Source organism: Leptopilina heterotoma, unplaced genomic scaffold (assembly GCF_015476425.1).
Source record: "Leptopilina heterotoma isolate Lh14 unplaced genomic scaffold, ASM1547642v1 Lhet_300, whole genome shotgun sequence".
Classification (NCBI taxonomy): Eukaryota; Metazoa; Arthropoda; class Insecta; order Hymenoptera; family Figitidae; genus Leptopilina; species Leptopilina heterotoma.
Window position 1 is genome coordinate 564920 of NW_025111004.1, and position 144179 is coordinate 709098.

At 25.7% G+C, this 144179-nt stretch overlaps 8 protein-coding genes and 1 long non-coding RNA gene across 16 annotated transcripts; 4 read left to right on the forward strand and 5 right to left on the reverse strand.

The window, feature by feature from the left end:
* Positions 1-36375: 36375 nt before the first annotated feature.
* LOC122504499 (peroxiredoxin 1-like) lies at positions 36376-45590 on the reverse strand. The gene is made up of 3 exons (XM_043615637.1): positions 45174-45590; positions 40111-40334; positions 36376-37019 (listed from the first exon to the last, which is right to left on the reverse strand). Exons 1-3 carry the CDS (start codon positions 45216-45218, stop codon positions 36560-36562), a joined length of 729 nt encoding a protein of 242 aa, XP_043471572.1. The 5' UTR covers positions 45219-45590; the 3' UTR covers positions 36376-36559.
* A 975-nt stretch (positions 45591-46565) lies between these two features.
* LOC122504500 (negative elongation factor A) lies at positions 46566-51565 on the reverse strand. The gene is made up of 6 exons (XM_043615638.1): positions 51319-51565; positions 50361-50793; positions 49742-50155; positions 48011-48204; positions 47680-47779; positions 46566-47279 (listed from the first exon to the last, which is right to left on the reverse strand). The coding sequence occupies exons 1-6, from the start codon at positions 51526-51528 to the stop codon at positions 47047-47049; spliced, it is 1584 nt and encodes a 527-aa protein (XP_043471573.1). The 5' UTR covers positions 51529-51565; the 3' UTR covers positions 46566-47046.
* On the forward strand, positions 51561-53110 carry LOC122504502 (transcription termination factor 3, mitochondrial). Its single transcript, XM_043615641.1, has 3 exons — positions 51561-51662; positions 51737-52640; positions 52760-53110. The coding sequence occupies exons 2-3, from the start codon at positions 51767-51769 to the stop codon at positions 53035-53037; spliced, it is 1152 nt and encodes a 383-aa protein (XP_043471576.1). The 5' UTR covers positions 51561-51662; positions 51737-51766; the 3' UTR covers positions 53038-53110.
* LOC122504501 (endoplasmic reticulum-Golgi intermediate compartment protein 3) lies at positions 53106-59277 on the reverse strand. Its single transcript, XM_043615639.1, has 8 exons — positions 59082-59277; positions 58552-58710; positions 58342-58458; positions 58212-58246; positions 58048-58109; positions 56673-56896; positions 56449-56577; positions 53106-53907 (listed from the first exon to the last, which is right to left on the reverse strand). The coding sequence occupies exons 1-8, from the start codon at positions 59176-59178 to the stop codon at positions 53570-53572; spliced, it is 1161 nt and encodes a 386-aa protein (XP_043471574.1). The 5' UTR covers positions 59179-59277; the 3' UTR covers positions 53106-53569.
* LOC122504503 (reactive oxygen species modulator 1) lies at positions 55457-56437 on the forward strand. Its single transcript, XM_043615642.1, has 3 exons — positions 55457-55569; positions 55837-55973; positions 56230-56437. The coding sequence occupies exons 2-3, from the start codon at positions 55843-55845 to the stop codon at positions 56336-56338; spliced, it is 240 nt and encodes a 79-aa protein (XP_043471577.1). The 5' UTR covers positions 55457-55569; positions 55837-55842; the 3' UTR covers positions 56339-56437.
* A 3747-nt stretch (positions 59278-63024) lies between the features above and the next one.
* LOC122504504 (MAGUK p55 subfamily member 2) lies at positions 63025-116190 on the reverse strand. Of its 6 annotated transcripts, none has more exons than XM_043615644.1 (8): positions 116073-116190; positions 102593-102708; positions 78109-78405; positions 77042-77278; positions 74881-75355; positions 74335-74669; positions 72118-72192; positions 63025-64201 (listed from the first exon to the last, which is right to left on the reverse strand). In XM_043615644.1, the coding sequence occupies exons 1-8, from the start codon at positions 116155-116157 to the stop codon at positions 64025-64027; spliced, it is 1797 nt and encodes a 598-aa protein (XP_043471579.1). In that variant the 5' UTR covers positions 116158-116190; the 3' UTR covers positions 63025-64024. The 6 variants fall into 6 exon arrangements, with proteins under 6 accessions (XP_043471579.1, XP_043471578.1, XP_043471580.1 ...); XM_043615643.1 differs by lacking the exon at positions 116073-116190 and adding an exon at positions 111627-111881; XM_043615645.1 differs by lacking the exons at positions 72118-72192; positions 116073-116190 and adding an exon at positions 111627-111881.
* On the reverse strand, positions 69268-71786 carry LOC122504505. Of its 2 annotated transcripts, XM_043615649.1 has the most exons (3): positions 71327-71782; positions 71105-71227; positions 69268-70573 (listed from the first exon to the last, which is right to left on the reverse strand). In XM_043615649.1, exons 2-3 carry the CDS (start codon positions 71204-71206, stop codon positions 69854-69856), a joined length of 822 nt encoding a protein of 273 aa, XP_043471584.1. In that variant the 5' UTR covers positions 71207-71227; positions 71327-71782; the 3' UTR covers positions 69268-69853. The 2 variants fall into 2 exon arrangements, with proteins under 2 accessions (XP_043471584.1, XP_043471586.1); XM_043615651.1 differs by having other exon boundaries at positions 71105-71786.
* LOC122504506 lies at positions 89092-90425 on the forward strand. Its single transcript, XR_006301840.1, has 3 exons — positions 89092-89347; positions 89501-89633; positions 89948-90425. It is a non-coding gene; the product is annotated as an uncharacterized LOC122504506 (long non-coding RNA).
* Positions 116191-126189: 9999 nt separating the features above from the next.
* On the forward strand, positions 126190-137020 carry LOC122504507 (venom dipeptidyl peptidase 4). Of its 2 annotated transcripts, XM_043615652.1 has the most exons (12): positions 126190-126316; positions 126412-126693; positions 128345-128413; positions 128561-128613; positions 128969-129165; positions 129586-129755; positions 130072-130175; positions 130285-130748; positions 131138-131420; positions 135295-135489; positions 135839-135999; positions 136580-137020. In XM_043615652.1, the coding sequence occupies exons 1-12, from the start codon at positions 126299-126301 to the stop codon at positions 136891-136893; spliced, it is 2310 nt and encodes a 769-aa protein (XP_043471587.1). In that variant the 5' UTR covers positions 126190-126298; the 3' UTR covers positions 136894-137020. The 2 variants fall into 2 exon arrangements, with proteins under 2 accessions (XP_043471587.1, XP_043471588.1); XM_043615653.1 differs by lacking the exon at positions 126190-126316 and having other exon boundaries at positions 126569-126693; positions 128319-128413; positions 136580-137018.
* Positions 137021-144179: the final 7159 nt, after the last annotated feature.

A 144179-nucleotide genomic window follows, 5' to 3' on the forward strand; every position in this document is an offset into this window, starting at 1 on the left:
GGGTAGAGCTGATTTTCAGTTTTAAAATAGAACCAAATGACGATTTAGTACTCAAAATTGGTACTAAATTAGTACCTTTCTTTTTATAGTGTCTGTTTAGATTTTTTTCTGTACTTTTTAAAAAAAAATTTGACATCAGACTAAATTTTACTGATAAATAGTGATTTTTATTAATTTATTAGTAAAATTTACTAATTCAAAAGTAAAAATTAACATTTACTATAAATTTCATATATAAACTTTCTAGATTTCTACGCATTTTAATCAAATTGTATTTTATTTCGAAAGTAAATTTTAGGAAAAAATTAGTAATTAGTATAAAATTTTTTTAATTTTGTGACGATAATAATAGTGTGATAATAATGCAGTATAATAGTAATTATTTTAAATCATAATTTAGTAAAAAATAGTCAGTTATACCAGAAATTACTAATGACAATAATTACACTATTACTATAATTAGACTATTACTATTATTATACGCAATAAAAATAATAAAAACTACACTCATATTTTTCCCAATGCTCTGTTTTATGAAAAAGTTATTTTATTTTATGTTCGGATCCATTTAAATTTATATCCCAAAAACTTACTATCGAAATACTCAAAAATCAAGTTTCAATTTTCTCTTTCAAAATTTATTACACTTTTCCGTGCAACCAAGTTTTTAATTAAGGAAAAAATTCAATAAAACTACAATAATCAAGAAAAGAGAATGCTTTCCCTCTAATAAAAACGTCAATAAAAATGAATCATGAATCAAGCATATTGGTTTCTAACAATCAGAACAAGAATAAGTGGAATATCATATATACATCATCAAAAGTGAAATGGCACACCCACGGTGTTTTTAACCTTTCAACAAATTAATCGGCTAATTACCTCAGTGACCCGTGTGAGGAACACAATATATATAAATGACGATCGTATTAACCAGCTGACGAGTATGCCACCACAATTTAGTTGAGGGTCATCAGACGACATATGACGCCTTTCAACAGAAACAATAACCAACTAATTTATCCTGTCCCATTATTCCACAAAATCATGTCATGTGTCTTTAATATACATATTATCACACCAAAAAAAAAATAATTACACACGAACCAAATTATACCAAATTATAATTACTCTAATGGAATAATTTTTTTTTCGTGAAAATCTATCATTCGCGTGGTTCTTGTGATGTCATTGAAAGTGGTTCACAAGAAGGTCTATATGTGTATGGAAAAAAACCTCCAAAGAAGGAAAGAAAGTAACCAAGGGGTAGAGGGTGTACAAACGCCACACCCGACGAATACATAGGGCACACACGATCTCTCGCCCATCATCGTTGGCACAACGGAGAGAGTCAATGGGTATAAGCACTAAGCACGTAACTATGAAAGGAGCCGGGGGTTGCGAATCGTCGCTAGATTAAAAGAGGCTCCCTTTTTCGTTTGCTCTTTTATTCCGTACTGCCAGCGCCCCACACGTACCATGTGCCACCACACCGCGATCCATACAGGGCAAAAAAAAGGAATTTCTTTTGCATGTATAAGGGATAAAATATATATAAATGTATAGGTAACATCAATGTGCATTCGATATATCGCAACCGTCTGCTAAAAAAGCAATTCGATCTGACGGTCTCGCTAAGCTTTCTTTTTTATATTCTTCACAACCACCCCCCCCCCCCCACTCTTTATAAGAAAACCTACTCATCCAACGACCAACTCCGAGAAATTGACTCTCACCCCCTAAACTACCTTTCCTATTTTATCGGATTGCAAATAAAAAGCCAGTTTATCGTTTTTCCCTATTATAAGTCCAAAGATCACCCCCCACCTTAAAAAAAAGTCAATCGATTGTGACAGCATCAGAAAGCTATGGAAATCGAATTTTCTATTAGGTGTATCAATCAACAGAATTGGCCAATTGGCGATTCACTCTTCCATAAAATAATAATTCAATATTTTAAGTAGCAAAAGGATGCAAAAATTATAATACTATCTATTCTTTACATAGAACCACTTTATCAATAAATAAATAAAGAATTTATTAACACGAATTAGCAAGCGAGCTGCTGAAAACAAACAAGTTTGAAAACTGTAATTTTCATTTCATATATTATTATATTAATTACATATTTTACATTTCATATTATATTCTTTGCATATAACTACCTACAAATAAATAAACAAAGAATTGATTTGACTTTTCTACAAAAAAACGAAAATTTGTGTCTCTCTTTAATTAATTTAAATTTACCAATTTTCAGATTTTCGTTTTTGAGGTAGTCACCTTCAAAGCAATATATCTCCAAAAATATTGTAGTTTTTTTAAAAACGAACAAGTGCGATTTGTAGGTGAAGGAACAAGCTTCAAAACGGTATATATTACTCTATATAGCAAAAAATATTTTTTTCTATGAGTTTTCTGGTCAAAGACCAAATCCGTCCATTATTTTTGAACTTTTTTATTTCAAAATTCATTCCGACTTTATTTCTATAACCAATTTCATATCATAATTTTATCGCAATTTTTTATTTCGTGCTCTCTGAAAAATAGTTAGAAAAATAAACAAATTAATTTTTTAGTATTTTCAGCCTAAAAACAAAAGGTTTTTTTCAAAAAAATGCTTTAAAATATGTAAAAATCAATTTTTTCATTCGGCAATTATTTTGTGAATACAAAAGCATATAAAATAAATATTGGTGTTCCAATATATATCCCTTAAAAATAATTTGAAAAAATTTGCCTTTTTGAAAATAGTAAAAAAAATCCAAATGATCTGCAAGAGGTTTCATTGCAAACGAATTCTATTAGCAATTAGAAAATTCTACTGGCACGAAATTCAAATTGAATCGAACAAGAAAGATCATTAAAATACTAACTAAAAACAACGCTTTGTCTAAATTTCGGTTTAATTTTTAAACTCGAGGCTTTTCTATAGTTTTAACACTCTGCATTATATCAACATTGACGACAATATATTGGTCTGATCTAGGAAATATTTCTCTCAAATTCGTTCAATTTAACGCCAATCAAATATATTTTCTCTACTGCTTTTCATTAAAATTTATTCTCCTTTAAAATATTAAATTAATTTATTTAAGGTCATTTGGGGTAAATGTAAACGGAATATCTATTTTTTACGAAAAACATTAGTTTTTTTTTTTGTTAAAAGGTGAAACGGACGGATTTCTTTTGCATGAACTTGTTACTAGAGTTCCCTAGAAAAATTTTATGAGGTACAAAGAAATATTGATGCACCTGAATCGTCTAAAACTGACTGTTTACATTTACCCCGAGATTTTGAAATTTTCCTAAAATTCGGGGTTAATGTAAACACCACTGTAGTTAAGCGAGGTTTAAGAAACAAGTTATTTCAAGCATACTACTGTTTTAAGGGATGGAAAACCTGAAAAAAAATTCTTCGTAGATGTATAGTAAATCAACCAGTTGACTGATAATGTATCATATAAAATAAACAATCAACCATTACAAAATTAGTAATGTAAAAACTTGAATTACTTGAACAAATTTTAATAGATTTTCATTCAACTTGGTAAAAAGAAGTTTTGAAGGTTGCTGAATAAGAATCTAAAATCGAATTTTTAAATTTCAAAATGGTGGATCCAATATGGCGGATGAACCTAAAAATATTTTTAAAAATTGATCAAATTTGCTTGAATCTGGCTACTAGGGGGTTTTTGAAGTCGCTGAATACGAATTTGAAGTCAAATTTTAAATTTTCAAAATGGCGGATGAACCTAAAAATATTTTTAAAAATTGATCAAAAAAAATTTTTTTTTTTAGATCAAATTCTTTTTTTTAAAGAACACCTAATTTCCTTTTCTATGTAATTTTACATTGACAAAGTAATTAAATTGTGAAACAAAAGCAAATTTATTCAATTATTTTCTTTTAAAATGTAGTTCAAGTTCTGTTTACATTTACCCCGAGTTTTCGAATTCTCGGGGTAAATGTAAACACTTAATTATTTATTAACTAAATTGACGAAAATCAAAGTCAATTTTTGTTAAGGCATGAATAAGGAAGAATTACAAATTTTAGTTTGAATTTAATTTATTTTTATGCAAATGCGAGACAAAATACTGAAACAGTAAAACTTTGATTTTCAATCTTTTTTGCATTAAAAAATAACTTACACTATGGCATTGCCAATTGTCAAAATAAAATATTGGCAATACTCAGAACATCTGGTAGGTGAGCTGAGGTAAAAATATTGACGTCGTATACTTATTTTTAAATTTGTAAATTTAGCTGAAACATCTACTGTTTACATTAACCCCTTGTTTACATTTACCCCAAATGACCCTATGTAGAATTTTTTTCTTCTCTAAACTACTTTTTTCAAAAAAAAATTAATTTATTACTTCATTAATAGGTAGAATTCATTTTTTAGTTAGCAGAAAATTAAGTATAAGTAGGTATATCTAACAAATAGTATAAAAACCATCAACCAACAAAAATGTTCCCGTTCAAAATTAATAAAATTCCCGTATAAAAAAAACTAATTACAATATAAGAATATAACGTACATGTCTAAAAATTAAACCAGAAAAAAATTCTCATCTTAAAAAGTAATGCAAAGGATAAAAATATATTGAAAATTATTATTGTTTCTCTATGATGAGAAAGCTAATAATTCTCCTGTACATTTAATTATACGAACACAATTCGATGGATTGTTTGTGCCTTCTACTCATATATGTATAATGTATATACATATACATACATGTGTTAGGTACAACAGAGGACCGAATACTATATATACCCCCCAATGTTCATATTCCATTTCTTCCATTCGCCAGCGTGATATCTGCGTATAAATCTTTCCGCGATTTTCCCAATCCATTCGTGGACAGAGAGCGCTTTTCAGTGCGCGGGGAAGCCAATACTGCGCCAATACCGAATATAAAAAAAAGAAAAAAAAATTCTGGCTCCTATATGTGTATCGTCAAATCATGATCGTCGGTCGTCCCATTGTTTCGTCGTCGGCGTATAAAATACGAGCATATTCCAAAAGCGCAGATACGAGAACGTCTGTCGGTAAATGGATGGATGGACCTGGGCGAAAAAAGGGGCCTTTGAACATTGAGGTTCGTTGCTACCAGATTAATTAACGAAGCACTAGCCCGCCGGCCAGGAAAGGATAAGCGACTTCGATACGCGAGAGTAACTGGTGATTTAAAGACGATACCTGTATATAATATTTATCCACACCCCAACAAATTTTTCACAGTGTTTCAATATAGATAAGAGACATATATTTATGAATATATTCCCTCTAAACAAAATTGTTAATACTCAAATTTATATGCATAATTCCTGAAGTAATCACAAATTAAACTTTTTTCAAATATCAATATGGCGGATCCAACATGGCGGACTCTTCATTGAAAACTTATAAGGTTTAATTTTTTATTTTTTTTACTCGTCTTGTAATTTTAAGGCGATTTATCGTCTCGTCTCGAGCGTCGAGAATCCTATGCATTATCGTCTTGTCTCGTCTGGAGCGTTAAAAATTCATGGAAATCACGATTTCTCGACTTCGTGACTCATCTCTCGTTTCGTATCGATTTAACGATATTTTAAAAAACACTGTCTCGTCTTGTCTCGTGTAATAGTTTTCTCGTCTCGTCTCTCGCCTTATCGCGGCAACACTAAATTTTACTAAATTTCTATTATCCTGAAATTCTTTAGTTAAATACATATTAAAAAATAAAAATTCAGATAATTTCAATAAAATTTGATTAAAAATTTTAAAAAAATTAGTTTTAAAGAATTGTTAATTAAAAGTAATAAAAATACACATTTTTAAATATATTATTTTAAAATTTTTTCAAAATTAGTTTTAATAATATTTAGAAAATTCTTTTGTAAATAAACTATTTTTAATAATTAAATATATAGGTAGGATTAAAAAATTCAACTAAATTTCAAAAGAATTTGAATTGAAATTTTTTCGAAAAACAAAGTTCAACAAAATTTTTAATTAAATTAATTTAAAGTTCAAATTTTTTAAAATTTAAATTTGAAACCTTCTGAAATTAAATTATTTTTGGACATTTTAATGCAACTCATAAAATTAAATTATTTTTCAAAATTTTATGCAAATTGATTTTTTTTTGCTTTTTTGTGAATTTAAAATTTATGAGGCAAACAGAAAGAAATTTTAAAAGATTTAAAGATTTAAACAAGAGCCGAATAAACATTTATTTTATATTATGACAATAAAAACCTTCAAAATGTGCTTCTTTCTTAATAAAATAACAGACATTTTAACAAGTGTTGTTCCAACACTTTTGTTTTTTTCTTTTGAATTTAATTTGCATTACACAAGCCAATCGAGCACATATATATTATATACTATTCGCTATTGATAGTTTGTTGAATAACAATTAGTTTCTATACTATGAAACTATCGAGGATCTGATACACTGTGAAATACACTGTTGGTAATTTCCTATTGACGAAATTCCTTCTCTTCAACAAGTTTCCGAGCAGGATTGTAACCCTTCATTTTACCTTGATTATTACATCAATTATGTTCTACTGTTTCAAATCAATTTGCAACCTAATCAATGTTTCAGAAAAGATCAAAGCTTAATTTACTGTCAATGTTCATCAGTAAATTATCTAATAATTTTCTTTATTATAAAGTATTTACATTTTATAATACAGTAAAAAGAAAATTTTATTTTCAGATCAGAAAATAAGATTTTTTTTACTCTGTATAAATTATCCATTAATTATATATTTATACTGTACAAAATATTTAAACAAATTATTTCAACTAAACGAGGCGAAAATTTACTTACATATATACAGTACCATCCGAAATTGTCAGTTCACCCATTTTTAAAAGAATGAAAAAAATTTTTTAACATAAAATTCATGAAAACTAAAATTTTTTTTGGTTTATGTTTTGAAAGAAGATAAAATTTTGAAAAGAATAAGACCTCACAGAAGTCATTTGGCAAATATTTTTTCAAGATACCTATTCTTCAAAAATTGTAATTTTCAATGTTTTACAAAAATTTGAATAACTTCTAAAATAATGAACGCTTTTTAATAATCTTAGGCCATTTTCTACAGAATAAGAATTACTTATAGGCATTAACCTGTAATTTTTAACTTGGAATAAGCATGACGTCAAAGTTGGACAAAAAAATTCAAAAAATTTGAAATAATATTATTAAAAGAAAAATAATTTTTGAAATTCAAACATATTTTTTCATTAAATTTTCTTGAAGAATCTACACCATATCATGTTTTATATATATTCTAGAATAGTTTTTAGTACAAAAAATTTATTTCAAATTTTTCAATTTTTTTGTCCAACTTTGACGTCATGCTTATTCCAAATAAAAAATTACAGGTTAATGCCTATAAGTAATTCTTATTCCGTAAAAAATGACCTTTAAAATAAGCCTAAGATTATTAAAAAGCGTTCATTATTTTAGAAGTTATTGAAATTTTTGTAAAACACATTGAAAATGACGATTTTTAAGAATATCTTCTACAAATTTTGTCCAAATGACTTCTGTGAGGTCTTATTCTTTTCAAAATTTTATCGTCTTTCAAAATATAAACCAAAAAAAATTTGAGTTTTCATAAATTTTATGTTAAAAAATTTTTTTCATTCTTTTAAAAATGGGTGGACTGACAATTTCGGACGGTACTGTATTAATTTCAAGTAAACGCCAGAAAAAATGTGCACATTATAATAATCAAAGATTGAAAAACATTTGATACTGAATTATCTATATCAGCAATTAAGAAAATGTATTTTGTAATCTCTATAATAAATACAATGTTTTAATATTGTGTAAGTGTGTGTATATAAATAAAAGCTTCCTAAAAGCACTTAAACATTAGAGTGGAATGACATGACTAAGAAATTACGGGAGAAATTAAAGAGCACTCTTGTTTCTGATCTTTCGTGTGATAACCGTCACGGAAATAGGGAATAGTCTCTTTCAAAATGCATTCAGTTAATAGAACTTGACCCCTTTCATTTAACATCATGTTCAAGGAATAAACTCTTTTCTCTGAACAAACATTGTGAATAGCGATTTGCATTATTTGTCGGCAAATTTGATTTTTAATTAAAGTTATTAGTATATTAAAAAACTGTTCTATACGAATGACTAATTTTCATTAATGAAAATTATTATAATAATAATAATAATAATAATAAAAATAAGAGAAAATCACTTTAAAATTTATAATTAAACACCTCATCATCTAAATTTTCAATCAAAATTCATGGCTTAAAAATCGAACACAAAAAAATCCCTTTTAAAATTAAATATACCTAATTATAAAAAAAATCGCTCCTAATCAAAATGTATATTTCTCTATATATTTGAATGCAAATTAAATTTTTAAATTCCTGAACCATATAATAATTGAAGCCACACCCATATGGACAATGTTATATAAGTGTCTTTCGCTATCCAGCAATTATAATTTGATAAAGTTTTATCTATACCTATGTATGTGCGAATCAAAAAGGGCAATGTAACATGATTTAATTGGATTACACTAATGACTTTTTCGAGTAATTAAGTCGACGACTGCCATTCAATTAAATGATACCCGAGGCGTTTAATACAGAATTGTGAAGCGCAGATAGTGACCAATCCAATGTGACTCGAATCGCGTGAGTTCCTCTTTTTTCTACCACGCTCCCTTGGACATTATTTTTAAGAGAGAGACGATCTTTTATATCAAGGGGGATCGCGCGCGCGGTATTCTGACTTAATTACACGCCATCAACTTCATATTAATTTGCTTTCCACTTTTCTAAAACAAAAGGGGAACACGACGACTGCATTATGTCTTATTTGTACTAATTAAAAAGTCATCAACGTTACACTAATACCATTGTCAATTGTGGTTTAACATTACGATAATGATAAAGAACAACAACAGAATATATAAAAAGAAAGAAATAAATAACTCAAAATTAAAAAAAATTAAACTAATAGAATTGTAAACAGTAAAACAATAACAAATAATAAAATGTGACGCACTCCGAAGAAAAATTTAAGATTATTTTTAAAAATCTGAAATCAGAAACAACTTTTATTAACTATATTTTATGTAAGGGAGACTAGGGTAAACCCACTCACCATCGATTTGACGCTATGAACTCAACTTAAGATGGATATATTGGTACTGTGAATAGAACTTAACATACAACTTAAGTTTACGAACTTTAGAGGTGTCAGAAAAAAAAGTTCTTTGGATTTTTAAGTTTTTCGATAATTATTTTTGAGTCTTCATTTATTTGGCTAAGTTTTTTTTGATGCAATTGGATGTTCTTTTTCGAAGTACATATTTCCACGTGAGATTTCAGTCGACCTCTTAAAATCGGCCAAAAATATTTTTTTTCTATTCTGTATTGAAAAAAAACAGATACGTATTTTTTTATTATTTTTTTGGAGGCCAAATTTTTGAGTTATGAATTTTCAAAATTTTCGCTTTTTAAATGTAGGTATATTTTTAATGTCAGATAACTCAAAAAATATTGCTTCTTTTCATTTTTTGACAAGAGAAAAAAAGTTTTGTTTTTCTCTCTACTTTTGAATAATCACAACAAAAAATTTTTTTTTTCATTTTTTATTAAAAAAATAAAAAAATTTTATAAACAAATTAATTTTTTTTAACTTTGGGTATGATAAATTTTTAATTTTCTTTTTTTAAAACATACCTGGAAATGATAAGAAGGTTTTGCAAAAAGTTTCAGAGTGGGCCTGACAAGTTTGATGGGTCCAAAAAAATAATTAAGCTGTCCGTGCAGGTCGCACGCACGTGGCACAATGGGATTTTTTTTACAATTTATTATTAAAAATTGTTTAGAGCCTAAAAATTCAATAATAATCAAAATCCGATAAAATTTGTAGGCTCTAGACAATTTTTAATAATAAATTGTAAAAAAATCCCATTGTGCCACGTGCGTGCGACCTGCACGGACAGCTTAATTATTTTTTTGGACCCATCAAACTTGTCAGGCCCACTCTGAAACTTTTTGCAAAACCTTCTTATCATTTCCAGGTATGTTTTAAAAAAAGAAAATTAAAAATTTATCATACCCAAAGTTAAAAAAAATTAATTTGTTTATAAATTATTTTTATTTTTTTAATAAAAAATGAAAAAAAAAATTTTTTGTTGTGATTATTCAAAAGTAGAGAGAAAAACAAAACTTTTTTTCTCTTGTCAAAAAATGAAAAGAAGCAATATTTTTTGAGTTATCTGACATTAAAAATATACCTACATTTAAAAAGCGAAAATTTTGAAAATTCATAACTCAAAAATTTGGCCTCCAAAAAAATAATAAAAAAATAGGTATCTGTTTTTTTTCAATACAGAATAGAAAAAAAATATTTTTGGCCGATTTTAAATGGTCGACTGAAATCTCACGTGGAATTGCCCATATGTAGTTTTGTTTGATTTCAAAAAGATTTAATTAAATTTATTCTGAAATGTGAGGAATACATTCGGGGTAAAGCCGGTCACTTAGTTTTAAACTTAAAATTTAGAATAAAATAATTTCACGTATTAGAGTAAGTCCGGGGGAGATGGCCATAGTTTTTTTAAAGCACTAAAAATTATTAAAAAAAAACATTTTTCGTCTAAACTTTTATTGATAATTAAACATTGAACACTTAACTTTAAAGTAACGAAAAATAAAAAAAAATATTTTCATAGAAATAATCTCAAAATTTACATTTTTTAAAAAGTGCATTTGGCCATCTCTTGCGGAATGTCCGGGAGAGATGGCCACATGTATTTTGTTCTCAGTCATTTTTCATTTGTTTTTCTCTAATATTTCTTAAGTATCTAACATTTACATACAAAACTTTAAATAAAAGTAATAATATTAAATAATATAAAATAATTTTTTCCTTAATTTTTTGTTCATATATCGAAGGGTGGGTTATGCACTACTCAATAAAACTTAAAATTAGAAAATGTTAAAAATGACAATATAGCAATAAGAAAGCTGAAATTCTCAAATTATTTTGGACCCATGGAAAAAAATGTAGAAGGATTACGCTTACATTTTAATTATTTTTTAACAATTTGTTGTTTACATTTATAAGTAGTCGCAGAAGGTTGAAAAATAACCCACAATAAGTGATATTTCTTTACAAATTTTGTAAAATATTTCAACTCCCATATGGCCATCTCCCCCGGACTTACCGGTGAAATAGTAGCTACAATATAGTGATATAGTACAATATAGTGAAATGTGGCTACAATTTTGGTTTTAACATTATTTAAATCCATAGTTATAATTCATGAAACCTATATTCATTATTTATTAAACTAATATTTATTGTTTATAGAACTCATAGTTTATCGATAATAAATCATACTTAAGACGGGAATAAGACGAATTTTAATATTTAAAAAATAAAACTGTTCCGTCTTGAAAAAATAAAGTGAGCGGATATTAAAGTTTTCTCTATAAGTAAAACTAAAATAGATAAATAAAAAACTCTTTTTTATTTTGTTAGTAGAAATCATAAGTTTTCAAATAATATAAATTAACTTGGATTTAGAGAATAATTTCCTAGATTTTTACCGATCTGACAAAAAGTGAGCGAGTTTACCTCAGTCTCCCCTCCTAAAAAATAAATAAATATATTGTTTTCGACTTCAGGTAATTTAAAATGAATCTTAAATCAAGCAACAATTTTTCGAAACATAACCTATCACTTTTTGACAATTAAGGTCCTTTTCACTGAAAACGGCTATTAATGGATAACCCTGAAAATCATACTAAAACGGAGTTGAAGTGCGCCACTATAAAAATAAAATGCTAAAACTAGATCTGATTTCAAATATTAAAATGAAACCAACATGGTTTCAAACAAAACGTAAAATAAAACCATTGAAAACAAAACAAATTAATTTTGTTTTTCCTTGACTTTTCCCTGACTTCCAGACAAAATTTTGATATTTTCCCTGACCCTGAAGAATATTCTGATATACTCTAAAAATGATTATAGATACTGAAAAAATGTTCTAATACTTTTATTTGCGAATTTCTTTAATTGTAAAATTATTCGAAAACATCAATTACTTCTTTTTAAAATAAATATATTTAATCATTTATTATTATTCTATAGGAATTCAGATTTTTAAAAAATTCAATTATTTTTACAAGTAATAAAATTTTTTACATGAATTTAATTATTTAAAAAAATGTAATAAAATTCGTTCTGTATATATAATAATTCAATTATTTTTATAAATAATAAAATTTTTCATAAGATTTTAATTATTTTTAATACAATTTTAAATAAATTCCTCGAAAACTATGTAATTAATTTAAAAAATTTTATTAAAATTCTTCAGAAGAAATCAATTATCAATTATTTTTAAAATTTTTTTAAAAATTCCTTAAGATTTTTTAAATTCATTTGTTTACAATTCAATTTTACAGAAACTTCGATTATTCGGAAATTCTTAAACTAAACTTTTTCAAAAAAAAATAATTCTACAAAATTGTTAGTCAAAAGTATGAAAATTTCAAATTTTCAAAGATTTTAATTTGAAACCTTTTCAAAATTCAATTATTTCTAGAAATGCACCCTATAATGCTTTTAATATTCAATTAGGTATAATCTAAAATTTTAACTGCAATTCATTTTTAAATCAATTTTTATTAGAAAATTCTATGAGAATTCAATTATTTAAATAAAAAAATAAATAATATAGGTATGTATTAAAATACAATACAATTAAATTAAAATACAATATAATTAAATGATTCTTAAAATTAAATTATCATAAATAATTTTATTAACAAATTTTACCTAAATTTTTTTTAAATAATTGAATTCTTTTGAAAAATTGTATTAAATTGGTAGATATTAAAAATCTTTGGATTAAGGAAAATGCTAGAAAATAATTGAAATTTTGACAAGAATTTGTAGCATCTCCAAAATTCAATTTTTTTAGTCTAAGATGTTTAAAATTTCTAATTAAGTTCATTAAAAATTGAAATTTTATAAAGTTTCAAATTAAAATCTTTTGAAGTACCTACATTATTTATTTATAAAAATTGTAAACGCAGTTCTTTTAAATATTTATGTAAATATATAATTATAATTATACATAATTATACATATAATTATACACAAATATTTTAAATATTTATGTAAAATTATTCGTTACTCAAAGGTTTTTGGGGTCGCTGATTACGAATCTGAAGTCAGATTTTCAAAATTTTGAAAATTCAAAATGGCGGATCCAATATGACGGACATTTTTTCAAAATTGCTCAAATTTACATAAAACTTGTTACTCGGGGGTTTTTGGGATCGCTGATTACGAATCTGAAACCAAACTTAAAAAATTCAAATGGTGACCCCGAAAACCCCCTATTAACAAGTTTCAAGCGAATTTGAGCAAATTTGAAAAAAATGTCCACCTTTTCATCAAATTTTGAAAATTTGACTTTAGATTCGTAATCAGCGATCCAGAAAACCCCTTAAGTAAGAAGTTTTAATTGAATTTAAGAAAATTTTGAAAAATTATATTTTGCTATTTTCTTATAAATATTTTACCTATTGTTTATAATAATTATAATCGTACTACGTAATTTATTATTTTTTTAATTGTAGCAGCGGTCATTCGAAACAAAAATAAATTTACCGCAAATTAACTGGTTGAGGCAAACAAAAAAGACACCAAAATCCGGAATTTTCTTATGAATTCTAAAAATTAAATTTTTTTAATGTAAATCTATGACTTTTCCCTGATTTCCCTGACCTGTGACAACCCTGAATAAACTCTTTAATAAGAAATATCCTATTATATAATAAATATTAAACACTTTCCGATAGTTTCTAAATTGCAGCAAAGAATATAAAACGAATCGAAAAAAATTGTACAAAAATTTAAAACAACATCAGTGCGTATAATAAGAAAATTCTACAAGTTGTACAATCAAAAATATATGCAAAAAACAAAGAAAGAAAGCACGCAAATGTGGGAAATCAAGTTTCAACCACAAGAGCCATAAACTGAAATTAACGAACTGGTTTTCCACAAAATACACCGCCACAACATGAATAGTGCAATTTCTAAACTCGCGGTAATCGCAAATCAGGGTACTCAACTGGCGTGGTAACTATACAAAATAGACAATCAGAGTAAACCTCTGGGAATTCTCTCTTCCTCTCTCTATTATATACAAAATCGAGTATCTAAACGTGATGCAAAAAGTTTCTAAATGTGCAAAAAAAGCATCTAAAGGCGCGTGTGTGCAGCGAGAGCGATTTTTCTCTATCTACCTCATTGACTCTAGTTTTTTTGCCTCTTTTATCTTCCTCTACTTTTCCCCCACCTCTCTCCTTCTTTTTTTATTCTCTTAATAAACTCGTCTAGTAAGTCTCTCGTGTGGGATATATAGAGAGAGGGCAATATCCCGTTGACCCTTCGTTCTGCGGATAATCGACTGAAAATAACCCCCAGAGACAGAAATAATTCCCCTCCCCTCCCACCCTTCTGCCCTGCACATAGCCCTTCTTTACTCATCGTCGCTCAATACAAAGCTAGTGCATCTGTTCACCCCTGCAACATAAACGAACGAATGAATGAATGACTCCAACAATTAGCGGAGCACCCGCACTATATATATATATACACACATGTATATATATATATATATATATAGTCCCGCGAGAACTTTGCTCGAGTGTCCAAGCCCATCCTAAGAACCGTCAAGCTTTGATATCGTGATTAGAACGATGTGACAGAGGCCGACCCCGGGCTTTTGTAAGATTCGCGAATAATCACGAGATTAAAGGAGGAAACGAATTAATAACGCTTAATTGCGGTTCGTGTACGAAATCTCACTCAGTCTTTCTCTCCCTCTCTCTCTTCTGCTCTTACTTAAAGTCAACCCCTTTTATTCGAGTGGGGAAAATATAATGCTCTTTCCTACTCTCTTATTTACATAATAATCCACTAATGAATGAGAGGCACTTCATTTATTTTCAGTGTTACAATGATGAGCACAATATGCTTTCCTCAAAAAATCAAGTTTTCTTTTTTTAAATTATGTGACATTGTTATTGTAACTTTATTATATTTTAACTTTTAGTTTTAAAACAAATCATCTAAATAGTCCTTTAATAGTAAATTTTACCTCTGCATCTGAATTCGACACTTTTGACTAATGAAATAGAATCAATTTGTTCATTAAATAAATTAGCAATTTTGATTGATAAAAATAACTAATTACACTGAAAAAACTTATGTGAACCAAATAAAAATTATTTGATTCAATTAAATGGTTTAATTTTCTACTATCCATAAAATTTTTATTTGAAATAAGTAAATATTTACTGGATCTAAGTACTTTATTTTATCGTATTAAATAAACATAGTTATTTCCGTCAAATATGAATTACTTAAGTCAAATAAATGGAATATTTGGAACTAATAAATAATGTTTTAAATCAATTATGAAAATTATTTTATTCAATAATGCATGTCCATTGATTTAAATATTTTTTTTATTTGTTTAAAATTTAGGGATGTGTTAATTCGAATTGAAACGGTTCGAATTCGAACTATTCGATGATTTTGAATTAACTGTAGTTCGAATTCGAATCAATTTGTTATATTTTTAACTTTCAATAAAATTTTATGTTCTAATTTAATAATTTACTTATAGGGGAGAGTTGTCAGAGTTGGGCATAGGGTTTAGGGTTGAGCCACCTTGTTTATTTCATTTTTTGACACTAGCGCCATCTATCTTTGTACGTAAATTCTTGCTACTAAGTGTCAGCCACCTTTTCATATGAGTCGTAGTTAAGTATACGAACCTATACTTGAGTATTGTACCAATTAGTGATATAGGATCAGCAAAAAATTTTTTGTGGTGTCAAAAGAAGAGAACTAAATGTAGAAGAAATGTGCCAAAGACAAAATAAGTTTACAGAAATTGTTCATTAAGATGATATGTGAAAATGTGTAAAGTAATTTGGCGTTTGTGTTCTGTGCTCCTATGACGCAAAACGCGACGCGTGAGTCAGAGTTGGGCCATGAGGGAAATTTTGCAATTACAAAGCTTACTTGCAACATAAATTCATTTTTTCACTTAAAGAGGCGTTAAAAACTCCATTTTCATTGGAGAGAGAGAAAAAAAATTTTTTGATAACGTTTTTTCAATTTTTCAATTTTGGATTTCGTTTATGAGGAATAAATTATCTAAAGTTATATGAAAATGCATAATATAGGATTTTATTTTAATTTAATGGTTCCTTTCCTCATTCCTAAGTGTCATTCTATCATTTGAAGGTAATTTTTAATCATTTACCTAAATATTTAATTGATTTTCTACAGTGGCCCAACTCTGGCGACCATGATCAACTCTGACAACATTTTTTTTTTAAATTGCTTACAACTCTGAATCTTTTGGTCAGATTTTTTTACAATGTTCAGCAAAAACATTGCATTTGAGTTGATCTTTCCAACAATATGCGCGAAATCGCGAAATTCGTTCTACAGGGGAAGTTATGAAGAAAAGTCAAAATTATGCCCAACTCCAACTATGCCCAACCCCTATCTATACTTAATATATATATATATATATATATATATATATATATATATATATATATATATATATATATATATATATATATATATATATATATATATATATATATATATATATATATATACTGTGTCGCTCAAAAGGATTTGACCACCCTACGGCAAATAAAGACATTACAAAAAGTTTTTTATTTTAATTTCTAGTAAAGATAAACAGTCTACTTTCATAATATCCAAATAATTTTTTTTGATAAATTTTTAAAAAATTTAGTTTTTTAACAAGTGATCACACAAATATTTCGAGCAATGCAATCGAAAGCTCATTTTGTCACCTTTCAAATGCTTAATTGGGTCAGTCAAATGACTTTCGCCTGAGGGTTGTTGCGGTTATATTTTAAAAAAATTGATACCGGTCACTGTAGAGGGAAGTAACTGGATCAAAGGCCAATTTGATTCTTTAAATAAAATCCAAAATCAGAAAAATTAAATAAAGAATAAAAGGCTCAAATTGAATAACCATAACGGCGCGGCTCGGTATTCGTGTTGGGTGTGTGTGTGAATGTGCTCGAGAGGAATCCAACTTGAAGTAACAGAGATGTAAAGTTATCGAGAGGATAACCAGCTCGATACTTTCTGACAATTAGAGTGCCGAGAGGATAACCAGCTCAGTGTTATACTCTAATATTGAGAGGATAACCAGCTCAATGTAATAGAGGTATAAAGATATCGAGAGGATAACCAGCTCGATACTTTCTGACAATTAGAGTGCCGAGAGGAAACCAGCTCGGTGTTACTCTAATATTGAGAGGATAACCAACTCAATGTAATAAAGTGCACTGGTATTGAGAGGATATCCAACTCAATACTATGCTATGTTTAAAGACGCGGGGGGGGGGGCGGTGCATGCAAATAAATGAATTGAATCGAGTCAAAAGCATGTAAAATTTCAAAGACAGTTTATTTTAAAAGTACAAGTCAATGAAAAAGTTTAAGTATCGGAGCTCGGGAAAATATTCTAAGTTTCTAAGGACGAAAAATATTCTGAGTCTAAAGTTGAACGAAAATATTCTAAGTCCGAAGTTGGACGAAAATATTCTAAGTTCAAAGTTGAACGAAAATATTCTAAGTCCAAAGTTGGACGAAAGAATATTTTCGTTCAACTTTAGACTCAGAATATTTTTCGTCCTTAGGAACTTAGAATATTTTCCCGAGCTCCGATACTTAAACTTTTTCATTGACTTGTACTTTTAAAATAAACTGTCTTTGAAATTTTACATGCTTTTGACTCGATTCAATTCATTTATTTGCATGCACCCCCCCCCCCCCGCGTCTTTAAACATAGGCGTGAGGCGAGGCGCCCGGGACGCAATTTATTCTTTGAAATTTAATAACTCAAAAACAAAAAAAAGGGCATTCTGAAAATTTACATGCCGATAGGAAAAAACCTCAGCTTTCGTTTGCAATAATTTATTTTCAAAAAAAACGGACCGATTTTTGGGAAATTAAAAATTAAATATAAATTATCAAAAATTAGGGTAAATTTTTAAAATATTAAAAAATAAAATACACCATTGGAAAGAGGACGAAAAAACCTTTCAGAAACATACTCTACAAAATTTTTCCCATTACAAGTATGTTCAGAAAAAATTCACAAAGTAGCCGATGTTGGCAAAATTGGTCAAATTGACCCCCCTCTACCCCCTCCAATTTTTAGAAAAAATCAAAAATATTTTTTGGGTCACATTTCTACTTGATAGAACAACAAATTCCTCGAGTTTCAATTTTTTTCAAGAAGTTGAAATTTCAACTTAGGACATTTCACGTAAAATGCCTCATATGTAAAGAGTTTAATTATAAGTAAAAAAAACCGCAATGCGAAAAATATTTCCGTATATGAAAAAAAATTCCCCAACTTTTAAAATATTTGGTTTAAAGATGTAAACGATTTCAGATTTTGTTTATTCTGTCTCAATAAGCAAGTGCAAAAATATATTTTCAACTTCAAACGAAAATTACCATTCATTATTATATCACACTCCCAAAGAGATAAATAAATTAATTAATTGAAAAGTCTCCAAATAAAATCTCTTCTGAAAGAAAAAAAGAAAACTACGCACCTCTTTCACCTCCCGTGTGGAAATTGACCGACTTCGCCTTATTTAAATAAGGGCACTGATGAGGATTTAACGTGGCCAACCACACTAATAATGTCTAGGTAGGTGATAATAGGGCACTGACTAGAATGCCTTCTTTTTCCAAATAGGAAAATCTAGCTGGATCTATTTATGCCCCTATTAAATATTTCAATCAGGCTCTGACTAGAATGCCCTTTTTGTCTGAACAGGAAAATCTATCTGGTATCTATTTATGCCCCTATTAGGTATTTGAATTAATTTTCAATTTCATTGACAAATCCCAACTTCTAAATAATAAGCAACGAAATTATCAGAAAAATAGTTCTAAACGCATATTAAAATACTATTTAAAGTTTAAAAACTATTTGAGCAAAAATATTTACGATTTTAAAAATTCGAAATATTGCACTTTTTCTCACAAGCGCTAAAGAAATGTTCTGTTTAGTATATAAGGACGATGAGAAAGTAGATTCATAGCGTGCGAGTTAGTGTTAGTTATGCGTTAGTTTTAGTGTTAAGTTAGTGATAGGTTGATTGGTCGAAACAGTGTTGTTTACATGTGTGTTTGTTCAGTGACTTGTTCAGTATTACTGGCGCAATATTACGCCTGTCGTAAATTTTTGCTTATGTATTTAGAAAAACTAATGAGGCGCTAAAGAGGCCCTTTAGTTAAATCCCCACATTCTGCTTTTCTATTCAGGCAGTGACAAGGCAATCTAGTTAGAACCTCTCTATCTTTCCACATCATCACCTGATATTTCAAGCGTGACGAAATTAGACGGGTCCGGACTAATTTTCCTAGTTTGCGCCTCACTAAACGAAAGGGCGTCTATTCAGGGCCTTACGAAGTCCTATTTTCAATTTCTACACAGGCTGTAGCTGTTTAAGTTCAATGAAAAAGCAAGTATAAAAAAATATCGACATTCTAAATGCAATATAAATAAGGCTTCGTCCATAAATTACGTCACACGTTTTTAGCCCATTTTTGACCCCCTCCCCCTTTGTCACACTACGTAACATCTGAAGGAACCCCCTCCCTCTAAATTACGTCACAATTAGTAAACCCCCCTTTAATAAATTTTTTCAAAATGAATCACTGTCAATATCTAATTTTACATAAATAAAGTGGATTAATACTTCCGAATAAGGGGAATTGATGTTCATGGTGAAAACCATAAAAATCCATAAAATTCTGGTTTTTTGTGTATAATTCGTTGGATTGGATTAATCATAATTTTTTGTGTTTAAAAATATTTGTAAATTTTTCTCTGCTTTTATATGGAGGAGGAAGGAGTCGTTCACCTTGGGTTGGAAATTTTTTTTTTTATCAAAATTTAATTGATTTCCTCCTCCATAACTTTTTGTGTTTAAAAATATTTGTAAATTTTTTTTTCTGCTTTTATTTCGAGAAGGAAGGAGGCTTGGATTTTTCAGAATATAAAAGCAGAGAAAAATTTACAAATATTTTTAAACACAAAAAATTATGATTAATCCAATCCAACGAGTTAAACGTAAAAAACCACAATTTTATGATGTTTCTTTATGGTTTTTACTATGAAGATGACCTAGTCGACAATTTTTACTATGATTTTCGTGATCAGGGCACAAAATTACGTAAGTAATCCAACTTTCATTAATATCGGAGGTATGCGCTTTTGCTTTTATGAAGTATATCCTTCGTTTTTTACGAATTAAACGCAAAAAACCACAATTTTATGGTTTTTTTTATGATTTTCAACATGAACATCAAATTTGCGCCAACTTTCATTATTATTTTCGTAATCAGCGCATCAAAATACGTTGGTATACCAAGTTTTATTAAAATCGCAGGTCCCCCTTATTCGGAAGTACACCCAATAAAGTTACTTATATAATTAGTAGGTGCATTTTTTAATATTTTAAAAACAAGAAATATATTTGATATTTTTATTTATTACAATTTTCTCATTATAATAAATAGAGTATAAAGTGTGACATAACAAAATAAAAGGTCCCCACCCTCCCTTTGTCACAATGAGTCACATTTTCATGGACCCCCTCCCCCCTAAAAAGTGTGACGTAATTTATGGACGAAGCCTAACCCAGACGTAATGAGGATATCTTTCATCTTTTTTAAAGTATAAATACGGTATTGAAATGATCAAATGGAAGAGATTAAAGGGGAAAAAAGTAAATAAAAAAAGTCGCAAGTACATTCACCGAATGAGAAAAGTTAACTGGAACCAATTCTCCAAAGACGGATCGTCAATTCTATATAGATAAAAGCAGAAGAGATAGAGAACTTACCTCGATTTTATTTCACCTCATGTTTTTTCAACCTCTCTCCAACCATCATCGCATCAGGTCGTTTGGTTCACTCGACTTGTATGGTTGTGGCGTGACGCGAATCTCTCTTTTCATCGATCTGATGACCACCTCTCGACCATTCGTCTCCTAAGTGGATAGCTTCGTGGTCAGACGCATTTATGACAAGAGTATTTCTTTATAATACCACCATCAATTCTTTTACGATTTGCTTCTCTCTCGACTTTTCTATTATTTCCTCATATATGTATCTTTAAAAAAAACAATGCAGGGTACTCCCGAATATAAATTTCCGTACAAAATATAAAAAACAATAAATTAAATAAGTATATTAACACTATTATTTTTGTCTAGTATTTTGTTTCTAGTCACTAGTATTTTTGTCCGTTGAATATCATCCAGAGTTCCAAAATTCTCTAGCACGTCAGGATTTTGAGAAAAGAGGGGGTACAGACGCAATAAAACGTATTTTTAGGGTTTTTCAATATATTTTTTTCACTTTAACTTGACATATTGAAAAAAGCAAAATAAATTTTTTTGGGGCGTTTATCTCCACTCCACGCAAGATCGTGGTCAACGAATAAAAATACATAGGAAACTACTTCAATATCAAAAATAAAAATGTCTATAATTTTTCTGGCCTGCACAGAAAAAGCGATATTCTAAATTTAAGAATATAATCTTGGCTTTTATTTGAGTATATTTTCCATGTATTTTATTCTTAAAGTTGGAATATAATAATATTTATCAAAACAGGAAAAAATTTCTCAAAATAAAAATATTTCTGAATTTAAAAACTGTTTCTTATTTAAGAAATATTATATTTTAAGTTTAACAATAAAATACATTGAAAATATACTTAAATAGGAGCAAGATTATATTTTTTAATTTAGAGTATGGGTTTTTGAGTGTGTAATGAATGCAAACAATTATAAAAATTAGTTAATAAAAAATAAAACAATTATAATAAAATAATTACAGGATTGTCACGAAAATTTTGTTTTATTTTTCCTACACTTAGCCCTGGTTTTCAGAGGAAATTCTAACTTTTTCATTATTCCTACTAAAGAAAAAAATTCAAGAGTAGTTTAACCCTCCTACGGTTTTATCATTTTTCAATTTTGCAAAAAATAAATTTATAATTTTATTAAAATTAATTTGGACTATTTAAGTAACTATTACAAAAATCCAAAAAGCAATAAATAAATTATCCGCGATATTTACCGCGCGATAATACCCTCATCCACAATATTTGCCACGCGAAAATACCCTCAAGTCATATTAAGTCCCGCGAGATTACAAGCTTATATGAGTCCTCTATTTAGGGGAGAGTGGGGTAAACCTGCTCACTAGCGATTTTACGCTATGAACTCAACTTAAGATGGAGATATTGGTACTGTGAATAGTACTTAACATTTAACTTATATTAACGAACTTTCGTTTAGTTTCATGAATTCAACATAGAATCAGAGACGATCAAATGTTTTTAGAGGTGTCAGAAAAAAAACGTATTTTGGATTTTTAAGGTTTTCGATCATTATTTTTGAGTATTAATTTATCTGGCAAATTTTTTTTGTTGCCACTGGATGTCCTTCTTCGAAGTACATATATAGTTTTGTCTTATTTTAAAAAGATTTAATTAAATTTATTCTGAAATGTGAGGAATACACTCGGGATAAAGTCGCTCACGTGAAGTCGGGGTAAAGCCGCTCACTTAGTTTTAAATTTAAAATTTAGAATAAAATAATTTCACGTATTATATTTCAACAATAACACAATTTATGACTTATTAAAACCAAAATTGTAACTACATTTCACTTTCTCTTAATAAAATATAACACTATTTAAATCCATAGTTGTAATTCATGAAATCTATGTTCATTATTTATTAAACCAATTTGTTGTTTATAGAAATGTTTATATAACTCATAATTTATCAATAATAAATCATACTTAAGACGGGAATAAGACGAACTTTAATATTTAAAAAATAAAACTGTTCCGTCTTGAAAAGATAAAGTGAGCGGGTTTACCCTGGAAAATTGTGATTTCGAAATTTGGTATATGTTTATTAAAAAGTTTCTCTAAGTAAAACTAAAAAAGATAAATCAAAAACTCTTTTTTATTTTTTTAGTAGAAATCATAAGCTTTCAAATGATATAAATTAACTTGGATTTAGAGAATAATTTCCTAGATTTTAGCCGATCTGAAAAAAAGTGACCGGGTTTACCCCAGTCTCCCCTAATCATTTATTTAAATATTAGAACTATTTTCTATAACATTAACAATTTTTTTTAAAGAAAAAAAAGCTTAAATATTCATTTAAAACAAAAAACAAAACCGTATATATTCATTTACAATTTTTAAACCACTTGGAAGTATGACAAAAACAAAATTTCACGATAATACCCACATTTACCCAAATGGCCTTTCAGGTTTTTGGCGAAAAATTCTGCAAAAAATTTCTTGTCTTTTTCCAGGTTTTTTTAGAATTTATATATATATATATATATATATATATATATATATATAAACTTTATTACTTTTCAGTTTGTTTTGTAAATACACAGAGAAAAAAGGAATAGTATTTTAACACCAATATAGTGGTGTTACATTTACACGCAACAGATTTTACATCGATGGCGCCACTGGCGATGCGTAATAGTTAAAATAATGTGCAAAAAAACGTACGTAATAATATGTAATAATATTCTAGTAATATTAATCAAGGCAAAAAAAAATAATAATAATATTATTATTATTAAGCACGATAACAATAAAAATAATAATAACAATAATAAAAAAAATAAAAAAGAATAACAATGAGAGTAATAAAGGCAAGAAAACGTTTTGAATGGAAAAGAAAATAGGCACCTAATAGAAAAATGAAAGAAGCGCCGTTGAGAACCTAGCTCGGTTAATAGTTGGCACCAAAGTATTCAAGTATTGCAAAAGGCAAAAGGGGTGGTTGCTCGCAATTATGGATTTTGAGTGACAGATGCTCGCCCAGTCGGCAGTCGGAAGATTAAAACAAGTAATCAGAGCCCCAGTAGCCACCCCGGGATGGATATGGATGGATGCCCGCCCACTCCCATAGTGTCTCCTTAGTCCCAGACCACACCGCGCACTTTATGAACGTTCATCTTTACCCCCCTTTTTCATGCAAAAAGATACCCTTTAACCAACCATCATCCCTCCACTATTATCACTGTTCCTTTTACCTCTTCTCCTCCTAATCATCGTTCATCAATAACTAATAATAATAATTTAATAATTTTACATATTCCTATACCTTACAATTAAAAATGTCTTTTTAAATTAAGTAATTTTTATCCCCTGTAGAAATTTTCACCAGCTTTTTTCAAAAATAGGTCTCAAACGAGGACCTTATATCCATAGAAAATGCACTGAGAAAACATTGAGCATTGAGGTAAGTCCAGGGGAGATGGACAAATATTTTTCAGAATTTGGAAAAAAATACCACTTATTATGGGTTATTCTTCAACCTTTTGTGACTACTGATAAATGTGAACAACGAATTGTAGAAAAATAATGAAAATGTAAGTGTAATGGGTCGGAATTTCTCAAACTGATCACCTAAAACTAAAAAATTTTCTTTTTAAACCAAAATATTTTTTTTACTCTTAATATGGTTAAGAAGAATCCCTGAAAATATGAAGCAAAAAAAAAATTTTTTTGTAAAAGTTATTAACAATTGAATTTTTTAGTACTGCTAAATTAACAAATTTTTTTCTCGAGTTCCAATTGACGGATTTAAAAATTAAAATATGGGGTTTTTTCGTCTTAAATTGCACTATTTGAATATATTTTTTTTATTTTTTATATTATTTGTTTATAAAATGTTAATAAACAAATATGTTCTTCACGTCCTAAGGGGTCGTACACATAATACGTCACGCGATTTTTGACCATTTTAGACCCCCCCCACCCCCCATGTCACACACTGTCCCATACATTAGCGCCATTTTTTCTATAGGTCGTCACAAATGTTTTGACCCCCCCCCCCTCCCCCTGATCGCGTGACGTATTATGTGTACGGCCCCTAACAAAAAAATTAAAATTGTATTATATTTTTTAAACGTCTCCGAGTGTAAAACCGTTTTGAAAAAAAATGAGCCTCCATTAGAAAAAAAGTTATTAATTAAAAACTGCAGCTGTGCTGAGCTTTACATGACGTTAATCTGGCCCCGCGCACATTGATAAAATTTCTAAGAGATCCCTTTAATTCAATTTTTGAATTTTAAATTATTTTTTTTTTTTTTTGTTACTCAAAGCTAACAATTTACAATATTTTTTGATTTTTTTATTGCAAATGATTGAAATCAATTTAAATTAGTCTAGCATGCCCACCAGACAAATAATAATGCATAATACAATTTATTTAAATTGTTGCAAACAATGTTAATTAACAAATAGATAACTTTGGTTCTTTTTCATAAAAAAATTTTTTTTGCAGACAAATTTATGTTTATTTAAGTAATCTATGTTGATTTGGGTACAAAATTATTTTGAATTTAATAATTACCATTGTTATTAATAATCATATGAACAATAATCTAGTTATCAATAATCAAGTAGAGCTTTACATGATTTTAAACTCGTTAAAATAAGAAAAATAATTTTTCTTTTTGCAGAAATAAGCCATTTATTTGTTTAAAAAGTAAATAATATGTTTATAACAAATGTAATTGTTTGTGCTAATAAATTTTTAAAGTTTTTGAAAGAATGTACATATAGGATATAAACATTTTATGTTTAAAAAATGCCTAAAATGTTTACAAATGTCAAAGAAACTTGATTATTGTTCATAATAATTGTCAAAAACAATGATAATTATTAACTTTAAAATCATTTTTTACCAAAATCGACATAGATTGCTTAAATAAACATAAATTTGTCTGCAAAAAAAAAAAATTTTTTTTATGAAAAAGAACCAAAGTTATCTATTTGTTAATTAACATTGTTTTACACTCGGAGACATTTAAAAAAAATATTACAATTTTAATTTTTTTGTTAGGACGTAAAGAACATATTTGTTTATTAACATTTTATAAACAAATAATATAAAAAATTATAAAAAATAAAAAATATATTTAAATAGTGCAATTCAAGACGAAAAAACCCCATATTTTAATTTTTAAATCCGTCAATTGGAACTCGAGAAAAAAATTTGTTAATTTAGCAGTACTAAAAAATTCAATTGTCAATAACTTTTACAAAAATTTTTTTTTTTTGCGTCATATTTTCAGGGATTCTTCTTAACCATTATATTAAGAGTAAAAAAAATATTTTGGTTCAAAAAGAAAATTTTTGAGTTTTAGGTGATGCATTTGGGGAATTCTGACCCTAAATCCTTTTTCATTTTTTTTTTCATGGGTTTTCTGTTTTAGTTAAATCAAAAAATATGTTTAAAAACTTCACGTTTGATTCAAACATAAAAGTTGATTATGAATATAAATAATTTAAAATCAACCATAACTTCTATTTGAAATAAATACATTATTTCTTTAAACTAACCAAAACATAAGTTTGAATTAAACTTTAATATATTTGACTGTATAGCAAAGATATATTGTAAGTTTGATTTCAACAAAATTTTATTGAACCAAATAAATCATTTTCTCACACAGATTTCTTGAAAGTATCAAATTGATACTAAAGTGGATCAAATGAACGCAAAAAATATGGATCAATTTTTGATTTGATCCACGTTTTTTGTATCAATTCGTTGTAATTCGATACTTTTAAGTTAACAGGGAATTGTAACAAAAAAACTCTTATTTAGTAGACGAGTGGTTTAATGGTTAACGTATAAGCCTGCAGTATGTACATTAGGTCCCGAATTTGATTCCCGCGAGTGTCAAATATTTTCATTTCCTGTTGACATTAATACATTTTTTTAGAAATTGAAAATATGTTGCACGTTTAATTAAAATTTCTCTAACCTTCAATTAGCACTAATAAGACACCCAAAATAGGACTAATTTTTAGTTTCCATACCCGGGTATTTTAAATTAAAGAATAGGAAAATTCATACCCGAACAGAATATGAAACCGTCACTAAATTTTTACACGCAATTCTATAGTATCAGGCCTGTTGATTATTGACAATATAGGAAATAAACACACTAATAAAGCGAACTAATACAATTTCCATCTCTAACCACGAATATATATCTTCCATTTTCAACCCTCTGCTGTTGCTAACGACCATAATCGTCAGACTGGACTTCTGATGGGGACTATAGAATTTACGTTCTATGACGAAAGAGTGGGGATTAGTTAACAACGATAGAGGGTTAAATATAGTTTCTCCTTCTACATTTGCCATTAATTTCAAATTAACCATCACTGGGAGCAAATTCTTCATTCTACGTAAATTATCTTTGAAAAGATTTTTTAAAAAAAAGTCAAGCAGGTTCGATGTTAAAAAATTTTGTGACACGACCGTATAAATGAAAGAAAGCCTTTTAGCGTTCTACTTTATTCATAGGGGCCATCGTTTTCTCTCTCCTTCTCTCTATCTCTTCTCTTTTACAAGGAAAACTTCAAGTCTAGACATTAAATTTTTAATAAAGGTGCAAGTGGGCCTAAATGAGCTTTTCATCGGTGGCAGAAATTATGAGTTTTACCCCCTTTCTCCTTCGACTCTCTATTTCTCAGTACTTGTGAGCCTCCAGTTGGTTTTTGAGCATGTATTAGATAAGTATATGAACCATATATGTAGCAAAAAGCTCAAATATGATTAGTCCTGAGAGACTTTCCGTACGCGGGACAGGATTGGATTTGGTGAGATAGAAGAGAGGATGAGCCGTTTATCTCTGGCGTCGCTTTTCAGTTTTTCCTCACCCTCTTCAGGTTACCTCATCCTCTCTTCTATTTCCTTCACCTACCCGCTACATTTCTCTCTTTCTCTCTCTCATCTCCGGTTACTTTATCCCATCCTTTGGGGCGTTACCGGCATTGGGTCCCGCAGTCTTTACTTTCTTCACGAAATAATAAGCTCTCTCTTTCCCTTTTGCTTCTACTTGCAAATTTATCACGAGTCCTATAAACTTGTAAGAGACCGTGTTTCGATCTCGTCCCCCCCCCTCTCATACCCCACTCCCCATTCAACGACGCTGCGCGCACACGCTTTTGAAATTCGCTAAACTTGTAAATTTCATTTCGAAATTAAATCGTCCTCTATATATGTATATAAATAGCTAGGGGTACATATTTTTCATTAACTTTAAATGGAAAAACTTTTTCAAAAATAATCATGATAAAATAAAAGCTAAATCTGAGAGCCATATATACATTAATTATGTAAGGATTGTGAAAATGTGTTTCAGGATCAGGAGTAATAATAAAGAATGTATTATATTTAAAATAATACTAATAGAAAAATCATTTTAATAATTATATTGAAATAATAATATCTTATTATTCCTTCTCTCTAAATTTGAATTAGGGGAGACCGAGGAGGAAAGTAACAGAGGAGGAAAGTAACAACGCTAATATCTTTTAAACAAATTAGCGGATATACAGAGTTTAAATTTTTTTGTAGTCAGTAGTGCCCCCTACAACTTCTCCATAGCGTGCAAGAGCATTTCCGGTGAGGTTAGGTCCGCTAGTGATGTGACGTTACAAAAACACGTCAAAAGTAAATTTTCGTTTAAATTTTCAAACCCTCGTATTTTTTTAATTACACAGTTAAATAAAATGTGCTTTTCGATTTTTTGTAGCTTAACTATCTGTCTTTAAGTTGTAATAGTGCATTTTTAAATTGTGTGTAATACTTTTGTGTAATTTTCACTTTTTTGTTGAAAAAGATAGTGAGGAGGAAAGTAACACGTTGTTACTTTCCTCCTCGTTTCAGTATATTGTGCATTCATTATGAAATGAGTGAAGTAAATCATATTTAAATTTTTAGATTAAATTTTGTTCGTTAAAAGGAATGAATTATAAGTAGATTGACTTTCGTTTTGACGTATTAACATAACCTTAAAATGGTTTATTGAACCAGGCAAAATTTTTATTTTGTGTTCATATTGTACAGCTGGTGAAAATAATTACGTTTGTCATAATTGTTAATTTTTGTTTTTAAACTTTAGACAAAGTTACTTTTATGTTTTAAAAAATTAATGTTTTATTTTTTCCATGCCAAAAATATGAAACATATGCAAAATTAAGCAAATTTTCTTAAGTGGTGAAAACTATTACGTTATTAATTATTAATTTAATCTATATACTTCGTATTTTTGTTGTACATTTTAATAATTTAATATTATAACGTTTAAAAGTAGATGTTACATCTGTGATATAGATAAGAAGATAATATCTATGAGATATGTACCAAAATGTATTAAATTTAAATATGTATTAAATTTGTGCCAAATATGTACAATTTGTACTTTAAATATCTTTGTATTTTTCTAAGTTGATAATAAAAATATTTGAAATTAATAATAGTCTTGAAATTATAATATTTGCCATAATTCTATAATGTTACATTCCTCCTAGGTGCTGTTACTTTCCTCCTCGGGGGTTAGGAGGAAAGTAACAAATGCAGAGGTCGTGAAAAAGTCATGCTGTGAACTGATTATTTAATCTAAATGTCTAATTCAAATTTTATTTAACAGATGAAAGTCCAAGCTTTCAATTAAGGTATCAACAAAAATTATTGCTCAAATAGTTTTAACGCTACAATAAAAAAACTGATTTTTGTTACTTTCCTCCTCGGTCTCCCCTAGTAGAAATGTTTACTAATTTGAATTAGTGACTGACTTTTTGCTTTTGAATTAGTAAATTTTACAAATAAATTAGGAGAAATTACTATTCATTAGTAAAATTTACCAATTCAAAAGCAAAAAGACTAATTCAAATTAGTAAAGATTATTACCAATTCAAATTTAGACAGGCTAAATTGATTCTGAAAACCCCCGAAACATTCAAATGTTGTATTTCAAAAATTACTTGCAAATTTCGAGGATATTCTTTGTCAGCATGCTTTACCCTAATTCTCCTGATAAATCCGAACGAGATACCTCAAATTATTTAGAAGTTAGACGACACGCTGGAAACCACTTTTTTGAGAAATATTTCCCATACATGCCCTTAATAACTAATTATTAGTTAAATTTACTTTCATTTTAAGGGGGGGGGGTAAGGTCTAAACGGTGAAAAAAAATATGTTTTTAAGAATTTTTTTTTGGCGATACGCAGAAAGTTAATTTATTTTATCGCTTTGCATGTAATATTGCAACATTTGAACAATATTTCTCTAAATTTTAATTAAAAAATATTAAGAATTGAGCGAGATAATGAGATTTTACTCAGGCGCCTCCAAAAAAATTTATTTGCGATGTACACTCTAACTCGTAATAGAATCATCTAAAACAAAAAAATCAAAGTGCATTTGTTAAAGGAGATGTTTTTTGAGGTAAGGGGCCGTTCAAAAAATACGTAACGCTATTTTTCGGAAATTTGGACCCCCCCCCTCCCCCCATGTAACGCAATGTTGTATACATTAGCGCCATTTTTTCTGCTGACCGTAACAAATAGCTTGACCCCCCCCCTCCCCCCTAAAGCGTTACGTATTTTTTGAACGGCCCCTAACGGTGGGAGCTTTTTTTTAAATTACAAATATTACAATAACAAATTAATCGATTTTTTTAATAGCGAAAATCGACTTTTTGGCTTTCAAGTGCTACGAAAAATCGAAAAAAAATCCTCCCAGCGTTTCCTCAAAAAACATCTCCTTTAACAAATGCACTTTGATTTTTTTGTTTTAGATGATTCTATTGCGAGTTAGAGTGTACACCGCAAATCAATTTTTTTTGGAGGCGCCTGAGGAAAATTTCATTATCTCGCTCAATTCTTAATATTTTTTAATTAAAATTCAGAGAAATATTGTTCAAATGTATATTATGCATATTATATGCAAAGTGATAAAATAAATTAACTTTCTGCGTATCGCAAAAAAAATCTTAAAAACATGCTTTTTTTCACCGTTTAGACCTCCCCCCCCCCTAAAGTAAAAATAACTAAAATTTTTTGTAATTCATTCTCTCTAAATTTAAATTAGTAAATTTTACTAATAAATAATAATTTCTACTAACTTATGAGTAAAATGTTTACTAATTTGAATAAGAGACTGACTTTTTGCTTCTGAATTAGTCACTTTTGATATAATAAATAATAATTTCTAATAATTCATTAGTAAAATTTACTTATTTAAAAGAAAAAAAGTCAGTCACTTATTCCAATTAGTAAACATTTTTACTAATTCAAATTTAGAGTGTAATTTTTTACTAATAATTAGTTTTTTTTTGCTATTTGCCGAAGCAAAAAGTCAGCCACGATTTTATAAAACTAATTCGGATTTACAGAGATTCAAAGTCATTCTAAAGTCTACTCATAAAGAAATTTTTATTTGACGCAAATAAACGATTACTTGTCTATTATATCAAATGAATATATTTATTTGTATCGAATAATTTTTATTTGAGTTAATTAAATTGTATTTACTTCAAGTACTGAAATTACTGAATCGATTATAAATTATTTGAGTTAAATAAAAATGTTTGGATTCAATTAAATATTTATTTGCAAATGAACATGTAATCGGTTATTCAAATGCAATAAATATTTTTTCATTATAAAAATAAATATAATAATAAGTTCTACTAATCATTTAGTTAAATATATAAAATTGTTCAATTCATTTTTTTGATTATTATTTTGAACTAAAAATTTGTTTGACTTTTACAAAGTTAGTTAATGTTTTTTAATAGAAATGGGCATTAACAGTCAGCTATTTTTAACAAATTTAGACCTAAAGACAAACTGTAAAGAAATCAGTTACTCTAAAAATAGTATATTAAGAAACAAGGGGACAAAGGCAGCCTTTTTGTTTCCTTGAAATTATTAGTTCAAATACAATTTATTTGATATCAATAAAAATTTTTTGATTCAAGTAAATATTTATTCGATAATGGACAAATAATTGTTTATTTCATTCAAGTAAATATTTAACAATAAACAAATAATCGTTTATTCAGATCAAATAAATTTATTTTTCAGCGTAGATATTTTGATAAATAAAAATTCGTCTTATTAGTAATTCTGTTGATTAAAATTTTGCTTAAAGAAAAACTTCTACTTTATAAAATTTGGCTAAATAAAAATTTGACTAAAAAAGAATTTGCCTCAAAGAAAATTTGACTAAAGAAAAATATAGCTCAATAAAAATTAAACCGTATAAAATTTGGTTAACTAGAAATTCGAACTAACGAGTTTTAGGAAATAAATAATGCTTCTAATACGCCCACAGGAGGTTTTTTGTAGCACCGTCACTAATTATTCGACCGCTCCTTTTTTTTTGATAATTATAGAAAACTGAAAGGAACAGAAACTAAAATTATTTTTTTACATTATTCAATTATTTATGCTAATTACTCCAATCCGTAGTATTCAAATATTTCAATGCAAATGTGCAAGTAATAATAAATACAAGTCCCGCATTGACAATAATTTGTCTTGTAAATAAAAATTTTAATTTTCACCAACGAGAGAAACTTTAAGAGAGAGGTTTATTGTTAAACGATAGAGGAGACCACAAATCATTTTTTTCTTCTCCTTCCTCTTTTTTTCGTGTCTGTTTTGTTATAAAATGCGACATGATCAGTGACTGAAGATGGAGAAAAGAGGATAATCCTACGAACAGTCTTTCGATGACTGAATCCGCTATTGCTCCCATCGTCACAAAGAATCAAATCAACCAACGCGAGATTGCTCTAACTCTGTCTCGCTTTCTCGTTTGCTTTTGATCACCCTTCTTTCTTTCCATTCAAGTTCGACAAACCCTTGTGCCCTTTGCGACTGATTGAACCAGCGCGCAAAGACCCAACCCTCAATCCTGCGGGAAAACTCCGCAAGTATGAAACGTACGCCTTACATCTAAACTACACACGTGCCTTACATATACTTATATATATACTATGTATATACACTCGCGGAAGTATCAAACGCTCTTCCGGTTTTTAATAGTTTCTAATAGTTTTCAATTCAATTTTTTCGTTACTCTCTAAATTTTAATTAGTAAAAATACTTGCTAATTTGAATTAGTGACTGACTTCTTGCTTTTAAATTAGTACATTTTACTAATCAACTAGTAGAAATCACTATTTATTAGCAAAAGTTACTAATTCAAATTTTAGTAAATACGTTACTAATTCAAATTTAAAGAGTATAGGCCGATGTAAAAAATAGCAATTCAATTTATAAAAACGTAATTATTTGCACAGAATTTTAAAAGTAGACGATTCAATTTTTAAATAAACATAATTTCGGCAATTTAACGTTCATTCATGAATTCTTTGATGAAAATGGAAAAAATTTTACATTTGAAAATTTTTAAGCAACAGGATTGCCACAAAAATTTGATTTTGTTTTTCTCTGACTTCCAAATAGAATTTTAATTTTTTCCCTGGTTCAAATACAATGTATTTAATTTAACTGAAAATTATTTGATTCAAGTAAATATTTATTTGATAATAGACAAGTGAATACTTGTTATTTGAATCAAATAAATTTTTTTTCAGTGGTCTTGGATCGACTATAAGGCACAAAAAAAGTCGTTTAGATTTAAAAAAAGTCAAAAAAATATGATTCTTGCATCACTGTCAAACAAATTAATTATAAAGTTTCTGAATGTAAAATTTGAGTTTTTAATCTTTATTGTAGTCAGTAATCTATGAAAATATTTCGTTCATTTGAAAATTCAAAACTTGAATAAATAAAATTTTTTTAATTTAAAATTCAACCCTTCTGAAATTTAATTAATTTTAAAATTTACAACTGTAACTCCGACAAAATTTAATTATTTTCTAAAATATTTTTTTTAACTAAAGTTCTTCTCTAAAACAATTATTTTTAATAGTTATCCGAATGTTCAAGAATTAAATTATTTGAATACAAAAATTAAATTATTTATAATCATTGAATGATTTTAATTGAAAAGTTGTTTCAAATTCAAATTTCAAATTAAAAAAGGTGAATTATTGGAAATTTGTAATCGAAAAATTTGACAATAATTGATTTTTAACAAATTTTACTAAAATAATTGTTGCAATTAGTTGTTTAAAAATATTTTAAAATAATTTTTGAAAGTTAATATGTAGATTTTCCAATTATACAGGATAATTGAAGAATTTACAAACATTTAAAATTTAGTAAAAAATTTAACAGAAAAATTAAATTTTAACAAAAATTATGATAAAAAGATTCAATTGAATTTATTAAAAGAATATTTGGACAATTTAAAAAACTAATCAATTTTTTGAAGAATTTTAATTAATAATTGAGGCTCCGGATCTTAAAAGGGCACACGCGCGAGCACACGGCAAATAAGTTGGCCCCTGGAGATAAAATTTTGAAGTTGTTCAAAATGAATTTTAAATTATTGTTTCTTGTACAGAATTTCAAGGCGAAACCTTTTTCTAATAAAAATTTTTTATATAATTTCTCGTTTTCACGTAAATTGAAAAAAACGTGATTTTTTGAGTTAAGAAATTTTAATGAATTTTTGACTTCAACTCGTCACTACTTCGTTAAATATTAATATTTTTCCACGAAATTTACACACAATATTCTTCAAACTATTCCGAGAGTGAAACAATATTTGGAAATTTAAAAAAAAATTGTATGTCAAAGTAAATAATTATTTAAATAATTTTTTCGGAAAAATGATTCTCCTATTTTCAATTGAAAAAGTTGAGTGACGAATTTTTGTTTTCGGAAAACTTTCAGCGACAAAAATGTTTATTAATATGTTAGGAAGTTTTTTGGAAAATATCTCGCCATTTGATAATAAATTAAAGACAATAGAGCAATTTTAACATCGTCGCGCTCTGCTGTAAACGTAAACAATGTCTAACTATATATGGCGGCCATGCTACACGTGTGCCGCCACGCCGCAATTTTACAGCAGAGCGCGACGATGTTAAAATTGCTCTATTGTCTTTAATTTATTATCAAATGGCGAGATATTTTCCAAAAAACTTCCTAACATATTAATGAACATTTTTGTCGCTGAAAGTTTTCCGAAAACGAAAATTCGTCACTCAACTTTTTCAATTGAAAATAGGAGAATCATTTTTCCGACAAAATTATTTAAATAATTATTTACTTTGACATATAATTTTTTTTTAAATTTCCAAATATTGTTTCACTCTTGGAATAGTTTGAAGAATATTGTGTGTAAATTTCGTGGAAAAATATTAATATTTAACGAAGTAGTCACGAGTTGAAGTCAAAAATTCATTAAAATTTCTTAACTTAAAAAATCACGTTTTTTTCAATTTACGTGAAAACGAGAAATTATATAAAAAATTTTTATTAGAAAAAAAGTTTCGCCTTGAAATTCTGTATAAGAAACAATAATTTAAAATTCATTTTGAACAACTTCAAAATTTTATCTCCAGGTGCCAAATTATTTGCCGTGTGTTCGCGCGTGTGCCCTTTTAAGATCCGGAGCCTCAATTTTAAAATAATTGTTTTTTTACAAAATTTTAATAATAATTCTCAAAAATTGAATTTTAAAAAATTATAATAGAAAAATTCGAAGAATTCGTTTTTTAAAACTACATATTTTAATTAAAATTTTTGAAGTTAATTTCTATTAATTTTCATTTTCAAATTTTCATTTGAAGATTTTTCATTAAAATTTTTGAGAATTCTATTATATTCAAAATTTCCAATTAAACTTTTTCAAAATTTGATTTTCAAAAATTTTAATGAAATACTTTAAAGAAATGAATTATTTTCATTCAAATTTTACAAAATCTCAATTATTTAAAAACTTTTTAATTATATATTTCGAAAATTTAATTATTTTACAAAAATTATTCAAAAATAAGTTTTGAAAGATGTGAGTATACATATTTTTTAAACTATGAAAATCGAAATAAGTTGCATTTTATACTAAAAATGTGGTATTTTTTTACCATATTTAAAAAAAAAGTTGATAAAGTTGCATTTTTAGAAAATAATTCGAAAAAAGGCGCCTTTTTTTAAAGTAGTTGAAAAAAATCGTACTATCCGAGGAGTATAATCTTTTCTATTTTTCGAGTACTTTTGATAAAATTTCCTAACATTTCCCCTATTTCCCCCTGACCTGTGGCAACCCTGAAGCAAGATTAATAAAATATAATTTAATTCGACTATTAAAAATTACTTAAAAAATTATATAGTTTCATTTTTACAGTTTTCATCTCAATTATAGTCATATACAAAATCATTCTCAACATTCTTGCAAAAAGAAACGCAAATAGTTGAAATAAAATTTTGCATTTTTTTTCTTATATTTTTTTTTTTTTTTTGTCAAAAATATATACATCAAATGTTTGTTAAACAATAAATTTTCGTAAATTTTAAAATGCAGCACTTACCGGAAAGAAAAATGTCAAAGTCTAATAATGGAATTTGACAACATTTGCGTGGACATGAAAAATTGTTCTAGTTTACAGACTCGAAGTACTCTTTACTGTCTTTTGGATTGGGTTTAATTGTTTTTGAATCTGGTTGCCAATTAGCTGGACAAACTTCTCCGTGTTTCTCAACAAATTGAAGGGCTCTAATTACTCTTAATGTCTCGTCAATATTTCTTCCAATTGGAAGATCATTAACAGTTAATTGTCTTAAAATTCCTTCTCTGTCAATAACAAAAAGTCCTCTAAATGCAATACCGGCATTTTCAACGAGAACATTGTAATCGGTTGATATTTTCTTATTAAAATCACTTAATAAAGGATAGCCCAAATCACCACCGAGACCACCTAATTTCTTTGGTGTATTTATCCAGGCGAGATGACTGTATTGTGAATCAGTTGAGACACCAATTACTTCTGTCTGCAACGAGTGAAATTCCTTAATTTTTTCACTGAAGGCGATAAGTTCAGTTGGACAGACGAATGTGCTGCAAAAAGAAAGAAATAATTTTTGTATTTTTACGAACAGACAAATGTACTAACTGCCACAAAAAATTAATTTTGTTTTTCCCTGACCCTAAAGAATATTCTCATTCACTCTAAAAATGATTAGATACTCAACAAAATTTTCTATTTTTTTATTTACAAATTTATTTAATTGTAAAACTATTCGAAAACATCAATAGTTTTATTTAAAATAAATATTTAATTATTATTATTTTTCCATAGGAATTAAGATTTGCAAAAATTTCAAATTCAAACCTTTATGATATTCAACAGCTTATAAGAATATTATTATAAAAATTTTCAAAGAAATTAAATTATTTACAAAAAATTTAATAAAATTTTTCGGAGGAATTTAATTATTTTTACAAGTACCTATAATAACATTGTTCACATTAATTAAATTATTTTTAAAAATGTAATAAAATTCATTGTAAGAATTCAATTATTTTCATAAATAATAAAAATTGATTTCAATTATTTTTAATACAATTTTAAATGAATTCTTCGAAAAATGTAATTATTTTCAAAATTTTTTTGAAGAATTCAATTACATTTCACAAATAATGAAATTCTTCGCTGAAATTAAAATATTTTCAAAATCTACTATTTTAATAAAATTTCTCAAAATAATTCAATTATTTTCATAAATAATCAAATTCTTTACAGGATTTCAATTATTTAACAAAAGTATAATAAAATTCGTTGCAAGATTTCAATTACATTCATAAATAATAAAACTCTTCACAAAATCTCAATTATTTAAAAAAATGTCATAAAAATACGTTCGCAAGAATTCAATTATTCTCCTGAATAATAAAATTCTTCACATAATTTCAATTATTTTTAACACAATTTGAAGAAAATTCTTCGAAAAATGTAATTATTTTCAAAAAATTTATTAAAATTCATCAACAGAATTCAATTATCAATTATTTTTAATAATTTTTGCAAAAGTTCCTTGAGAATTTTCAAATCCATTTGTTTACAATATTCAATTTTACAAAATTAATTTTATCAACAAATTTTTAAATAATTGAATTTTTTCGACGAATTCTAATAAAATTTTCAAGAATTACATTTATCGAGAAATTCGATTAAACTGTATTAAAAATAATTGAAATTTTGTGAATTTTTTATTCATGAAAATAATTGAATCTGTGTAAGAAATTTTATTACTTATGAAAATAATTGATTTCCTGTGAAATTTTTATTATGTATGAAGTTTGCTTAGAATTTTGTCTACATTCTTTTAAAAATAATTGGATTCTAATTACAAAATTTTATTAAAATAGTAGATGTTGAAACTCATTGAATTGAGGAAATTCTTGAAAATAATTGAATTTCTGCGTTGGTGGACACATTTCCTAATCCATTTTTCCCAATAGTTAAATTCCCAATCTTTCTTTTTCCCATAATCAACTTTTCCCAACCTATTATAATTTTCCCAAAGTATTGTTTACCAAAAGTATACTTTTTCCAATCTATTGTTTTCATATTCTCGAAACTTTGTCAAAATGTTACTATTATTAGTAGAAGTGATGTATATGAATTATTATTGAATTTGATAAAATATTTTTGGAGTTACGGAGTTTCAAAATTTTGACTTTTTTGAAAATATCTTTTTTTCGATTGAATATATTGATAAGTAAAAGTAATCAAATTAAAAATGTGAATTGTGATTTTACACTTCTACTAATAATAGTAACATTTTGACAAAGTTTCGAGAAAATATGTCCGCCGGGAAGGTTGGAGTGGGAATAATGGATTGGGAAAAATGGATTGGGAAATGTGTCCTACAATCCTGTTTAATTAAAGAAAAATGTTCAGACAATTTAAAACAATCGAATTTCACTTTAATGAAAGTTATATTTTTAGCGAGACAACAGCAAAAAATAGAGATTTCTTTTTCTATATATATGATTTTTCCAAAAAGAAGTGACAAGTGAGAAAAATTAAACAAAATAATACAAAGTCAAGATAAATTTAGTCAATTAAAATAAAAACCATTATAACAAATATATTAGAAAATAAAAACTATTTTTATCACTGTCTTACAAACAGAAAATTAATAGTTATTTGAAGTGTTAATCAAAATAAACAAAAACAAATGCATTCCGGGCACGCAATTGTTGACAACCTAACCTCAAAATTTTTCCTCGTTAAAAATATGATTATTTTGAGAAAAAATACTAAACAGACAAAATATTTCTAAAAAAATGCTTGAAATACAATCAACAATAAAGATATGTAGTGAAATAGATTGAAAATTTACAATAAATTAACACAATAATACCTTGCGAAATTGCGATGAAGTAGGAAAGTCAATAACAATCATCATTTAAACAAGATTTATGCACTTCACATCTATTATTTTATTTTTAAAAATTATAAAAAGTAAATTAGAAGTAACTTTCTTCATATTCGAAGATTCGAACAAAACAGGATGTGTACAATCTACGAGAAATGACGTCAAGAAAGTTGCGCATGCGCAGAAGTAGTACTTAAAAGACGAACAGCGAAAATTGAAATTCAATATTGAACTTTAATGAATAACAATTAATTTTAACATTTATTGTAAATATTGTTCAATGAAATAAATTATCTTGTTATCATTTTTAATATTCCTTTTGATATATTTTTTCCAAAATGTTGAAATTTATAATTCGAATAATTAGATAATGTAAATATCGAATAAAAGAAAAAAATAAGATTTAATTTCATGTGTAAACGAATTTGTTGGCAATCCTACCTCAAACATTTTTCTCTTAAAAAATTTTTCATTTGAGAAAAAATTCGACAAAAGACTAGATATTTGTAAAAAGATACTTAAAATACAAGTAATAATTAAGATATTTAGTCAAATATATTGCAAAATTTGTTGTAAATTAATTAACGAAATAATACCTTGTGAAGTGAGATGAAGATAGGGTCAAAGACAATCATTTACATTCCGAAACACGAATTTCAGTTTAATACTGAAAATGGCAAATATTCTTTCATCATTTTTCAAATTGCTCTCTTGTTCTTTTTTTCTATAAATGTTGGAAAAATATAATTTTTGAATATACTTACAAGTCCAAAGGATAGAAGAAGAGTACCACATATTTTCCCTTGTAGTCACTCAGTTTTATATCTTTAAAATCCTTATTTACTACAGCTGTTCCTTCAAACTGTGGTGCCGGCTTTTGAATTTGTGGATAACATGACGAAAGCCCGGAAGTTACTCCAAAATGTCGCAAACTTTCAAAACGAATAGGATTATTAACCTTTGTTACAGTTGAATTCAAAGCAGAAACCTACAAAAATATTAATAATTTACATTCACGTACCTATTTAGTAATTTAACTTAAATTTACATCCTTCGTTGTAAATAATTTTTATTATAATAATGATCTTGAAAGGGAAATAATTATTAATAAATTTATACTAATTGAAGCGTTTTGTGCAGAAACCGCATAAGTCCATTTTTTTCGAAAATCACTTTTTTATTGAAAATTTATCTTTAAATGAAGCTTTTCAATCTGGTAAAATATTACATAAGTGACTAAACTCTAAACCCTTAAAAATAATAATTAAAATATCATTTTGTGCAGAAACAGCACAAGTCCATGATAAGTTTTATATTTATTTGTGATATTCTTGACGTATTTTAATAATTTATATTAAACAGTTTATATTATAAATAAAAACACTCATGGGAAGCAAAAAGTGACAGTCGTGACTGAAATATTTTAAAATTAGAAAATATTGAAAATTGGTTAAATTTATTCTTAACACAATTTTATTATTTATAAAATGTTACTAAAAATTATCCAAATTTAATATTTTAAATAAATGTTATTAAATATTTCATAAAACTTTGATATTTCACTGGATTTAATAAATTTTCTGTGTTTTTCATTTCATTTTGTGCACAAACAGCATAAGTCCAAATGTTAATATATTTTTTAATTTTTTATATTAAGTAGATAATTAATTAATCATATTGGATTTTTTAACTTATAGGTTAGTAGAATATAATGCAAGAAGCCGAATTAAAAAAAATCTTAACATTTACGAAAAAAACAGTTTTTGATTCCTGAACAATTTCGAATTATGTACTTATGCTGTTTCTGCACAAAACGCTTCAATTATATAATTACTAGCAACAATTCGCGCGCTTTAGCGCGCGGCTAATTTTTTACTTCATTTCTTAAATAAAATTATTAATTTTAAAAATAATAGAATTTAAAAATTTTAAATTCAAATTTTTGTTGAAAACACTAAAATAATTTAATTTTGGAGAAATTGCAAATAATTTATTGCAGAAATTCAATTATTTTCAAAAATAATAAAATTCTTCTCATAAAAAAAAATTCTCGTCAAAATCCCAATTATCTTTGTAAATAACAAAATTGTTTCCCAAAGTTCAATTATTTTCAAAAATGACAATAAAATTCTTGTCCTAATTTAAATTATTTTTAATATCTACTATTTTAATAAAATTTTCCGTGAAAAATTCAATTATTTAAAAAAAAATTCAATAAAATCGTCCAGAAACATTTATTTAATTATTGTCAAAAATATTTAAAATTAAACAAGAATTCAATTATTTAGAATTTTTTATAAATTTCTTCGCAATAATTCAATTATTTTCATAAATTTTTAATTATTATAAATTATTATAAAACATAAAGAAATCGATCACTCCGAGTCTTCGACTCGGAGCAATCAATATCTTTATGTTTTATATAGCAAAATACTTTTATAAGTTGTTTAATTTCAAAAAGGTTTGAATTTGGAATTTTTAAATGTCTTAATTCCTGTGGAAAAATAATAATAATTAAATATTTATTTAAAAAAGAAATTATTGATGTTTTCGAATAATTTTACAATTAAAGAAATTCGTAAAAATGTAAAGGAACATTTTTTTTGATTAAAATTTTTTCCTTTATTTTCGAAATATTCCAAAACTTTCATTTTCAATGAATATTTGTAATTGACAAATAGAATTTATAAACATTTGTTTCGTTTATTTTTTTTAAAAAACTTTGAATTTTATTAAAACAATTGTAATTAAAAAATTGAAATAATATAAATTATTCGCTTATGAAAATTGAAAATTTTCTACAAAAATATTAAGAAACGGGAATGTGTAATGTTTTTTTTCCCGAAATAAAAGAATGAGTTTGTGAACAATATTGTTATTGAGAAATAAAAATTATGCATAAAATGTGTATTTATTTACTAAGTATTTCTTAATCATAATTTTTTAACAAATTTTCTATTTTTTATAAATTAACAAGAGAAAAATTTGCATAATTTAGATCAGTCAAACGAAATTTATTATAAAAAAAAGCATAAATATAATAAACAAAATGGGTAAATTTTTAATTTGTTAATCATAATTTTTTTTTTAATTTTCTAATTTCTAATATTATTTTATTATGAATCATGAGGCTGCGTCTACAACAGAAAAAATAATGTGTAGAAAATTGTGTAATATAGTATAGTGTAATTGCCCCTGACAGTTGTCAATGCCAAAAACAATACACATTACACTACAAATTACACATTATTTTTTCCTATTGTAGACGCAGCCTGAAAAAATACCTGCATATTGTCGATTTGTCAAAACAATTTTTTTTTAAAGAAAAAAAAACAAAAGAATACACAAAGACTAACTTCAGGTGTGGACAGAATGAAAGAATGAATTATTTAATAGGATTATTATAGTTAATAATACATAATAATAATTTGCTATTCCGTGAACAAAAAGTGTCGTCTTTTGTTTTTCTATATAATTAATGTTTTGATGACAGATATGTTTTAAAGTGTTGTTTCTATTTTTGTGGTTAAAAATTAGGGGCGCATGACTTCCCCCAAATTCTACTTTATACAATTATAATTGTTATTTAGAATTTTAAAATTTATAAACACCAATTACTCTTAAGGTGAGTGGCTATAATTTAATGACAACATTATTACAATTTTTAATATTTTAATTTTTAAATACAATCGTTAAAAATATAATATTTATTTCTCATAATTTTTATGAATTATTTTTATTTATTTGAAATAATGATGGTTTTATAGAATATTTTTCAAATAACATAAATTTAAATACGCGAAATAATATTTTACATAATTTTAATTTAATGGAAGATATAATTTTTTATAATCTCTATTGCATATAATTAACAATAGATTTTCATTAATTCATATAATATTCTACGAATTACGTATTCAGTGACATAAAATAAAAACTAAGCAATAATGTTAGCATTAAATTTTAGATATCTACCTTTTGAGTAAATAATAATTATAAAGTTTAAAATTCCATGAAATAACAATTATATAGAGTTAAATTTGGGGAGAGTCATACGTCCCTAAATATTGACAATTTAAGGAATTAAAAATTTGTAATAATAATTTTTTTGTTCCCGGTTTAAATAATTCTTTTGGCGAGTTTCTTAAAATTTTTTGAAAATAATGTTTTATTAATAATTTTAATTGAAAATTTGATTATTTAATTTTATTAAAATGTTATTGATAATAATTGAATTTCTGCAAAGAATTTTACTATTTATGAAAGTAATTGAATACTTCCAAAGAATGTTATTATTTATGAAAGTAATTGAATGTTTGCGTAGAATTTTATTAAAATTTTTGAAAAAATGAATTGTACAGAACAATTTAATTATTTATAAAAATAATTAAAATTTTGATAAGAATTTAAACAAATTTTTAAATATAATTGAATTTCTGCGAAGAATTTTATTACATTTGAAAATAATTGAGTTGTTTTTTAGAATTTTATAGAAATTTATGAAAATAGCTGAATTCTAGTAAAAAATTCTTTTTAAAAATAGTATTCAAAAGAATTTAGTAAATCTAAAGAATTTTGCAACTTACAGAAATAATTAAATTCTTGAGAAAAATTTTTTACTGTTTCTAGAAATAATTGAATTCTTTCGACGAATTTTAATAAAATTTTTAAGAACAATATTACATTTTTCCAGGAATTTGATTAAAATTGTCTTAAAAATAATTGAAATTCTGCAATGAGTTTTACTATTTATGAAAATAATTGAATATATTGTGAAGAAATTTAAAAAAATAAAATTATAATTATGGTGACTAACTTCCTCTGATTATTTTCAAAAAATTTAAATAAAATTCTTTAAAAAAATTTTAAACATATCGATATTATAATCGATATGTTTCCATTTGTAAAAGGAACACAGAAAAATGTTGTCTCACAAAAATCGAGAATTTATTCTGAAATGGTGAATACGGAAAATTTTTTAGAGAAGTTACAAAGAATTACAATATATACCAATATTAATTAGTAAAAAAGAGAAAACTGAGAGACAATTTAAAATTTTGCGATTGTTGAGTAGTTCAACAATTATTCTATCTAAAGTTCAGAAAGTTTCCATTAAATTCATTATAATCTTTATCGAAAACTCTTAGCACACGGAAAACATTTTTTCAGTCAAAGTTCCCGAACTGTACCTGAACGGTGGATATGAGAAAAAGTTAAGGTCTAATTCTGCATTACACTAAAGATGTCCCTGAATTTTTCAAAAATCTGCCGTGAACTTCGAGAATTTCTCCTGCTCTACACAGTAGATTCCTGAAAAGTTCAAGAATTTCTTTAGTGTAATGCAGGATTAGACCTCAACTTTTTCTCATGTTCTTTTCTCACTGTTCAGGTGTAGTTCGAGAACTTTCCCTGAAAAATTTTTTCCGTACATTTTCAACCTACGGTTTTGTAGGATTTTCAAAAATTTTTCCGTATCCATAGTTCTGAAATATATTCTTCATTTTATTAAACATGAACATTTTCCCGTATGTACTTTTTCTGTGGTAAGACAGGCAGGTAAATTGCTACCGTGATAATTCTTTAAATCATTCACGCGCGCATAGGATTTTGCTAGTAATTGTTATAATTTAAAGGAATTAATTTTTAATAAACAATGATTTGTAAAGGAGATTTAAAAACATTGTAAAGAATGATATAACAATTGTTTCATTGTTGACGAATTAACAAAAAAATTAGAAAAACTATAAATATATAATGTACTCAAATAAAATGTATCAATTAAACAACAATTTGTACCAATATTATGTAATAACAAAATAATACTTACCAAATTTCTAGCCTGAGGATACAAATTCGCCAGGAATCGAGACATTGTTAATAATTTCTAACAACTTTTTGTTTTATATTTAAACACTAATATTACTTAAAAATGCACTAAATACTGATTTCTAAGGCAAAATTGTAAAGTTATTTAATAATAATAAATGTTTATTAAGTCAATGCTTATTGTCTGGCACGTTCACGTTATCAAAATGTCCTTTTTATAGGTTATGTAATAATCTTTTTTATTTTCTCTTCGTATATTCTCAAAGAAATTGTAATTTCTCCACACTCTGTAGATATATCTTCTTAAATATTATCGAAAAATATGTCTATTCCTTTAAATTATTGTCGGATTTTCTTATTTTATTGATAAAAAGAGGAGAAAACTTTTTCTAAACCTTCACTTGTGAAATCATTCTATAAATACATGAACTTCCGGTTCCCTTGTTATGTTATGGCGCAAAGTTGAAATTTTTTTCTCTTTAAATCGATTTTAAATGAAGTAAAGCAAAATAAAAAGAAAACTAACCGAATTAATAGTAATAAAAATAAAATATAATTAGTAAATTAATTATAATAAATGAGTAAAAATATTTATAAACAGATTTATCCAAATAAATAATATAAGTCAATTTAAAGACCAAGTCATTTTCCGGTTCGTTGGAAACATCAGCGCGAAATTTAATTTTGTTTATTAATTATTTATAAGTACAATTTATTTTCTTTATTAATAATAAACAAATAAATTGAAAATTTAGGTATAAAGAACAAATTCAAAGTAAAATATAGATTAATGAATGAAAGTGGAAATGAAAAGCAGTTTTTTAATCAATATAATTATTTTTTATTTATATAACAATATTATAAGAGTCTTGCTTTCATTTCATACATTTGTAAATATATATTATAATTTAATTGCGAGAAACAATTTTAGAAATAATAAGAATTTTCTTTTTATTTTGAAGTCTATCTCTTTGTTCAATCTTATTCCTAGGCTAAACTAAATAATTTACGAATCTTTAGATACAACCGAATATCATGAAATTCTTAAGTAACATTATATTATTAAAAAATACGAATTTAGATAAGCAACTTTAATTTTTTTTCCTTTTTGCATTTTGAAATTAAAGAAAAAACTGCTTACTTTACATGTAAATTTGAATTTTGATTTTTCTCCCTTTAATTAGTTTATTCTCTAAACACAAATCACTCGGCTGTTCTATAGATTTAAAGAAACAAATTTTTAAGTTTCCTTTCGCGAAGAAACTCTTTTTAATTTACATTCGCAAAATCGACTTTTAGAAGACATTGACGAATAAGATATTTATATTCTATCGCTTTAACAAAGAGCCATGGACAAGAAATTGAGAATTTACACTTAATTCACAAAGCGCACGATACTTTAATGTTAATTAGAAAATATTTGCATTACTTTTTTTTCAATTTGAAAAATTATTCTTTAATATTGATGTATAAAAAATTATGCGGCATATACAATAAACTGTGTTCTGTTATGTAAAATAAAAAACAAAATTACTTCACTGTAACAGTACTGTAACGCACAATTTACAATAAGGAACAGTAACTTTACTTACAATAAAACCATCACAATTTGTAAAAAACTAAATTACTGTTCCAAAAATTTTTTTTAAGGCCGCATATTCAATAAAGTTGTAAAAAACTTCCCTTCAACGGAAAATTTTTTCAACTTATTATGAATAGTGATATATTAAATTAAGAAAAAAATAGAAGTGAAAACAAAAGAGAAAAAGGATAAACAAATGATTCTTTGATAAAAAATCTATTCGCATTATTTTTGAAAAGAATAGCAAACAAGGTACAAAAAAAAGAAAAAAAAATTAACTGAGATGATAAATTTAATTAGAAGCCTTGGCTGTGGCACTAGGGGTTGGTGTATTTGTTGCACAATTATCATCCGATACTACACGTCTGTTTTTCTTTATCCTCTTCCATTCGCCATTCGTGTAATTCATTTGGAAATGTGTCTCGACCAACGTTGGTAATGTTGTTCCATCGGCTTGTGTCACATCCTCAACGTTTTCTGACAACATCACTGTTACAATGTTGCCCAATTTTGGACAAGGATTATCTGAAAAAATTAATAACAATGTAAAAAATAACATTTCTAAAAAGATTCACATAAAATACTGGTTTTAATTAAAATTTTTAATTTAAAACTTTTTTATTTGCTGCAGTGTAACGTTGATGAATTTAACAACATTTATAATCAACAATTGAAAGAAAAAGAATATTTTTCAAGCTAAAGACAATAAAATTTTTTGTTTTCAAATTTTTTTTTAAAGTTATTGATTAAAAAACTGTAAAATATTTGTTATATAAAATTTAAAATAGAAAAATATATTGTTATTTAAAAATTTTTTTATGTCGTTAATTATAAAAGTTGTAAACTTCACTAACGTGCAGTGTAGACACTTATACATTTATTTATAACAAGGAGTGTAAAAATAACTGTGTATAACAAAATTTACCCCTGGAACCTGCCATGAAACCGAGAATAAGGGCTTTTTCTGGTCTTGTAACTTTATTGGCTGTTCTAAACATTTCCTGAGCTTCCAACATTTGTTCCCTCTGAAAAAGACAATAACAAAATTAATTTGACGATACAATTTTAATTTCGCTACATTATTGTTTAAGTAAATAGAAAATAATTCGGTTTCTAAAAAAAATGAAACGAATTGATATATGTATAAAAATTCATTTTAACTTGAATTCTTAAGGAAAAAATAGTGTTTTTTGTTTAAAAACTACTCTATTTAGGAAAAAAATGAAAAAAGACTATTTTGGTAAATCTTTGCTCACCGTAAGGGACAATCCTTTCCTTGTATTCGCCGTGGAACCAGCGGGTTGTGCTGCAGTTTGAATACGAATTTGAGTGACAGTCTGAGCCGGCCTGACTGTTTGCACTCCAATTGGTGCACTCTCGGTGGGAGTTGTTGCTGGAGTTGCAACTGGAAGCGACGAACTAGGCGTAGAAGGTGTCGTAGGTGTAGTAGCTATAAAAAATAGAATAATTTATTATTAATTACAATAATTTATGTATTTTTTTTTAATATTGTAATTTACAAAATTGTATAAAAATAAAAATTTTGTGAATAATTGTATAAATATAATATTTAATCTCTGGAATTTAACAATATTTAATTCATTTTCATATTTTCACCATAAATTCACTAACTAGTGATGAAAAATAATTTTGAATTACTAAGTGATGAATAGTCATTTTTAATTATTACTAATAATTTTTTATTAATAGTGATTATTATTATTTAGACCTCGGATCGACTTTAAGACGCAAAAAAGTCGCTTTAGTCCATTAAACATATAAAAAAGTCTAAAAAGTCATTTATTTAATTTAGAGTTGTCACAAAAACTTTATTTTGTACTTCCCTGGCCTTTTACTGATTTCTAAATTCAATTATTCAAAACTTTAATAATTTTAATAATTAAATATTTAAATAGGTACTTCCTATTTGTTCTTCTACGAGAAATAAAATTTAAAAGAATTTTAATTTAAAACCTTCTGAAATTTAATAATTTTTAAAATTTACAACTATAACCCTTCCAAATTTCAATTATTTTCTACAATTTTCAACTAAACTTCATCTCTAAATCAATTATTCTGAATTATTTTTCGAAATAATCTTTGAAAATAATAGTTTTTCAAATATATACAATTGAAAAATTTCCAAACAATTGAAAGTTGGTAAACTGTTTTAAAAATAATTAGATTTTAGCAAAATATATAAAAAAAAATTTTGAAGAATTTTAGTTATAAATATGAATATGATTTCTCCGATATTTTAATAAGTCTAAAAAAGTAAATTTTTAAAAATTTAACTTTTCTTTGTTCAAAGATAATCGAATCTTAAAAAATTATAATAGAACAATTCTAAGAATTAGATTTTAGAAATATGTATTTCAATGTAATTTTTCGAAAGTAATTGAATTTCTTTAAAGAATTTTTGCATAATTAAAAAAAAAACTAATTAATTTCTTGAAGAAATTTAATTAAAATTTTTGAACATGATTGTTTTTTCCAAAATATTAAAAATAATTCTAAAATATTTGTATGTATTTGAATTTTCAGAAATGTATAATTGAAAATAATTCAATTTTAAAAAATTTGAATGAAAACATTCTAAGAATTACTTTTTCCAAAAATATTTTAATATACAATATTCAATAATTTTTATTTTTAAATTTACACTTAAAGGTTTATCATTAAAATTTTTGAGAATTTAATTATTTTCAAAATATTTGCAATTAAAAAAACAATTAATTTCAATTAAATTTTAAAAAACTCTTTAAAAAATGATTCAAAAATAATTTTTTTAAGATTTTTCCAAATATTTTTCACACAAAATCAAAATAAGTTGCATTTCATACTAAGAATGTGGTATTTTGTTAAAATATTTGTGAAAAACAGTCCAGAAAGTTGGAATTTTTGAAAATAAAAGTAGAAAAATGTTGGAAAAGGTCATAAAATCCGAGTCCACGATATTATGAAATATTGTTTTAATTGAATCTTACGAGTTTGCGGCGTAACTGCTGCAGTGACACCAGTTGGAGTGCTTGGCGTGACATAAGGTTGTGGCACTGTTGGCGTTATGACGGTCGTTGTGGGTGGATTTATTGGCGTAAGACCCTGAGCGTATTCTGGAGTTGCCGATGTTTCCGTGGCCGTTGCTGCCGATGCAGCTGCAGCAGCGGCCGCAGCCTGCGCCTCTGCCACCTTCTTCTGCTGCTCCTCCAACTCCATCATCTTCTTTCGTTTCTTGGCTTGTGCATAGCCTAAAGGTTGCTCGTTAATATCCAACAGTTTAATTCCACCGTCTTTGCGAATACGACTATTGATTGGAGTTCTATTCGCAATAGCCGGGCTCGTATGCGAGGGCGATCGAAATCCACTCGTTGGAACTTGACTCGGAATACCTTTCAAAGGAGCTGTAATGAAATATGTCAATGAGAATCTACAGTTGACAATCAACATTTCTAAATTTGCCATTTTAAATATGCAGACTATTGTTTACTATTGTTTAATATTTTAAATTCTGTATTTTTGCAATTTAGTTTAAGTAAAACTTAATAGAAGTAAATAAAGTAATTCAGTAGAAATAGAACCAAATGAAATAAAAAATGTGGAATTTACTCGTGTCGGTCATTTTTCTCGGCATTCCTCTACTTCGAACGGGAACTGTAGGCGCTGTACTCTTTTTCAAATTACTCGCTGCATCTGTACTTTTTTGCACTAATTCTGCCCTTAATGTTGCACTCTTTGGCTTTCTTTTGAGTGTAAAATGTTTAGTCGGTTGCGGCTGTTGACCAACTACTGAGGTAAGTGCTGTTTTATTGAGATAATGACACTCGAGTGGCAACATGGCTGGATCGTTTTGTTTTTTTAATAATTTACGCAAATCGTTAACCAGTTCCCCGAAAATTGGACGATGTTCATCAAGATCGGTTATATCTGTATTCAAGGAGCCAGTATTCGGAAATGTCTTCATCGCTTCGGATAACATCGATACCCATAATTCGCTGTCCAAGGAAGCCACCTCGATAATCTTTTCCAATTCCACTCGCCACTAAAAGTATTATATAATAATAAAGCGAAACATATTAACACAAATAATACAAAATAATAAAGTAGATTACAAGAGCTATTAAATCATTAAATTTCAGGTTATGATTTTCCACACTTTATTATTTACAAAATTGATGATTAAATGTCAAAATTTGTAATCACTTCTGAAAATTTGATTTATTAAAAAAACAACAAATAAACAGATAAATTTAGAGTTAATTTATGTAAAGAAATTTAATAAACTTATCAACTTGTGGAAATAATTTAAAGTTTATAGTTTGTTTATTACTTTAGCGTACTTTTTATGTCATATACAAAATACTACATTAATATTAATCGTTCTAAAAACATTGACCGTGAAATTAAATAGATGGCGGGTAGAAAGTAGCGCATGTTTGGAGATATTACTATTAGATAAACTGCATAATGCGTTACGACTTATTTAAAAATATAATTAAAAAAAATAAATAATAGTGGATAATTCAAAAATTAATCTAGAAAACATAAGGAGAAGAATTGTTATTACCTCTTCAACATTGCGTCTTGGTATGTGAAAGAAAGATAGAAGTAATTTAAGTTTCACTTGTGTTTGTAAGTCTGGAAAACAATCTTTTATGTTCCTTAAAACTTCGGCATTCAACTGAGAACAAATTGAACTGCCAGTCCAGCTATCGTTTGACGTTCCAAGCTTATTATGAAGCCACAACGAAGTATCACTATCCCTCACATTCGCCATATTGGAATCAAATGAATTCCCAAATTGCCGCACTTTAATGATGAGCGCTACTGTCATTTTCCTCTGTCGATAACTAAATTATTTACTCTTCACTGTTTTATCGATCATGGCTCTTTAAATCCTTGTTGACAAATGTGAGTTCAGTTCTAATATTTTTCATATTTTTCTGCATAAATAACATAGAAATTAACTTAATTTATCATTTCAGTTGAATTCCATATTACCAAATTTCTCAACAATGGTTCTACTGAAACCATTCTTCGTGCAAATTGCGCGTAAAGTTGATCTTTGCCTAAAAAGTGAGGTTATCTTCCGACAATGTTCAAGCATTTCATCAATAAATAAACAAATAAGTGAAAAACAAGAATCTCCTCGAATTACTTTTGTTCCAAAAGAAATTGATGACAATTTGCCGGAGAGAACGGAAATAAATTCCTTTTTTAAAATTAATAGAGACAATTTTTACGATGATGATTATTTACATGGCTTTGAAGTAAAACTACCAAAAGCTTTAGATGAAAACACAGAAGATGTATCACACCTCAGCACTGAAACAGGAGCTAGTTTTAATATTGCAAGTTTTGCCGACAAATCAAAAACAGTTCAAGAATTAACGAAACTTGGTGTTGAATTATGGAAATTCGATAAGCACCTCGAAATTGTAAAAATGATTGTCAATCTTAATTTCGATAAAGATGTTAAACCTTACATTCAATTTTTGCACGACACCGGTTTACCGGTTCATCAATTTGGTCCATTTATAACAAAATTTCCAAAAATTTTCCAAGAAGATTTAGACGATCTACATACAAGAATACGTTATTTGAGAGCACATAATTATAAGCCGTCTATGATTGCCACAATATTGGAAAAACATCCTTTATGGCTCTCATACACTACTCAAGAAATTGACTCAAAACTTGGATATTTTCAAAATGAATTTAAATTAAAGGCAAATAATGTTCGATTGCTTACATTAAAATTGCCAAAGCTGATTAGTTACGATAAAATGGTTCTTGAAAAGAAAACATTTGCCTTTAAAAAAGAATTTGGCTTTGAACCAGAACAAGCAGCATTAATATTGTTATCTAGTCCTCGTTTATGGACAAAGTGTACGTAGTTCTCAAAGTATTTTTAATTTTGATATTTTAATATTCTGTAATGCTTATTTAGAATTAAGTTTTTTTCATTCTCAATATTAAAATTTAATGAAAAATATTAATTTTTTCAGGTTTAAAAAATTTGAGGAATAGTTTTGATTATGCACACAATACTATGTGTTTGAGTCACGAAATTCTTTCTCTGCAGCCATGTATATTAAATTGCAGAAAAAGTAGACTCGAGGCACGACATCAATTTTTGGTTCATATCAAAAAAGCACAATACGATCCATTAAAACCATTGTATGTTTCACCAAAAGACATTGTGTCGGGAACGGATTCAGAATTTTGTGCAAATATTGCGAAAACTACAATTCTAACGTATAATGATTTTCTGAAAACTTTATAACTTGTAATGAATTGTTAATTGTATAAAGTGTAAGTATGTGTTAATTTGAATAATATTCTTCTTCAATATACTATTAAACATTATTATATTTCGTAACTTGAATTCTTTTACAAGAATAAAAATTCTTAAACGTACGACAGAAAATGATATACATACAATGTAAATTTATAAATTAAAAATGTACAAATTTATATAAAAGTTGAGAAAAATTGTACATAATATGTACTTTATAGATTGTGGGAAAAAATTTACAGTTGGAAAAATATTTATCAAAGTCGAAATCTCACAAGTTTAAAAGATCTTATTTTTCTTTAGTCAATATTTAACGCTTTCGTTCGTATAATTAGTTATGTAATTAATTAAAATTAATTAAAATCAATTAAAAGTAATTAAAATTAATTAATAATAATTAATATAATAACTAATTAATATTTACTAATAATAGCAATAAAAGTAATAATAATTAGTTATTAATTACATAATTTGAATAATACTTTGAAAAATTTATCTTACGTGGCAAATTAGAAATGTTTCAACTAAATTTTCCTAATTCGATTTTCTTCTCAATTGCTCGAATCGAATGGTAAAGGAATGAATCAAAAAGTCCAGCAACTGTGAAAACGCCTCCAATAATTGCACAGAGATTCGTGGCGAAATGTCCAAATGACTTTGCTGTTTCTGTGTATTTCACCATTAATGGACTTAATTCATAGTTAAAAAATATCCCCGGCATTCCAGAATCTCCTGACATTGGCGATACATGCTTCGAATGACTTGTCACCGAAAATTGATTTGTTGAAAGTAGAGAACCATCCTTTCGGACGAAAGTCGTTGGAATTATTTTTATGTAATAGTAAAACATCATTGCTCCTGCAAAAACAAACAAAAAACTCGTTAAATTGTTATTTTTTGATTTTTTAGAATAGAATTTATATTTTTAAGAGTTAGAAATTTTTATTAAGAATAAAACAGAGTGGCCACATGTCAGTAAAGTCAGGGAAATGACCAGGAAAAAAATTTGTTGTCAGGGAAATTTAGAAAATTGGGATTTTTTTCAACTTATTTTCAGAAATTGCAACTTTTTCGACTTTTTTTCTAAATATTGCAACAAATAAGACATTTTTAGTATAAAATGTAACTTATTTCAATTTTTATAGTGCAAAAAACAACTAAAAAAAATCTTTCAAAAATTATTTTGAATAATTTTTTAAGATAACTAAATTTTTCAAATTTATAGATATAATAAAAATCTCTTTGAATAATTGCAATTTTGTAAAATTTAATTGAAAAGAATTACTTTTTTCAAGTATTCTGTTACAATTTTTAAAAATCAACTTTTGAAGAATTTTAATTGCCAATTTTGAAAATAATTGAATTATCAAAAATTGTTATGAGAAACCTTTAAATGTAAATTTAAAAATGAATAAATTAATGAAAACTAGCTTCTAATTTCTTAAAAATCCATATTTTCAATTATACATTTTCGAAAATTCAAATACCTACAAAAAACAATAACAATAATTTTTAACTAGATGAATGTTTTTTGTGGTTTTTTAATATATTAATTTAAAGAATTTTTAACATTTTGGAGAATAAAATAATGTTTAAAAGTTTTAATTAAAATTCAATTAAGTTCGAAAAATTATATTAAAATATTTTTAAAAACTAATTCTTAAAATTGTTCTTTCATAATTTTTTAAGATTCAATTATGTTCGAACAAAGTAAATAAAAATTTATGGAAATTTACTTCTGTAGACTTATTAAAATTTCGGAGAAATTGTGGTCCTATTTGTAATTAAAACTCTTCAAAAATTTGATTCTTTTTACATAATTATGTTTTTCAAAAATATAAAATCTTTTAATTGCGTATAATTGAAAAACTATTAACTTTCAAAAATTGTTTAGAAATATTTTTAAAAAATTAATTGTGTGAATTTCTTTAATATTATAATTTTTTGAAAATATTGTACCTTAATAACTTAAGAAAAAAACATTCGGACAGGTACAATTTATTATTAAAAATTGAGTATTTACTTTTAAATAATTGGATACTAGAAGAACTTTAGGAAAATTATTTAAAATAATTGATTTAGAGATGAAGTTTAATTGAAAATTGTAAAAAATAATGAAATCAAAAAATGATAAAAAATGTCAGGGAAATTGATAAACTGAAACGTATGTCCACCCTGTAAAAGAATTGAAAATTAAAATTCTTAATAAGTACAATAATATTCTTTTATAATAATAATAATTATAATTTTAATAATAATAAAATACAATATAATAAATAAAAAAAATTAAATAAATTCCTATTAAAAGACAATAAATATTTTGTTTCGAAAAAATGCGAATTTAAAAATTCCCGCCGAGTTTGACATGATACCAATACAAAAATTGGTGATTTTCATTTCTTGTATTGGCTAACATGAATAAAGTCAACATGGCCGCCCGACTGATTAACTAAAAAACGTGTGTTGCATGTGTTAATTAAAGATACTAATTAAAAAAAAGATTATAAACTTCTATTTATTGTACGTATTCTTTAATAGTTCTCTGCAATTTACTCCTTAGATTATTGAAAAAACCGACAAGTGACAATTAAACGCCATTTTCTGTCATTGACATAAATTTCAACTTTTGCGTAAATTTTTTTGTTTACAGAAAAAACCGTAAAAAAAATATTTCATTTCGTTACAAATCTAAATTTAGAATTGCAAAAAAAAGTTTTAAAATTGATCAGTTTTAGTTAATTGTGAATGTTGTTAATTGTTCATTATTGAAATGAGAATTTTTTTCAGGTTATAATGCCGGTCGTTGGTGGTGGTGCTTATCAACAAGGCCCAACTTGTTGGGACAGAATAAAAATGGGATTTACGATGGGATTCTGTGTTGGATTAGCTTCTGGAGCGATATTCGGAGGATTCACTGCCCTGAGGTATTTGGAAATTCTATATTTTTTTGATTATTTAATGTCATGTTTAATATAAAGATTTTTTAATGTGACAACATTTTGTCAAAGTCCAATGTCCGTTAAACGTCCATTCACTAGAGTGATAATTTTAGTAGAAATAAGAAATTATTCTCAAAAGAAAACCCAAAATACTGAAAATCGCTGGATAGTGCTAAAAAAATGAAAAAATATAATGGAAACATAACCTTAAAATAATTAAAAACATGTTTTTTAATATCAGGTCTGGCATGAGGGGAAGGGAATTGGTAAACAACATGGGGAAGATAATGATACAAAGTGGAGGAACATTTGGCACATTTATGGCGATTGGATCTGGCATAAGGTGTTAGTACAGCAAGCAGAATTGTGTATATTTAGCTATAGGAGAAAAAGCAGCATTTTCAATCCATTATGACATTTTTAATAAAAAAAAGAATATTAACACGGAAGACGATCTTACCTTCTGTAGCTGTTATTGTAGTATTATCCAAGTGATTTGTTTTGCCTGGTATATTAATTCCAAAACTTACATGACGTATTACATGCGATAAATTGAATTGTGTTGAAGAATGCGGTGAAACATCGTGTACTATAAAAAAGAATGAAAATTAGTTATTTACAGAAAAAAGAAACAAGTAGGTAAATTTTTATCTTTTTATAATCGGAAGTTTGAAAAAAATTTACCGTGAACGTGATTTACCGAAAAACTGTCGCCTGGCGCAATATGAAAACTACCAGCGACCCTATTCACTTCCATTTTACCGTAAATTTGACAACCTTCTGTAAAAGCGTGTTTCATTTTTTCCACACCTTTTTCGCTTTGACATTGTTCAAATTTCGAAACATCAGAAAATGCCCATTTTTTTCTTCTATACGCATCCTTCACTGCCTCACAAGTATTACAGCATCTGTTTAATTTTCATTTTTTAAATATTCTTTCTTTTTTCTTATTTCTTCTTCAAAGAATTAATAATTTCTAAATAATTATTTCTTTAAATTCAAATTCCATTTTCTTTTAGATCATCTTTTTTTTAACAGGGTGGTCACAAGTTTCAGTTTATCGATTTCCCTGACAAAATTCTTTTTAAAGGAAAATATGAGAGTTTGCGGAAAATGAGTAAAATTTATGAATTTTATAATAATTTCTAAAATTTACAATTATAACCCTTCCTGAATTCAATTATTTTCTACAATTTTCAACTAAACTTCATCTCTAAATCAATTATTTTAAATAATTTTCCTAAAGTTCTTCTAAAATCCAATTATTCAAATACAAAAACTCAATTTTTTATAATAAAATTGTACCTGTCCGAATGTTTTTTTCTTAAGTTATTAAAATATGATATTTGCAAAAAATTATAAAAAAGAAATTCTTAGAAATGATTTTTTAAAAATATTTTAAAATAATTTTTGAAAGATAATAGTTTTTAATGATATATAATTGAAAAATTACCAAACAATTGAAATTTGGTAAAATTTTTGAAGAATATAAATAAAAAGAATCAAATTTTTAAAGAATTTCAATAATAAATTCAAAAATAAATTTTTATTTACTTTGTTCGAAGATAATTGAATCTTCAAAAATTGTAATGTAATTTTTTGAAAAAAATTGAATTTATTAAAAGAATTTTTGTATAATTTAAAAAAACTAATTAATATTTTGATAAATTTATAATTTTAATTAAAAATTTTTAACAAGATTTTTTTTCCATATTGTTAAAAATAATTCTAAAATATTATTTTTTTATTTTTTATTATTTAAATTTAGCTAATTTTCATTGATTTTCATTTTTAAATTTACATTTAAAGATTTTTTTATTAAAATTTCTGATAATTCATTATTATTTTCCATAATTATTTACAATTAAAATTCTTCAAAAGTTGATTTTCAAAAATTGTTACAAAATACTTGAAAAAAATTAATTATTTTTAATTAAATTTTACAAAATTTCAATTATTCAAAGAGATTTTTATTATAATATGAATTTAAATAAAAAAATGGGGATTATATTGTTTAAGATTTTTTTTTGGTAGAATTTTTCAAATGTTTAGAACTTACTTTATATCTGCCGCTTCATCTTCGGCTCCATAACAACTTCCACAAGTTTCCACTGTTGTGTTCTGTATAAATTAAATATTTTTCATTTAATTTTAATGAATTGTGCACAGTTTTTAAGAAATAAAAGAAAAAAAATTGACAACAATTAAAATATTCACTCGTACCTTTTCAGTTGGTTTCTTCTTGACTTCCATAATGTCTGTTATTGGAAAATTAACCATTAGAAATATTTTTTAAAAAGAAGTAATTTTTGATACTTTTTTCAATTATGGGAAAATTTTAAAAAATACAAACCTGTTTTCTTTGGTTCCTCAATAGGTCTACCTTCTAAATTTAATCGTCTTTTATAAATATTATGTTCTATGTGCAAATGCTGCTCACCAGTCGTGTCCATTGCATCTAAAGATAAAACTAAAAAATATTTTCACTTTATTATGCATTTTCTCGATGGGAAAAGAGACATTTTTTAAATATTTCTAATTAAAACATCATTTTATTACTTACGATCACAGGAAATTCTTGGTATGACTATATCGAGATTAATTCTCAAATTTGAACCCTTAGAAGTATCGACAAATAATTCTTCATTAATATTAGGTGTGAGAAAGTCATTAACTTCAGAAATAAATAGTAGCACCATTATTATTGTGCTTATAACTGTCACTGAAAAGAATTAAATTGCCAGTTAGAAAACACGTTGATTGTTTGCCGGTGTTATTTGGCAATTGTTTATCAAACTATTTGTTATTTAATTTATATATTAAAGGGAATAAAAAATAAAAAAAACAATTTCTTAACCTTTAGTTTAATTCAATTTTTGCCACGTGGCTTCATTTTTTCTCTCTAATTACTATTTTTCTAGAAAGAAATATTTTTTTCATTTAAAGACAATTTTTATTTTAAATTATAAGTAGTGAAAAAGAGTAACCATTGGTAAAAGAACAGTTCAAGTTTGACAGAATAATAAATATGTAAATAAAGACTGGAAGTATTTAATTATTGTAAACATAACATGTATATATATATATATATACCGATAGCTCCTCCGGATGTTTTTATTCGTAAACTGTCAAAATCCTCGAGTACTTTGGGATAGGCGTCTAAATATCGTAATTTATCTAAGACATTCATTTTTCTATTTTTATTGTTTATAAAATGTCCTGTTTTTGACAGCTGCAGAGCTGCAGTCACAAATATAACCTATAAAAATGTGTAATTTCGCGTGCGCTTGTAACATGCGCAATTGCTCTTTATGATCAGCGCATGCGTAAATAATTTTATCCGGTTATATGGCGCCACGTTTATTTGTTATTTTAAAACAAAATTTCCATTCGTCTACAAAAAATTTGCATAATTATTTATCTTTCGAATTATTTATTTGAACTATGAAAAGCGCGCGCTAATTCTCGTATGAATGATCTATTCCTTTATTATTAATCAGGGTTGCCACAGGTCAGGGAAATCAGGGATTTTTATTAAAAGTAATGGAAACAATTAAATATTTAGAATTTGTCTCGTAAACTATGAAATTACCATGAAATCTAAAAAAACCTTAAATTTTTTCTATTTCTGACAATAATGTCTTTTAAATAATTTAATTCTTGAAGAACTGCCATAAAGTTAATTACTTCTAAATCATTTAATGAAGTATTCTTTTAAAAATTTTAATTTCAATTCTGTTGAAATTAGTTTTAATTTTGAAAATTTTAACGCAATTCTTTGAAAGAATTCAAATATCAAGATTCTTTTCAGAAATTCAATTATTTTCAAAAATTTGAAAAAAAAATTCTCGTCAACCAACATTTTAATTATTATCTTTATAAATAGCAAAATTCTTCGTCGAAATTCAATTATTTTCTGGAATTTTAATAAAATTCATTGCAAAATTCAATTATTTTCATAAATAATAATATTCATGACAAAAATTCAATTATTTTCAAAGGTAATTAAATTCTTCGCAGAAATTCAATTATTTTCAGAAAATCTAAAAAAAAATCGTCAACATTTTAATTATTTCTATAAATGAATAGCAAAATTTTTCGACAAAATTCAATTATATTCAGGAATGTTAATAAAATTCATTGTATAATTCAATTATTTTCGTTAAGAACAATATTCATCACAAGAATTCAATTATTTTGAAAAATAATAAAATTCTTCGCAGAAATTCAATTATTTTCAAGAAATCCTTCAAATTTCAATTATTATCTTTATAGATGAATAGCAAAATTCAATTATTTTCATAAATAATAGGGGAGCGTAGGGGAATTAGAGCCCCTTAAGGAAAATTATTTAAAAAAACCAACTTATCTTTATAATAATACATTGTTTTAGTCATTTTCTACTCATTTCGTTATTTATCTTTAATTATGTTTCATTAGAAACTTAAAAAGAGAAAGTAAATTGGAAAAAAAAATTTTTCAAAAAAAATACATTTTTTGCCATCACCGGCCATTACCCAATTTGTGGGGTATTGGGAGCTTTCACTTGAAATTTAAAAAATTTTTATTTTTTAGGAATATTTTTTGTTTTCTAATAGAAAAAAGTGTTAAAACTTACAATGAAGCCAAAACTTTAGACTTAGAATAAATTTTTTCCTAAATTATAATTTAATACAAAATTTAAAAAAAAAATTAAATTTTTCATTTTTTCCACCAAAAATTATTTTTTAATTAAAAGTTTGTTCATAAGGTGATATCTTTTACAATTTTCAAAGAAATAACGAAAGCCATAACATAGTAACGAAAATTCTTTGGGCTGACACTAATTCTCTTATTATACCCCACAGAATTTTTACAGGACAAAATTTGAATAAAAAAATAAAAACATAAACAAATTTTATTATTATCTGGATTTTTATACAAGTATACATATCCACACATATTCATATATAATATAATGAAAAAACATAACTAAATAATACGATTTTAACTACTTATGGTGATGTTTAGAAATATTTTGCATTTTACAACGAAAACTCAAAAAATACATTTTCCCTTGTCTTTACTAAAAATTTGTCAAGAATGTGATCGTTTGTTTTGGAATGATATAAACAAAGGTTGTAGAAGATTTTCTAGACATTGCAGCGAATTTGAAGGCTTTTAAGTACGTGAAATTTAAAAGCTCCCATTACTCCACGCTCCCCTAATAGTAGTCATCACAAGATTTCCATTATTTTTAAAAGTAATAAAATTTAATTTTTTAAAAAATTTTTCCTAATTCAATGAATTTTAATATTCTACTATTTTAATAAAATTTTCCAAAAGAATCTAATTATTAAACAAAAATTTTGATAATATTCTACACAAACATTCAATTATGTAGCAAAAAAATAAAAATTTTACAGGAATTCAATTATTTAAAACAGAATTAGGATCAATTTAAATAAAATCAATGTTTTAATATTTGGCATTAGGTAAATTTTTCGCAGTGTTCAATTATGTTTATAAATTTTAATATTCTTTTCAGGGGTTTAATTATTTTCATAAATAGTAAAATCATTCAGAGGAAGCCAATTATTTTTATAAATAACAATATTCTATAGGGGAGAGTGGGGCAAACCGGACCCCCTAACGGTTTTTTGACTCTTGTGACTAAACGAATCAACCGATTTCATTTTTCGATGGCTTGTTTGAAAGATAATTTAATTGCGCAACTTTTTCCCAGAGACACCTATACTTTATCTTTTATTGTTTAGTTGCTGTGTTAACTTAAAAAAAATTTGCAAAAGGTCCGGTTTGCCCCACCCCCTGGGGTAAACCGGACCCCCCATGGGCAAACCGGACCGTTTGGTTTTTTATTTATAATATTGCATTTACATAATCTACAATAATAAAAAACATAAATAATCATGTAAACAATGGTTGTAGTAATGAAAATAATAATATGGGATTGAATTTTAATTAAATAAATATTTTTTTTAATAAAAAAATAAAAATGTTTGTCATTATCAGAGAAACAATATTAAAGGGTCCAATTCTCATTGGAAGACAATTATTTTTCATTGTAAGTAAATATTTTAATGAAAGAAACATTTTATTTAAAAATAATTTTTATGAAACTTTAATTCAATGGAAATATCCTATGGCCGGTTTGCCCCACAGGCCCATTTTGAGAATAAATGTTTGTCAAAAAGAAACGCTTTGCAAATTCATCAAAGTTTTTGGTGGTAAATATTCCTGAGGTGTGTACCTTCAAAACCTAAGACCTAATATTTGGAAACATTACACGATTTCCTCAGAATTTCCTTAAGAAAAAATTCGAAAAAGTGTAGAAAAAAACTAAAAAAAAAACTTTTGCTCCCTTCGTCGCACAAACGCAAGCTAAAACTGTCAGATTGAAAAAATAAGGTATACTAAACTTGGTTGTCTAAATTTGTAAACAACACTTTTTCCAATTTCGACATTTCGGAAATATTGAGGGGGGTCCGGTTTACCCACCGGTCCGGTTTGCCCCACTCTCCCCTACATCACAAGAATTTAATTATTTTCAAAAGTAATAAAATACAATTATTATTTTTAAAAATTTTAATAAAATTCATTGTAAAATTTCAATTATTTTCAACATTTTTCTTATAATTTAATAATTTGTATAGGTATATCTATTATTTTAATCAAATTTCCCAAATGAATTCAATTGAGGGCTCGGATCGAAGAACCGACGCTTCGCAATGTTCTGTACATTTACAAGCGTCGGTTCTTCGATCCGAGCCCTCAATTATTTAAAAACAATTTTGACAAAATTCTACACGAATATTCAATTATTTTCCATAATAATGAAAATTTCACCGGAATTCAATTATTAAAAATAGAATTTGCATAATTTTTTTTGAAAATATTCTTTAGGGTCAGGAAAAAAGTCAAAATTTTGTCTGGAAATCAGGGAAAAACAAAATTAAATTTTTATGGCAACCCTGTTCTAGTTTTTTGGTCTTTTAGGACCAGTAAAAGTCGAAGAAATGAATAAAAACTCAAGGAATTCGTAACAAATGTTTCATAAACTTTATTCACTCTGTGTATCACTGATTGAAGCGAGATCACATCTCGTATCGATGTACAGGTTGTACAATGTACAAATACGTATTACAATATTTAATTTTTCAAATGTTTTCTTCGTAATTTTTGCATTTTTTGTCTCTTTTTTTTCTTTCTGCTAATATACGGATTTCTTAAAGAAAATCGTGTAATTCGCAAATGTATTGTAAAAATTGTTATTCTATTTTAGAATACTCGCAATTTTTATTGGGGGATGTCCCGCACATAATAATAAAGACTTCACAAGACTTTAAGGCACTATGTGCCAAAAAAAATATAATGTGAATAAAAAGAAATAATATTTATATAGTTTGAAAAAAATAGAAATCTCAAATTAAAAAACTGCTCTTTGAACAGCTAAAATTAAATAAACATTTAAAAACATCTTACAAAATAATTGGACGGCCGTCTAATGCTCTCAACCCGTTTTTTTCTTTTATCTTAAAGAGAAGGAAAAATAATTTTTGGTATAAAAGTAAAGTAAATTTTTTCTTCTTAGTAATTTGAATTTTTTGAATAATTGTTATTTTCGTTTGCTTAAATTTTTAAGAAGAATTTTTATCTCTCTGAATAAGAATTGAAAAATATTTTCTACTTGTGATTACTTATTGTAATAATATCTTTGCGTCATAAACGGGTTGATAAAAAAAGGTACTAACAAACTAACGTAAATGCTACTCTTTAACTCGCTGCTGTCTTGTCACAATAGAAAATAAAAAAAAATTCTGGATCCCTTTTTAAAATTTGAAGCTCTGTAATTATTTTTTCGATTTTAGTATTTTAATAGCTTTTTACGAAACGGATTTCTTTCTCTTCTATGGTATAGTATTTTTGCTTTTGTTCGCAAAAAATGTTGATAATGTAATTTTTCTTTCGTATAAATTTGACGAGACGTAATTACTATCTGGCAGAGATTTTTTCTTGTTATTGTTGTTGTTGGTGAATTAATAAATCCAGTTGACTGGTACCCATTGGTGTTCGGTCGCCAGGGTGTTTAAGGCTTCAATAACTTGTCGGAACGTGTTATCAAAGTCTTCATTCACGATAACTAGATCAATATATTTTTCATAAGCTCTTTGTAAGGCAGCCGATTCTTCCAGAGTCGATTTTAAATCATCTTCCTGTTAAACAAAAATTATAAAATTAGTATTATTTATTAATTAAATAATTTCAATTTTATATCTTACCCAGTGGGCAAAAGAAACATTTATACGTTTCATGAACGTTTCTAAAACATTTCATGTCTGCTAAATTAACATTTTAGAAACTTTTAATGTTCTAGAAACGTTTTTAGAGCATTGAACGTTTTTAAAATGTTAATTTGTCAGACATGAAATTTTTTAGGAGCGATCCTTGAACGTGAATGTATTTTTTGCCCACTGGGTAGTTATCAAATTTTTACTAATAAATCAAAACAAAAAAAACGTACAAGAATAATAAAAGTAAATCTCCCCAGCTTCAAAAATTTGCATCAATTTTTGCAATATTGCAGGGATCACAGTCCGATCACAGTCCCCTTCTTTACCTAATTATCTTTTTTTTATCCCCTTAAATTAATTGTCATTTTTTGTAAGCTAGAAAAATTTTTAGTTTATGCTTGAAGAAAAAATGTTTACTTTTTGCAAACTATGGAAAAATTTTACTATTTTTAAACTTAAAAATCTTTTTATATTATTTCTCAGTCTTTAAACTTGGAAATTTTTTCAGAAAAAGTAACAAATATAAAATAACTTTTCTTCTAAAAAAAATCCAAATTGTTTGTAATTTTTGACAAATTACATTAACTTCAGAATAGATTCTACTAAATTCAAAGTACTTATATTTTACTAATTTTCAATAAAATTTACTACGAATATTGTAAAATTTACTCTGAACATAATGGTTTTTAATAGCAAAATTTACTATTTTAAATGTCAATTTTTTTAATAAAAATATTATACTTTCCTGGAACATTACAATTAGATATTAAATATTCTTATTTTTAGAATAAATTTTACTATTTTTGAAATAAATTTTTCTAATTTTTATAAAAAAAATTGTCTTTGAAAATAGTAAAAGGTATTCTGGAAATAAAAATTTTTAATATTAAATTTTACTATTTTTGAAGGAAATTTTTTCAAGCCTCAAGTTAATTTTACTATTTTTTTTTTAAATTTACTTCGTATATCGTAATATTCATGTAATTTTAAAACAAAAGTAGCGTTGTGATAACAATTTTGTTGAGATACACTTGAGATACATGGTGTACCTGCCGTTCAAAATGAAAATCTTTCACTAGCCTTGGAATCCATTACTAAGTACTTAAACGTAGATTACAACAGTCGAGAACTTGTTAATATATACAGAATTCGAAAAACTATAAATAACACAAATTCAGATTTACCTCCCATCATTGTTGCAAAATTTACTAATCAGAAAATTCGTGATGAAATTATTACCAAACGCAAGAAAACGAATTTCACTTTATCTAATTTGGGCCTGGCTGCCGACAACAACTCAACGGTATATATTAGAGAGACTTTGACTCCTACAAATCGGGCGATTTATTCAGCGGCGCTAAATCTTCGGAGGAATGGAAAATTAAAATATCTATGGATATCCGAGGGGAGAATTTTCTGTAAAAAAGACGAAGGTTTAACGAGGATTTACCTGAACAACATGGAAGCTCTCGACAAACTACAGTAACTGTCAGTAGGATTACAATAGTTTTTTTTCTATTTTTGTATATTCACAACATATCTTATTTAATTTTTATTTACTTCAAAATATTACATAAACTTCCTCCCTTTAACATGAAGTTTGGAGTAATGTTTAAATTGCATTGGTTAACATTATTAATTCTTTATTATTTCTAATCATTATGATTTATTTACTAATTAATCATCAATATACTAATTTTCAAATGTATGTATTATGCTCATTTACACCATTTTTCATCTTTATATCTCAAAAAGTTATTAATTACTACCATTTTTTTATATTCGATATATTTCTCAGAATATTGTTTATTGTAATCATCCACATCATAATCTTAACCTTTTTAATATCAATAAGAATTTGTAATCTAGAAACCTGCAGATACTTTATCTACAATAAAATAATAAATAAAATTGTTATAAAAATCTTATAAGATAATGAAAATATTAAATTTCTGTCATGTGAATGCTCAGTCACTCCCTGCTCATTTCATTGAATTTAATACCTTTTTTAACTCTAAATCATACGATGTCATTGCTGTATCAGAAACTTGGCTGAATTCAAATTTCTCTAATAAATTATTTGATTTACACAATTACAGATTATTTCGTAATGATAGGGAGAGGCGCAGAGGTGGGGGAGTTTGCTTATACGTAAAAAATGATTTTAATTGTTCCTTTGTTTCTTCCAGCTGTGAGGGGCAATATCCAACTGCGGAGTACATTTTTATTAAAATTCAATCTCAATTTGATAACGCTTTAGTTGGCGTGGTATATAAGCCTCCGAATGCATCGTTTGGTAATGACCTTGAAACCCAAATATTCTCGCTAATCTAAGAATTTAATAACATCATAATCATGGGTGACTTTAATTGTAACCTTGATGTACCATCACCTATTAATTACCAATTATTTTACATCAATGGTGTATTCGACAGGTTTGTGTGTTGTTCCTCACAGCTCCACTCACCACTTATGTAATTCTAGCACCAGACTTGACGTAATCTTAGTCAATGATTTAAATAAAGTACTTTCGTTTGGTCAACATGCGGTGACTTTCTTGTCCAGCCACGATTTGATAGATGCTCAGTTTGAATTTGAATGTGACCTATATCAAACAATAAAAAAATCAAATATGATTCGTAGTTTAAATAGGATCACTTAAACAGAATTCCTCGAGCACCTCGCGGCTTATGACTGGCCAAGTGTATATGCAGAGACTGACATAAACTTAAAAGTATTTAAACTCACGGGCTATCTGACTTCTGCTTTTGATAAATTCGCACCATTACATCCGGCAACTCCTAGAAGAAAGTTTTCTCCTTGGATGACCAATGAATTAAGATTGCTCATTAGGGAGAGGAACAGACTTCGTGGAATTGCCAGGAGAACAAAAAACAGTACTGATCATGTTAAATTTAAGAAAATGCGAAATTTGGTAAAAACCAGAATAAGAGATGCTTACAACAAGTATAATTATAACATGATTAAATACAGAAACAAATCTGAAAATATTTGGTGCACCTTAAGAAAGCTTAACCATATTCCAAACAAAAAGAAAAATGCGAATTACTGCTTTCAGGCTAATGATTTTATAGATATTTTTTCTCAAACTCCAATCCTGATTTCTTCCTATACTTCTGCGTCTCTAAATGTCCATTTTGATACTTTTGATGAGAACAATTTTTTCTTTGCAGATATAACAGTTGAGAATCTTATTCAAAGCATAAATAGAATCAAAACAAATGCAACAGGACCTGATTATATTTCAATCAAGATGATAAAATTGGCATTACCAATAATTTTTCCTATTCTTTTACATATTTACAACTACTCGCTTCAGACAGGAGTCTATCCGGGAATATGGAAGATGAGTACAATTCGTCCTATACCAAAAATACAAAATCCTAAAAGCCCAAAAGATTTTAGACCTATCTCCATCCTTTGCACTCTATCTAAACCATTAGAACAATTAGCCTGCGAGCAGATAACTAAATTTTTAAACGTTAAAGAAATGCTTGAGCCTTTGCCATCCGGTTTTCGTAATAAACATAGTACTTGTACTGCAGCTTTGAAATTTACAACAGATATCAAAATTGCGATGGACTCGAAATATATTACCGTAATAGTCTTTTTTGATTTTTCAAACGCATTTCCATCAGTTAACCATAAATTACTTTTAAATAAACTCAAACTTTTTAATATGTCCAAATCTGTACGCACTTGCTTTGGGTCTTATCTTAGTTCTAGATTCCAAAGAGTGGTCGATGAAGATGGTAATTTTTCAGATTGGGATAGGCTGAAATGTGGAGTTCCACAAGGAGCCTCTCTCTTCTTTACTTTTTAATTTATTTTTAAACGACTTGGGAAAACAACTAAAATTTTGTAAATATCATATATGCTGATGATTTTAAGTTTTATCTGTTTGGTCCATTATCAGAGCTCTCAGAACTACTTAAAAACATTCAAACAGATATTGATCACGTTGTGAAATGGGCGAATGATAACGACCTTACTCTCAACTCTGATAAGACTCAGGCCATGGTGGCTACTATGTCTGGTTTTCCTAAGAATGATGTATTGATGTCAACTTCTCCCCTTACAGTGGGGGGAATTCCCATCACATACAAAAATGTAGTTAAAGACCTTGGATAGATCCTTGTCATGGAGCGAACATGTTGCTAATATATCACGCAAAACTTTTATGGTCCTGCAGCAACTCAATAGAAAAAAAGAGTCCCTTTCTACCTCAACACGATTACTGCTAATAAAAGCCCTCGTTCTTCCCTTTTTTGATTATTGCTGTCCCGTATACGATGATTTAACTGATGAACTGAATAACAAATTGGAGAGGGCGTTGAATGCTTGCATTCGTTTTATATTTGGTTTACCTAAACATGAGCATATCACACAATATAGAATCAAATCTGGGCTTCTCAATGTTGCAATGAGAAGACAATATTTTATTGGAAATTTATTATTTAATATTTTCAGTAATAAGATTCCCATTTACTTATACGAATTTTTTGAATTTAAGACTAACTATAAGGAATCTCAACGCAGGCTCCGAGAAAGTAAATCTCCTCTAGCAATACCAAAACATAGAACATGTAAAATGCAAAGATCTTTTATTATAAGAGGAGCAAGATTGTGGAATAAACTGCCAACTTCAATTAGAAATTTATCTACACAATTCGCCTTTAAGAAACATTTTTTTAATTTTCTATTTAAAAATAATAGCATAATATTTTATATTACATATTGGTAAACTATTGATTTTAATATTTTTTTTTCTCAAATAATTGATTGTATGTAAATAACTTAGATATACATATATATACACATACAATAATCAGTTATATTCTTAATATTATTATATAATTGTATTAAAGCAAATGACTTGTAATTTGTACCTTAAAGGGCTCTTCAGCCCTAGGAACATTCTTAATAAATAAAAAAAAATTCTGATTGAAAATTTAAAGACAGTTACGGACTACAAAAAGATAAAAATATTAATAAGTAACAGGAAAAGTTTAACAAAAAAATATTTTGATTTAAAAAAGCTGAAGTTAAAAGAAAAAGTAAAAAATTCTTCAAAATAAATTTTAAGCTCTATAATACAATAGAAGGGTCTGCGGTCTAAACCTGTTAAGCGCCATTTCACAAATTTTTCAGGATGGAGAAAAAACGTTTTCATTTTTACAGTTGTTGTTAATTCTTTTAAATTCAAAGAGTTTTTCGTTCAGTTAGTGGATATCTATGATATTCTAAAGTTTCGATTTTCTAAATTTAAAATTAACGATTGTACGACACTCTAAAGCTATACATATGTTATCAGCAGGGGGGTCCTGCGGTCTAAACCTGTTATGCGCCATGTTCTAATTTGTTTCTTTTTTGAAAGTTAGTGCAATCGTTGGAAGAGTTTGATACTTTTGACAGTTAAATATTAATTAATAAAAAAAAACATTTCCGGGACATTTTAGGATATTATATTTTTACTATTACCAATAATACAAATAAAATAATAAATTCTTTGTACAAAAAGTTTAAAAATATATTAAAATAGAAAAGTAAGTTTTACAAAAGTTTTTCAAAAAAAGCTTTTTTGTCTGCTGGCAGCATGTCTAAAATTTTTCGTATATCTGCTTTTTTTTCTTTCGAGAGTTGGGGTAAACTCAGTTCACGTATAGCCGTTTTGTCGCACGTGTTGCAGGTGTCTACTCGAGGCGAATGAAAACTGAGATTGGGGAAATTTTCTTTGAATATGCGAACGAAATATTCAAGAGATATTTCTTTCTCAGAATTTTTCTGCGTGAATTCATCGAATAACTTTTGGTAAGAGAGATCCGAGCTGAGGTATTCCTTGTTGGAGTCTTTTCGACCATAATGACTGGTGTCTCTTGGAAACAACTTAATAAAATCTACAATCAAGTCACGGTCCGAAGTGGTATACTTGACGTTGTAACGGCCACCGCGTTTGTCTTTCGTAATGTCTTTTCCCAGTTTCGTTTTTTCTCGCAAGACGTCTAATTCTCCTCTGCCAAGTCCAAAAGTGTCTTGAAAAGTACTTTTACAAACAGAAACAGCCGTCCCCTCTTCATCACGGAGTCGGTAAAGGGTTGTAACTTGACGTCGACTAGGCCCCGAAGTTCTCGATCTCTGAGAGTTAACGACATCGATGAGATTAGAAAGATAAGATCGCTGTGAATTTCTATCCAATGACCGATATTGATTGAAGAGAAGCGTCCGTTGTTTATGAGAAAGAACTGAGCAGTTCCATTTACACCTGCATGTCAACTGGAAACGAACATTAATATAATTTTTAAAAAATAATTTTATACGTCTCTTTTCATCGAGAAAAAGTTCCCGATGTCAGTTTCATTAAAAAACTTATTCTAATAAATTAAACTACGAAATGAGGAGCGTCCTCGTTAAAATTTCAAAAGCCACTATTTTTAATCACATTACACTGAAAAAAAGAGAGTTAAAAATTAAGTCCAAAAAGAATAAATTCTATAAAAGTCACATTTTTTCCAAGTTAAAGAAAATAGAGTTAAGAAAACTTGTTAAAAGTTAGTAATGTTTAAAAAAGAAAAATTTATTTATTAAGTTAAATGTTATATAAAGTACGATTAAAACATATCAATAAATTAAATAAATTAACAGAGCGAAGTGTTTTGACAGTTTGAGGTTATGACAGTAAGTTTAGTTAAGGTTTTGGACTTGATAATTAACTCCCAAAATTTAACTCCTAATTTTTACAGTATACAGAGAATTTAAAAATTGCAAGTTGAAAAATTGTCAACAAATTATGTATACAATGCTTACCTTGACAGAAGGCTTTTTCAACGCATGGATTTTCTTCCCCTTTGCCGTAGTGTATTCCTCACCTTTGGAATGACGCCGTCGATTTTTTTCACGTTCGCGCATTTTTCTCCGCTCTCATACAAGCTACAAACAGTTTTAATACATCAAAATGTTCGGAATTACATGTACATTTTAGATCCACTTGCAAAATTTTATTATTGTTTATTGAAAAAGTTTAATTACCTTGTAAAGTCGAGACACGTGGTTTAACTTCGTCTGCTTAAACACAAGCGGACGAAACTGTCGGAAACTGCCGAATATTTTTGAAGATGGCGTCCAACAGAGTTTCGACCAAGACATACACCTCACTTTCTACACAATGAAAACAGGCCTATTGCTCTATTGAACGAACTAACCGAGCAGATGTGAGAAGAAACAGGTTTTCTCCATAGGACGCTATGTGTCGATAACAGGTTTAGACCGCAGATGCCGCTCATAGCGAAACGCGATTTTCAAAAATTAATAGAAAAAAAACTAAACAATATTTTCGAGTTTTCTTTACGGCATATTAACGGCATATTTTAGAACTATCAAAAAATGCAATAAAATCAATTTCGAAAAAAGTGGCGCTTAACAGGTTTAGACCGCAGACCCTTCTTTTTACTTAATTTGAAAATTCCTCTTTTTTTAAACTGAATCCCCATTTTGAAAAATAAAATCCCTTTTTTACCTAAATGAAAAATCACTGTGATCCCTGTATATTGTCGTTTGGTAAATAGAAAATAAATTAATATTAGAAAATAAATGAAAAAACTTTGATTTTTTCATTTTCTGAAAGAAAAATCGAAAACAAAAAAGTTCGTAAGATGAAAAATGTTTTTGCTGTAAAGAAAGAATAGAAATAAAAATATGAATGCTACTTTACATTCTTTAAATGCAGCACTAAAATTAGTAGGGTTTTCTTCTATTTTTAATTTTTATACAATTTTCGATTTCATAGCGTCAATGATAAATAGAAACGTGCGAAAACATACCTCGTACAATGAGGCGAGTGATTCCAAAGTTCTCGCTCTTCTGGAACTGTACCTGATGGAGCTCTGTCGGTCGAACTAATAAAGCCATAATCAAACACAAACGATAATTAAAAGCATTCAACAGATAATAATACAATTCAAAATATAAAAATACACTATTTTTTCTCAAGGGCAATAACGATCTCATAACTATTTTTGAAACAAAAAAAATAAAAATTACATCAAATTTGAAAAGTTACTGTACGTAGAAAACAGGTCACGATATGGAATATTCTATCGATACTTTCAAAGTAAAAAAGAAACATGCATCTAATCGGAATGTACAATATAATGACAATAGCTAGCAAAAAAAAATTTAGGAGCTTTAGATTTCTTCTGCTTAATAATTATTCACAATTAACTAGCTTTTTATTTTTTTATACCTCACAATTCCTTTGGATGTCCCTGAAGTTAGCGTCGACGATCAGCATTAAACACTACTGTTTAAGGTTTTTAGTGATGAAAATTTTACTAATTCAGGGTTGCCACAAATATTTAACTTTATTTTTCCCTGATTTCCAGAAAAAATTTTCACTTTTTCCCTGACCCTAAAGAATATTCTGATTCACTCTAAAAATGATTAGATACTCAAAAAAATGTTGATAGAATAGGTATTATTACAAAACATGAAAAAGGCGATCGCCCCGAGTCTTTGACTTGGAGTGATATTTATGTTTTGTAATAAATTTAAATTACCATAACATTTTTCAAAAAAAAATTAATTATTTACAAAAATCCTAATAAAATCCTTTGCAAGAATTCAATTATTTTTACAAGTAGTAAATTTTCTCAAAAAAATTCAATTACTTAAAAAGAATGTAATAAAATTCGTTGCAATAATTAAATTATTTTCATAAATAATAAATCGATTATTCGGTAATTCATGTTTGAATCGATTTTTATTAAAAAATTCTAGAAGAATTCAATTATTTAAATTAAAAAATAAATAATTTATTGAATAATTGAATGTTTGTTAAAATTGATTTCTCATAAAGAATTTTATGAACAAATTTTTAAATAATTAAATTCTTTTGACAAATTTTAATAAAATTTTTAAGAATAATTAGATTTTTTGAGGAATTCGATTAAAATATTGTATAAAAAATAATTAAAATACTGCGATGAGTTTTATTATTTATGAAAATAGTTAAAATTTTCCCAAGAATTTTATTAAAATTTTTCTAAAATAATTGAATTTCGGAGAAGAATTTTATTATTTATAAAGACAATTGAAATTTTGACAAGAATTTTTTTAAAATTTTTGAACATAATTGAATTTCTGCGAAGAATTTTATTATTTTTATAAATAATTGAATTCTTAGAACGAATTTTAATCAAGTTTATAAAAATAATTGAATTCTTGCGAAGAATTTTATTAAAATTTTTAAAAATAATTGAAAATAATTGAATTTCTAGAATCATTTGTAACTTTTCCAAAATTCAATTTTTTTTTAGTATTTTTAACTAAAATTCTTCTATCAATCTAGTATTTATGAAAATTGTAAAAATTATTCATTAAATAATTTATAAGTCATAATTTTATCATAGTTCTTGAAAAATTAAGTTATTTAAAAAGAAATTATTGTCAGAAATAGAAAATTGAAAAAGTATTAAAATTCGTGATAATTTCATAGTTTAGGAGACAAACAACAAAACATAAAAATTCAAAGTTATCTCATGAATTTTAAAAATTCCTCTGAATTCCCTGACCTGTAGCAACCCTGTAATTTCACCTCTTTTATTAACCTGGGGAGTTAAAACTTTTCCTAAGCACATTTTTAATCTAAATTCTTTGAAAAAAATGTTTTATTCTTTTCTGTTAGTGGAAGAAAATTCTTTTCGGCGCTCAGCGTTGACGCTATAACCTCAGGGACTTGGTAACGATTGAGAAATATTTTTTCTTTGTATCGTGGATACCCCAGTTACTGTCCACTTTTTTTTAACAACAATTATAAAAAAAATTATTTGCTTGAATCTGTTTAAGTAAACTAATAATTTTACTCCAAGTCTACAATATTAAACTATTTTTGAAAATTAATTTACATTATGATAAAAGAAATCTTAAAAAATACACGACTAGTGGGACATACTCGGTAGTACTATTTTCTCTAATGGTTTCATTTTCAAAACATTAAACATCAAGAGAGGGAAAATGCTCTTAAGGAGAAAAAAATTTACCGTTAAATTGCGATTACTGGCTCCAGTTGATCTTCCAAGATCGTATAAACTTTTGAGTTGCTCCATACCAGGAGCGGCGACAAATATAACGTATGGCATAAATTCTGTACTGTTGTGAAGAATTTTTAGTGCTGCTGGACTGCAATCCAAAACGCACATTTTTCCCGCTCTTATTAAATCTCGTACTGAATCTAATTTTGTTCCGTATAAATGACCACCATGTTCGCCATGCTCCAGATATCTGTGTTCCCTGATGTCAATTTCCATTCCCTCTCGATCAGTGAACCAGTAGCTTTTTCCACTTTCTTCCAGTACTCGAGGTTGTCGAGATGTATCTGCAAGTAATTTTATGCTTGTTCATTTATTTTTTGTGTAATATTTTCTTTCTTTTATTTTCTCTGGATATTTTTTGGAAAATGGAAATTTAAATAAACTACAGAAAATCGGCTAAAAAATTCTATTAAGTTTAAAAAAAAATATTTGAACATAAAACAAAATTATCGTTCTTATTGGGGTTAAAAAATTGAGGAAAAACTTGAAACTTACAAGGTACAATTGTGCCAAACTTTTCAGGATCACTGTTGATTAGCCTATTTTTCAAAGTTCTTCTTCCAACGCCACGCGGTCCGACTAGAGCGAGAGTTTTACGCCTGAATGGCGGCATTCTCGCGACTTCCTCATAGAGAAGTAATTCAGCTCCATCAAATTCTCCATTTGCTTTTGATTCGTACATCTTGCGTTTTTTCTTCTTTGAAATTCTCGTTCCGCAAATACTGATTTTATGAACAAAATCAGCTTCCGGCGGTACAAATGCTTTTCGTCTCTCTTCAAGTTCAAGCGATGGAATAAGTCCCGGTGGTCCTACACCTTCGCCCTCAACTCTTCTCGCTTGCCACCAATTTGGATCGGCCTGATCAACGATTTGGAGAATGTCACCTTTCTGAAATGCGAGTCCTATTTCCATGCAAGGAAGCAATGTATCTTCCTGTGGATAGTAGTCGAACAAGGCCCTCATGTAGCACTGCAAATAATTTAGAAAACTTTTAATATAATTTGAAATTTGTAAAATATATTATTTAATCCTTCATTATGCATTATGCATTATGAAATTTTACATATTTCATAATATTAGCGAAATTTGTAACTTTTACAGTTGAAACTTTCGCTATTCCAAAGGAATTTTTCGCTGTTCCAAGTAAAACTTTTTTTCTGTGTATTATTATTTTTGTATTATATTATTCTTTCAATTTTTATTATTCTACTTCTTCTTAGACAGGGTTGGTTTTTAGAATTTATAAAAAAATTCTGAATTTTTGTGTCTTCTTTGTTTACCTCATAAACTATAAAATTACCACAAATTCTAATACTTTTTCAAATTTTTTATTTCTGACAATAATTTCTTTTTAAATAACTTAATTCTTGAAGAACTATCATATAATTATTTAATGAATAGGTAATGAATTACTTAAATATTTCAAAATGAATTGAATTTTAAGAGAGTTGCGTTTACAATTTTCATATAAATAGATGAACTGCAAAAGGTTTTAATTTGAAATTTTAAAAAATTTCAATTTTTAGTGAATATAATTAGAAATTTTAAACAACTTAGATTTTTGAATAATTTTAATAATTCAAATTCTTCAGAAACTAGTGAATTTTTTAATATATATTTTAATTAATTATTAAAAATAATAGATTTATAGAAGAATTTTAGTTAAAAACACTTAAAAATTGAATTTTGAATTATTTTCAAAAGTCATAAAGTTCTTCACAAAAATTCAATTATTTTCAAAATTTTCCTCAATTCAATGAAAATATTTTAATATTTTCTTAAATAACAAAAATTTCACACGAATTGAATTATTTGCAAATTTTTTATAAATTTATTCGCAATAATTCCATTATTTACATAAATAATGAAATTCTTTTTAGGATTTTAAGTATTTGTTTATAATATTCTTTATGAGAATTCAATTTTGAGAAACATTCAATTAGTCAATAAATTATTTATTTTTTTATATTCAAATAATTGAATTCTCGTAAAATTTTCTAATAAAAATTGATTTAAAAATGAATTTCAGTTAAAATTTTAGATAATAAATAATTGAATATTAAAAGCATTATAGCATTATAGCCTCTATTAAAGCAAATTTTTCAAAAGTTTTATTTGATAGTATTTTAATCAGCAGAATATTAATTTGCCAGAAAGTCAATTTGATTGAATTTTAATTTGCCAGAAATTTAATTTGATCAAATATCAATTTATGCGAGACATTTTTTTGTAGAATTTTAATTTAGTGGAATGTCAATTTTATACTCTTAATATTGCAGAAAAAAATTTTAATAGAAATTTACTTTATCAAAATGAACATATTTGTTTGAATATAAATTTTCCTGGAATTCAATTTGACCGAATATCAATATTTAACAAAAATATTTAGGAGCGAATTTAAAAATTGACCTATCAGAAATTATCAAGAAAATAATTGTGATTGATGAACTTTTAAATTCGACCCGAAATATTTCTGTCAAATTATTTTATTATTTATTAGTTTACTTTTTTTAGAATATTTTTTACTTTATTCTTTAATTTATTTTTTTCATTTATTAGGAAGTATTATTTCCCATTGTTTTGTTTTCTACTATATTATTTTTTAATGTTTTCTCAGTGAAGAATTATATAATTATTAAAAAATTGAATACTGACTGTTGATCTCGCGGGTTTATTTCCCTCTGACGCGATTCCTGGAGCCAATTTTAGTGAGAGGTTGTCATTGGCTTCCATTATGGCCTGTTGAAGTTCATCTGGTGTATGAACTGCTTTTCCATTAACTTCAAGAATAACTTCGCCTATCCTCAGAAGACCTTGTTTTGCTGCTGTACTTCCGCCCAATATCCTGGCGATTATTAAATTTCCCGACTCGTCTACTTGAACTGTCAGTCCCTGAAAATTAACATTTTTCTTCAATTCATATATATTTTAAATAGATAAAAGAAATTTTTTGTTGTTTTTAAAGTATAATTTCATGAATTTTAAATTAATTAATATAATTAAAATTAAAACAATTCTCTAACCAGAATTTTTTCTGGAATTTATATTTTTTATCAAATTTTTAAACATTTGACATTAAATTAATTTAATAAATTTAACATACAATTAAAAATTTAATAAAAATTTGGTAATTATTATAAATATGTATGTACAACGATTATTAATATAGATAATTTATAATGGTATGTAAAGATTATATGGAGCAATTTTGCCTCAGGCTTGCTGAAGATCACGTGCTATCTGAATTATTATATCATATTACATGTAATTGCATAATTTTATATAATTATTAAAATTAATTATATTATAATTTAATTAGTATACTAACATATATTATAGAATAAAAAAAATTCAACAACCGAAAAACTTGAATTACGTATTTTATATACCATAATAAAAAGTACATTTTCCCGCCTTAACTGTCGAGTTTGAGATAAATTATAAACAGGAATTTTCAAAGATAGGTTTTCAAACTGTTTATAATTGGAGCGATAAATAATGCGTCAAATTTCGAGGTTTCAATTTTGTAAACAATGCATGCCGGAAGTTGAATTTTTTAATGACACACGCGAGATTCGTGAATGAGATATAAATATAAATATTTTTGATTTTTTGAAAAACACACACAAACACGTTATTTTGATTTATTTTTACATCATTTTCTTGTAACAATAAACAAAAATAGTGTAGAGGAGAGATATGATGACATGAGAAAAATTTACCAATGGTTCGTCGGGCTGCCTTCTCAGTCCAACCATTCGGACAGCTTCCGTTCTTTCGTCAGCTGGCATTATTGAAAATCGTGGATTTGGACTTTGCGGTGAATCGCGAAGTTTTGCTATTGCGTCGTGTGTCTCCAATAGTGCTTTGAGATGTAGATTTTTTAATAGGGCATTTAATTCCCTTTCGTTTGATTTATATGAATAGAGATATTTGTGACGTATCTCATCAACAATGTCACAAATGTCAGAGCAAATTGGCTCTAGAGGTGCTGGAGGATCCTCCAATCGTTCCTGGACCTTCAAAAGAAAAGAAACGATGATTAATAATTAAGAAAAACTGATAAGATTAAAAATAATTTAATATTAAATAATTTTTTAATTAACATAATCTTTATGTAATTAATTAATTTATTATCTAATTCAGGGTTGCCAGAGGTCAGGGAATTCAGGGAAAGTAGAATTGGTCAGGGATTTTTGTAGTCAGAGATTAAATTTTTAGAATTTATAAGAAAATTCTGAATTTTGGTGTCTTTTTGTTTGCCTCATAAACTATGAAATTACCAGGAATATTGTAATACAAAACCATAAATTTTTTTCTATTTCTCACAATAATTTATTTTAAATAATTTAATTCTTGAAGAACTATCATAAAATTATTTCTTATATATATATAATAAATTATTAATTAATGAATAATTTACTTAAATATTTCAAAATAATTAAATTTTAAAAAAGTTACTTTTACACTTTTCATAAATAGATGAACTTCAAAAGGTTTCAAATTGAAATTGAAAAAAATAAATAAATAAAATTTCGATTTTGAATGAATTTAATTAAAAATTTTAAAGAACTTAGAGTTTTGAAAAATTTTAATAAATTCAAATTCTTCCGAAAATAGTTAAATTCTTTAATACATATTTAATTAATTATTAAAAATAATGGATTTATAGAAGAATTTTAGTTAAAAACACTAAAAAAATTGAATTTTGGAGAAGTTACAAATGTTTACAAAAATCCAGTTATTTTCAAAAGTAATAAATTTCTTCGCAGAAATTCAATTATTTTCAAAATTCTCCTCAATTCAATGAAAATATTTTAATATTTTCTTAAATAATAAAAATCTCACACGAATTCAATTATTTGCAAATTTTTTATAAATTTATTCGCAATAATTCCATTATTTTCATAAATTAATGAAATTCTTTTTAGGATTTTAAGTATTTGTTTATAATATTCTTTATGAGAATTCAATTTTGAGAAACATTCAATTAGTCAATAAATTATTTATTTTTTTATATTCAAATAATTGAATTCTCGTAGAATTTTCTAATAAAAATTGATTTAAAAATGAATTTCAGTTAAAATTTTAGATAATAAATAATTGAATATTAAAAGCATTATAGCGTGAATTTTTAGAAATAATTGAATCGATTTCTTCATGTTTTATAATAATATTCTTATAAGTTGTTGAATTTCAAAGAGGTTTTGAATTTGGAATTTTTGAAAATCTTAATTCTTATGGAAAAATAATTATTTATTTATTTATTTAAGATTCTTACACGGAATTCAAAATAAAATTTATTCTTTCTTTTTATATATTATTCTTATAATATTTATTTTAAATAAAACTATTGATGTTTTCGAATAATTTTACAATTAAAATAATTCGTAAAGAAATGTTTTAGAAAATTTTTTTGAGTATCTATTCATTTTTAGAGTGAATCAGAATATTTTTTAGGGTCATGCAAAAAGTCAAAATTTTGTCTGGAAATCAGGGAAAAGTCAAGGAAGAACAAAATTTAATTTTTGTGACAACCCTGTAATTAAATATATTCTTTTAATTCAAATAAACTTTATTTGATTCAATTACACTTTCTTTGAGTCAAATACACTTTACTTGAGTCAAATACATTTTACTTGAGTCAAATATACTTTACTTGATATAAATACACATTACTTTACCAAAATAAACATCTTCTCTGCATTTAAATTTTATTATATATTACGAGTTATTTTTTAATTACTCGTAGTTATCTTTTTCGAAGTTTTTTTATGAGTTATTTTATTTTTTACACTATTATAAAACAATTATAGTAATTTTCCCCAATTTGGTAAATAAATTTTCTTTGAATTTATATAAATAATGTAATAAAAATCTGAGTTTCGCATTTTCTTACATAAAACGGAGATTTTACAGCGACAATGGAACAAATAAAATAAGATAATTTGATGGATACTAATTGAATAATTAGCCTAGAATGTGAAGGTTAAATAATATTCATTTGGCTGATTCAAAAGGTCGTTGATTTCGTAATCTTGAAAAAACCTCTTAATTACACTTCTTAAAATGCATTTAGATATCATTTATTTTGTTTTTCAATTCAGTTTCTTTTTCTTCATGACACATATTTTAACTTTTTCATCTCTCGAGTTCCGGTTATTATTTAAAATATTTATTTTTTACGAAACATTAAAATAGTGTTTACCGGTTGCAAAATTGTATGTGGTAGAATTTTTGCAATATTTATTTTGATTTATTATAACTTCTTTTTACATTGAAAAAAATTTATTTGATTCAAATAAGCAATTATACTTGTCTATTGTAATATAAATATTTACTTAACAAATAATTTTCATTTAATTGAAATATATTATTTAAACCAATAATTTTAGTTTTCGAGAAAAATACAATTTAATTGGATTAATGAAATATTATTTAGTAGAAATAAATATTTATTTAACAATAAACACACGAGAAAAAAGAATTGTTAAAATAGATCTAAAAAATTTCTTTTGTTGTTACAAAATTTTTTATTGCCTAAACAGATTTATTGTTAAACGAAGTATTGTTTTAAACGAATCTAAATTGTTAGAACAACAAAACAAATAGTTCTATATATTAACAATCCGATTGTCACAATAACAATCTCTTTCCTCCGTGCAAGTATAATCGTTTATTTGAATCAAGTGCAGTTTTTCCAGTGCAATATTATTAAAGAACTGAGACTGCAAGAAATCATTAAAATCATTATAGCATAATGAAAAATTGATAATATGTTGTCTGTCTTAAAATGAATGATTGTGTTATTAAGACAAATTGTTATTGTTTTTGAAACAAACAATTTTTTATTGACATTCCCCGATGGAAATATTTTGTATTTTAGTGGCCTCATTTATCACAAAGTTTTTCTTTTTCTTTTTATTTTTACACACACGTGATATACACTCAGATTTCATTGTACATGGCAGAACACACACTTGTAAACGCATAAATGCGAGAGAAAGCTACATTTAAGAACTTTATACTTACTGGTGTGCACATAAGAATATACTGCCTACGTAAATTTTACTATTTCAAAAGTGAATTTCTTATCTATCATACCTGAAAGCGATATCAATTTTTGAATTTATGAACAAAAGTAACGTTACGTGACATTTTTATGATAATTAATTGTTTGTCTTGTGAATATAATGTATGTTATTAAAAAACAAACGGAAATTCTCGTGATATGTTGCGTGCATTATGAAAACATTTCAGAAAATAAAACGTAAAACAATAGTACTATATCAATCTCAATGTGCATTTTAAATGTTGGATAAATTTTATTGCAATTTTATCTTTAATTTTTGTGCTGTTTTTAAAATTCGTTTTTAAATTGTTTTTAAAACTATTTTTTGTTTTACAGAAAGTATTTAATATATTTTCGTTTTTACAGACAATATTTATTGTAACTATAATTATTGTTATTATTACTACTGATTTTGTTAAAGAATTTAAAAATATGCGAGGCTTTCCCAAGAAAGGTATACCTAAGAAGTACAACATTGTAGGTTCTGTTTATATTTTATAATTTTGGAAATAAAAATACAGAATGAGAATCACTTACTATTACAAATGATTGATATTCAATTATTCTTTATACATAAAAAATATTCAATAAAAACTGGTTTCAAATTGACATAATTAGAAATGAACTTTTAATCAAGATAAATATACAACAAACATAAAACCTAAAATTCGTTTCCTTTATAGGTATCTTTCTTGGGAGCGCGTCATATATTCTTTTTTATCGCAGAAAATTTTGGGGTATTTTATTTTAACACCAAAATGGATTAAAATAATCTGTAACGCTTTAATCCATTAAGGATTAAAATAATTTATCGAAGGATTATTTTTTCAAAATGTTTTAAAAATAATTTGGTTTTGATTTAGATTTTTTCATGAAAAAAATTAATCCAAACATTGATTAATTTATTAATTAATCTATTTGGAGTTGAATTAAGCCCTACTTAATATTAATAAGAAAATATTAACTTTTTGCTTTTTGAATTATAGTGAATTTTACTAATAAATTAGTACACTGAAAAAAAATTTATTTGATTTAAATAACCAATTAATTGACAATTATCAATTAAATATTTACTTGAATCAAATAATATTTATTGGAGTCAATTAAATATTTAAATGGTATTTGAACTAACAATTTCAGTATTTGAAGCAAATATCATTTAATTGACTCCAATAAATATTATTTGATTCAATTAAATATTTAATTGATAATAGTCCATTAATCGGTTATTTGAATCAAATAAATTTTTTTTTCAGTGTAGAAATTACTATTTATTAGTAAAATTTACTAGTTCAAAAGCAAAAAGTCAATCACTATAATTTAAATTAATAAACATTTTTACGAATTCAAATTTAGAGAGACTTTTTGTGTACAAAAAATGTCCAAAAGTTAGTAAAAATGTTTACGAATTTTAATACTGAACAATTTTTCACCATATAATTAACACTTTCAAATTTTCAAATACTTTCTTATTCGTCAATGAATTCCTCTTTCATAAAGTAAAAATTTTATTGATAATAAAATATAAATAACTATTATTAAAGGTAAAATATTTAAATATTCAAATATTTAATGATACTCTTAAAAATAATAGTTTTAAAAGCCTTCCTTAAACTTTGTCCATAAAATGCATTGAAGAGTAAAGTGGAATAAAATAAAAAAATAATGGAAACTAACGGGAGATTTATTATATATACACTGAAAAAAAAAGTTCATTGAATCAAGTAAATGCATTTTCTTGACCTGATTTACTTGAAACAAACCCATATTTTCTTATTGGAAGAAATTTATTTTCTTGTGTCAAGTAATTTTGAGCATTGATCAAAGTTATTGGAATAAGAAAATATGGGTTTGACATAAGTAAATATCTTACTGTTTCAAACGAACTGTTTTACATGCGCCAAGTCTCGAAAAAGTATTGAATCAAGAATATCATGTTCTCACGTCAAGTAATTTACCTTGAGTCATTTGGTATCTTGAGTCAAATAATTTTTTTATTTCCTTTAAAGCAACTATTTATTTCATCCAACACCCATAGTCTTGAGCCAAGAAAATGGGAAGATTAATACAAGTTAATAATTGTTTCAACTCAATTAAAAATTATTTTGTTTCAAAGAAATATTAATTAATCTAAGCATTTCTTTTACTTGAAGCATTTCTATATTCTCATGTTTCAAAATCATTAATTTCTTGCGAGAATGTTATATTTTCTGGAATGAAATATTTTATTTATTCAATTCAATTAAGTGTAAGATCTTAATATAAGTAAATATTTGTTTCAAGTCGATTAAAAATTATATTCTATTAATCCCATATTTATTTGAAGAAAGAAATTCATTTTCTTGTGTCAAGTAATTATTAGCATTGAACAGAATTCTTGAATTAAGAATGTAGTATTTGGCGGAACTAAATATGTAATTATTTCAACCAAATATTTTACTTTTCCGAAGTACCAAAAAGTATTGAATCTAGAATATATGTTCTTAAGCGAAATAATAAAGTATTGTCTGGAGAATTCATGTTTCTTGAATCGAATCATTTTATTTATTTGCTTTGAAACTTTTTTTTACTTAACACAATGCCGGTGTTCTTGATCCAAGAAAATATTTTTCTTCAAATGTATATGCAACTTAAATATCAGTTTTTGAAAACTGTCCATTGAGGCTAGGATGGCATAGTGGTAGCGTGACGGCTTCTGGTGCGTGCAACCCGAGTTCAATTCCTCCGACCGTGGAAAATTTTCTTTCAAGGTATATTTGTTGTATTTGTGTTAAGTATTAATTAAATGTAAATATATATGTAAAATAATAATTATTTAATTATTTAAATAAAAAATATAAATGTTAATTAATTAAATAATAAAAATGTTTGACCTAAGTATTAGAAAAGATGGGATGGAGGTAAGGGGGGGGGGGGGGGTAATTTAAGTAAATAATTTACTTGTATTGAGAAAGTATTTTTTTGATTGAAAACTATAAATTTTCTCAAATCAAGAAAATATTTTCTCGGACAGAGAACATACTTTCTTGATTTGATACATAAATGATTTTGAATTAATATATTCTGCATTTCTTACATGCTACTTAATTTCTTGGTAGAATTCCATATTTTCTTGGATCAAGAATATCTGTTCTTCTCACAAAATAAATGTTTTCTTCATTTAATCTTGAATTACTTGAACGAACGTTACAAAACATTGAATGAATCGAATAAAATAATTCAATCATCTATATATATTCTTAGAACAAGAAAATATTTTATTCATTTAATACATTTTATATTTCGTATAAGAAGACTAACTTCTTGGTCGAATTCCATATTTTCTTGGATCAAGAATATATGTTCTTCTCCCAAATATCCTATGTCAAGAAAATCGTTTTCTTGAATCAATACTTTAATAGTCTTGGCCGTATTCAATCCCACGATTTACTTCAACCAAGAAAAATTTTCTTGGTTCAATACTTTTTTTTTTTCAGTGTATATATATACATATACTCTATATTTTTGAGAAATATAATAAATTACATATTGACGAGAAAGTATTTTTATTATGAAAAAATGAAAATAGTTACATAAAATGATATAGTTTCACACATGTGAATAGTGTAATTGTATAATTATAATGTCATCAACATATAAATAAACAGTGCACATCATCTGACATTGAATCTCAGCGTGTACTTGTCTGACTGTTACTGCCGTTACTACTTTTTGTATATGAAGTAGATACACCTTGTATATCGAATGTCACGTTCCACTACGGTTTTCGAAATTTTTTTCTTTCTTTCTTTTTTTTTCATTATAATAAGATTCATCATGAGAAGTTGTATCTTGAAATCAAACACTAGGCACTTGAATTTACAATCCACACCTGCCTTTTACACGAGGACATTGTGGCATTCATGTATATATAGACCTTCGACTCCTCTCGATTGTGAAATACGAATGGAGGCCACTTTGTTTTTACAAAACGAATATATATGCCATATAGGTGTACAATTCAGAACAGACTGGAAATTATTTTACCGGTGAATGAATTTTTTTTTCTGTCAGTTTTCAATGATTGTTTTTAACTTCAATCTGAATTTTTTCGTTTTTTTAATTTTTTGCAAATTATTTCTGCTAGTATTTAATTTTTATTTACTTTTCATTTAATTGTTGTTTACTATTATTTATTCAACAATTATTATTAATTTTCAATTCTTCTTCTTATTATTTACAGTCTAACCAGCGTTTGATAACTTATTATAGTTAATAAATGAATTAATCAAGTTTAATTGATTTAATTAAAAACACATAGTTATTTTGAAACAATGTAAAAAAGAATTTAACAAATAATTAATCAAATCATCTTTTACGTTACTTTATAGTAATAATAAAAAATATAATAATAATAGTTATATTAGTTTTTTGAGTCAATTATTAATAGAAATATTATTTGAATCAGTGTACCTATAGTTTTTTTTCTTTTGCTATAAAATTAGTTATTTTTTAATTAATTAAAAACTAAGAGATTTAATTTTTTATCTGTTATATACATGAAATTTATATTTATTTTATATTTCTGAATGATTTTTCATTATTAACGTTTATTTATTTTGTTTATTTCAGCATAAATTTTATATTCAACACTTGGCAAAATTTACGTAAACAATTATCAGTTTGTAAAAACAATGTCCTGCCAATAATAACAAAAATTTGCAAATTCATGCAAACTATAAATAAATTTAATTTCAATATTTCCATTGTTTTTTTCTTCTTCGACTTTTACTATAAAATGAAACTTGAATCTTTTTGTTAGAACTTTAACCAACTTTTAATGTTATTTTTTAGTACCAGCAATATTTGTTTGCGATACTTTTTTTACAATAATAGTGCGATAAATACACTGAAGGGGAAAAAATTATTTGGTTCAAAAAATGGATTACTCTAATTATTAAATAAATATTTTATTTGGAAGGAATAATTTTTATTTGCATCAATAAATGTTTACTTGTATGTTTAAAAAAATTGATTATTTAAATGGAATAATTTTTAATTACATCAAAAACAGTTTATTTCAATCCAATAATTTTTATTCAAATCAAATATTTTTTAATTAAATAAATCGAATAAATTTCATTTGTATGGAACAATTTTTACTTGAATCACATAATTTTTATTTAAATCTGAAAATGTGTTTTAATCAAATAATTTTTGATTAAAATAATAAAATAGTGTGTTTCACTTTAGGAATATTATATTTCCCTCATATACAGAATATTATTGATTCGCATAGAGTTTATTCGATTGAAATAAAAATAATTTCCTTTGAGTGCAAATAATTATTTGATAATAAAATAAACAATTGTTTACTATTGGCAAATATCAAATTAGTTGTCACATAATCCATGGTTTGATTCAAATAATATTTGCTTATTTAAATACAATTTTTTTTCACTGTTTTTCCATTATTTTTTTTTCATTTTTTTCAGTGTTTTTTTATTTCAAAGTGAATAATTTTGAAATTTCATCTTCTGTGAAAAATGTATCATTTTCTACATACCCTGGCGAAAGATTTCACTTTTGCTCATTGTATATTATAAAATAGTTTTCTAGAAACGAGCGGAAATGACAAGAATTGCATGTAATCAACAAAATTTCGCCCACGTTGCGAATCAAGCCCTCTCTCTCTCTTTTTCTCTCTCTTGACATAAATGAATAAATCAAACTATATTAATCGCGCACATGTAGTCACTATATGGCAAATGACTGAATCACCTTCCTCGCATACATAACGTATACACAATTCGCAACGTATGGAATGCGCGATTATAGCGTCAGTGATTTTTTTCCTTTTTTTCTTTCAAAAAATAAAAATACCTTCTCTTTTTTTTATGAGAATTTACAAAGAAACGTTTTGCACCAAATATTTCCAAACAATAGGCGAAGAGAAATTTTCTTGAAAAAGTAGAACAATTTTTTTTTCTTTTTTAAAATTGTATTTATTATCTCACCTGCTGAACGCTTCCGTTTTGAAATGTTAATAGCGAAACATTTATAGGGGTCGCGAACTGCGTTTTCCGGGGGTTGCTTTGAAATTATCGATCGTGTTTAGGGGCAATGAAAGAAACCAAAGGCACACACATACACACACTGACTCTCTCTTATTTCGGTTCTCTATATTTTTGTTATATTTATTTTAGAGGAAAAAAGGGAAAGCCCCCGTTTGTTTCATGGGCTTCTTTGATGGAGGAGCAGCGTCAGAAAACTGCCGCGCCTACGATATTTCCCCTTGGTTGTAGGCAGCCCGATCAACTTACTTGGTTTCTGAAACAGGTGGGGGCCCCGTCACCGCGGTCTTTGAATGCAACACTCCGTTACGTTACAATCAGGAACGTATCATCGTGGGGCACCGGATTGTATAAAATATGACCCACTATATATATATTTATAAATATGTACGAATGGCGCGTGGCCTCAGCGCGATCGTCCTTTTGGATAAGATATATGGAGTGTTATTATATAGAGATGCAGCATTTTGAATAGACTTCTATCTATCTATTAAATGCAGTTTAAGGAAGATTAATTTCGATATTATAAGTGGAGAGAAAAAGGAATTTCTTTGAAAAATGGAAATTAAGATATGGTATTCATCTAATCTGATAGATATGTTCTCGATATATAAATTTTCTTTCTTTTTATAAGAAATCAATTCCGGATGCTGTGAAAGAGAGATTGTATAGAAAGTGCAAGTGTTGAGAATTTTCATATAAACAATTATCTTGAGATTTATTATTGATTTATTTTCGAAAATTTTTCTTTGCGTTTTATACTATTTTTTGAGCATTTCTTTTTGTTCTTTTCTGTATACAGATAGTATATGTATTTTTTTTAGGAATTTTGCAATGCGAATAAGTAGGAAAGTTTGCAACAAATTTTGCTTGGCAAATATAGCAAATAAATTTCCTCTTGGATGTAAGTTTCACTTTTCGCTGAAAATTTATAGAAAAGCAAATTTTGAATTTCGACGTATTATTCATTATTATATTTTAGTATTATTTATATTATTTTATTAATTATTTAGTACAATAAATAATGGTAATACTAATAAAAATAATAATATTAGTAAATCTATTATTTGTTATTATAATATTAATAATTGCGCAGTTCTAAACCATTTTCGAGTAGCGCAATGAGTAGCACAAAGTTTTATTGATAATTAATTATAAATATTATAAATAAATATTATATTATTAACTTCTAATAAGCTTTAATTTAATTTTCCAGCAGGAAATAATTAAAAAATTATCTTTTTTACTTTATAAATCAAAAATGTTTGACTGATGTTTCCGACTATAGAAAAAAGTGTCCGACTACTGAAGCATTCGTAATTTTTCATTAATAAAATGCTTATATTTTATTAAATACTCAAGTGTTTGTAACAAATTTATATGATTATTTTAATCCTAAAGAACTCTCGAGGGGGTATTTACTGGTTGAAAACGTGTACACTCCAATACACTTATTACGCTAAAATTACACTTATTACCAAGTATTACAGGGTATTACAGGGCAATACTCTCTAAATTTGAATTAGTGAAAATTTCACTATTTGATTCAGTTAATGTAGTTGTCACTGGAAAATAGCGAATTTCACTTCTGAATTAGTGAAAATTTCGCTATTTGATCAGTGAATGTAGTTGTCACTGGAAAATAGTGAATCCCACTTTTGAATTAGTGAAAATTGCGTCTGCGCATAAATCCACTGTCTCTCGTCGTTTAGTTGCGTCTTGTTGACAGTGAAACTCGTGAGTGAATCGTTTAAACCGAGGAAATTGATAATTTGTGAGGAGATTTATAATTAAAGATTACATTTTATTATTCACCGAAAAATATCATAAAATAAGGTAAGTTAACTTTAAACTTATTAGCAACTATATTTGTTTAACTATATATTTATTACTACTAAAGAACTATACCTAACCTCAAATATCTTTTGTTTTGATTGTTCTATTTCTCTCTAAGATTAAATATTCTTTACTTTTAAATTGTTTATACAGAAGGAAGGGCTCGATACACGTTTAAAATAATAATTAATTTCTGCAAATATAAATTCAATGACTGAGGAAAATAATTACGAAGACGAGTTAAGAAAGTTTGGCGTTTCGGAAGAAACATTGTCTACTTTGAGAGGTTCGTTTCTTAATAAATATATTTTACTGTGCATGTTTTTTTGTTGAAATGATATATATTATTTAAAATCAATTCAACATGTTATTTCAGATTTTTTGAATGTTTAAATGAAATAATATTATTTTCTTTCTGGATAAATATTTTCAAAAATTAGTATAGTATTGTAATGCAAAAAATGTAAATTAAATATTTCCTTATTTAAAAAATTCATTTTTTAATTAACATAAAATAATTTTGCATAAAAAATAAAAATTTCTAGTAAATGAGAAAAAAAATTAAGGATCAATAAATAATTTTTTAAATATTTATTTTAGGAGGGGACTAACTTGCCTTATTCAGTCAAGGAATCGGCTTTGAAGTCAAACACGGCTGTTCAGCCATATATTTTGTGCACCAAAGGACAAAATGGGTGCAACACTTATTTTGTCCAAGGAGATGGCTTCTTTCTCAAACCTTCAAACAATGAACCAGTGAATGCTTTCGATTTGTTGTTTAAAGTTTACTTCGCGTTAAATTTATGCTATCCCATTGGTTTACAAAATTTTTTTAATTTTATGGACAGTTATGTCTACGAGGTAAATAATCAACCTCGTGGCATTGTTACATCATTTCACGTAAATTTAACTAATTTAACATTAGACGAAACTACTGAAGGCATGAATCTCTCAGATAATTAGTGCAACACTTGTCATCATTCGTTCGATTATATAATTTTTATTTCTTTGCACTATTTCAGTAATTATATTTCCTATAAATGTAAATTTACAAATAAAATTTGTATTTTTCTTTAAATATATCTTTAATTTTATTTCACTACTACGTGCTTTTCGCTTCAATTTATTTAAAGAAAAATTTTTTTACAAGTTCATTTTAATAAGTTACAAACAATTTTTAATTTTTAAAAAAATATTTTTCTCAAATTCGAAACATCGATAATTTTACTGCAGAGAAATTAAAAATTAAGTTTCTATTAAAAAAGTATTCAATACTTCAGGTAATATTTAAATCATACGATAGATTAATTATTTTTATCAAAAATTTAATTTTTAAATTCAAAATTTCAATAAAAAAATTTTTTAAAAAATTTCGCTACTTAAATCAGTGGAATTTTCACTTATTCAATAAGTGATATTATTTTTCACTGGTTGAATCAGCGAATATTCACTAATTCTCAGTGGTATACTTATCGCTATTTCAAAAAGTGACTATTCGCTGGCAATAAGTGGAATTTCACTAATTCAAATTTAGAGAGTACAGAGATATTTCTAGGTATTACATCCACGTAATAACGTACTATTACGCCCTATTACGCGATATTACACGACTATTACAAGAAGAGTGTACACTCCAATACGGGAGTATATACCCCCTCGGAACTCTATTAATTATTGATAATGTGCTTATTTGGGTGTCCGTTATTTCCCAAGTTAGCTATTTTCATTTGGGTATCGTCAAAATCGTTTCTTTTTGACCTAAAAACAATTCTAGAAACTAGAAAAAGTTTTTACAATGCCGTTTAACCCGGCCTAATAACAATAATTTTCCCATTTAACTAACATGAGTTTTTGCACTTTTTAGAAAATAATTTTTATTTCGTTTATAATACTCTTTGACAAACCAACAATGCTTGATTTTGCTTCTATTATGATTCCTTTGGATAGAGAAGTTTTCATATTATCGCGAAAAATTTATTACACAAGTTTTAAAAAGGTCAATTTCATTTTTATTGATTTTTCTGATTATTTTGCTAAATCTACTTATTAATTAATTTTTCTTCGGTATTTCATTGAAAGTTTCTTGTTTTATGCATCCAATTGGACCATAACAATAATTTCAATTCATAAACTATCCAAGAATCACACAGTAGACTAAATCCATTACAAATCAGGCAGGTCGACTAACTTCATGTTATAGAAAAAAAATTGTTTTGCTTGTCATTTTTTTTTCTTTTGAGTATAATTTAATTTTCTTTCTTGGGTCTTGTAGATGGTCTTGTCCTCTTCACAATCCAGTTTGTGAAAAAATATTTAAAATTATAAAAATAGGGGATGATTTTCTGAAAATAAATAAGATCAATTTTCTCAAAAACACCACCTTTATTTGTTATCAAATTTTTACTACAAATTCTTAAAATAATTATGAACATTTCCTATGAATTTCAAGCGGGCTAAACCATTCTGTCAATCAAGAGAATTTTTTTTTAAATATTTATTTTTGCAAATTTTCAAATTGTTACCTTGCATTTTTAAAAACAAATGAATCGTTATAACATTGTTGACGTGAACGTTAACAATTTGAAAATTTGTCAAAATAAATTTATTAAAAAAATATTCTCCTGATTGCTAACTTGGAAAATAACGGACACCCTAGGGCTTATAAATACATTATCAACAATTTTATTATTTATTATTTTTCGTTTATTTATTATTTATTTGTTAATTAAAAAATTTATTAAATCTCGTTTGCAAAAATTTTCAAATTCTTTTTTCCAATACAATTTTTAATTTAAAACAATCAAAAATGTTGGGAATTTATACATAGAAATCCTCGTTTGCAAAATTTGTAAACTATTTTCCAATAGAATTTTTTTAATTTAAAGCAATAAAATATTTTGAAAAACATTTTCTATTTCACAAAATCGATTCAAATATTTCCGATAATTTATAGAATTTGTAACGCATTGAATATTTAATATATAAGTGAGGAAAAAAACTGGTTTTCCAAATATATAGAATAATTTGTGTTATGCCGTGTGTGACATAATACAAACTTCTCTTACATAAAAATCGATGAAATTTCACTCGCTGTAAATCATAGAATTTATTATTCCCTTTAAACCTTTATACGTTTTATTCACCTTTAATCCTGATGCTATTTTATTGATTTCCGTATTACACAAAAGGAAAAAAGAAAAACTTGCGTCACATAAAGAAACTTTCGTTTTTCAAATATATATATTGTGTCACACACGTTGCTTTGATTTTTATTCTTTATAGTGCTGCGTAAAAAAATATTCTTTGAGAGAATTTTATAAATTGAAAATGAAAGTTTTTAAAATTATTGAAAAAAGAGATTTTATTTATTTGAAAGGAATTTATTTTTTTAAACTGTGGTTAATTATATTGTACAAATAATAATTAGATTTTCTATTTATTCGTTCTTTTAAAAATAATGGTTTAATTTTTTAATTTTAAAAATAAGTAAATGGTCGTCTACTAATTGAAATATAATTTATTTACCTATATTTGTCTCAGAGCCAACTAAATTATTTAGTTCAAATAAAAAATTGGTATATATTTTTACTTACTCAATTAAACAAAATTATGGTTTTTAAAATAAGTAACTACTTAAATACTAATTATTAAAAGTACTAAATAAATAGTTTTATCTACTAAAAATTAGTATTTATTAATATTTTTATTAATATAAATTCAAAGTTTAAAAAATTATTTCACTAATTAGTGAAATTCTATTAAAACTGCGTAAATTTTTTCACCAATTTATATTAAATTACATTATGATTTTATAACTAATAAATAAATATCAAAAATTAAAATTAAACTAACTAAATAGTTATATATTCTACTGAAAACTGATAAAATTTTTTTACTACTTTGAGTTTTTTTTAACTAATTATAATTTTTATAAGAAATATATACTAAATACTAATTATTAAAACTAGTAATATCTGAATAAAAAAAATTATAGTTATAAGTTCTACCAAAAATGAGTGAAAATGTTTATAAATTTAAATTATTAGACGACTTTCACTAAAACAGATTTAAAGATTATAAAAAGTCACTGATATTTAAGAAAATTTTTCAAAAAGAATTTATCATTTTAATATTATTTATTTAATTTAGAACGGTAAAATAGCCTTTCTCCATTCGTACAGAGTAGTTTAGTAATATAAAAATATTAAGAATATGAAATTATATGTAAAATTATTTATGAATATATAATGATAATAATAATAATAATTAGTTTATTATTATTTATTAGTATTATCAGTTATTAGTAACATATGCGAAATAATAAAAAAATTTTATCATCAAAGATTTGATTTATAATTTTCTGGAAGTGTTTTAAATAATATTGTATTTTTGTTTCGTTCTGTATTTTTGTAAATTACGAAAAAAAATGTAAAAAATTGAAAAAAACATTTGAATACAAAAATGTAGGTCACAGGAAATATTGTTTATCCCTATAAAAGGGAATAAGTGTGTCACCAGTACTACACACAATGTATGAGGGCAAATGGGTACGGTCATTCATAAAACCGTCACTGAAAAATCTCTTCGTTTCTCTCGCCCCCACTCTCTTACTCTCTCATCGTCACCAATCCCCACTTCTCATTTAGCGAATGACTTGTTCTGAAGAATGAAATTACATCGTTGCACATAACTATATAGATATACTTACATACTTACGCATGTACTATTACTCTCGAGGCGTGTTATGAATTTTATCGCAATAACTCGTGCCTCACACATAGCAATAAGTCCCTTCATCTTACTTCTCTGACCTAACAATTAATTGGGTTCATACGGTCAAAGCCAATTATGGGACAATTCAAACATTGAGAGACATGATCTCTTGATCCCATCGTATATACTTAACTCATATAATAATTAGGACTGATAAACTTAGGACTAAATTGAATTTGTCACTCTTGCAAAAATCGTAAATTATAAGGAACAATATATATACATATGTGATGGTAATAATTCTGCTTTTATTATACAGTCTCATTTTTTGTTATATATGTGACAGTTTGGATATAAGATGAGATAATTGAGGAGAGCAATTTAACAGAAGGTGATAAATTTATATTAGTCTTGCGAGAATTTTGGTTCACTTGTTTAGGACACGGGAAAATTTAGTAGGTCGTTATAGTTACAGTTATTTTTTTCTAACTGTAACGGTTGAAAAGTATATGCCATTAAAAATGAATAAAACATCGTATTTTGAGTGGAGGTAGGGAAATTTTCTTTTTCTTTTCTTTTTGATAAATAAAATGCTGAGTAATAAAATCTATTTAGTAACTTCCTTAGGAGTAACTGTGATTTATGTACTAATTTCGTTTTTTTCAAAAATGCTTCAATTTTCATCGTTTCATAACATTTCGATTCATTCCATTAAATTTCTTTTTATTTATTATTATTTCATTTCATTTGATTCATTTCGCTTCATTTCATTTTGTTCATTTCATGACATTTGGTGACTAAGTTTTAGTTATTAAATCACGTATTTGAATCGTTCAATGTATTTCAAAAAATGAGGTTTTACTGCAAATGAATTTTTTTTTTGGTAAACACGGAGAAAAATGAATTTTCCTATATTATATGGATAGCTAATTTTTAGTTATAGTAATTAATAATTAGCTGTTGCAGCAAAAAAATTAGCTGTGAGACTTAATTATTAGCTGTGATAGCTAATAATTGCTATCCATATAATAGCAATTAAGGTTAGCTAAGGTAGCTAAAAATTAGCTGAAATAACTAACTTTTTTTTTCGTGCAAAAACCCTAAAAGTTTCATTATTGAGACGCCGCACGTTATATTGTGACTCAAACTGAAGTTTCAGTGTAATTTTGTCAATAACCAAAAATATTGTCTAAAATGTTTAATTTATTTGTTGACTCGAAAAATAGGTACACCCTCGACAATTGGTACGTTTATCCAATATGAAAAGATTTATATAAATTTCCAACATTTTGGATTGTTTTAAATTAAAAATTTTATTGGAAAAAAGAATTTGAAAATTTTTGCAAACGAGATTTAATTAATTTATAATCTACAAATAAATAATAAATAAACAAAAAGTAATAAATAATAAAATTGTTTTTAAAGAAGAGGATTTATATAAATATATTTTCAATATGGTAAATATTCTGACATTAAATGTTGAATTTTGAATCAATTCTCATCGACAATATAAATCACAAAAAACATTAATTGTCAATACAAGTAATAAAATTTAATCTTTGAAAATAATAATAATTAATAATACTATTAGTAAATTAAATTTTGAATTGTAACTGTTTGTTACTATAAAAAATATATCAGTGGAACCTCGATTATCCGAACTAACCTAGGTAAGGCCGGATTCGGATAATCGAAAGTTCTGATAATAGAGGTTTTAATGATTTTCATAATTAAAATAAAAAAATTGGACAGTTGAACTATATATATTTAATTTAATACATTTTTTAAAGATATATAAGTATATTGTATATGTAAATATATATTAATTTATAATAATAAATTAATAAAACAGAGAATTCATGATTTTTAAAGATTTTTTTGGCATAAATTTCGTTATTTTGCTTTGGAAGATGCTAAAAATGTCCCGCGAAAATATGAATGATAAAAAAATAGAGAAAATAAATGTTAAGATTCGGAAGGTCAAGGAAAAGTTCGGATAACAGAAGTTCGGATAAAATGATTTTTGGTTCGGATAATAGAGGGTTCGGATAACAGAGGTTCGGATAATCGAGGTTCCACTGTAAATAATTAAATATTTATCATTATAATCTCGACTGCAAGCTCTTATAGTTCATCCACTTTATCTCGTTTGTGAGCGAGTTTTTTCGCCATCTGGAGTAACAGTTGGCGAATTATTTTGGCCGAAATTCATATTGAACGAAACAAGAATTTTTGGCTAATTGAATTTCTTTCCACTCTGGAAATATCCAGTAAATAAAATAAAAATAAATCGAACAGTAATATACAGTTTTTAAATTCTATAGTTTTAAAGAGTTTTAAGTACTTCAATCAATAAATAGTTGAAAAGTATAAAATTCGTTATTAGAATCAAGAAATCAAGAGTAGTAAATAAATTTATACTATAAGCAAAGCAAATATTACGCTAATTTTGAAATATTTTCAAGCAATTTGCTCTATTGTAAAGTTGGAACATTTTTATGTGTCACTCTCTAAATCTGAATTAGTTAAAAATAACTAATGGTTAGTAACATCTTTGAATCACATTTTTCTTCAGTAATTTGTAAAAAATAACTAATTATTAGTCGAGTACATCTAATTATTATTAGTAGAAAATAACTAGTTATTACTAGAAAAAATAACTAATTATTAATAAAAAAATAAGAAAATAGTCAAAAAAATTAGTTACAAAAAAAATTATTAATTTGTTCTGACTTAATGTGAATTTAACTAATAATTAGTCATTATTAACTATTTTATTAGTAAAATATTACTATATATATTTGAATCAGAGCTCAAGACTTTTACAATGTATTTTTATATGTGAAATTGCGTGATAGGGGGAGGGGGGTCTAAAATCCTGAAAAATTGCGTGACATCATTTGTGAACGCTCCCTATAGAGACTTTAAATTCTTTTGTACGTCCCAACAACTGAGGTTCTAGTGTAATTGATAATTGAACTGTTTTTCATACATTTAAAAATACCGCAGTGATATTTCAGTTATCGAGACGTTCTATAATAACTCAGGTTCCAGTGTATTATAATAATTTCGACAAAATACACTAAAATTTTTTTTTATTAAGACCCCAGTTCGTTTTTACGTCCCAATATCTGATGCTTCATTGTAAATTACAAGCTTCTTAATTAACAATAATAATCAATTACAATTAATAAATTACCAATTTTAAAAATAAATCAATTCAATGATACATCTGATAAACTAATAAAATTTACATAAAAGACACTTTAACGCTCGATTTTCCAATTTATCATTGACAAAAGACATAAAACAAAACTAACTTATCAATGCTAGTCAACACCCCGTCGTGTTGGTTCTTTTGTGTACGTTTAAAAAAAGATTAGATTAGATTTTTCAAAAAAAAAATCAAAGGTTCCGGAAACAATGTCGAGTGAATAGACTTTTCGACGCCCTTAAAAACTTGTCAAACGAGCCTTCTTCATATTATATTATACACATATACCTGCCTCTCGTGTCTTACTTGTAGACCAAACGGAATGTGGGCTTGGCGGGTAAAAGGAAACGCGTGTTGCGATATGAACATATGTTTATACCGGGTGACTATAAACTTCCGATCCAACATTTTTTTAATCCTTTCTAGAAGGAAAAAATTGTTGCTTATATTTAACAAAAGGATTAAATATTTAAAAAACTTAGTTTTTTTCTTTTTTTAAAAGTATAATTTAATAATTTGAATGATTGGAATAATAATAATAATAATAATAATGATAAAATTAAAAGAACTATTTTTATTCTTTATATACGTTCAAATAAATACCTAACAATAAAATATGTCCCGCGCTCAGAAGAAAGGTACCTATAAAGAAACAAATTTTAGGTTATGTTTGTAATTTTTTGAGTTAAAATATACAAAATAGATCAACTCTCAATATAAATCACTAATTCTAAAGTCTTCATTTCTTCTAAACAAATTAATAAAAACTGATTTTAGTTTTACGTATTTAAACAGAAACTTTTAATTAAGGTAAAAATCACACTCGAAATTACATAAACATAACCTTAAAATGATGTGCTTCTTAGGTACCTTTCTTCGGGGCGCGTCACATATAATAATAATACACTGAAAAAAAAAATTTTTGTAATACAAAAATAAGTAGACAACCAAAAAAAGTTATGTTTGAATTGAACATATTTTACAATTGAAGGTCAAATTAATATATAATAAATAAATAATAATAAACAAACAAAAAAAATGTATATTTTGTATATTTTGTGAATTAGAATCCAACTAAAAATTGTTTTTAAACTCAAAAACGGTATAAAAAATTTGATATTGAGATCATTTGATTTTTGTATTTATTGAAATGAAATGAAAGTGATTATTTGTGGATGTTACACTCTGTCTGTAAAATTTTTTAATGATCTGAGAGCGTCAATAAATTCCTCTCCCCCTTCCATTATACTATGTACCTTGACTAATTAAATTAAGCAGGTATTTCAATACAACTATGTGGCTTGTATTTTAAGCTATTTTTAACTGACATTAATATGTGGTTTTCCCCCCTAATCTACTTTCACTTAAAATTAAATTAAATTAATTTTGGATAGTGTTACATTATCTATATATACCTATCTTAAATTGTATCTATAGATTTCGTCTTATACTATTTATTTTCCTAATCGTTTTGTTTTGACTCTCTGGGTCCTTTCTTTAATAAACACAAAATACTTTACACTTATATTATTACAGTAAACTAATTAAAAATTGTTGTAGCTTAATTTACACAAAAAAAAAAAAGATTAAAATAATCCAATTTTGGATTAATTTTTTCTATGACAAAAATGTGTCTAAATCAAAACCAAATTATTTATAGAAAAATTCGATAAAATTAATCCATCGAATGATTAAAACTTTTCAGATTATTTTAATGCATTTTTGTGTTAAAATAAGGCCCGACAATAATTTTTTGCGTTACAAATCTCTCTTTATACAAATGTGTTAAAAAGATAGGTACTTAAATTCTAAATTTATATTTGAATTTTTCTGCCGAAAAAATGTTGCGGAGAAATTTATAAAGATTATTAAGACGAAATAGTACATTTTTTTTGTTTCTTTTATTCTTTTTTTTTGACTGTTGAGAATTTATTTTTATACTTTGTGTGTATTTTAAAAAACGGTTATTTCTTTTCGAGTTTCAGCAAAAAAAGAAAGAATTTTTTCTTTCTTTTTAAATTCATAAATCGTATATATGTTATACCAATTCAGATGATTCCACTCGTGGCTCGGGCATTATTTTTTTTAATGATGTTAAATTCCAGTTCTCTTTTTGATGCAAAAAAGAAAAAAAAAGACGAAAACAAAATAAGTGTCTCTGAAAAATATAGTAATAATTTGTTCGTATAATTTTTAAAAATAAGATTTTACGCCGGAAACCTCTTTCAAGCACTTAAAAAGATGCTCGACGTCGCGACGGTACGTCAAGGACTGACGTCTATCAGCGTCGATATACTCTTTTCCAATTCGCTCATGTTTTCGAATATTACAAAAATAGTTTTTGCAAGGTGTTACACTTCAAATTAAGAGTCCCATAGAGGAAAATATTTTCATATTAACTATTAAAAAATAAACAAATAAATAAAATTGTTAGTTTTTTTTAAATATGAAACTAATTAGTCTACAGAACTTTATAATTGGATTATTAATTAATATCGAAAGATAAGAGAACAAAATAAAAAAATAGCTTGTTTTCTTTCATTTTAAAAATTAGACGATGACTTAATAGTTTAATTAAATTTAATTAAATTTAATTAAAAATAATTTAATCACATAATTTCACATCTATATTGATAAAGACAACATATAAAATTATTAGGTTTCTTTAATTTAAATAATTAATCAAATTAAATTATAAAATTAATTGCTTTAAATAATTTAATTAAAAATTATTTTACATGCATTAACAAAGGAAATAAATAAAATTATTAGTTTTTTTGCATTATAAGGTTCAATAATTATTTTAAATAATTTAATTAATTCGTAAGTAATATTCATTAGTAAAGTATAACTGAATTATTATACTGAGGAAAAATTCATTTGATTCAAATAAACCATTATTTGTCAATTATCAAATAAATATTTATTTGAATCAAATAATTTTTATTTAATCCAATTAAATTTGCCTCGAATACTGAAATTATTTCTTCAAATGCTATAAAAATGTTAGTAAAAAATAAATAAAAATTACATAACAGTCATCTCATTCTTTATTTCTTATCACTTTTTGTATTTTTTTTTTTTTGCAAAAATAATTAAAATTATTACAATTATTATTCTTGAAAATAGCTCGAAGTTTTCAAAATTAGTTGTGGATGTAATAAATGTTTTTGTATTTTTCAAGCGTGAGAATGAAAAAGATCGATTAGATCAAATATTTTTTAAAGTGGTAAATTAATAAGATAAAAAAATACCTGCACATAAATATATTAACTGGTAATTATTTAAGATTACGTAATGACAAGTGAATGTAGCGAGTCGATGCTTTATTTTATTGTACAATTTCCAACCTGTCATGGTATATATATACTATACATGCATATATAATATTTGTATTACTGAAAAATCTATAGGTGATCGCTTCTAATTGGCCTTCATTAAGCAAAAACTCGTTAACACTTGTACAATAAATTATCAAAATATAAACACTTTAATATTTTTACTTATTTAACATTCTTTTAGAATTTATATTGTCCATTTTTTAGAAAATTACCTACACGTTAAAAATAATAATAATAATAATAATAGTAATAATTTTTTTTATTTATTTAAATATACTAATTGTTAACCGACTCACAAATTTTAATTGGCTTACATAACTTTGTAACTATATTATATAATTAATAATAAAAGAATTATTATAATATATTATTATTTTTTTGAAAACATTATTTCTAGCCAAAATAATAATCTTAATAAGCGCACATTGTCAAAAACTTTATTTGCTTCAAATACGATTACTTATTGTCTATTATCAAATAAATATTTACTTGAATCAAATAATTTTTATGTAAGTCAATTAAATTGTATTTGAATCAATGATTTCATTATTTGAAGCAAATGTTTAAATAATTTAAATAAAAATTAAATAAAAATTGTTTCATTCAAGTAAATATTTATTTGATAATGGACAAGTAATCTCAGTTATTTGAATCAAATTTAAAATTTTTTTTCAGTGCAATTAATAATAATCAACATTTATAAAATTAAACATAAAATTAGAATTAAAATAAAATTATAACAAAAAAGAATTAAAAAATTATAATTTTAACAGTACCTAATAAATAGTCAATTTCTATAGTATAAATAATAAAATATAAATAATCTATAAAATAATAAAAGTAAATTGCAATTTTGCTTCCTCATAAAGGAAGCCTTATAGTGATGTCGATTTCCGAATTTTTTAGAACCAATTATTTTTACAAATTTTCAAGTGTAGTATATATAATTCGTCGAGAGGAACAAATGTCCGGATGTATGTGTGTATGTATGTGTGTGTGTGTGTGTGTGTGTGTATGTCACCGATTCTTGTGGACAAATTTTCTCTTACACGTCTTGACGGATTTTGATAAAATTTTGTAGGTGTATTACGGTCACGAATACCAAAAATCAGACAAAAGGATTTTCAAAAATATCTAAAAAAAAAATTTTTTTCAACAATTTTTTAATTTTTGAAAAAATTAATTTTTGGATTTTTTGAAATAACTTTTTTCTATATTAAAATTTTTATTAATTCTTGTCAAAATTGCATTCCTGACATAAAAACGAATCGATTCATGTATATAAAGTATATATTTTATCAAAATTTATAGAATTAATAAATGTTTTAAATTTTCACAAAAAATTGAAATTTTGTATTTTTTGACATTTTATCTTAACACTTTAAAATAATTATTCTAAAATAAAAAATTAAACAATTGGTATATATTATATTGAGGAAGCTTAATGATCATGAAATGAACAACTTGTTTTTAATGTTTTATTAAATTATCGGACAAATTTTTTTAAAATGAATACCAAAAAATGAGTTCAAAAAAATAAACAAAATAAATAATAATAATGACAAACAATAGTAAATTATTTGAACCTTTTTAAAGTTATTAACAGTAGTAAAAACATTTAAAAGTTTAAATTTTCGAATTCTCTGGTAAGAAAATGAAGAAAATGTTTTTGAAAATAACGATGCAAATTTTTATTACAGATATTTTTAAATAAACGATGGACAATTTTCAGCAATTCGTCATTGATGAATATGTAATAAACTAATATAAATTAATAAAATAATAAACAATTTTGAAAATCGTATTTAGTTTGTGATTTTACATTGCAATAATATGAGAAGGTTGGCAACTCTCATAGTTGTTAGAAGCAAATTTCACAGTACACTCCGCCAGAACGCACAGCATTCAAATTAACCGTATTTTTATCGCACATTTTATTTGTGAATTATAAATATTTCTTGAAGAAAAAAAACTCACCCTAACTAATGATTCAACAACTGGATCATCCAAAAGTCCTTTGAGAAATAGTAGATTTGTTTCATCGGCAACTTTTCCGAGTTCGTCAATATTGTCCCGAACGTGCATGAAGGCAGCTGGAACAAGCACAGAACACTTCTTCATGACTGGTCTGAAATTCGTTTTTAAAGGGGGTGGTAACAGGGGTGAACATGTATATATACATATATATTGGGATGAAGTGATGAAAGCATCGCCGGGCGTGGCTATCGTACTAGGAAATCAATAAAATCTTTCAGCTACAGGTGGTATACACAACAAGTATTACGTTGGTAAAGCACTCAGGTTCAAAGAGCTTTTAAACTCTCCAGATTTTATAAAACGTGGAAACCATTTTTCACTGCAGCTCAATTTCTTGAAAACTGATTTCTATCATTGAAAAGGATTTTTACTTTTTTCGTTTTTGATAGTTTATGAATTTACCAATTCAGCAATTTTTTAAACAAACAATTGTTATTACTTCCTCATAGAGGAAGTATTGTAATACCAAAATTTTTCGAGTTCGATTTTTTGACATATCTTTATGTTATTTGACCTCAGGAGTTCAAAAATTACATTTTTAAAAAATGTCATTCCGTATGTGTGTGTAAACATCACATTTTCATAAATATCTCGAAATCATGAAAAGCTTTTGGGTTGAATTTTTTTTTAAATTATTGCAGATCTCACCTGCGGACATAAATTGAGAGTACTTTCTGATAAATTAATAAAGTTTAACTAAATTTTTTTTTTAATTTTTAATTTTGCAAAAAAACGTTTTTTGCCCATAACTTTAAAAAAATGTTAGGACACCTATAAATGTTTTTCCATAATTTTGTAGAGTTTTTTTAGACGCATCTTTTGAGCCCTAATTGAACATTTTTTGTCCATATTAACCGGAGTTATTAAACTTTTAAAAATCAAAAATTTTGGAAAATAAGACTTTTTTGAAAATTTTGTTGAAGAACGTAGAAGTAACCATATTTATAAAATTCTATTATATATAATTCATATATTTCTATTATTTTTATCTCCATGAGGAAGTAAAGTGTTCATAAAATGAGCACCAAAATTATAAAAGAAAATATACAACTTGGCATTTACTTACTTTTCACACAATTCATACATAGAAACATGTGTTTTTTTCTAATTTTGCAATTTATCAATCTGAGTATTAACCTTATATATATTCAGCAATTCAGAAATTGTTAAAAAAACAACAATTATTTGTTTAAACAATTGCTGAATTGGTAAATTCATAATATATCAAATAAAAATTGTTTCGAATACTGGAATTATTACTTCAAATGCAATGTATTTAATTTAGGTAAGTAAAAATTATTTGATTCAAGTAAATATTTTATGAATTATTAAATTCATAAAACTGTTTCATGTTATCCCACGTGAAACGATTCTACGGAAAGAGCTCTATGGAATTCCGTAAAAATTTCCGTACGGTTGCAAATATTCCACATTGTATATTTTTGTAGAATTTTCGATAACTTTTAAAAAACTGTTAAACTGTTACCAACTCCAATTGAAGTTTGTAAGTTTTTTATACTTTTTAATATTATTTCTTTATTATTATTATATTTTTTTAAATTTTTAATTCTTTTTTTATTAATTTTACATGGAAAAAAATCTAGATGATAAAAAACTTTTAAACTGATACCAACTCCAATTTGAGTTGGTGCCAGTTTTTTATACTTTTTCATATTATTTCCTTATTATTATATTTAAAAAAATTTTTAATTCTCTTTTTATTAATTTTACACGGAAAAAATCCTTAGATGATAATAAACTGGTAAACTGGTAGGTACCAACTCCAATTTGAGTTAGTAATAGTTTTTTATACTTTTAATATTTCCTTATTACATTTAAAAAATTTTTTTTATTAATTTTACACTGAAAAAAATCCTTAGCTAAAAAAAATGTCAAATTGTTACAATTGTAAACAATAAAAGATAAAGTATAGGTAAAGTATAGGTCTCTGGGAAAAAGTTGCACAATTAAATGATCTTTCAAATAACAGAATGAAAAATAAAATCTGTTGGTTCATTTGTCACAAGAGTAAAAAAAACCGTTAGTATGTCCGGTTTGCCCTACTCTCCTCTAAATCAAAACCAAATTTTTTATTTAAAAATTTTTAAATTTATTTTTCGCTTAAATATTGCTCAATTCTTTATTGAAGTTTGTATTGATGTTTTTTGATGTCTTAAATGTTTAAATTATCATCATTTAATTTATTTTATTACCAATTTAGTAAATAATAAATAAATAAATTGAACAAATAAATAAATTTTTTCTTTCAAAGAACATGAAGCTAAAACTGTCATCCACTTAATTTGGAAAATTATATTTTAAAGCTAAATAATCTTTTTGTTTTAATTTTAAAACTAACATAAAATTTTGAAAAGTTAAGTTGGTGCCAGTTTTAGCTTCATATTCATAGAACATTAAAACATGTAAATTATTTCAAAAATTGTGTTAATTTTAATAAAACAAAACAAATTCAAAAACTTCTTTTAGTGTTTTTAGAAAGTTAATTAATTTTATTTGTTTGAGGTTTAATTTTTCAAAAATTCTAATAGATTTTAGTGGCTTAGAGGTAAAAAATGTAAATTTATACATTTTCAGAAAATAAAAAATTCGATGTAGCATTAAAAAAGTATCATTTACACAATTTTTGTAGCCACAGTTTTCTTGAGAGTATCAAATTGATACCAAAATGGATCAAATTGATACAAAAAATTGGAATCAATTTATATTTTAATCCATATTTTTGGTATCAATTCGTTGCAATTTGATATTTTTAAGTTAACAGTAAGATAGTGTTGGTTTAATTGAAATTGGCTAAATAATGATTCGAAATTTATCAAAGAAGAATTTAATTAACAAAAACAAGCTTATAGTTGTTGTAACAAAAGATTTCAAAATTTTAACATTTTTTTATTAACCTTTTTAGTATTTTATGTTGTGTTCTACAGTGTTAAAATTATCGTAATTGTTTTCTGTAATTATTTAATTGATAACCCTTAGGGTGAAAATATAAAATATCTCTTAATATTTTCAATTTAAATTTCGCGCCAATGCAATTTTGTAATTGTCCGACAGATGGAAAGAAAACATATTACACATAATCGATACGAAACAAGCGGTATATAAGAATGAATAAGTCGAGATGTTTAATATGGTAAATAATTATATTTTTAAAAAGAAAAGTTACTATATTTAATATTATAAGAATTTATAGAAACTTTAATAATTAAACCGAAATTTATATAAATATTAAAAAATTTAAATCGATTTTATTATTTATGCGAAATATAATATTATAACAAAAAATATATTAAATAATAAAAATAATAGTAATATAATTATAATAATAATTCCAATAAAAATACTACTATTAATAATAATAAATTTAAATAAAATAAAATAGAAAATACTAAATATGTATTGTTATTGAAAAAATAAATTTTATTTTTTTAAATTATTTTAAAATTAAAATTATTTTTTATATTATTGGAATTTCATACCAATATTGTCAATAATATAGAGCTGAACAAACTTTCCATTCATTTTTTATTGTCTTTTATTCTTTAAATAAAAGTACAATTGAGTATAAGTGAACCTAATTAATTAATTGATTACGTGTGAAGTAAAATTGATCAAATCGAATTAAATTATCAAATTTACTATTAATCAAAAATTAAATGGATGTTATTAAAGTTCAAAGTTAATATTATTATGGTTTGAAAGTAAAATTAATAATTTAAAAATATATGTCTGTGCAAACTAGGCTTTAATTTTTTTTTTTCTTAAAATTGGGTAATTATTATTTTGTTCTTCATGGCTTTATGATCGGAAATGCGTTATAAAGTATATATTGGATTGAAAAAGAATGTTGTATTGTATTAAAAAATATAGATACTATTGACATGCTTTCATTGAAAACACAAAACTAAAGTCTGTTCGAAATAGATGATATCTCTAATTAGGTGTAAATGCCCATTAACTTTAATTAACATAATGGTTCGACAGCAAAACACAAAGGTGATGAGTCGCACCCCTTATGCTTTCTCCCAATGACCTCATTTTCGATATTGGCTTTGTTTTTCCAACACTATATAAATGTTCATTCAATATATATACAATAATCTCATATATATAGTTATTAAAAATGATAACTTAATTACTAAATTAATTATTATTGATACCTACACGAAAATGTGAAATAAATTTTACTATTTTTTTTTTATTTTTATTTTTTGCATTTTGACTATCTTTACTAGTTTTTAAATCAATTTTACTCTTTTCAAGTAAATTTTAGTAAAATCTAGTAAAATTTACTTCGAACCTATAACAAAAAGTTTGACTTTGCAAATAGTATAAAATTAGTCAGTATTTTTTTGTGCAATATTTTGTTTTATTTTTATTTCTTTATTAGTATATTATTATTATTGCTATTATTTTTTGTTCTTATATTATTTTTATTATTTTATTATTATAATTTAGAGCTGTGCAAAATAATTCGAACCGAACTGTTCGAATTTTTTCGCCTAGTTCGAATGTCGAAAACCGACATTCGACATTTCGGCGCCCCAAAACCGAACTAAACTCGGTTCGGTTCGAATTTTGCACAGCTCTATTACAATTATTTATTCGTTTACTTATCCAACTTTTACTAAGGTGTATTATTTTTAGTTACAATTTCGTTATTGATTTTCTATTAACTTTGTCTCAAAATATTCTAAATTTCAATTAATTTTCACTTGATTTTGTTAAGAAATATTTGAAGAGATATTTATGAGAAAAAAATTGAGACATATTTAAATATATTTATAAGTATTTGTCGCAATGACTGGGTATTAGTTTTTCTAAAAAGAAGTCAATGCAATAGCTTAATTTTATTAAGAAACTTATTTCTCTCTCTCTCTCTCTCAGTCACGGTTTTTTACGAGTTTCACCCAATGTTTATATTGATTAAATATATAGAACAATATAAAAGTAAAAACATAGTAAAAAAATTAAAAAAGGAACAATAACTTTCCTCAATTTCCTCGTAATATAATAAAATATACGGGCAATTCCACGTGAGATTTTAGTCAACCTCTTAAAATCGGCCAAAAATATTTGTTCTTTATTCTGTATAAAAAATGTAAACAAAAAAATTTTTTTTTTATAAACAAATTAATTTTTTTGCTTCCTCATAGAGGAAGGATTGTATTAGCAAAATTTTTGATTGTGATTTTTTGACATATTTACAAACTTTGTTTCATTATACCTAATCTTTTAGTACTTTATGCATGAATGGGCATTGCCCGTATAAATGTTATAAATAAATATAAAAAAAATTTTATGTAATTTTATCTCAGAAGTCCAAAAAAAGGATTTTAAAAAATTGTCCCGATGTGTGTGTGTGTACTAACATTACATTTGCCTCAATATCTCAGAACGAGAAAGAGCTAAAGGCCTCAATTTTTTTTTAAATTGTAGGTCTCCCCGGGGGACATAAAATGAGAGTATTTTCAGCCCGATTCATAAAGTTTAACTATATTTTTTTTTTAATTTTTAATTTTGCAAAAAAACGTTTTTTGCCCATAACTTTAAAAAAATGTTAGGACACCTATAAATGTTTTTCTTTAGTTTTGTAGAGTTTTTTCAGACGCATCTTTTGAGCCCTAATTAAACATTTTTCGTCCATATTAACCGGAGATATTAAACTTTTAAAAATCTAAAATTTTCGAAAATAACACTTTTTTGAAAATTTTGTTGAAAAATATAAAAGTAACTTCAAAAGTATCATTAACAACTTGTAGAGCATTAAAAAACGCTTCGATTGACCTATTTTTTAACCTCATTCGGTCAGAAATTATCAAATTATTGGTATTTGAAAAATCAAAAATTGTGTAAAATAACATTTTTTCAACATTCTTGTTTATTAACTTATGTGTAATTATTAAACTATTATAACCATCTTATAGAATATATAAAAACATATTTTTTGGACCAAGATTTAATGATTTTTAACTCTTTTATAAAAATTAATTCTTATATTTCAGTTATTATTATTTCTATGAGGAAGCAAAGTGTTCATGAAATGAACACCAAAATTATAAAAATGTACAACTTGGCAGTGGTTTTTAACTTTGGGCCGGATTTTTTTTTACTTTTTTTAAATTTATTTATACCTTATAGTATAGAGAAGATTTTCCAAATAGTCCCGAAATGGGCCTGATGTGTTAAATGAGTTTTAAAACATTTTCAAAAATCAGTTGCAAGTATCACAGTGAAATTTTTTTTATAATTAACTTTTTAAAACTGTCTACAGCGTAGACCCTTTAATTTAAAACAAAGAACACTAAAAAAAAAATAAAAATTATATAGGGGAGAGTCTCCAGTTGTGAGACACCTCCAGTTGTGAGACAGTCAATTTTTTTTAACATGCAATATTAAAAAGCCGATTGGTTTATATAAAAACATTTCTTTTTATATGAGCCAACTATTTCGTGTACACCGAGGCGGATATATAAACTGTTTTTGTTAAATACCAACACTGTGTGTGATAATCGACTAAAAAGCGTTTTTTCAATAAATGCAAAGTACTTTTTTTGCAATTTAATTAATTGAAAAAGGTAAATGTAATGCATTTTCTTTTAGTGTTTTCCTTATATTTTGTGATGCAACATTGCATTGTTCCAATCTACGGTTGAAAATAATTTAATTCTCCTTTTTCAAAATAGCGCCAATTTCTGGGTGTGAGACACAGCATATCACCAGTTGTGAGACGGTGTCAACACCCATCTGGGCAGCATAAAAAATACTACTTTGCAGGCATACTATTTAAATGTTGTTTTGATTCTTTTTTCTAGTATTTTTGGGCATGTCAAGTGGAAAAAAGTCAATTGATTCAGAAGAAATCAATTTTAATGCTCTTGTTGAAGCTATTAAATTGTGTTTATTTGATAGTCATATTTTGGCGAATAAATATTATTATTTAGTATATAATAATATATATTATTAATATATTTAATTATTTCTACTAAACATAACGTTTTATGTCAAACTTATTAAATTTTAGCAATTTTTAATGAGTGTCTCACAACTGGAGACATTTTTTTTTGTTGAAAAAATCGATGTGCTCGGAAAATGTATCGTAAAATTTTTTGAGTTCATCGAAACACTATACTTTCTTTTAATAAAAGTTGCGTATTTCTGTTACCTTTCGAACGGTGTATTTTATTTACAATTTCGTTTGCCCGTTTACAATTTACGGGTCAAAAATGAAACCCGTCTCACAACTGGAGACTCTCCCCTAAAAATAATAAAAAATTATACAGCGTATAAAAATTATACGCTGTAGACAGTTTTAAAAAGTTGATTGTATAAAAAAATCCCACTGTGATGCTTGCAAGTGATTTGCAAGTTAAAAAAAATTAATTTGTTTGTAACAAAAAAATTTTTTTGTTTACATTTCTTAAAAGTCGAAAGAAAACTAAAACTTTTATTCTTTGACAACTTTTTCCTAAACTCAATATTTTCGGACTCATAAGCTACTGAATATAGGTCTACAATATTACAAGTCCAAAATTTCGAAAATTCATAACTCGAAAATTTGGACAATTAAACATAAATAAAAAAATACGTATCTGTTTTTTTTCGATACAGAATAGAAAAAAAATATTTTTGGCCGATTTTAAAAGGTCGACTAAAATCTCACGTGAAATTGCCCATACATAGGTAATAATTTTCACCAAATTTTTTCCTCTTGAAAATGTTTAAAACAATTTTATTATTTATCAATTGAAAGAAAAAAGATTTCAGAAACTATAGAAGAAGTTATTTTATATTGTTGTATTATTTTAATTATTACTTATTATTATTATAATTTATGTATTGTAACAATAAATTAACTAATAATAATTAAAATAATATTAATGTATATTTTCATAATTTTAACAATATTATAATAATTTAATATAAATATATTAATAATAACTAATTATTATATTAATAGTATACTAAATTTAGATATAAATTTATTGCATAAAAATAATTCTAAAATTATAGTGCTAAAATTATAATTTATACTCAATTTTAGAATTATTATATTTCTTTCTCTCGGGTGTTTCTTTTTTTTCTTCTTCTTTTCATTCATAATTTGGAAAATGCAGCTTATTTGAAAAATAACAAACACCACGCTTGTTTAGTGTACAAAGTATTTAACAGTTTATACGCCGCGAATATCTCTCGCCGATTATATCGAGGGGAAATAAAAATAAACCGTCGAATTAAAAAGACGAGATATTGCCGAATTTAAGCCAACAATTTTTTTCCAATAAGTCTCTATTATTGAATAATGATGGTTAATCGTTCTTTGAATTTTATTTAGTGCTAGATTTTGCTGCAATTTATACAGTCAATTGCAATCAGTAATTAGTTGCATTGTTTTGTTTCTAATATTAAAATAATAATAATAATAATAAAGTATCCGTTTTATTATTTTCCTACAACTAAAGAAGTAGAAAGAATTTTTAAACGAAACGGATTTAAATAAAATTGCAAAAATTGAATGTATGTAAATGAATTAATTAACAATTATCTTAGAATTTTTTTGCTATATGAAATAATAAAAGAATTTTGTTATTTGCTCTGAAAAAAAATTTATTTGATTCTAGTAACCGATTACTTGTCTATTATCAAATAAATATTTACTTAAATCAAATAATTTTCACTTGAATCAAATAAATTGTATATAAACAAATTAATTAATAATTAGAAGGCAGATACCATTTAATTGATTGAAATAAAAATTATTTGATTCAAGTAAATATTTATTTCATAATAGACAAGTAATCGGTTATTTGAAACAAATAAATTCTTTTTTAGTGTATTTATTAATTTTTGTTTATTTAATTTTTAATTAATTATATATAATTTTTTTGTGAACTTAAAGTATTTAATTGTTTTTATGTAAAATATAATTTTTAATACATTTTTTCATTTGATTTACCATTTTCAAAGTGATGTACTTTTGCTCCATTCACAGCATCCATACTCGCCAGTAATCTACGATCATCAATTTTTTCCTTTCGGCCAAAGAAAACCATTTTTGCCTTTTTTATTTTCTTCTAAAGCACTTTACAATACACAAACAACAAGCTATTATAAAATCACACAATAAGTGTATTTCGTTGTTTTTATCCTTTTAATTATTACACATTTTTCTTTCACTTTTACACAATTCAGTTAACGATTAATCATTGTGGGGAAAGAGAATTGAAAAATTATGGGAAAAAAATGTTGAGAGAATTTAGAAAAACTTCACTATAGCTTCTTCTTAATTCTTCTTCGCTGTTTTGTAAGTCGATATGCGAAGACTTTCGTGCAACGAATGAAAGTGTGTTTCTTGTTGACTACCAGTTGTGTGGGGCCTTAAGGATTTAAGGCCCCTGTCTCTGCATTATATAGGTGTATATAGGGAATGAAAGCGACACCATCGGTGCTCACTCCAGTAACTGACTCTTTTGCTAACGGAATTCTAGGTGAGACCCCAGGTGAAACTTTAAACTTCCCTACGTTTACATCCTTTTTCTTCTTTAAAAGGAAATGTAGCATTATATTACAGTCATTTCTTTCTTTTCTTCCTCTATTTTATTTCATCGACAATTAAATTACACTTCTTCACTCATTTCTTTTCTCAACTTCCTTTTTATCTTTGATTTCATTTTCTTTTCTTATTTCCATTTCTTATTTTATAGATAATAAATTGTAGAAATTTTCTTTTGTATTTTTAGATTTTAAAATATTTAATTAAACAAATTTTTTTAAACTAACATTTTTAATATTTTTAATATTTAGAATATTAAAAATATTTTATTGAAATTTAGATTAAATTTTTTGGTTAAAAAAATTTTTTACTGCATTTAATTATATTCTGTTTCTCTTTTTTCAATTTTTGATAAAATTAAATTACTCAAATAATAATACTAAATTATAATAAATAAATATTTAATCAATTTTTAACCCTTTTTTATTGTTAATTTTACCCAATTATTTATTTTTTACATTGTTTTTCATTTTTCTTAACTTATTATTGTTTTTTGTAAATTTTTACTAATTTTTATTACTTTAATTTAATTTTAATTACTTTTTTTATATTTTCTTCTTCATTCTAATTAGTTAAATTAATTTTTTTCTCCCCCTTGTAGTGAAATAGGTCTAACTTTCGTTTTTGTAGATTCATATTTCTATTTTTACATACTTAATGATCTACTTTTTACTTTTAAACTACGTCCGTTTGTTGTCTTACAAAACTTATGATTATTTTAATATTAATTAAAATGAATAAAATTAATTTAACATTATATTTGTTAATTTGTTTTTAATCTCAGATTCATATAAAGGATTTGCTTTTATCAATAATTAATTTAATAATAGTTGTTGATAATTTAATTTTATATTGTTAATATTAATACTTAACAGCATGTGACTGTTAAAAATACAATGGTAATTTTTTCGACTACTTTTCTCTGCTTTAAGTATTTAATAAATTGAGCTCAAGTTTTGTAAGAAATTCAGTTAATTTTATTATTACACTAAACAAATTATTTAATTCAAATAGCCGATGACTTGCCTATTATCAAATAAATACATATTTAGGTACTTGAATCAAGAAATTTTTTTTTAAATTAAATAAACTTTTTTTAATTGTATTTTTATTATTATTATTATTATTATTATTATTATTATTATTATTATTATTATTATTATACTATTTTATTTATATATATATCCTTATAAATTTATTAAAATTTCTAAATAATGAAAAATATTTACTTTCCTATTTCTTACACACGGAGAGAAAATATATATTAAATTTTGTAAAAGTATTTTACAAATTGGGGAAAAAGTGCGACAAAGCGAAATTTTTATATAAAAAAAATCAAACTTAAAAGAACTGATGTGAAATTTAGTAAAGTTATATTAGAATTTAATTAATGTTGTGAATATTTGATATAATTATATTAAATTTCACATACGTTTTTTTAAAATTTAGTATTTTTTATATCAAAATTTCGCTTGGTCGCACTTTCATTCCAGTTTGTAAAATACTTTTACAAAATTTAATATATATATTCTCTCTCCGTGTAATAATTTTAAAGGATTCTTTTTTGCAGCACTTTGCGAAAATTAGTAATACTAACATTTTTTTCGAATTATTATATTTTAAACACAGTGATTATGCGTTTTTCATAAAACAATCTAAAAAGCGATTATTCGCTATTGAAGACAATATTAAATAATGAGTAATAAAAATGACCTCGACTTATGTTGAGAACTACATTAGTACACGAACAATTATTCCCATTGTTACATTGTATAACAGTTTATTAAAATTTATGCTTCTTTGAAATTATTTAGAATGTCAATACAAATATAAAAATAGAATTTAACAAAATTTAGTAGTTAGTATTGATTTATAAATTAGTTCATTAGAAATTCATATCTTAATATAGCTAGAAAAGTTTCTATAAAGGAAAACAAAAATTTTATTTAATTTAAAACTTTATTTTAGTATTACAATTTATTAGTTTATTTTTAATATATATATATATATATATATAGAATCTTTTTATTTTTATATATATATATAAATGAAATATATTAATTTTATTAAATAAATTTATTTATTTTATTATTAAAATATATATTAATAAAATATTTTATTTAAAAATTTATTTTAGCATTATTTAAAAACTTATTTTAACATTTTTATTTGAAAATTTAATCCTTTCGAGCCCCCGGGAAACACAGCCAGTGGATTTTAGTAAAACTTGTTACTCGGGGGGCTTTTGGGGTCCCTGATTACGAATCTTAAGTCAGATTTTCAAAATTTAAAATGGCGGATCTAATATGGCTGACATTTTTTCAAAATTGCTCAAATTTGCATAAAATTTATTACTCGGGAGTTTTCAGGGTCGTTGATTACGAATCTAAAGTCAGATTTTTGAAATTCATAACGGCAACCCTGAAAAATCCCGAGTAAAAGTCTTAAGCGAATATGAGCAATTTTGATAAAAAATGTCCATCAACTTGAATTTTGAAAATTTTTAAAATCTGACTTTAGATTCGTAATCGCAGCGACCCTGAAAACCCTTGAGTAAGAAGTTTTAAGCAAATTTGAGCAAATTTTGAAAAATTAAATTTTGCTATTTTTTTAACGATATTCTACCTATTGTTTATAATAATTATAATAGTACTACGTAATTTTGAATTTTTTTAATATATAGTAGTTACGTTGCATTGGTGATTAAAAAAAGCTATGTGAATTGTTAATAGGTTTAAAATTTTGTACTAAATAAAAATAAGACCTTCTCATTTTTTATGAGAATGAAATCAAGTTTAATAATGTTAATTATGAAATTAGAAAATATAATATTATGTTATAAAATATTAAGTTGAAAGATATTTAACAATCGTTGCAGTAATTTTTTGTCAATATTGACCCAGTCCCCTCACGGTCTACAAAAAAAGAAAGTTGAGAAAGAATTTCTTTTCAAATTTTCTGAAATTATTAAATTTGTGAAGAAGAGTAACAAAAAAAGTACTAAACTAATGATAAATAAATATAGGTAGGTAAATATAAATTTTTATTTTGCTACTTTTTTTGTTAAGAAAAAATGTTTTATTACTACCTTTCATTGGAATATCCTTTTACACCGAAATTCATCATTTTTTATTGAAAATTAAAATTATTTTCTTAAAATATTTAAAAAAAAAATATCTCACGCACATGAAATTTTTTTTTGCAATTTTGCTTTATGGAACTAAAAAAAGAAATCCTTTTAAGTTAATAAAGCATTGTCCGACAGACCTCATTTTCTAAACAAATCACTTTTGCACACTTCACTTTCGTTCTAGAATCCACAAAATGTAAATAATCCCTCATTGTTTCAGTTTCAAGAAATTTTTTCCATATAATTATTAAATTTTCAAACACTTTATCTAACATTAAAGATTTAAAAAAAATAATTTCCACAGTACTTTTTAATTCAATATAAACTTATATATTAAATATGTACGAATAATAAGAAAAGGTGTTGGACAACTATATGTATACTGAAAAGTATATGTAACAAGTGCGGTTAGAAACTACTTTGAGATCTTTGATTTTTTGGGGTCAGAAAAGACCAGATCTCTCGAAACAAGCCAGAAACCAACTGATTATACGAAAACGTCAAGAAGGAGGAAACGAAGAAGCTGAGGAAAAGAGGAGATTGAGGAGAGAAAATTGCAGCATCCCGACGTCGCGTCGCGACGCCAGATGCCTCGCACGCGGATGCTGCGAGAATATGTATAAGAACATCTGGACCAATAAATGTATTGCAAATTGCAAAAAAAAAAAAAAAAATTGACAAGTTTTTTTTAAGAGAAAAATATAGATAAGTAAACTCACCAGCATTGGAATTAATTTGACTACCAACAATTTTTCTCTGCATCAATGATGACAGTGCTTTGCAGCCCCAAATTTCTCTCTTCATTTTTGTTTCTCCGAGATAAATTCTTCTTTTTACTCGATTTTCTTATATATCAAAAGCCGTGAATATCCTGAAAATCCCGGTAATTAAATAAAAAAATTTAAATACTAATTAAAAATTTATTTCTATTATAAGTTTTATAATTTATTTAACTATAAAATGCAAAGTTTATTTCAATGATAGATTTTATAATTTATTTTATAATTTATTTTAATTATCAATTTAATAATTTATGTCGAAAAATGTAGTTTCAAAATTAATAACAAATTAATAACAAATAATATTATAATATAATTATATTTCAAAAGTTATAAAATTCATTTAAGATTTTATGTAATATTGTTTAATAACTTTATTTATTAATATTCAGTATTTCATTTTTTTTACTTTTTATTAGATTTAATATTTCATATATTATTTATACACTTCATATTTTTATTTATCAAAATTTGAATCAATCATGAAAATTTTAATTCTGGAAAATTTTGAAAAGCTTGATTGTCAATCTTTTTAATAATGATATAAATATTTTACTATAAATGTAACGGTAGTATCAATTTAGAGACAAAATTTATTATTTTTCTCGTTTGTTAAAATATAAAATAGAAATGGTCTCTTTCTATTGAGAGTTGATGTTCGATTGAGTGTCTTGTTTCCAGGAATTGATGTTTCCCACTTTTGATTTTCTCCATGGAAACGCTTCGTGTCTGTCACGGTTTAGTCTCACATCTGAAAGACTTGCACGAAACTCTTTCTTTCTTTCTTTCTTTTTTTATAAAATATATAATGATTCACGAAAAATGTTTCAGTTGCCAGCAGATATTGTCAAAGAAACAAAAAGACGTCACACGATAGTAAGAAAAATATTTCGTAACATTTTTTTTCTTTTCTTTTTTTTTTTGTTTTTCTTTGAGGGAAAATAAAAAAGTTTTCACGTTCACGAAATTTTGTGACGTATTGCGCACACAAATTATATTTATAGAAAAGCAGTGTGAAAAAAAATTTGTTTCTTCTTTCGAAAATTTAATGATCGTTATAATTATTTTTGAGAGATGTCAAATTATTTTGTTTCTTTTGGGAACATAAATTCAAAAATAAAAGAAATTAGTAAAGTTACACATTTATTTTGTAAATTCTATGAAATATAGATTGTAAAAGAATTTAAATAAATAATTAATTAATAGTTTATAAAGTAATACTAAATAATTAATTCTTTATTAATTATTTTAAATAATAACTAGCTAATTAATAATTAATAATTAATAACAAATAATTAACAGATAATTGGATAAATATAATAAATAAATGAATATTGCACGAAAGAAGTATCTACAGTAAGAATAAAACAATGAAAAAATTTTAATAATGAAAAAGAAATGTTGATCCAAAATTTAAAAAAACACTGCAGAGAAATGAAGAAAAGAAAACAAAATTGTTTACTTACAAGAACACACTTAAAAATTTTACACTTTTTGGAACTACATTTAATTTTTCTTATTTTAAATAATAACCATAATTAATAACAGAGGATTTTAATGAAAAGAATGGAGTTTTGTGTAAAAGGGTTGACTGGTTAATATAACTAAAGACCAGCGACTTGAAGCGTGAGAAGGCACGAGGAAAACTATAAAGTTGAGTGTTAGTTGCCGCGAGGGCGGTTTAACCCTCCAAGGCCGGGTCGCATTAGTTAATTTTCTATCGATCGATCGTCACGTGACTCAGGATCATCAAGTTCACCTGTCAAGCCTTATCTCGGAAAAAATAACGAGAAGCAGGAGAAAATAACAAGAAAATACAATGGAGGGTTTCAAAAATAATTACCTGTCATCTTCACCAGACTTGACTATTTCAAACCTTAGGGGAGCGTGGGGTAATGGGAGCTTTTAAATTTCACGTACTTAAAATCCTTTAAATTCGCTGCAATGTCTAGAAAATCTTCTACAACACAGGAAAAAAAAAGTCTGACTCCCCGAGATGAAATTTTCAACTTACATTGGCCCATAAAAACCTAGTTTAAAACTGATTCAAACCTTTTAACGATTGTTTGACCCTTATGGCATTACTTTAACCTTTAATCAACCTTCGATTGTACATTTCCAACCCTAAAAGGAACCTTATGAACCTCAAAAGAACTTCTTAATTTTATGATTCTAAAATAGTCAACCTTACTAACCTTCCTTTAACCCTAACATACACTACTTTCTTCCTCACCAACTTCGTTTGAACCTAAAAAATTGATTTTCGAATCTCCTTTGTCCCAAAAATATTCTTTTTCGTTTCCGGAAACAGACTAGAAAAATGTAGGCAATCATAAAAATGGGACAAAAAATTACTAGCAATCCTAAAGTAAGTGTTTAAAGATGTTTAGCTTAGTGGAGCTTAGTGGATCTTAGTGGATATGAAGAGGTATATATGAATAAATATACACAAAATATAGTTTTGGGATTTCCAAATTTCCCACCCAAAAATTTACTATAGTAAAAACACAACTATCACATGGCCTAAAACTCATATTGCAGTTAGTTTTTCGTCAACTACGACAAAGTTTGCATTCATTTTTTGAAAGTGTAAAATAAAATTTGATTTAAACAAAATTTATGTAATAAAAATAAAAAAAAACAATTTTGTGCTTGTGTTGTGGGTGACAAGTAAGATAAAAACTATCAAGGAGTAGGTGGACCCTAATGAACTGAAATCAAAAGGTTAATTAGCAAGAATTGCAATGTTTGGAGGTAAGTGATATTTATTTTGTGTAATAATATTAAATAACTTCAAATATCACAGGTATTAGGTTTAAAAACACAATATCCATTGTCAACCCTACATTAATTATCAATTAATCAATTATCAATATATATATTTACTATATTTAATTATCAAAACTATAAATATCAAGGATTATCAATTATCAAGGATTGTAATGTTTGGAGGTAAGTGATATTTATTTTGTGTAATAATATTAAATAACTTTAAATATCACGGGTATTAGGCGTAAAAACACAATATCCATTGTTAACCCTACATTAAAAAAATTATTTGAATCAAATGTTATATTACTGAGGCAATAATGAAACGATATTATACCAAGCATTTTTGCATAGTATTAAATATTTTGTATTTGGGTGATTTTCACGTAACTGTGCAATTTCAAGATCAGTTTTAAAAGAAAAAAAATTCTATTTTTTTAATGTTAAATATCACTTTTCCTCATCATTAGGGCATAATATAGTTGTAATTTGGACGGTTTTACTACAGCTATAATTATAAAAAAATTATAACAAATTTTCGAAAATTGGCTGCCACGGAGCTGACCACCCTATGCATTGAATAATACTGCCGTCAACTGGGGCTACCAGGCGCGGATCCAGGGGGGGCACAGTGACATGCCCCCCCCCCCCGAGAATTCAAACTTCCTGGAATTTTTTAAATAAAAATTTCATTCATAATAGGTCATCAAGCTAGCGTCTAGCAGATGCCCCCCCCAAGAACCTTGTCTGGATCCGCCCCTGGGGGCTACTTTAAGTACGAGATATATTTAATAAATAAAATTATTAAAAAGAACTTCTTTGTCAAAAAGCCAAAAATAATTTAATTAAAATCCTTAAAACGATTAAAACTTCAACCAGTGAGGAATATAACGGCAAAAAATTAACTTTAATTAATATTTATAAGTTTTTCAAATTAGTTTTAAAACTATTTCTCTCGTTTCTCTAATAACTTGAAAAGTGTATTAGATATTAAATTGTTATTTATTTAACCTTAAAATATTAATTTCAAGTTTTTAAAAAATATCATATTCAAAACGTTTAAAAAAGCTCCTATTGAAATAATGAGATTCAAAGTTATTTACATGTGTTTAAATGATAGTATTATAATTATCATAATGTATTATTGTAAAATGTATATTTAAAAAGAAAAAGTGTTATTTATTTTCTGAGTAATATAAAATTTGAAGAAAGGTTGTTAATTTTTAATAAATCATGATTTTAGCAAAATCTTAATGTTTTATTTTACATTTTGTTGTATAATATTTACAAATTTTTTTGTTTAATATCTTATTCTTTTTTAATTTACTCTGAAATATCTACACAAAAGATTTAATAAATAAGAAAGGATCAAAAAAATGTTTACGTAACATTATAAAAACAGAAAGTTCAATGCACAAAGTAGCCCCAACCCGGGGTCTATTTTGTGCACAACTTTTAATGACTACAACTCCGACAAAAAAATTTATTTCATTGACTAACTCATAGGAAACCTTCAGAGGGAAGTATAACATAAGCAAAAGTTGATTTTCTTTTAATTCTGAATTTGAATAAATCACTGACAATGAGTTAAAAAAAGCATTTTAATGCACAAAATAGCCCCAGCAAAAATATTTACTATTAACTATCAGCTTGACATAACCAGAGAATTTTATTTTCATAACATTATGAAATTAGCGCATAAAACTAATTTCAGAAAAGTATTCACAAATAAAAGCGTTACGATCAACAGTAATACTGTGCTTCTGCATGGTTGACATAAAGACATTTTAAATTAAGCACCAAAAGTAAAGGCGTGTTTTTTCGAATATTAAGGTGTTTTTTAATAAGTCAACGGTTGCCGAAGCACTGAAATATAAAAGGACACAACTATGTCTGTCCTGTTCTATAATATGTGTTATTGTAGCAACTGTTGATCCATGAATTTGCACCTTCACACTGTACGCCACAGGCGCCACGGAGCTGATATTTTATGTCACACCACGGAGCTGAAATTTGACATTTAAACTAACCTAACTTAAGATTAAAAGAATAGTAACACCACGGTACTGATCACTTTTTTTGTGACCTTCACATTTTTACAAAAAAAATTGTTTTTGAGTGTAGAACTTCCAATTTTTGAACCTTTTTTTACTGATATTTGTTGTTAATGGATCTTATTTTAGATTGTAATTCTCAGATAACATTAAAATGTGCCATAAACAGTAAAATTATAGGGAAAAAAATCTTATTACAAAATTGAAAAAATTTGTGGACAAAACTATTTTACATTTTATAATTTTATAAGAAGTATCAGAAGATGCATTATATGTACAAATTGTTTACCTATATACATAATTCATATTACAAAAATTCTCGTTTCCAGTTTCGGCGTTTTCAATAAAATTTCTGAATGTTAACTTAAAATTTTAAAAAACGGACACGCCACGGAGCTGAAATTTTGGAGGGAATTCCGCAATTTATCAAAAATTATAATATCTATTTGTACATATTTGTAGTTGCGAATAGGTTTTATATATACCTGTAAAATGTATCCATACCCAAGCAGAAATTTCTTATTTTGAATGTGTTTTCTGTGACGCCGCCAAATATTACAGTTACGTGCAAATCACCCATTTAGAACAAATATAAATTATTTCAACGTTGTCTCCAGATCATCACAATAAAAATTACCGCTGTATTGAATGACAATATTACCTGAATATTTTCGAGCATCGACACTACAATATCGCCATGCTTTATTGCTTCAAGTCGAATATAACGTTTGCAAAAATATTGGCAATATTTCTATGCAATATTAATCTATTTTATTTATTGTTTAGAATGGGCAAGAAGATTGTTAACTGGATGATGTAAAGCTGACAAGGGCCGATTATATCAACATCATAAATAAATAAGATTCCAACAAAATATATATAAAATACAAAAAGAAAAAAGAGCAATAATATAAAAAAATTCGAATTAAGTGAGAAACTTAATAATAATGTTTGTTGTAACTTTTAAAGTTTAATTTAATTTAAAATGTAAAAACTATAATTGTAAAAGTAACAAATAAAAAATTCATAAATCTGAAAAACGTCATTTTCTTTTATCTAATCCTGCTTGGCAATAAAATAGGCCATAAATATGGAAACACTCCAGACGCTACCTTAAGGAATCTTAACCCTACATATACGTGCTTCATTAGCAGGTATAAATCGCACTGTCGAACCTTCTATCAAACTTTTGAGGCTGCAAAATAAACCTTACAACACTATAATCAACCAGAAAATAGGAAAAACTGGACGAAAGTGACAAAATTTAGCCTGATTGTAGCTTCGTTAGGAGCAAATATCTATTATAAGTCGGTTTCAAATGAATATTATAAGATTTTTAAGGGGTAAAGAATTGTAGATTCAAAGCATGTTGAAAGTAGGCTGAAAATTTTGTCTCGGGTCCGTTTACACCTTAAATTCAGCCCATGTATTTCACATAAGTCTGTCCTTGTTTAACGGGGCTGACTCCGCTTACATCTTAAATTCAGCCTCAAAAAGAGGCTGAAAGTAAAACTTTTTTTTAATGTGAACCTTTGTTTATATCATTCCAAAACAAACGATCACATTCTTGACAAATTTTTAGTAAGAACAAGGGAAAATGTATTTTCTCCAACACTTGCTCTGAAAGGAGTACTTTTCTTGGTAGCAAAGTGTGGCGAAAGTAGAACTTTTCTCAACTGCTTTGAAGAGCGTGGCGAAAGTAAAATTTGGCGTGGCGAAAGTAAATTCAGCGTGGCGAAAGTAATTTTTAGCGTGGCGAAAGTAAATTTAGCGTGGCGAAAGTAAATCATGAATTTATTCTTTTTTCTTGTTCTTTGACCGAGATTTATTTTGTATCTAACTTCTTCCCTACTTAAAACATTCGTCTTTTATTATATTAAACATAAGCACACGTTAAATTAAAATTATACGAAACTCACGAAGAAACCTTTCCTCGCAAGACGTTGGAGAAAACGTAGTGCACAACTCGTGGTGAAAGAATGATTTTTCGCCACTAGTTGTACAATGTACTATAGTCCGCGAGCTAGCGACCAAAACAACTATCTCATTTCATACCGGCTAAAAATTTGAGTATAGATTACTGAAGACATGTAAATAACAGAAACCTACGTCTGGCAGGCCGGTGCTGGGGCAGGGGGCGAATAGGTGAAAAATAATGTAAATATTTCTCATTTCATACCGATTAAAACCATCATAACTCGAAAGTTTACATCTATACGAGTGTAAAAATGTACGTCTGGCAGTTCCGGGGTGGGGCAAAGTTCGTCTGGCAAAGGGTTAAGCACGTAAAAAATAGAAAATTTTTTTCTCATTTCATACCGATTAAAACCTTTAGAAATCGAAAGTTTACATTCAAACAAGTGTAAAAATACACGTCTGGCTGTCGTGGGGTGGGGCAAAGTACGTCTGGCAGCCCTTCGAAGATGCGGCAAATGGGTCAATAGGTGAAAAATAACTTACATTTTTCTTATTTTATACCGATTAAAACCTTTATAAAACTAAAGTTTTCATCTACGCGAGTGTACAAAATTAAAAATGTACGTCTGGCAGCCCTTAGAAGATGCGGCAAATGGGTCAATAGGTGAAAAATAACTTACATTTTTCTTATTTCATACCGTTTAAAACCTTTATAAAACGAAGTTTACATCCACGCGAGTGTAAAAATGTACGTCTGGCAGTTCTGGGGTGGGGAAAAGTACGTCTGGCAAAGGGTTAATCACATAAAAAATCATAAAATTTAATCTCATTTCATACCGATTAAAACCATCATATATCAAAAGTTTACATTTAAACAAATGTAAAAATCTACATCTTCGAAGGGCTGCCAGACGTACTTTGACCCACCCCAGAACTGCCAGACGCACAATTTTACACTCGTGTAGGTGTAAACTTTTGAGTTATGAAGGTTTTAATCGGTATGAAATGAGAAAATTTTACATTATTTTTCACCTATTCGCCCCCCCCCCCGACGCCACCCCCTGCCCCAGCACTGGCCTGCCAGACGTGGGTTTCTGTTATTTACATGTCTTCAGTAATCCATACTCAAATTTTCAGCCAGTATAATGAGATAGTTGTTTTGGTCGCTATAGCTCCCGGACTACTATTTTGAGTTTTCGTTGTAAAATGCAAAACATTTCTAAACATCACCATAAGTAGTTAAAATCGTATTATTTAGTTATGGTTATTCATTATAAATTATAGGTTATTATGTCTAGATATGTTATACATGTATATATATCGAAATAATAATAAAATTTGTTTATGTTTTTATTTTTTTATTCAAATTTTGTCCTGTAAAAATTCTGTGGGGTAATGGGAGAATTAGTGTCAGCCCAAAGAATTTTCGTTACTATGTTACGGCTTTTATCCAATTTAAAAATTAAATTATTTGCATTTCAAAAATTTTAATAAAATTCTTGGCAAAATTTCTATTATTTTCAAAAATTTTCCTCAATTTAACGATTTTCAATATCTATTAATTTAATAAAATTACATTTTTCAAAGAAATCCTGTGAAGAATTTTATTATTACCTATTCAGGAAAATAATTGAATTCTTGCAACAAATTTTTATTACATATCTTTTAAATTTAAATAATTGAAATTTTATGAAGAATTTTTTTATTTACGAAAATAATTGAATTCTTGCGACGAATTTTATTACATTTTTTTCTAAAAATTAAATTCTTTTGAGAAATTTTATCTAAATTGTAAAAATATTTGAATTTCAGCGAAGAATTTCATTATTTGTGAAATGTAATTGAATTTTTGCAAAAAAATTTTGAATAATAATTTAAATCCAATGAAAAATTTGATTATTTATGAAAATAATTGAATTTTCTCACACAACGAATTTTATTATATTTTTTTAAATAATTGAATTCATGTGACAAATTTTATTACTTATAAAAATAACTCAATTCTTGCGAAGAATTTTATTAAAATTTGTATAAATAATTTTATTTTTTCTGAAAAATTGTATGGATATTTAAATTATTATAAGTTGTTGAATTTCAAAAAGGTTTGAATTTGAAATTTTTTGAAAATCTTAATTCCTATGAAATAATAATAATAATAATAATGATTAAATATTTATTTAAAAAAGAAGTTATTGATGTTTTGGAATGATTTTACGATTAAAGAAACTCGTAAATAAAATGTAATAAAAGCAAAATTATTTATTTTTATTTAGAGTGAATCAGTTTTTAATTATGATATATCACTTTGTTGATTTCTTCTCGCGTTGAAGTAAGAGACGCTGAAGTAATAGCAGTTGCCTATCTTAAGGCGCTCTTTAAATAAATTTGTATTGTGTTTTAATTTTTTTTAATTTTACCTACACTTTGTTTGATATATATTTTAATTAATAGTTTTTTATACTATTATAAATTATGCGCATACAAAATCTATTTTTATAATTATAAGAGTAATATATTTATTTAAAAATATTTATTTACTTTCGTTTCTATAATAAAAATATAATAGTTAGTTACTGTATCTATCCTGTACACTATAATAAAAATTTACATGCTTATTTAGAAGTAAAAACAAACGAATTCGCAAATTAACCTTTTCAGTCAGATTTTAAATTATCAAGAATATTATAATTTTATATCAATAATACTTTTCATATTAGAAGAACAAAATATTAAAAAAGTTATTCTCAATGAAACGAAATAAAAGTAATTATTTGTAAAACAATTGTACAAAAGTTCAATTTGAAATTTGATGTAAAAGGTTAATTTTCGAATTCGTATGTTTTTACTTTATATTCTGAATAAGCACATATGGAAAGAGATGATAAATTATTAGATGTTTAAAAAATATTTAAAAAAATAGATTTCGTCTATAATTAAGTGTACTTAGATTGTAATTTATTTAAGATCTATAAGAAGAAAATGCGCGAGATATAAATGATAAGATAAACTTTGTTGACCAGTTTCAGTTAATTTGAGGGATTATTATTCAATCATTGTCACTTATGGAGATGTCAGTCTAACTTTAGTTTTGCAGCACTTGACAGTTGCAGCGTGTCCTCAATTATTATTTATGAATTTGTGTACATTGTCATTGGAAAGATTGAGATAAAAACATTTTTTTTTATTTAGAAATTTTAATTGTTGAATCTTTATAGTACAATATCTTATCTTAAATATTAATGAAGAACAAATAAAAATAAATAAACAAACAATAATACAAATCACGTGTTTGATAGTGATATCTAAATATTGTCACGGTTTATTTGGTATTGACGATATTTATAATTATTGAATGGATTCTGAAATGATAATCAGTATTTAGTAATTTACTGAAGAGAAAACCATTTTATTCTATTATTGTCCAATATGTCAAAACTATTCTTGGTGCGTTGAATAACTTTTTTTATGTTTAAATTTAAAATTATTTAATTTTTTTTGTTTTGAAATTTAATTCTTTTCAATATTTAATTTCTTTTTAGATAATTTTTCTTTTATATCGTCTAATAAAATTAAGTCAATGTCAAATTGAACTTGATAAAATTGTTTCTGAAGACGAAAATATCGAAGAAGAATATCGTTATAGTAAACCAATTCCTTATTCTCTTGAAGAAACTTTCGACGGAAGTTTCTCATCGAGGGGTTTCAATGGGACATGGATTTCATCGACATTAATTCTGTATAAGAATTCAAAAACAAAAGATCTACTTACATTTGACGTGAAAACAATGAAAACCAAAGTTTTTCTTAACTCATCGGCACTGGTAAGTTTCTTAGATTTTCTTGTTTCATAATTACCATACCGTCAACCGGGGCTATTTTGTGCACCAAATAGCTTTTTTTTTATTCAAAGATTTATTTAAATTCAGAATTAAGAGAATAAAGGAAATCAACTTTTGATATATGTTGTGGACATCCTTTTGAAGGTTTCCTATAAATTTTGCAAAGAAAAAAATTTTTTTGTCTTAGTTATAGTCATTGAAAGTCGTGAACACAATAACTCCCGGGATGGGGCTATTTTGTGCATCGAACTTTGTTTTTCTATAATGTTGCGTAAACAATTTTTTTAATCGTTTCTGCTTCATGAAATCTTTTGTGTATATATTTGAGAGTAAATTAAAAAAAGAATGACCTAGTAAAATTTTTTTTGTAGATATATTATACAAAAAATGTAAAATAAAGCACTAAAATTTTGCTAAAATCTGGATTTACTAAAAATTAACAATCTTTTTTTAAATTGTATATTACACAGATAGTAAATAAAATTTTTTTCTTTTTTAATATATATTTTATAATAATATACTAATATAATTATAAAATGATCGTTTAAACACTTATAAATAACTTTAAAACATCATTTCAATAGGAGCTTTTTTAATGGTTTTGAATGATATTTTTAAAAAACTTGAAATAAATATTTTTAAGGTTAAATAGATAACAATTTAATATCTAATATGATTTTCAAGTTATTTTAAGAGAAACGAGAAAATAGTTTTAAAACTAATTTGAAAAACTTATAAATATTAATTAATGTTCATTTTTTGAGGTTACGTTGTGCACCGGTAGAGCTTTTAATCGTTTTAATGATTTTAATTAACGTATTTACAGTTTTTTGACAGAAAAGTAAGACAAAAATGTATAAAAATGATAAACAGAATCTTCTTTACTTACTAAATAAAATATTTATGAAAAATATTTGATTTTTTTAAGTGCACAAAATAGCCCCATGGAATCCTGGTTTTTCAGTTTTTTCCACTTTTCTCTTAAAATAATGAATAAAAAGTTAGCGCATTACGTATGTATCATCACAACACAATTGAAAACAAATATCTAACACAGTTTATGAGACACATTAAAACTCTAGAAGATCTGGTATAATTTTTCCGAACTTTCAAAATTTTTTAAACAAATTTTCCGTTTTTAGGAATTTTTTTCTCTTAATTGCCAAAGAATTAAATAATAACATTTAGTGCTCTCTATTGTCATGTAATCAAACTTTCATTTTACAAAATAGCAGATTAAAATAATTCATTTTAATAATTTTTTCCAATAAAAAACTCGCGTGCACAAAATAGCCCCCGGATGCACAAAATAGCCCCAGTTGACGGTATATTTTTTTATTCATTATTTTTTTTATTTAGATATTTAAATATTATTTTTCAAAATAGATAATTTAAAACGTTTATTTTAAATATTAATAATAAAATATTAATAAATTAGAATATTCACAGTTTTAGGACGCATGGTTTGCACAAACTGCGACGTCATAATAATTTAAATGTTCTTAATTAAATAAAGTTTAATTATTAATTAAATAATTTTAAAATTATAATTAAGTGATAAATTTATTTGTTTACCTCTAATGTAATGTTATTCATGTTATTTTTAGTTGATTAAATATTTTTTTATTGTAAGGAAGGCAATCCCTTGATTAATTTGTCTCCCGATGGATCGTATCTCTTAGCTGGTCGTTTAATTTCTAAAGTAAGTTTTTCCATACAAGTTTTGCATACGAAAAATTGAAAAATTAACATTTTTATTTTACAAGTATCTGCTTTGTGAAATGGTAAGGAAATAATAATATAAAAAAGAATATAAAGAATTTTAATTTAATAATTTTTAATTTCTCAGGTTTACAGAATGTCAACTTTAAGAAAATATCGGGTGTATGATTTTCAAAGAGAGTAAGTATTTTATTAAGAATTATTTTTTTAAATTATTTATAAAATTATTTCCCCTAATACAGTTTTTAAAAATTTTTATTCTTTTTCCTATCAATGATTTTTATTGTTCTTATTTAAAAAAATATTTTTCTATTACTTCTATTTATTATAAATTTTCATTTCTATTATTATTATTGTCATTGTTATTATTTTATCATTTTTTTATTATTAATTGTAAAAAAAGAAACAAATATGACACGAAACGAAAAGCGATATTATGAAATATTTCTGAGGTCAAATAATATAATAATAAATTATAATGTAAATAAAAGAAAAAATTCAAATTGTAATTGTAAAAATTTTTGTCAATAAATAGATCATGGTCAGAAATTGCAAATGGTGAAATAGTATCACTTGCTGTATGGTCTTCGGTTGAAAATGATCTGTTTTACGTAATGAACAACGATATCTATTATCGACAAATTGTAAATAATTCAATAAATATCAGAAGATTAACTTTCAACGGTGTACCGGGAATAATTTACAATGGAGTGCCCGACTGGGTTTACGAAGGTATTAAAAAATTTAGAATTAAAAAATTTCATGTATGAAATTCTTATTTAAATTATTTACTTCTATTTAATATGATTATTTAATTTTATTTATATTTAATAAATATTTATTAAAAATTTACAAAAATAAAAGCAAAGGCTACTTTCCTTGTCTAAACTAATAATAAATGAAAAGATAAATATATTTTTATTAAGTAATTATTAAATATATACTTAGGTACTAAATGGCTTTCCTGTTCGTAATCAAATTATAATAAAAAAAAGAAGAATAATATTAATTTTTTAAGTATAATTCTTTTACTTTCTATTAATGTTTAATTTCTATTAAAGTTTAATTTTTCGGTAAAATTGACATAAAACCATTTTATTGTCAACGATAATGCATAATTTATTTTTATGCTTGATAAAATATTACCATTAGAGGATGTTCTCAAGACGGATTGTGCATTGAAAGTATCTTCGGATGGAAAATATCTTTTATTTGCAACTTTTAACGACACGGAAGTAAAAGATGCCGTTTATTCGATTTATGGAAAACCTGGAGAACTCAATAGTCAATATCCATCAATAATGAAATTAAAATACCCGAAGGTATAACAATATTTCACAGTTTAAATGAATTTGTTTCTTTTTGTCATTTTGAAACGAAATTTGAAACAATAATCTTGAAATTTACCATTTAATCAACAGGAAATACAATAATGGTACAAATACACAAGCAAATTTTATTCCAAAGAATAAATATTAAGAAATGATAAAAATTATGAATTTTAGTTTTTGAATTTAAATTTTAATACTTGCTAGTAATATGCAAATTCAGTGTTTGAAAATTAAAAATTTAGGAAATAAAAATTGTAAATTTTATTTTTGAATTTACAATTCAATTAATTGTTAATTCAATTTCCAGGCTGGCAGTACAATGCCAACTGTTACTTTAAATCTACTGAATCTAACGAATAATTCATCAAAAAATTACCAAGTATTAGAAGCACCAGTTGACGTCGTAGGAAGGTAAAAAGAAATAGAAAGAAAACAAAAAAGAAAGAAATTAAAAAAAAAAACACAAAAAATGTAGAAGAAAAATGATAAAAAAGCAAAATAAAATTTTTTTCCTCTATAGAGAACACTTGTTGTACAATTTTGGTTGGATGACAAATAATAAAATCATTGTCACATGGACAAATAGAGTACAAAATATTTCTCAAATAGTCACCTATGATCTTAATGGGAAATCAACATATATTTTATCCTTAAATGAATGGAATGGTTGGCTGAGTCCATCGGAATTATTTTATCACAATAAGGGATATTTAATTTCTCTTGCCAATCAAGATTCTCGCACTTCTGCCGGTAAATTTATGCACGTGACGAGATTGAATTTGAAAATGACAAATAATGCACTAATTGATTTAACACCTGGCACATCTAATGTATTGTCAATTATTGGAATTGATGAGAATACCAATAGAGTTTATTATTTGGCCACTGCTCCCGAACTGCCATCGCAAAGAAATTTTTATTCTGTGTCAATAATTCATAATTCAGAACCAATTTGTCATTCGTGCGATCATAAAAGTCCAGAAGGTACGATTTTTTGTTTCTTTTTAGAAAGTTTATTAATACACTGGAAAAAATTGATTTGATTCAAATTATCGATTACTTATCTATTGTCAAATATAAATAAATATTCACTTAAATCAAAAAAATTTTATTTAAATCAATTAAATGGCATTTGCTTCAAATTCTAAAATTATTGGTTCAAATATAATTTCATTAACTTTATAACTTTACAATTTAATTATTGAATTAGATAATAGTCAAATAATCTATTTAAACATTTTAAATTGTAATTTAATCTAACTATTGGTATAAATTCATATTGCACCTCGCTACGTTGAAATTCTGTGTTAAAAAAATATAAATACTGAATATAAAAATATGCATTTCAAATAAATAAATAAAGAATATTTCAGGCAGACAGTGTAAATATGCGGATGCAAAATTTTCATTAGATAAATCATTTTATGCATTAACTTGCAATGGACCAGATCCGTCAACAACAGTAATTTACAATTCCATTGGACTTGAAATTTTCACCTGGCAAAGCAATCGTATTTTAAGAAACAAATTATCGCAGAGATTACAACCCATTATAAAAGATATTACTCTCACGGTTAATGGATATAAATGTGAAGTCAAATTATTTTTACCACCTCAATTCAATGAGAAGAAAAAATACCCCATGCTCGTAAAAGTGTGAGTTTTGCCTTTTTATTAATTAAATATTGAAAAATTGTTTATTAATAAATAGATTTAGGTATATTTATATCAATTGTTATATTAATAAATAATAATTAAATAATAGTATTATACTGAAAAAAAGTTCTGGAGAAATAGTTTTTTTTATATAGTATTATAGTAATAAATATAGTATTATAGTACCTAATAAATATATGGAGCATTCCATGACAAGTCGGAAATCATTTTGCTTTTGCATCTCAAATTTATAAAGCGGTTCAGGAGATACAGATTTTTGAAAAATGACGTCTTTTACGTGAATTTTTTTTTTTAAATGCTTATAACTCGGTCAAAAATTGATCAAATTGGATGTTTTTATAATGAAAAGTTTTGTTTTCTCACGTAGTTTTTAATAAAAATATTTTTAAAAAATTTTTAAATAATTTACGATAAAATATAGGGGAGAGTGGTCCTAAGTTGGCCGCCTAAGCAAATTGGTCGAAAATAGTAACAAAATGAAATTTAATCACTTCGCCAAGTATATATTAGTGTTCAGAGATCGTTTTGCTATAATTTTGTGGTATTTAGAACGTTATAGAATGACTTTTGTAGTCTTAATACAATAAATCGTGAAAAGCTGCATTTTGGACATTTCAGAAATAGCGGTCCTAAGTTGGCCACCAGTTTTTTTCGCTTGAGTATAAGGAAGAAATGCATATATTCTTTTCAATTACGCAGAAATTTTACAAATTTGATACATTTAGGAGAATAAAAACGCATTATTTAACTATTTTTGTTCAGAAAATGAAGCAATATTTTATTTCATTTATTTGCAGTGGTGGATGGCTGTAGAGACAGGCGTTTTTGTACTTCATTTTTTCTAATGTTTTTTAAACCATTTTTTTTGTTTTTTGTCTTTGTTTAATTCCTACGTTACACTTTTACGGTCTTCCTCGTGATGAAAAACACAAAAAAGAAATAAAACATAAATGAAAACAAACAAAAACAATAGGTGGCCAACTTAGGACCACTGTAGATTTTTACAAGTTTCAAATTATTACGCTAATAAAAAAAATTTATTTAAAAAATCAACAGAACCTCTTATTACAACATTAAATAAAGGAACTAGCGCACACACTTATTTAGAAATTTTTAATTATTTATCTCTTGTAGCTGCTCTCGAAAAAACAAGAAAAATCAAATTTTTTTGGTCAAAAACAATATTATTGTCCTCACAATGCGTAGAAGAATCTTAGATTATAATTAGGTTTATAAATTATATCATGGTTTATCAATATATCATACCACAAAATTATAGATTCGTCCAGTATACCATCTCTGAGAAATGCAGGGTGGCCAACTTAGGCCCACGGTCAACTTAGGACCACTCTCCCCTAAAAGTTTTTAAAATAAAATTTCATTTTTAACAATGTATATGTATGGATCAATTTTTAAAAAAAATTTTTGTAAGAAACTAGTAATAAATTAAAAATTTTTAAGCCTTGTCCGATCGTGGGCAAACGATAAGATCTATTTATTTGAAATTTTTTAATTTTTATATACGCAGTGGTGGCCAATGATTAACTTGCCATTTGACAAAATCACACAAATTTTTCACAGCAAATGTGTTTTCCGACTGAGTCTCTCCAAACTTAACCTTCTTTCTGGGTAAAATTGTGATTTGGTCAAATGGCAAGTTAGGCCTACCGTTTTCACAGTGAATATAAAAATTAAAAATTTCAAAATAAATACATCCCATTGTTTGCCCACAATCGGACAAGGCTTAAAAATTGTTAATTAAGCACTAGTTTCTTAGAAAAAATTTTGAAAAAAATTTATCGATACATACATTGTTAAAAAAGAAATTTTATTTTAAAAATTTTGAAATCTTATCGTAAATTATTTTAAAAAATTTTAAAAATATTTTTATTAAAAACTAAGTGGGAAAACAAAATTTTTCATTATAAAAACGTCCAATTTGATTAATTTTTGACCGAGTTAAAGGCATTTAAAAAAAAAATTTACGTAAAAAACGACATTTTTCAAAAATTTGTATCTCCTGAAATTTGAGATGCAAAAGCAAAATGATTTCCGACTTGGCGTGGAAAGCCCCATATATATAAATACTATATAGTAATTTTTATATAGTATTATAGTAATAAAAATAATAGAAGTAATTACACAGGAATATACAAGGTTTTGGGCCCGAGCAACAGAAATCTGTTTCTAAAATAAATTTTAATGGAGAATTTGAATTTACAGTCAGTTTTTTTCCTACAAGACAAGTTTTTACGAAATTTGCAATTTATTTTTCATTAGGGGGGACTAGGTGCAGTTGTTACAATTTTGATAAAAACAGTTACTGTGATTAAAGTTTAACTCCAATTTGTTTGCTCAAACGATTAAATCAAAGATATATTATCTAGTTTTAAAAGGCCATAATTGATTTAGCTCTATATCTATTATTTAATTAACTAGAATCATTTGAGTGACAGCGTGTAAATTGTAACAACTGCACCAAGTGAATGTCGGTTGTTAAAATACCAAAAATCATCTATAAAATTTATAAATTGAAGACAAATAATTTTTTATAACCATTTTTATTAATTATTTATAATTTTTGGCTCAACGTAATAGTACGTGACAGTTTCATAGAGATGGCAGCATTAATATTGTTTAGAAGTGAAAGAAACTTAAAAAAAAATTTTTTCATTAATTTTGAAGACGAATTTAGAAAAACCATGAGATTTTTAATAAAAAATGAGTGTGATTACATTTTTGACAAATATTTTACATTTTAAACGAATCTGCTGAATTTTGGAAAAAATATCCGTTCTCATTATCACTTGTAACAACTGCACAACAGGTACATTTTTTACAATAAAACACTTTATTAAAAAAGTATACATTAAATGTGGACAACCAAGGCAGTTTTTTAAAGCTTAATCCTCATAGAATTGATATTAAAAAAATTTACTTTGTTAAGTATAAAGGTCTATTAATTATTTAAAAAGTATCAGGCAGAAGAATATTTACTTTTGGCCTCTAAAAACCAATGTGCCTATTTTTCTACTTGTAAAGCTTGTATATAATTTTTAAACATATTGCAGTAAGTTCGTACATAAAAACTAAACATTTTTCTCTTTGGAACCCCATCTCTATAACTAACTGTTTCTGAGATATTCCATTTGTAACAACTGCACACTGTAACAACCGCACCTAGTCTCCCCTACTGTTAATAATTTTTACTGAAAATAAAAATATATTACTTAAAAACAAGTCATAGTCTGCTTTTAATATTTTTAGTATGGCTCATTACGATTCCGACGTTTGTTTTTAAGAATTCAAAATGTCGGATCCAACATGGCGTCTGAAGAAAATAAAAACCACTCGGATTTGCTTGAAACTTGTTACTCGAAGATTTTTAGGGTTTTTGGTTACGAATATGATTTTAATCTTTCAAAACGACCCCAAAAATCCCTGAGTAATAAGTTCCAAAGAAAATTGAGTAATTTCATTTTCTTCGTCCGCCACATTGGATCCGCCATTTGGAATTTTTTAAAATTAATTTCAGATTCGTAATGAGTTGCCTTTTGGGTCTAAAAGTTGAACCGAATTTATAAATCTGTGTTATTATTACCATTGTTATTGTTATCATTAATATTATTTTTGTTAATATGATAACTATTATTATAATAATAGTTATTATTCTTAATATTATTTTTATAATTATTATTAATAACATTTTGGAGTAGAATTAAAATTATTTAAACAATATTTCAGTTGGTTGTCTAAATTTCTATTTTGCCATCTTTTTGTTTGGGATTATTTAAATTTCCTTTTATAAAATTCTAGAATTTATGTTAATGTTGTCATTTCCGTGCATATATAGCTATGCTGGACCAAATTCAGTGAGAGTTGTGGATGCTTTTTCTCAAGGACTGGAACATTACATGACAACAAATAGAAGTACTATTTGCGCTTTAATGGAGGGTAGAGGAAGTGGAAATAAGGGAAGTAAAATGCTTTTTGAAATTTATAGAGCTTTGGGAACAGTTGAAATTCAGGATATAATAGATATAACAAGGTAAGTAAATTTTATCGCGAAATAACGTATTCCTTGTTTTATTTTTCATTATTTTCTTTATTTATTCAAGTCGGAAATTTTAAATTTACCAAGAATATTCTTTTGATTTTTGGCTCTCTGTAATTTTTTTTTTAGTTGTGAAGTTTTAGTTGTGAAATGTTCAAGTCACATTATTCAAGACACACAAAAAAGTAAAGTTCCAGATTTTAAGTAGAATAAAAATTTCTAAGTGAGACAAATAAAACGTATAAGTGAAATTTTTACTACTAGAAGATTTTTAAAAATATTAATATATATTTATTTAACATTTATTTTGAAAATATTTGAAATTATAATATTAATTCTTTAGGAATTTGCAAGAAAAATATTCGTGGATTGATGCAAATAGAACTTCCTTGTGGGGTTGGAGTTACGGTGGTTACGCAACGGGAATGGTTTTAGCAAAAGATGTAAATTCCGTTTTTAAATGTGGCATTGCTGTCGCTCCCGTGGTTTCTTGGATTTATTATGGTAATTTCAATCCCCCCCCCCCGCCTCTTAAAAAATTGAAGAAAATAAACCCCGGAAAATATAATAAACTATCATTTTTCCAACAAAAATTTATAAAAAAGCATTTTTTTCTCACAATTTCTTCGCTCGTAACTTTTATTTATTTTTTTCTACACTAATAATTTAATATATTTATACTTATTAGAATTTATTTTATTTTTATTTTACAGTATCTGACATTTTATATTATTTCTCATTTTTTACTTCTATTCTAATTTCTAAATATATTTTTTTTTCATATATTTCTTATTTTACATTTGTTGCCACTTCTTATTTTTCTTGTTTAAAATTTTTAGTCATTTTATATTTTTTTATTTACAAATTAAGTTTCATTAAATCGCAAAATAATAATTACGCATAATGTTTCGTTTGAATAAATTTGTCCAAATAAAGAATAATAATTATAATCTATACCTATTTATAACTAAAAAATTATTAATAATTAATAAAATGAAATTAATTTACAGCTATTTTTGAAGAATTTAATTATAAATACTTGTGAAACGAAATATAATAATAGGGAATTAATGACTTTTTATAGATTCTATTTATACCGAGAGATATATGGGATTGCCCACTGATAATATGGCCGCATACAATGAAAGTGACTTAACAAGATTAGTCGAAGGTATTCGTGGAAAGGATTTTCTTCTTATTCATGGCACTGGTGACGACAACGTTCACTTTCAAAATTCAATGGCATTGGGTAAAGCTCTCGCAATGAAAGATGTTCCCTATCGAGAAGTTGTTTATCCAGACGAAACACACAGTCTTTCTGGTATTTCTTCACATCTCTATCATACGATTGACAAGTTTTTGGAAAAGTGCCTCAAATTAACTTACACTCTGCCCTAGCGTGAATTTAATACTTATAGCTAATTTTATAATATAGAATAAAATAAAAAATAAAATCAAAAAAGTGCCTCAAATTAACTTACACTCTGCCCTAGCGTGAATTTAATACTTATAGCTAATTTTATAATATAGAATAAAATAAAATAAAAATAAAATCAAAAAATAAATATAATTATTAGAGGTGTGCAAAAAGCTCGAAACCCGAAGCTCGAGCGGGTATTTTCGAGCCGAGCCGAGCCTATTCAGTTCGAGCTCGAGCCGAGCTCGGGCCGAGCCGAGCTTTATAAAAAGCTCGAATAATTTCGGGTACTCGAATTTTTCGGGTACCCGAAACTTTCGGGTACCCGAAACTTTCGGGTACTCGAAATTTTCGAGTACTCGATTTGATTCGAGCCCTTGAGAAAATCCAAAATTTTCTACATTAATTTTTAATTAAATTTTTTTTTTTCAAAAAAAAAATTTTTTTAATTTAAAAGCTCGAATTAAATCGAGTACCCGAAATTTTCGAGTACCCGAAACATTCGGGTACCCGAAATATTCGAGTACTCGAGTGAATTCGGGTACCCGAATGTTTCGGGTACTCGAAAATTTCGGGTACCTGATACATCGAGCCCGGCTCGGGCTCGGCTCGGCTCGACTCGAAAAAATTGCGGCCCGGCTCGGCTCGGCTTTTCGAGCTTTTTGCACACCTCTAATAATTATATGAAATGAAACATTGCAGTCAACAATCACTTTGAATCGAGGTAAATGAAAAGAAAAATTAATATATATTATTAGGTAAGAGATAAGATAACATAATTATAATATGTAGATTTATTTTTTATATATTATACACTGAACAGAAAATTTATCAGTATGTGCTTTTTACTTAGGCATAAAATAAAATAAAATAAAATAAAATACCATTCAATTTAATTAGGGGAAAGGCTTGCAGGTTGTCCCACTTGCGTTATTTTTTATTGTAGAAGTGCCATAATTAAAAACGCGACTGATATTGTTGTCAAATGATTAGTTATTACTTTCTATGATCTTTTGGAGCAAAAAGAAGCAACAAAAATGTTCTTATTAAACAAATTCTGAAATTGACTTGTGGAAAAATTAAAAATGCCACTTTCTCATGTGCTAACAAATGAAATATTTTTATGTTACAATTGAAGCGTTTTGTGCAGAAACCGCATAAGTCCATTTTTTTCGAAAATCACTTTTTTATTGAAAATTTATCTTCAAATGAAGCTTTTCAATCTGGTAAAATATTACATAAGTGACTAAACTCTAAACCCTTAAAAAAATAATTAAAATATCATTTTGTGCAGAAACAGCACAAGTCCATGATAAGTTTTATATTTATTTGTGATATTCTTGACGTATTTTAATAATTTATATTAAACAGTTTATATTATAAATAAAAACACTCATGGGAAGCAAAAAGTGACAGTGGTGACTGAATTATTTTAAAATTAGAAAATATTGAAAATTGGTTAAATTTATTCTTAAAACAATTTTATTATTTATAAAATGTTACTAAAAATTATCCAAATTAATTTTAATTTTAATTTTAATTTTATCCAAATTAATAAAATTGAATTTTCGCAAAGTTTTTTGAAAATTCTGAAAAATAAGATTTTTGAAATTTTTAAATTCTGTTGTTTCAAGATAAATGAATTTTTATAAACAAATAATTGAAAATTTTTGAAATAATTGAAATTTCTTAACATTCTATTAAAAATAATTAACTTCTTTTAAAGAATTTTATTTAAAATTTTCTAAAATAATCAAGGGAAGTTAGTCACCGTAATTATAATTTTATTTTTAAAAATTTCTTCGCAATATATATTCAATTATTTTCATAAATAGTAAAACTCATTACAGAATTTCAATTATTTTTAATACAATTTTAATCGAATTCCTCGAAAAATGTAATTATTCTAACAAATTTTATTAAAATTCCTCGAAAGAATTCAATTATTTCTAGAAACTGTAAAAAAATTCTTCTCAAGAATTCAATTATTTCCATAAATAGTAAAATTCTTCAGATTTACTAAATTCTTTTGAATATTATTTAAAAAAAAAATTCTTCACAAGAATTCAATTATTTTCATAAATTTCCATAAAATTCTAAAAAACAATTTAATTATTTTCAAAAGTAATAAAATTCTTCGCAGAAATTGAATTATGATAAATTTTTTTTAAAATTTTCCTCAAAATTTCAATTATCTTTATAAATAATTAAATTGTTCTCCACAATTCAATTATTTTCAAAAAATTTAATAAAATTCTACGCAAACATTTAATTATTTTCATAAATAATAACATTCTTTTAAAAGATTCAATTACTTTTATGAATAGTAAAATTCTTTGCAGAAATCCAAATCTATACATTTTAATAAAATTGAATTAATAAAATTCCCAATTATAATTATAAACAGACAAGATTATTTTAAAAAATTGAAAAAATTCTTTGTTTAATTCAATTTTTTTCTAAATTTTTAATTAAAATTATTAAAAAAAGACATTATTTTCAAAAAAATTAAAGAAATTCGTCAAAAAAGATTAATAAAAACTTTAATAAAAATTTTGGAAGCCATTTGTAAGTTCGAAATCGCAAATAAATTTAAATTTGATGAGAAAAAAACAGGGAAAAATGAGGACAAAGCCAGGAAAAAACCGGGAATTTTGTTGAACAAAAATAGTAGACACCCTGTAAATTTATTGGAGTTGTTCCATATTATTATCAATTTTTCAAGGTGGGTCAACCTGCAAGCCTAAATTTCGAAACGTTAATTTTATAACATTTTTAAAATGTTAAAAATTTTATTTTATTTGATGTAAAAATTTTATTTTTTGCCAATTTAAATTATCTATGGGACAAATATGTAGCTTTTAAGGTCTTCTTTCCGATGGTATGTTCATATAAATTAATTTTTTTTAATAAGTTATGAGCAAAAAAGCTTAGGTGTGGCAACCTGCAAGTCTTTCCCCTATAATTTTATTAGGTATAGTAAATTAAAATTATTATACTTTTGTTATAATTTTATTTTATATTTAAATAAAATAAAATTTTCGTATATTTTTATTTCTATACCAAAGTGTTTTAATTAATTTTAATAAGGGAGGTAATTTTAAATTTTTTGCATTGCCAATAGTTAAATCCATTTGAAATAAGTACCTAATACTAATAAATAATTATAATATCTTATAAATTTGTGAATTTATAAATAAATTAATAATTATAAATTATAATTAGACAGAAGAAGAAGAAGAAAAAGAGGCTGAGAGGGTTTTTTTGAATACCGAAACATTAATTAACAATTAAAAATACATTTTAGGCCATGTTTATTGGTTCGAGTTGGTAGGATACATCAAGTTACAATCATTCTCTATAATGCAATTTTGGTTTTGTTTGAATGACTTTTTCTCTGGACATGCACTTACAGGATATTTCTGTTTGCTTTTTAAGAAACATGTCTATATATTATGTCGTTCAAACATATTCCCAATGATTGATTTTCTTAAGGCGTACACATTTTTATTTATTTTTTTTTTAATTCTACTACAATTTTTCAATAATGTAGACGAAATATTAAAAATGTTCTATAATGATTTAATGAAAGACGTCAGTTCTCATTTTTGAATTAAAGGCGTTTAATATCATTTTATGCTCTTCTTTTATTATTACACTAATTTTAACTTTTTTTTCTGTGAAAAATCTCTATGTGCCGCTCTCTGTTTTTTTCCGACAATCTACTTCTAAGTTTTTTTTTTGTTATTATTGAAATTTTCAGAACATTGAGAAAAATACTTTTCCTTATTTTGCGACAGAGAACATTTTATTTTGCTTTTATTTGGTATTTCTGTAGAAATAAAATCTTCACTTCTTCATTTTTCAATTTTACTTCCTTCGGTTCAATTTCTATTTCATACTTTAATTAAATTGTATTTTCTACCAAAGCATCATTTTTTATTTTTGTAAAAAATGTCTTTTTCAAGCTGGGAATAATTACATTCTCATTATTTTTAAACTGTTTCAACAAACTTTTCCAATTCAAGACAATAGTGAACTTTATCATGAAAATTAATGACAAATTATTTCTTTTCCTAACGATTGTAATTAACAATAAGAAAATTACAAAGAAAAAAAATTTCTTTTGAGAAAATTTGCGTAGACATTAGATAAAAATATGCATATTTCGATATATATATTTTTTTGTTATGAATATTTTCTATAGTGAATAATTGTTTTTAATTGTGCATATAATAAAACTCAAGATTGATATTTTTAGACAATTTCACAAAGTGTCGATTTACAATATAAGAAACAGTCAATTATTGTAATGCAATTACAATATATAATAAAGTATAATAATAATTCGGAAAAATTTGGAAAATTATTTCAAAATATATAGGTAATACAAAATACATAGATAACACTTTCTCGTATTTTGAAAAATACGTATAATTAACTCTCAGTCTTTGATTATGTTTTTCTGAGTCACATTGTATTTTATTTATTATTATAATTATGATTGTGTTTCATAAAATAATTAATATTTCATGAATCAATAAATAAACAAAAAGGAAAATATTGTAATATATTATGTTTTGTAAAATTCGTAACGTATGAATGAGATGTAAATAATTTGTAAAAAAGTAAAAAAAAAGGAAAGAGGAAATTAAGCATTTTTTGCGATAATAAAATTTTTTAAAATACATTTTTTTAATGAGAATAAATTCGAATTTTTTTCTTATTTTTTTGTTTGCTTTTATCAATATATATATATATTTATTGCACGTGCTCTACTTTCTATAGGTTGCTCTTACAATAATTTTACTATTTACAACAGCAATGTCGCTTTAGATGAGCTGCATTACACTTTTCACAAAACTTCATTTTTCTGGTTAATGACTAATTTCATTATACATGTTTTTCAAAGGCTGTATAATAATTTATTTTGTGAGGAATGCATTTTTATTTTAACGGTAGTATTGAATTTGATTCAAATGCAAATTTTTTGAATCACATATACATTTCTAAATGGAGTTTCATTTATTGTGGCATGTTTATTTTCCTTTATTTTTTTTATTACAATAATATTTCATAGAATATTCAACTTCTACTAATTTGTAAATTTTATTCGCAAACTAAAAAAATAAATAAAAACTATTTTACCTTTTTTTCGTTTGTATTTGTTTTTTTTATTTTTTGTTTTTTATAAATTAATAATATAACTGAATGAATTTTCAAAAATAAAAAAGAAATTACGATTTTATTAATTGACTGATGAATCTTTTGATTGTTTTGTAATTTTTTTTTAGTATTAAAAAAGTAGTCATTTTACAGTTAATAAATAATAATTTAATTAACAGTCTAATTTATTTATTAAATTATTAATTAACTGTTGATTATTTCTGTTATTATAATAAAGAATATTCTGAATATTAACTATTATTGATTAACTAAATCGATTAATATATTAACAATATTGTTAATTATATGTCATTATATAATTATACAATTGTATACTATAAAAATTAATATCGCGACAGTATTAATTAATTAATTAATTAATTATGTAATTGATTACATTGCTAATAATATTTAATATTATTGAATATTAATTAATAGAATTATTAAATATTAATTATTATCATTGAAATAATAATTAATATTAAAGAATATTAATTAATATGATTAAATATCAATTAATATTAATGACTATCAATTAATATTATTAAATATTAATGAAAAAACAACAATAATAACGCAATTAATTGCATTATTAAAAACACGATTAAATTCACAGATAAGTGAATTAATTGATTGACAATTTAATCGATTAACGAACTGATTGCTTTGATTGATTAATTAAAGTAGTTATGGTAAAGTGACTATGTCAGTTTATAATAGATTTCTGTCAAATATTGTTATCTTATAACAATAGAGATTGAAAATGATTAATTAAAATGCGTACAATATCATTTTTTTTATTATAATAATAAAAATATCGTCTTTTAAATCGGATTGTTGTTTTCTTTTTTTTCTCTCTTGTTTTTGCATAGAAACATAGAAAATTAGACACGTTCAAATTACATGATGAATATTTTCTTACAATTAGTAAATAACAGTACAATGTGCGCTGGGACAATTTACAATATACGTTAACACACGTATCTCGTCGATTCAATATTGACGATTACAATCCATTGATTATATACTTTCATATGTTTCGAGACAGATTCCCTCCGAGAATCAGGAATTAATTAAGTAGAGTGTAGATAATTTAAAAAATTGAAAAACAAAAGTTCAAAATCAGGAAAAAAATTTCTTTTTTTAATTTTGACTTTTTCTTGTAATTATTTTCTTTCTCTTCTTTCGTTATACAATGCAAAAAATATATATTTCTCAAAATTTTGAGAGAAAATTTCTATATAATTGCAAAGCAAAAGAAGAATTTTATTTTGGATTATAAATATTATAATATAGGTAATAATAATTTTATAATAATAGAAAAGTAAAATTGTAATAATTATAATAGTAAGAATAGTAAAAATAAAAATAAAAAAAATAATATTAATATAATAGGGGAACATAGTCTAGGTCGGCCACCTTTTTGACTTTTGTTTATAACTTTTTTTTAAAAATGAATTTGGACAATTGAAGTATATGGTTGGAAAGTCCTGTTTAATAGGAACATTTTTTCTGTACAAAGTAAATTGACAGGTTTAAAAATGAAAAAGTTATAAAGATTTAAAAAAAAAAAAATTTGTAGTCCAGGTTGGCCATTACAGTCAAGGTCGGCCATGTTTAAAATTCAAAGGGCATTAATCGTTAAAAAAAAAAATAACATGTTTGGAGTTACGGAAAATTGATTCTTTATTGTTTACAGCTTGTAACTTAATGAAATAATAAAATAATAAAAATAAACAATATAAAAAAGTAAATATAAATAAAAAAAAATTTTGCACTAAAATATTAATAAAATTAAATAAAAATATTAATAAGATGATCAATTATATTATGAGTTATACAGAATTGCAGTTTTTGCAAATGAAGTAGCTCGTCCTCAACTTTGCGCATTTTAAACACATAGTGGCCGACCTTGACAGTAAGTAACATTACCGAATTGTTGTAACCATAAAGAAATACGTTTCGGGATTCGATTTTTTACTTTGTTTTCCTTTCAACCATGAGTCCCACAAATTTTCTGCATACTTGCCTTGACGATTCAATTTGTTTTTTATCTTTTATTAATGGTTTTTCACATTATGCACAAAACTTTTTTTGAGCT

Excerpts from the sequence above, each read along its gene's own strand:
- LOC122504499 (XM_043615637.1), bottom strand. The coding sequence starts at position 45,218 with ATGTCTCGATTCCTGGCGAATTTGTATCCTCAGGCTAGAAATTTG. Across the intron at positions 40,335-45,173 it reads ATCCTCAGGCTAGAAATTTG|GTTTCTGCTTTGAATTCAAC; the intron begins GTAAGTATTATT and ends ATATTTTTGTAG. Across the intron at positions 37,020-40,110 it reads TTCTTCTATCCTTTGGACTT|CACATTCGTCTGTCCAACTG; the intron begins GTAAGTATATTC and ends TTCTTTTTGCAG.
- LOC122504500 (XM_043615638.1), bottom strand. The coding sequence starts at position 51,528 with ATGGCGAATGTGAGGGATAGTGATACTTCGTTGTGGCTTCATAATAAG. Across the intron at positions 50,156-50,360 it reads GAGAAAAATGACCGACACGA|CTCCTTTGAAAGGTATTCCG; the intron begins GTAAATTCCACA and ends ATTTCATTACAG. Across the intron at positions 48,205-49,741 it reads AGCAGTTACGCCGCAAACTC|CTACTACACCTACGACACCT; the intron begins GTAAGATTCAAT and ends TATTTTTTATAG.
- LOC122504502 (XM_043615641.1), top strand. The coding sequence starts at position 51,767 with ATGGTTCTACTGAAACCATTCTTCGTGCAAATTGCGCGTAAAGTTGAT. Across the intron at positions 52,641-52,759 it reads TCCTCGTTTATGGACAAAGT|GTTTAAAAAATTTGAGGAAT; the intron begins GTACGTAGTTCT and ends TAATTTTTTCAG.
- LOC122504503 (XM_043615642.1), top strand. The coding sequence starts at position 55,843 with ATGCCGGTCGTTGGTGGTGGTGCTTATCAACAAGGCCCAACTTGTTGG. Across the intron at positions 55,974-56,229 it reads GGAGGATTCACTGCCCTGAG|GTCTGGCATGAGGGGAAGGG; the intron begins GTATTTGGAAAT and ends TTTTAATATCAG.
- LOC122504501 (XM_043615639.1), bottom strand. The coding sequence starts at position 59,178 with ATGAATGTCTTAGATAAATTACGATATTTAGACGCCTATCCCAAAGTA. Across the intron at positions 58,247-58,341 it reads TGAGGAACCAAAGAAAACAG|ACATTATGGAAGTCAAGAAG; the intron begins GTTTGTATTTTT and ends TTCCAATAACAG. Across the intron at positions 56,578-56,672 it reads TTCGGTAAATCACGTTCACG|TACACGATGTTTCACCGCAT; the intron begins GTAAATTTTTTT and ends TCTTTTTTATAG.
- LOC122504505 (XM_043615651.1), bottom strand. The coding sequence starts at position 71,206 with ATGCGCGAACGTGAAAAAAATCGACGGCGTCATTCCAAAGGTGAGGAA. Across the intron at positions 70,574-71,104 it reads TGAAAAAGCCTTCTGTCAAG|TTGACATGCAGGTGTAAATG; the intron begins GTAAGCATTGTA and ends GTTCGTTTCCAG.
- LOC122504504 (XM_043615643.1), bottom strand. The coding sequence starts at position 111,723 with ATGGTTTTCTTTGGCCGAAAGGAAAAAATTGATGATCGTAGATTACTG. Across the intron at positions 78,406-102,592 it reads TTGTTGAATCATTAGTTAGG|GTCCAGGAACGATTGGAGGA; the intron begins GTGAGTTTTTTT and ends TTTCTTTTGAAG. Across the intron at positions 74,670-74,880 it reads GTTTGGCACAATTGTACCTT|ATACATCTCGACAACCTCGA; the intron begins GTAAGTTTCAAG and ends AATTACTTGCAG.
- LOC122504507 (XM_043615652.1), top strand. Across the intron at positions 126,694-128,344 it reads TTCTTAACTCATCGGCACTG|GAAGGCAATCCCTTGATTAA; the intron begins GTAAGTTTCTTA and ends TTTTATTGTAAG. Across the intron at positions 129,166-129,585 it reads GCCCGACTGGGTTTACGAAG|AGGATGTTCTCAAGACGGAT; the intron begins GTATTAAAAAAT and ends TATTACCATTAG.